This window comes from Lycorma delicatula, chromosome 9 (assembly GCF_047948215.1).
Source record: "Lycorma delicatula isolate Av1 chromosome 9, ASM4794821v1, whole genome shotgun sequence".
NCBI lineage: Eukaryota > Metazoa > Arthropoda > Insecta > Hemiptera > Fulgoridae > Lycorma > Lycorma delicatula.
The window spans coordinates 75,673,015-75,817,193 of NC_134463.1; the positions used below are offsets into that span (position 1 = coordinate 75,673,015).

Below are 144,179 nucleotides of genomic sequence, written 5' to 3' on the forward strand. Positions count from 1 at the left end.
ATGGAAATGCTATAAGAATATATGACTTCCTATAGAAGTGATTGGAGTGGCATAATGAAGGATTTCAAGAGATGCTGAAATGGTGTATTGGAATTTAAAATATTTGAATGTAGGCAGAAGACTTTCTTAAAACAAGATTCCATTTCCCAAAAAGCATTGTGATGAAGTGTCAAGAACACAACACAATTAATTTAATTTCCCATTCAGTGAAGATTCTTCTGCAGAAATCTGAATAGAAAATTGACTAAAAAACTGAGCAAATAAAAATCAGTGTTATTGAAGAACTGCATGGATTCATAGAAGGAGGGAGCACAGAAAAGCAGTTAGATCATTGAGAACTGTTAGTATACAGAAAGAAGTACAGCATAAATAAAAATGTGACAAGAAAAGTTGCTTTTGACAAAAAAAAACATTTACGTTAGTCAACTGGGATAAATTAATAGAAATATTAAGAAGCCAAAAAATAGAACTAAAAGATAAAAGATAAATTAAAGAATTGTACCAAATCAAAACATTATTATGAAAATAAACGATGTTCACAATGATGGTTTGACCTAGAAAAAGAAATAAGGTAAGGATCCTGTCTATCAACAATGTTATCTAATTTTTATATTCACGATCAAAAGTCCTTTAGAAGAAAAAAAAGAAGAAGAAGGAAGAACAAGTATAAATCATGTAAGGTTCTCAGATGACAATATTTTTGTTATTTTTCTTTTGGCAATGAAGCAAAGGATATTTAACAGATGATTTAAAAATTAGAAAGAAACCATTGACAAAATATGATATGAAAATGAATATTAGAAAAACTCAAGTAATGATGATAGAAAATAATAAGCTAATGAATTTCTGAACAAAAGAATAAAGTACTGCAAAAATAAAACACTACAGTTACTTAGGTACTACATTAACAGAAGATTTTGAAAGTAAAAACAATCTAAAAATAAGAATAGCAATGGTTAAGGAAGCATTTAACAGAAAAAACAGTTATGCAACCAACAGTAGTAAGATTGGAAAGCACTTCTGAATGGATGTGAAAAGTAAACAGTAAAAAACTGTGAAGTGTGGGCATTGATGAGATTGGAGAAAATTAAACAGATAAACAAAGTGAAAAATGAATAAGTAATTAGAAGTATGAACTACAGAAGGTTAGTTAAAACAATGCACAATACATAAAGGTAAATGACTGGAATATATCATAAGAAAAGAATTTATTTAAACAGTGCTAGAAGGATCAGTAAGAGAAAAAACGAGACATTTTAAAAGAATAAAAGTTATAGTTGACTGAAAATGGGAGCTATCAGGATATTAAAAATTTAGCTGGGAATAGAGAAGGATGGAGATAGAAATGATGCAAATGATCTACCTAAGAGTACATAACTCTGAGATGATGAAATTTTTAACTCATTGACAAAGATGTAACACACCAAATATATAAAAATATTATATACATTTAAGCATAAAAATCTAACAGATGCAAAATATTTGTTGTAGGTTAGGTTACAAAGCTTAAAATCTGAGAGTTAATTACCAACAGCAACAAATCTTATCATAACCATCTTTTAAAATAGAAATAATAATATTAGGTGGAAACAACTAGAAAGAGAGATTAAGTAAAAAAGGAGTGGGAGAGAGGCAGGAAAAATATATTTTCAAAGCAAGAAAGGAAAAATAAATAAATATATGTAAATAAAACAACCGGGGAAAAATAGTGGATGATGTATTCAAATCTAAAATGATATGGAAATTTTCTTTGTCCTGTAATAAAGTACAGTAGACAAACTAACCGCAGTAAGGTTATCCGAGTTGACAATAGTACCCAAAGGGCAACTACAAAAGATGAATTGTTCTATTCCAAATGCTTGCCGGGTTCAACAGCTCACAATGTCTTTCTCATTCATTCAGTACCCATTTGAGTTACCGCTTGATGCTATCAAACCCATTCTAAGCAATAAAGCTGTGGATTATATGTTCACATGTATTTTATTACTTACATATTGTAAATATATTACATAAAAACCAAAATTAACATTTTTAAACAGTTTTACTTATAAAGTATTTGTTTTTAATTACCACGTCTATTACCAAGTGTATTAGGCTAAAAAAAAAACACAGAAAATATTAATATCATGTATAATAAAAAAATTTCTTATTAATTTTTTCTTCTAAAATTTTTTATAATTTATATTATTTTTAACATAAATAATATTTCTTAGACCAATTTTTTTCACTGACTATATCAGGAAGAGGAACATGAGCTCCAATAAAATTCAAGAGTTAAGTCAAATTATGTTAATTTTTAAACAGTTAAAATTTTAAAGCTCAAAGAGTATACTCTCCTTCCCTTTAACCCTTTCTGTTTCTCTGAATCAAAAAATTGAATAAAAAAACGGAATTTATTATAAATGGTTTCAATATTTTCTTGAAAAATATTGTTTATTAACTGTTATAGCAGTAATAGGGAATCTGAAATGAGTTATAAATCACTTTGAAAAATTGCATAACCATCTTTAAAAATAATAAAAACCATACAAAGTTTACTAGCAAAAGGGAGGACGTAAATGATTCCTGACGCCTTCTTTACTGAACTGGGTATAATGATAATGTAAGTGTACTAACCCCTTAAAAATAGTAGTAACATTCAGTAAACCCTTCACAATATTCTGTTTGGCTATATAACATCATTACTCACTGAGAAATTAACTGTTACTGGTACCTCAGACATTTATTACTGTAAGTGTCACAGCCATAAGAAAGATTGAATAAGTAATTTTAACCACAAAATTAATGTATGCTCCAGTATATAAAATACAATACATTATATTATACACTTAACCCTCTTGGTATCAGAAAATAGTGAAAATATAAAAAAAAATTTAATAAATTATATAATATGTGTGTATATTAAGGTGATATGTAATAATTCTAAATTACCCAACATAAGAGACTGACCCATCTTGAAAATAGAACAATCATTTTTCATTATAAAAAGGTTCCCAAGCCAAACTTATTAGGGAAAGTGATTTCCCGTTATGTTTTTCACTGTACCTGAATATACAATAAGATACAAGTATGCTAAAACTTTGCTAAAGCCAGTTTCAAGAACTAAAAGAAGGAGGGTAAATGACTGGTTATTGAGATTTGATATCAAATACTTACAAATATCACAAAACGCTCTAGTTGGGAGATAACTTCAGCAGCCTGATGCAATGAAATAAGAAACCTGTACTCTCCATTGTGATTTCCTTTTTAGGGCTCACAGGAATTTTAAGGTTACTGGTGGTAAATAATTAGAACCTTAGAACATGGAGAGCTAGTAAAAGAAGAAAGAAGGTGCTTCAGAAGCAAAAATATCATCTTCTGAAAATTGAGATATCCAGTTCACCAGGAGAAGAGAAAAAGAAGATAAAGAAAAAACTAGCAAAACCCAGTTTCCATTTATTCCCCCCCCAGTTTATGTTTGATAGAGGCACCTCTTATCAGCCTTTTATGCAACTTTCTCCATACAGAGAGTCCATTCATTCCTTCCTCCACCTAACGACAGTCTCATGAGGTGAATTTCTGCTACATTGAAAGGTATTGGCTCTAAAAGGGTTTCAGAGAATGGACTGAAAGGAAATTGTGCTGGAAGAAGGGTGCAAAAAATTCTACAATTCTTGTAAAGGTAACCCCAGTAAGCAAATTCTTTTAGAAATCCATGATATAAAAGGTTAGGTACGCAATACTAAATCCCGTCCACTTTAAAAACTAATATATTCTGGATCTTTTTAATTAAGTGGCCTGCCACTTAATAAGGAAGGAACAGATATCCTGGCTCAGTGAAAATTAGAGGGAAAAATCTTCCCCCAATACACTTTCGTTCCGTTTCGTTCCATTTAGTAGATTAATCTGCTCAAGTAAAACCATGTAGAGGTGGGTAAGGAGGAATATATATTTTTCTCCATCTCGGGTTGGATATGCTTTGATATGAACACAGTCCCAAGAGAGATTCAGGAGGAATTTCTCACTCCTGCACTTCTTCCACCATGTTTGGATAATCTTAATCCAGTGATATTTTCTGGTATAAGAACTTCTAATTCTCTCCGGCATGCTTTCCTATGCTACAGGAACCGATCGCACACGAACACCGTATATTCTGATATCCCCCTCCCAGGAATAATCACAATCTGTGTTTAAAACACAGAGTGTCTTAAAACACTCGTGACCGTTAAGGAATACAACTAGCTCGTACCTCAATTCCCCGTGTTTGCTGCCAGCCATTTTTGAAGGTCCGTGATTAGTCCGTGGGTCTATCTGTTCCTTCATCGACTGATTCCATTAGAACGAATATCTAGCGTGTTAAAATTGTATATTTTAGCGAGTTAAAACCACAACTCCGAACAGAGAAATCCTGATCCCACTGATCTATGGGTTGGTAAAAAATATTGTTTCAGACCCAAATAAATGAATTCGGAAGGTCAGAATTTCTGCATAGACACTCCGTAAGTCTAATCAGTCATAATGATGTATATATATCGAAAATAAAAGAAAGAAAAACTGTTTTGAAGACTGAAATGTAGAATGTGAGATGAGAGGGTGCGATGAACGGGGGATCTGTTGTTGACTTCTTTAAAATAAAAAACTAAAAATCTATACAGTATACTATTATATAAAGACGAAGAGGATTTTTGTTTGTTCGGGATAAAAAAAAAAACTTCTGGATCGATCGCAACCAAATTTTTACCCATTTTTCTTCTGATAATTGGGAAGGTATTTGGATATATTTCATATCGAAAAATTTCGAAAATATATGTGTAGTAGTGGAGATATGCCGGTTGACACACCAACTTTAATGAATTGAATTAATGAACTATGAACTGTGAGTCTCTATCACTGTTTGAACTGGATTTAAACTGAATTATTCGAACGAATAGTATTACAATAATAATGGGATTAAATTTACGTTAAATAAAATTATATCTATACTATTGTATAAAGAAAAAGAGGATATTTGTTTGTTCAGGATAAAAAAAAACTACTAAATCAATCGCAACTAAATTTTTACCCATGTTTCTTAGAATAAGCCGAGAAGGTTTTTATATATATGTCATTTTGAAAAATCTCGAAGAACCAACCTATCGATCGCTTTCAAATTTTCAGGATACATTCGTAATTATACAATGGAAGGTTTTAAGCCACAGACCGAGGTCCTAGCTCCCTGGAAGGTTAAAATACTAAAAATATTCATTATTTCTTCACCCCCAACGAGGATGATGTTGTAGATTAAAGATATTCATTAAGGAAAAAAAGATTAATGCTTATTATTATAGTTCTGCCAACACGGCAAAGCAAAAGTTATGAGTTTTTCGTCGTCAACGGTGTGTGTACTTCAGTTACTATAACTTCTTTCTTTTTCTTGTTTAGCCTCCGGGTATTACCGTTCAGGTATTACTTCAGAGGATGATATGTGTGACTGTAAGTGAAGTGTAGTCTTGTACAGTCTCAGTTCGAGCATTTCTGAGATGTGTGGTTAATTGAAACCCAACCAAAGAACACCGTTACCCAAGATTTAGTATTCAAATCCGTGTAAAAATAACTGACTTTATCACGACATAAACGCTGGAACTCTCAATTTCCAAATCAGCTGATTTGGGAAGACGCATTCACCAGTAGACCAACCCGGCGGGTTCAGTTACCATAGCTACTATTATTTTGTCTTTTGTAATTTAGTTTCTTTTTCAGGTTTCTATAAAACCTGAAAAAGAAAATTTAATTGTTATTATCAGTATTATTCTCACAATCTTGAGAATAGTGCGAAGGTCCAGGGGGCGGAGCCTTCTGGGTAGACAGGAATAGCGACCGAAGCGAGATTTGCGGGTGTACAAGGCGCCGTCCCGTTGCGAACGCCGGAATGGCAAACGAAGCAAGCTCTGCGTCCCTGGGGTAGATCCCGAGAAACCCCGGGGTTCGTCTGGGCCGACCTGGCTCCTGAGGGTCCAGGTTCTGACTAGTCGGGGCGACTGCTATGTATACAATTTTTTAAAAGTTAAAAAAATATTTTTTTTAAAAATCTTCTATCATTAGTAATAAAGATCTTTTTTATTTATTTCATATTATTATTGCATGATTTTAAATTAAATTTTGTAACAAATAAAAAATTTATAATCAAGAAAAAAAATTGAGAAATTATACACCAGTTACGTAATAAATTACTTTTAAACATAATGAGAATAATAACCCTAATTCTCTGTTTAATCTTTATCTTATAATTAGTATTATTATTACTATTACATTAATGGTAGGTGTATTATCCGCTTATGTTATTCTATAGTACATAAAATATATATTAAGGTTTAAATATATAACAAATAATAATTTAAAATATATTAAAACTAGTAATTTTTATCCATTCATATACATACAAAATAAGCATCTATTATATAGTAATATAGGCCTTTTAATAGTAGAACAGTTTAGCCACACCAGTCCATTTTGATAACGGAACTGATAAGAAATTAAACTATACTAATGTATGCGTCTTATCTATTATCTTTTATAAACTATCAAGTTGAAACAGTTCAATGTAGGACCGTCATCTCAAATATAATAGTAGCCGATTGTTAACATAATATTCAAATAGTTTTTAGATGAAAATTAATAGTAATAATATTTATTTATTATAAGTGAACGTAATACAGTAAATCAGGATTAAGATATTATTTTATTTATTTAAAAAATAATATACATATAAATATACAAAAAAAAACAAAAAAAAAAAAAAAAAAAACAAACAACCAACCATGTCTAGATTAGAACAATATATTATTTGTTTATGAATTCTTCGTTGTTGAACAACATTCAATAAAATATAAACACTTATGTATAGTTTACGTAAATATGTTTTCAAAAAGTGTATTTAGACAATGCTTCGCTGCATTTGGAGGTAAGTTTTATTTATTTTTAAAGAATTTTTAGTATTTAAAAAAAAAGAAAGTAAAATATATATTTTTTTATATATTTTGAAGAAAAAATCAACTAATTATGAATGAAGGATATGTATCCAATAATAAATACGAATTGATAGTCGAATTAAAAAAAGAAAAATAATTCAGTAAATTGTGATGAAATAACTGTTAATTAATATATTAATTATTTCGTGTGTGTGTGTATGAATGTATGTGTGTGTGTATATATATATATATATATATATATATATATATATATATATATATATATTATATATATAATAATCTTTGTTTGATAAATTGATTTTTAAAATTCTTTAGTCTATACGTAAAGATAAAATTATTATTTTTTTACCAATATTAAACTTTTACATATTTTGATGTAAAAATTATCCTAATGAAGTTAATTATTAAATTTGAACTAATCTTTCTTGTATAAAATTTTGTTTTATTTTTTAAAATTGAGGTATAATTAAAATAAAACTAAATTGTTTAATAATTAATTAAACAAAACATTTAACTTTTTACATCTACTAAAAAATATGAGATATACAAAAACGTACATCCGTATGTATGACTGGGGGGGGGGGGGTTGTGTCCCCTGTTTAATTTCATTCTTTTATACTGTATGTTTCTGATTTTCTTCAAAGTTTCTTTCTCTAAGAGTAATGATGTTACTAAGAGTATTGAACAGCTAGTCCCTGTATTGAACGGTAAAGCTGTTTATAGGATGGACATATTAATTTAATTTTCTTGGTTTGTTATGCTGATAAGTGACATTAAAACTGGCTCATTGACGAAAAAAAAACTAACAACAATGGGAAACCACTTCATTCCTCATTTTCCTCAGTAAACCTGGAATGGGATACGTGTTATTCTTGGGAATGGATATATCAATTATTGGGAAAGATACTGTCAGGCTGCCTTTAATTATTACTCTTATAAATATGCTTATTACGGATAACGGAATTTCCGTTATTAATTGTAATAAAAAAAAACCTACCTATTTTATAACTTGTAATATTGTGTGGTTTTATATTATTTATTTTATCAAAATTATTACTTGCGTTGATTTTTTTAAATAATAATTGTTGTGCTCTAAGTACAGCAACATAAAATAATTAATAAATAAATTCTGTACATGATTGTACTTAATTTCTAAAAATAAAATAAAAACAGTATCGAATTATATTAATGAAATTTAAATTATTTTTATTTTATTCTGGGATTAAACTGCCTCTAAAAAAGTAGGTATAAACTCTTTTGCAGCTCGGTTATTAAATAAAAATACCAAGTCTCATTCCGACCATTCTTAAGAACAGTGCTCTTAATTGAATTCAACAATCAAATTAAACCGATGTATATGGTGCAATTAAAAATCAAACATAAATTTACTGTATTTTAATAAGGTTTTGATACTGTATCAAGATCAATTTCATTAGAACCAGCTATCAATATCAGCTGATAGGTTATATCATAGAATCAGAAGATTAGTAATAAGACTGCCCAAAAACGAATGCAATATATTTAGGTACATACATGAATGTATGTGTATGTTCGTATGTTTAATTATTAAATCTCTACTAATGTCTTGTGTAAAAATGTTGTATTTTTTAAAATTCAGGTATATTTAAATTAAAACTAAATATATGTATGTTTGTTCCACCGTAGCAGCTCAACGGCTGAACCGATTTAGATGTATGACCTTGCGTTGGAATCCTTACGTTACCTGGAGTGTCATAGACTATGTGAGTTAAAAGAAAAGGGAAATATATTTTGGAAACTGATTCTAGAGCTTGATATAAGGAAAAAAGTTCATACACATATATATCCGAAAACGCTTTGTTATCGAGTTTTTTTTTTGTCTTCAGTCATTTGACAGGTTTGATGCAGCTCTACAAGATTCCCTATCTAGTGCTAGTCGTTTCATTTCAGTATACCCTCTACATCCTACATCCCTAACAATTTGTTTTACATATTACAAATGTGGCCTGCCTACACAATTTTTTCCTTTTACCTGTCCTTCCAATATTAAAGCGACTATTCCAGGATGCCTTAGTACGTGGCCTATAAGTCTGTCTCTTCTTTTAACTATATTTTTCCAAGTGCTTCTTTCTTCATCTATTTGCCACAATACCTCTTCATTTGTCACTTTATCCACCCATCTGATTTTTAACATTCTCCTATAGCACCACATTTCAAAAGCTTCTAATCTTTTCTACTCAGATACTCCGATTGTCCAAGTTTCAACAGCTAGTAAAATATTTCGTCGCGAGGATTTCAGTTCTCCCCGTGAAATTTCAGTATATTAGGGGTAAACTAGATAGCCCACCGGGCTGGTCTAGTGGTTAAGTCGCAAATCAACTGATTTCGTAGTAGAGAGTCCTAAGGTTCAAATCCTAGTAAAAGTAATTTACTTTTATATGGATTTTAATATTAGATCCTGGATACCGGTTTTCTTTGGTGGTTGGGTTACAATTAATCCTACTTCTCAGGAGTGGTCGACCTGAGACTGTGCAAGACTATACTTTATTCACATTCATACATATCATCCTCATTCATCGTCTGAAGTAATACCTTACGGTGGTTCTAGAGGCTAAACATAAAGAGAGAGGGAGAGAAAGAAAGAAAGAGAGAGAGAGAATGTGATAGGGGGAGAGAGAGGTGTAAACTTGATGATTTCTAATGTTTTTCGACTTAAAAAATCGATAAAAATAAATCCTAGAACTGTATTTCTCGTAGTTTACATGATATCCTATTTAAAACAGAAAAATTCGATGGTAATAAACATTTTTTTTTAGGTTTGAGGTGCAATAACTTTGTTAAATGACTAATAAACGTGTAAATTTTATTGATAAAACGTGTACAAAGTTTTATTTTGAGAAAATTGATTTAATAAAGTTTATGAAAAACAAAATAATCCTATAAATCTCTAAAAATTAAAAACTGCTATTTTCATTAAAATAAATTTATACCTTTAAAAATTAAAATATCTTTAATTTCCTTCTAAAAAAAACTCATTGTGGTTTATACTCTAATAATTTATTACACGACTGCTCAAAAAAGAGTGTAATGTATTTAGGGTGTGTGTGTGTGTGTGTGTGTGTGTGTGTGTGTGTGTGTGTGTGTGTGTGTGTGTGTGTGTGTGTGTGTGTGTGTGTGTGTGTGTGTGTGTGTGTGTGTGTGTGTGTGGTGTGTATGTATGTATGTATGTATGTTTGTTTCATCGTAGCAGCTAAACGGCTGAACCGATTTAGATGTATGAACCCGCGTTGGAATTCTTCTGTTACCGGGCGTGTCATATATATATGTTTAACAAAATTTAAAAGATTCGAAAACAAAATTATACTACATACAAAAGTGTCAACCCCACGCTGTTTAATTATCCAACATTTAGTAATTATCCTACATTAAAGAGCAATGTGTTTCTTTTGGCAGTTTTTAATATTTATCTCTTGTTCTAATTTTATAAAATTTCTTGTTTATTAAACATTCTGTCATAATACCTCGTTGACATTAACTTATTTATTATTGAATGATTATTCCATAAATATAATGAAGTTTACATTCTATAAAAAAAAAATCATAGCAAATATTTTGAACATAATACTTTCAATAGATTTTTAATAAGGAAAACTTGGTAATCTGTTAATTATCGTTTAAAATATGATAACATTTCAGATTATTATTACAGTAATCTACAATTAAATAAATTATATTTTACAAGTAAGAACAACAATAAAATAATGAAGTTAGTAATTTTAATCATACTGAAAAATAATCAACTATTTCAGTATGTTTTTGAGTAATAATAAACATTTCAATGATGGAATGTGTACGAGTAACACCGATATATTTTTATAAATATTAAACTTTATTTAATTAATTACCAGGGTCGTTTCATTATTAAAGAGATAAACAACTGTAAAAAAAAAAAAATTATTTGTTCAATGACAATGAAACTAACGCTACTTTTCAACATAATCCCCGATTATACGCATTTGTTTTATCTTCGAACTTTCGTATTGCAATATTAAAGAATTGTTTATTTCGGTGTCACAACCATTCTTGTACCGGATTCCTGACCCACTGATTATTGCCGAATTAGGTATACTACGTACAAAATCTTTCAGAAAACCAAACAAAAAAATTTTATTTTATTTTTTTTTCTTTCTTTTTTTTCGTTTTAGCGGGCGAAAAACGCTTCGGCGTTATTATCACCCGGGGACGGGTGTTATCATGCAGAAGAAATACGCTTTTTAGATAGGACAGGGTCGTTTCCTCTTTACTGTGGGTTTTACCTTATCTTTTAAACTTTCACAATAGCACTCACTGTTGATTGTACATTGTCCGTCCAAATATTCACAAAATATTTGACCCTTATAATCCCAAAATATTGTTAGCATCACTTTACCGGCTGAAGCGTAGGTTTTGAATATTTTCCTTGCGGGTCAACTCGGATATTTTTCATTCCATACTCTGACGTTCGGATTCCGGCTCTAAAAGATGAATTGAGTTTCTTCATAAGTTATTGAGAGATTGAAGAAAGTGGATTCCAATTGTGGCAGACTAGATGGGATGGGACGAGACGTTTGATGGGCATTATACGCACGATCTCTTTCTAGACTTCACGTGTCTGCGGGACGCCTCTTGGGTGTCTCTCAATAAGTATGTCACACAATTTCTTTCTGAGTACGGTGCCTTCAGAAACAGACTGGCTCGATTCGGCCTGATTGACTCGGATTTGTGTCCGCAGGGTGGCAGTGTCGATAATTATTTTCATGTTCTTTATGTTTGTCGAAGGTATGAACGTAGACGTTCGGAGGTTGTGCGAAAGCTCCAAAAAATTGGGTAGAGTTTGGATTAGTTGTAAATTGGAAAAACCGGGCCGAGCGAATGGTTGTCGAGGGTTTTATGAGATATTTAGTTCTTCAGCGAATCGCTGAGGGTGTTTAGGAGTCACAGTTCGGATGATTCGGGTGGCTAGGGATCTGTTTGGGCGCTTTTACCGCCAGTTTAGGCGTCTGAGTAGTTTGTTCTGATTAGGTGATTTGGTGATGTTGCAGAAAATATTCTAAATGTGGTATGATTTTTAGTACGGTATTAGGATTGATTAGCTCAAAATTAAATAGATTCTTAGATCAGATTTTATAATTATATCGATTCATTTTGATAAGGTGGTATTGACAGTGTAAGTTTCTTCACCGATGGAAATGTCACGCGTGGCATTTGCATATGCCAAGACAGAGGCCAAACTGTGACTGAGAGATATGAATCAGGTTGGGGGTCCGAAAGATGACTTCCGGTAAAACCCATCAAGGCTAAGAACGGAGGGGGTGGTGAGGCAACCCGAATTGTCACAACGCGCTTCAATTTTGTCTTCCCTACGGGTCAGGATGTGCGATTTAAAAAAAAAAAAACATTAGCTTCCGCTAAAAACCTGTGTCTAACTTTCGTACACGTGTGAATTCGGGTGTCTTTATGATTTTTAATAGACGTCCTGGAACCTACCTTGAATACGTTTTATGGAAATCCAGCTTATCATGGATAATGAAATAGACTGTGCCGAGACTCGTACTAAAATTTCCTAAATTTATTTGCGTCTGTTCTAAAATAAGACCATTAATGCGCATTGCAAAGAGTCAGTTATTTAACTTCCACCGTTATTCCGCTACGATGAAAATTGATGACACTTGTTCTACCCGATTTAAACTGTACGATCTACTTATAAAAATTTGAACATTTAATACATTTTATATACTTCAGATTATCACAGGGCGCTATTCTTCAATGGTACACGATTCAAGCGGAGCCCACATTTTGAAATAAACAAAATAAGTTATAATAATGGAACTTTTCGGGTAATTGATATCTCTTATGTCAGAGGTATCAACTTGAGTGTCAGACAGTTTCAGTTTATTCTATAAAATAGTACTTCCGCTGTTGTCATTTACCTCTATTTATTATTTAATGACCTTCCCATAATTATCAATATCTAAGTAATGTATTTGCTTCTGCTAACTGTGAAATCTATAATCATATAGATTAATTAATGGATATACCGATTATTCCAAATTGCTCTCCAATCTCTCGGGAGATGATTCTATAGCCAAAAATAATAAAAAAAGTTCATTTAACATAGGTGAGAAAACGGTTCATTAGCGAGTTTAGGTTCATTTAGCCCTGTTTCTTCTCCCTCTGTGAAATTAAACCGTACTAAAATTCTTGAGGTAAAAATGTAGGGGTAAATTTGGTGCCTTTAAGTTTTTGATCTAAGAAATTGAATGAAAGTGGTACAAGACCTCTGTGTCACTTAGGTTTTAAACGGGGTAAAACACGGAAAATTTTTGTCGGAAAATACAGTTTTCTAGGTGTAAAATAAAATAACTTTGTTAATTTACCAATAAACAAATAAAAATTTCCATTTAACTTTGTAGAGAATTTCATCCTGAGAAAATTGTTATAAATAACGTCTATTAAAATTAAACACAAATTTGAGAAATTCAACTTTAATTAGAAACAAGATACACAAATTTTACTTGCTATTTTTACTAAATTGTTGTAATCAGCATATAAAACTCAATGAAATGAATTAGTCTATTTTCATCAAAATATAATCTTGATGAAAACCATATAGACACATGAAAACCATATTAGTTTATAAATGGTTTGGTTAGAATTGCGTTCTCTAAGATTACTGATGTTCATTGTTTCAATCAGTTTTTTTATGAACAAAATCAACTGGATCAACATTAAAATATTTATTACCGTCACCTATAATGGAACAGGTGTTGTGTTTCATTATTTTTCACAGTACTTTTTCATGGATAAAACACGCATTTTCTGTAATTTAAGGTCGGTATTAATTATACAGATTGTTTAAGTATGTTTTGGATGATCTGCGAGTCTCTTTTTTTAATGGAGTTCATAAAGAAAGGAAGTTTTCAATTCAAACCTTATAAATATTTCTAATATACATTCAAAGGCAACATTTGACCACCAAAGGCATCGATTCGATAATTTTTTTCTTGTAAAAAAGGATACCTCCGATTGTACCCTGCAGGAATTTCCTTCTTGCAGATAACATAGTGTAAGATTTTACATGAAAAATTATATGTATTAAATAAAAGATCTAAATATAGTATTTTGTATGGGTGCTTAATTTTTTATTTTTAAAAACGCAATGGTAACTACGTAATTTCATAAGAAATATAAAAAAAAAAAAAAAAATTGATTGAAAAATTTATTTAAGGTAAATTACCATTAATTATATATTTATACTATGTAAGCTTATAAATTTAAGAGAAAAAAAAAACAAATTAATTTTTGTAATCTAGACAACCTTTTCACGTGCTTGGTAGTAATCTCTTTATTCCCGTTTCTATTCATTTCTTTATTTTTTATCATTATTAAGACGACATTTCTCTTCTTTTATACTTTGTTAAAACTTTTTTCGTACTGTAAATATTTTTTGTAGGTGTATCCGTAATCCAAATAATAATAAAAAAATAATTTAAAAACAAAATTAAGCTTAAAAATTAAAAACCACACTGAAAACAAAAATCTTGCGTAGTTCTGCTCAAGAAGACTTATTTTTGTTAATTTAATTTACTTTTAATAATTGAATCTCTTCTTTTTTTTTGTTAAATACTGTTAACAATAGATATGTCAGATAAATAAACGTCAACATTCCAACTTGCAGCTATAACGAACCACGCTTCTAACTTGCCCCGATAAAATTTTTTCCATCTCAAATGAAGCGTAACTAAAGAACGACTCAACCAATCTTCATAAAATTTTCACACGCACACTTCAGATGCACTACTACAACATATCTGAATTTCAATAAAATTTATGTAGTAGATTTGGAGATTTTTGAGCCACAAAATCTTATACGTAGGTTTATATATAAATAAATATAAGAAAACCCCAATTTATGTGAATGGTATTTTCACATAATTTTCTCATATCTCAGAATGTAAAGAAAATTCATTTTCACTCCCTAATCCAACCAAGCAACCGAAAGTAATACCGTACTTTTCTTCGAAAAGTCGCTAAAAAATATTACTTTTTCAATTCTTTAAATTTCAACGTTTTTAAGTATATGCAAAATTTTTAATTTGCAGCAAATTACAACAAATTTTTGTTTTTATTTCTTATTAAAAATTTTAATTTATATAATTTCTATTTAAGATTAATTATTATTAATTATTCTTATGTTTCAATTTTTTTTTACCAAATAATTGTTCACTACTTAAAAAATAATTTTTTTTTAAAATTTGTACTCTTCTTTATTTTTTTCAATCATCATTTTATTGAATTTAAATATGAATAATTAAATAAAACAGCTTCCTGCCAGTGAGAAATAATAATATATTGATAAGAAAAAAAAAACACATGGATAAAAAATTAAAAGATCTTATATAAATCTAAATGATGATAATGATCTGTATTATCAGTATGACCATTAACAAAATCTGACGTCAGTTTTCTATTTATAATGAAAAATTTATAGATTAGACATAAAAAGTTGTAGAATATGAAAATATATTCTTTAAATATTAATAAGGTAATGTAAAATCGGAATACAATTTTTTAAATGTTAATAGTAAAAGAAAATATAATAATTTATACGAAAACAAAACTTGAAAGTGAAAAACTTAAAATAAGTTTTATACAAAGTGATTTAGGAGGAAAGGGAAATAACTGATTATAGAATTTGAAATAAGGAAAATAGTTCATATAAAATCCGTTCGAAAACGCTTTGTTATTGAGTTACGACTAGCGAAATATTTTGCCTGGATTTCAGTTCCCGCGATGAAATGAGTCATAATAAAATTTTTATGGCGTTATATAAAGGTTAAAGTTGATGGTTTCTTATGTTTGTTGACTTGAAAAATGTAATAAAATCGATCGAACATCTGTAACTCCTGTAGTTTTCAAGATATTATAAAAGTGTCCAAAAAAAACCCAAAATCCAAAAAATTGGATTTTTAACTTTTTTTTGTCGATTTGTCAACTAGAAAAGGTCGAAAATTTGTCGATTTTTTCTGTCGATTTTCGGTAACAACTAAAAAAAAAATGAAATATGATTAAATATTTTTTTTTAATTTGAAAACTTTATTTTTTGATACCACATGGTGAAATTTATGAAAAAATTATAACTTCGAAACAAGACTATTCAAATTAAATTTGATTTGTGTCCTTACTTGTGGCTAGGGTACTATAATTATTAAAAATGTTTTCATATTTCCTCAAATTACAGAAAAATAGGGTTTCATTGGTCATACCATCCAATTAATGGCGACATAACTTAAAAGAAACGATCGGGCAAAGAAAATTGGTATTGGATATCAACCGTCGCGTTTCCCTACGCTTGACACTCTTAAGTGATGTAGATTATATGCATGTATGGTAACTAGTAGGTGGGAACAAGAGAAAATTTTGGTGGCTGGAATTAGGGTATTTATATGTACGGTAACTTTATGCATCGATGTGTATGAAGAAATACGAGAGCGATTGGTGAATGTCAGTTCCCTTCCCCTACCATACTAGTAAAAAGCAGACGTCATTGGCAGAAAGATACTTCTCCTCTCGCGCTGGGCGTGTCCTTCAAATCCAGAACACCATTCTTTGCATGAAAAAAAGTATTAATTTTTAAATTACATTGGTCTACAAGAATTATGTTACACAAATAATCTTGGCTTACTTTTACGAATTTTCTTGAAAGCTGAAGTCAAATATCGCCTCAAAATTTGCCTTCAGAGCTTCACCGGTTTTATGTAATACTAACTCGTAAAAAATTAAAATCGTTAAAACGATCTTCTCTATTAACGCTTTTAATAGAGAAAATTTACGAAAAGATTTCTTGTGAATCAGTGCTTATATTAATAATGAAATATGAAGTCTGAAGATATTTTCAAATGTGTCAGAGTGGAATAATTTGGAGGAGTGATCAGTATGACTAATGATCAGAATGACAACTGTTTACTGCGGATCATTCCTTCCAGGGAAAATAAATTTAAAGCAGTAATATGATTTCATTAATTGTATAAATCACCCTAACAATTTCTACTATGTGTGATGAGTTAAGTTTTAAATCTCATAGCAGAAATATTACTCCTGGGGTTAAGAAATCATACAATTCTATTCTGGGTATAAAATAGGAGATTGGGACTAGTGGGCTATCCTCTTCGCTGTAATTCTTGGATAACTTTGCTAAATAGTTGGCTAAGTGTGAAGTTTCAACATATGCCTTTTACAAATCTTGTGGTATGTACAGAGTCTAAGGACCATTCGATAGACTATTATTTTTGAATCGCAAAAAATCAAAGCTATTACTACTAAGTTCAAGAAATTTTTGTAATATTCTAGTCTTCAATCAGCCGTAAGCTATTTCAGACAGTGAAGAGTTATCTGTTTCAGCTTTGCCAGAAACATGGAGTTTAAAAGAAAATTTGAAGTTGATAGAGGCTATGGTGATTTAGAAATTACTGCAAAGAAGACGATCCAGATTTCTAAGGAGCGAGCAGTGAACTTTACAAAATTACTCAAGCAGAACTTAAACATATGGTTCGTGGTCTTAATTTGTCTAAAATTAAAGTTACTGATTTGAAGATTAAATAGCTGCTGGAATATCCTTGACAGTGGTGCTAAAATATGGTTTTCCCGTAAAAAAATACCCAGCAAGAATGCTGGATCGTATTATCCAGCAAGAATTTCAGCACCTGTTCTTCTTAGAAGATAATACAGCGTACTTAATGATGTAAATTCTTTATTGAATTTACTATGATATGAATGTTTAAAGAGTTCTGTAAAACGAGTTTGAAAGTCCTCCTCCTTCAGAATGGAAATGGGAATTTCTGTTGCTTTTTGAGTAAGAGAAATTTCTTCAATTCCTTGCTTATGCAGCACAAATAAAGGAGACAAATGGCAATATGAAACTTTTACCATCTACGTTACAGTATTAAAAGTATTCTTGGCACATATCTGAAAACTTAAAAGTCTCAAAAGCCAGGTAATAGCCATTTTATTAGGACTGCAGATTGGTTATACTAAGTACTGTTGTTTCTTGTACGAGTGAAACAGTAGTCAGGAAAAATCGCTACATTAAAAAAATGGACCGAAGAGAGATACTCTCATAACTGGGCAGAAAAAATGTTATTTTTCAAGATCTTGTAAAACCGAAGGAAGTGTATTTTCCAATATTACAAGTAAAACTTGATTGATAAAACATTTTTGTCAGAGAAATTATCGTTATAGCCAATATTTCTTATACCTAATGAGCAAGTTTCCTAGAATCATTCAGGAAAAAATAAATATTTGTTGGACCAGATACGTAAGCTAATGAAGAAATTTTGACTTTGAATCTGAGAAAGCAGCATGGGTATTATTTTAAAATAATGTTAATCATCCCTGGGGAAAACAGAAGGTTGAAAATCATACAGAATTTGTAAGTGAACTTCTTTAAAACCATAAACAAACTGGAATTCAGCATGTCTCTAAAAATAAAGATGTTGGATTCAGATTTTGTTTCAAATTAGAGTTAAATTTTTCAAATTTATGTTTAATTTTAATAGACATTATTTACATCAATTTCCTCAAAATTAAATTCTCTACATAGTTAGCTACAAATTTTTATTTATTTATTTTTTTGATAAATTAACAAAGTTATTTTATTCCAAACCTAAAAAAAGTGTTTTTTCCGACAAATGTTTTTTCATGTTTTACTCCATCTTTCTTAAAATCTAAGTAATATAGAGGTCTGGGACCATTTTTATTCAATTTCTTAGATAAAAAACCATAAGGAACCACCAAATTAACCCCCTTATTTGCACCCTAAAAATTTTAGTACGGTTTAATTTCACAGAGGGAGCAGAAAGCAGGGCTAAATATTTCTCAAGCCGAAACTCACTATGTTTTCTGACCTATATTTATATGAAACTTTTTTTTTTTTGGCTATAGAATTATCTGCCGTGAGATTGGCCTGAATTTGGAATCACTCTGTATGTATATATATATATATATATATATATATATATATATATATATATACATATATATATATATATATATACATGTATATGTATGTATATATACATATATATATACATATATACATATATATATATACTGGTGTAAAAGTTTAACTGATAGAATTGTAAATGTAAAATGCAAATAATTTGGAAATTTAAACTCTATTATTAACTCTTAACTTTTATCAGAACAGACTGTAGGATGACATAAGTAAATTAAATACACGTAAGACAGTTGAGAATGATATACTCTGTCTAGATATATAGTTTCTAAATTTATTTACTGTTCAACCGACGGTGTATGTAACTTGTTAACATAGACAACCCCTGTGAGTTATACAAATGCAGCTTAAGTAAGTTTACATTAATTTTTATTTACAAAATTAAGTGAACATGTGACAGAGAAACTTCGTGTGTTTCTGTATTATATATATAAAACACAAACACACACAGAAGCGCACACGCTTTGACATAGTTATTAATATTATGTAAATTAATAATATCTGAATGTAAAGGAAAATGTATAGTTAAAATTATTGAAGATATTAAGTAACGTAATTTTGTTTATATCAACTGAAGCATGATGAAAGTAACAAGGTGTAGCATTGCGCACAGTATTCGGCGCGCATGCGTATACGCTCGTCCCAAAATCTCATTTTCTACCGGGTTATTTGAACATATAAGTAAGGGATTTTGGGACAAAAGTTTTTAGTTGTACAAAAATTTTACAAAATTTTAAATACATGATAATGATTAAACGAGCTAACAATCGAATATTTATGAATGATTATTCACTTTCAATATGAATTAGTATTATTTGGTACTGATAAAGTTCTAATATTTATTAAAAATAATAATTTTTTTTTTTAATAATCCTTAATAAAAATAAATATTTTATACAAGTCTATTGATTCTTAAGAATATTGAAATTGATTGTTAATTAAGATAAAATTCAAAATAATGAATGAAAACCTAAACAAACAAACAGGGGACACATCTTATGAAGTGTAACTGACATAAAGTCTTCGTGTAGCGTGTGTGGCTCTATGGTAACGACTCCTTTTGCTATTCGTGGGGTTCGGTATCGAATCACCGATAATTTTTTTTTATGCTCATAAAATATATTTTTTACTAACATTATTTTCCATTTATTATGTGAAACTATTTAATGCTGTTAAAATGGAAAATCAACTAAATGGGAGATAACTTATTTCAAAATTTTATAACTAAAGATCTGATATTATTTATTTTGGTCCATCTTTGGAATTGATGATTTTTTAGTTTAATTAAAAATATTATCGCAAAACAATTTTTGAAAGAAATTGCTTTTAATAATCTAATTTACACGGGAAAATGAGATATTACTTATTTTTTTACGGATACCAAAATGAATATTACTTTATAATACTGAAATAAAAATAAAATAAAAAGTTGTTGTTTAGCGAAAAATAATTTTATATTCAATAATCATATTTCTCTAACGAGTCAAATGAAATGCAAGGGATTTTCTAGGTAAACCATTTTAAACCTCGTGCAATAAAGAGAACAATTGTTCTGCATTCAGGTTTGATATCTTAATCCGTTTTGTTTTACAACTCTGACTCATTTTTTTACCTGGACAAAGCAGAAAAGAATTTTCTCTCTGAAGACACAATTCTGTTTTAGCTTTTACACGGATAGTTTGTCTCTGAATTTTCTCGATTTTATAACTACTCGCTTTTAAACTAATTTGACTAATTTTTTTAATAACGTACTTCAACTTCTATTTAATGTTGTTATAATACCTCATGAATAATTTTATGTCAAGGAAAAAAATTTTGATATTTAAATGCAAAACAAAATTGGCAATAAGACATGTAGTTGTATTATTTTCGCGGGAAAACATCATGACGGGAAAAGGATTTTGGGACGAGCCACTGCGCAACGCTGGGTGTGCGACACCTTGTTACTTTCATCATGAACTGAAGTTTAAACATTAACTAATATTAAATTAAAGATCAAAGAAATAAAACTGAAAATAAAGGCCAGACAATAAGCAAATCGATTTTTCTCATGTATCGAGACAAAATGTAATTAAAAAACTACCCGTATAAAAAATAAGTACTAAAAAGCTGATGTGGACACCACATGACTTCCTTGTACGTCTACTAAATTACATATAAACATTTTTTCTGTACTTCATTTAAACCTATTTCATTTGAAAGTGAGATAAGATGCTTCAATTCTTTAATAAAAGTGGACAGTTGCACAATTGCTAAAAATATTAGTATTTATCATATATATATATATATATATATACGATTGTTTATTTTCAATAGTGTTTATCATACAATTATTAATTCACCAATCTTACCTGAAATATTAGGTTAGAGTAAAAGTCCCTTGATTAATCTTTAAATAAATTGTTTACCAAATAATTCAATAATAAAAACTGATTATTCTACACCGTAAGGTCAAAATTAATATTTGTAACCAGTATACAGGAGTTCACTAAATGGAATAGTTTAATTATTAATTTTTATTTATGCGACACACCAAAAATCTAGCGCATATTACGCACAAGTGAAAAAAAAAGATCAGCAGTCACTTTAAATTGAATACAAAAAAAAATAATCAATTTTTATAAGAATTTGCTAAGAAAATCCAAAAATAATACGATTCCTAAATTATAATTTTCAATTAATATTAAATAAATAGATGTTTCACCAAATATATTACATATACATATATATGTAGTGTCTATTAAATTATATTTAGACATTTTTTAAAAGTACATAAAATTTTAATTCACCAATAATTATTTTTCATTTTTTGTATTATCATTGAATTATTATTATTATTATTTATTGTACATTTTTTTTACCATAACGTATTAATAATTATTAAATCAATATATTTGAATTAAAAAAGAAAAGTTAAAAAATAAATAAAAATAAGTTAAAAAAAAATAAAAGGAGATGAAGTACGATACGAAACGATGTGCTTTCCCTTTAAGATCCAAATATTTCATTAATTAACATTTTAAGTTTAATTTCGATTCCAATCAAAAAGGGAGGTGCACAACTACATGTTACAACACTGATTATTTCAACATCCTACGGCTAATCGTTTTTGAATTATACAAGACACAGACGTCATGCGGAAACTAGTAAAAAGGGATTCAGGGATGGTAAAAATGAATATTTCCATTGAAATCTGAAAACCGAAATTTTTCGCGATCACAATACTTCCTTTACTTTGTACAACAAAGTAAAAAAGGCCAACATTTCTGACAACAATGCTTTTTAGGAAAATTGCTAAAGTAATTTATATAAATTATTATAAACAATAAAAAGAAATTCAAATAAAATTTTAATTTATATGTTGAATTAAATTATTGTTTTGGCTAGAACTTGCAAATGAAGGGTAAACGAGAAAAACGGTTTAGTCCATTTTTTCGAATTTTTGTTTTATTGCATAAAGAAATTCTTAAAAATTATCAGCATCGTCCTGTTCATTTATTAAAATAAAAAACGAGTTCAGTTGCAAGTAAACAGACCTATTGTAAAATCTCTCATTGGAAAAGAAAGGAATTAATCCACTGAAAATGGAAAGAAGGAGCTAAGTATTCGACGTGTCATTTTCTGTGCTCTGAGTGTTCATTTATGTTTAGTCTGCGTCGACCTTATACAACAACCTAGTTCATAGTTATATGTGAACACAGATTATTTTTTACTGTTATTCAGTTTCGTTTTTGGTTTCATTCTTATTTTATATTATCACTACTATGAGTAGTGGTGAGGGTGAGGAAGATGATAGAAATAATCTAAGAAAGGTAAATTATATCAGATTAACTGGTTTCAATAAAAAGAGAATATACAAATATGGATTTGGGGACGATTTCTGATGCCAACGAATAGTGTTTTGAGGCTGTTCAAGTTGAAGGTAGAAATCAGATACTTAAGATTTTAATGGTATGATGAGCAGTGATGAACAGAATACTTATTTATGTGGGTTAATAAGTTCTATAAAAATGTAATCTGCAATGCCAGTTTTTGAGATAACTTTCGTTTTAAAGTTAGATTTAACAACGAAAAAGTAATGAAAAAGACAAGTCTGCAAAAAAACTGTTTACTTTTATCCATGACGTAAGATAAAAACGGAAAAACAAATTCTTTAGAAAATCGATTAATTTATCAATATATCTGCTAAATATAAGATAAACACAAAAATAAGCCAGTAACTGAGAACACTACTAAGACTGTAAAAATAATTTAAAGATTGAACTAGTTATTATAATTTGTTCTATCTATATAAACCTGCACAATTTTTCCTTTCTACCTAGCCCTCCATCAAAGCGACTATTCCAGGATGTCTTATATGTGGTCTTTTCTTTTAACTATATTTTTCCAAATGCTTCTTTCTTCATCAATTTGCTGCAACACCTCTTCATTTGTCAATTTATCCACTCATCTGATTTTTAACATTCTCCTATAGCACCACATTTCATAAGGTTCTAATCTTTTCTTCTCAGGTAATCCGATCGTCCAAGTTTCACTTCCATATAAAGCTACATTTCAAACATATACTTTCAAAGATGTTTTCCTGACGTTTAAATTAATTTTTGATGTAAACAAATTATATTTCTGACTGAAGGCCATTTCACCTGTGCTATTCGGGTATTTTTTGAAAATAGTTTTCAAAAAACAAAAACAATTTTAGTTAAGTTTATGCAATTATAAAATATTGAGTTAGGATTGTAATATCAACCCACCGGGTTGGTCTAATGGTGAACGCGTCTTCCCAAATCAGCTGATTTGGAAGTCAAGAGTTCCAGCGTTCAAGTCCAAGTAAAGTCAGTAATTTTTACACGGATTTGAATAATAGATCGTGGATACCAATGTTCTTTGGTGGTTGGTTCTTTGGAATTAACCACACATCTCAGGAATGGTCGAACTGAGATTGTACAAGACTACACTTCACTTACAGTCACACATATCATCCTCATTCATCCTCTGAAGTACTATCTGAACGGTAATTACCGGAGACTAAAAAGGAAAAAGGATTCTAATATCAATGCGTTGTAGTGGTACAGTTCTTTTAAATGTTAATTCATATAAAATTTGAACAAAAGCGAATTAGTGGCTTAGCTTTTATGGCCGGTTAAAAATTGAGGATGAATATATTTTGGATTATAAAAATATTACAATATAATTTTAAATATAAATATTTTCCACACTACAAAGTATCAAAAATCTATTAAAATCTGAAAATCGGTATTTTATATAATGTCTCTGTTATAAAAAAATTCTTTTTTAACATACAAAATAAAGCTCAGAAATAATTTTTTGAATTTATAGTCACTTTACCAACAGTTCAATAAACACAACATAGATTTTCAATTTAAAATCTGACAACGTAGTCGTAAAACTTTCCCGTTACACAGCAAAATCCGCGTTCCGGGAAGTCGTACAACTGTGGTTGTTTCTGATACATGTCTTACACACACATACACATCCAACTTAATTTAAAATATTTATCATTTTATTTAAGTATATTTTTTCGTTTATTTAATTCAATGATTCTAATTAAGTGTACGCGCATACCGTATTTAATTTGCACGGATATAGAAGTACTAGCGGCACTAACTAAACTATACATTTCACAACTTACATAGAACAAATTTCGCGTGTACAGTCGGAATACTGGTGTAGCCCCACGAGGCTTGACGCACCAGGTAAAGAGTCAACCGGACGATTGAGTTCGAGACTCAAGTCAAACCGAGTTACATATTTACACATCTAAGTATTATTCATTTATTTAACTCTACCTCTCACCTGTGACGTCACAATATAGCAGACGACTACAGCAGCTGTACGTCATTGCTACCAACCTTTGAAATATTAACTAAAGTAAATAATTAATATCTAAAGTAAAAAAAATAATTTGGTTAGCAGCCCTGTGAAATTTCAAATTTCCCGGTCGAAGAGGACAAGGGAAAAGGGAATTTCCCACAGCAAAAAAGTAGAATTCCAAGATGGCGGACTGCGAAATTAACGCTCCTTGTGGTGACAGGGGGTAGCCACTAGTTTATAGCATCTTTTCGGATGAGGGTGCGATTTTGAAATTTTTTTTTCAAATATTGTTATTTTTTAATTGTTCAAAAATGTCCCTAAGAAAAATATGACCTGAATTAGGCAAAATTTCGAAATAATGAGGATGACTTCTGTACAGTCTCATCCCCTTGACCTTGAAAGTTGAAAATTTAACGGCATCAATGTCCCATATATAGAAGTAATTTGACCAAGTTTGGTCAAAATCGGTCGATTAGTTCTGGAGATATAAGGTGATTTAGAGGCTAATATCCCGAACACACACGTACATACGAAGATCCGGAAAATTTCCATCCTTTTTTTTGGGTTCCTAGGTGTCAAAACTAAAGATTCGATGAAAACCCCATATGCCCAAACTGGTCCGATTATAATACTTTCCCTTCTGGAGCTATAGCTATGTTGTAGCGCTATCTAGACGGGAAAGTAAAATACGTAGATATAAATTTATATTAAAATATGTCAATGATAAACAACTTTCATCTCGGTTATCTTATTAGATTCATTTTTGTTCAGTGCTTTGCCATCTTCAAGGGTGTTTAACAATGTTTAATATTGGATCAGCTACACATCTGTGTTTATATATGGCATCTAAATAAATAAAAATCAATATAAAATTAGTCTTACATTTTAATGACAGAATTTAAACATTTAAACCTATGTATTAAATAGATCATAAACTAATTTTTATTAAAATGACGTATTCTGATACAATTTTAAATAGTATGTATAAATTCAGTAATGTAATATTCATAACATTTACAGTAAAAAAAAAGGTTTTGCCGGAAAAAAAAACAGGTAAATATAAGTAGAAAAAGAAAAATGAATCAGAGATGAAGAGAGATAGGAAGATTTCAAATAAATAATCTTTCACAACGCTTCAATATTTCCTTTCTGTATGTATAAATATACACGTGAATATGTGAAGATGATAAAAGTTGTGTCTCTAAATCTATTATGTTTGTAAAAGCGAATTCATGTCCCATCATCCTTTGCTGTGATTTTGATTGTTATTTGAAAGTCGATGTAGTCCTCATATCGACTATGAAAAAAAGAAAGAAAAAATGGGATAGATAAATAGAATACGAAGTAGAAGATGAACAGAAAATGGGAAGAAAAAAATGAATAAAAAAGAATAAGAACATTGTAAGAGAAATGAAATTCTGCGGAAAAATATACATATAGACAGAAAAAGAAAGAACCTTGCCTTGGTTTTTTTTTTTGTTTAAAAAAAATAGCAACGGATACCCAGTTACTTTCTTTACAAGAAGAACAAAAAGAAACTAAAAGTAAAAATATTACACCAAGACTTAACCTTTCATCTTATTTTATTTAACATAATTTAATATAAAAGTAAACTATTTTAAAGAAATTCTAATATGCGTCAAGAAGACAATAAAATCATTTTTGAATAAGTGTTTTTTATCTAAATACTTAATTAAAAAAACACACACGCACACACACACACACACACACTATGTTTTTTAAAACTTCTGAAAGTATATTATAATATTTTCTACTGTCTCCCCTTCTATCTGAAATAAAAAAAAAAACAAAAATTATAATTATCTTCTAGGGTTAGTAGATAAATAGTGAAATAATCCGTAGATAAAGTATTCAGCGAATACAATTAATAAAGGAGAATTAAAATTCTATGTTTTTAAAGGAAAATTTTTCAATAAATTTAACCAAACAGATTTAAGCTAAATTAAATGAAGAATTCTTGCTTTACGTTTTGTAGTGAATTTTGATTTTATTTTTATTCTTTTAAATATCAAATCCTTTATATTGACAAGGTTTCCTTATCTCAAAAAAGTTTTGGTTAATTATAGTATTAATAGCGGATAAACAAGCTTTAACCAGAAGCACAATTTTTGCCGCAGGACATTGAGGATACTTGTAGATTCACGAGTACTTAGAGATTTGATATACTTCCATCGCTTAATTCTTTTACGTAAAGTTTTTACTTGTAGTCCTTCCATCAGAATGAATATAATTTAAGCCTTTCAAATAAATAAAAGCTTAGAACGTTCTCAAATTTATGAAATTCTATGAGATTCTTAAGTATATAGAAATTAAGGACTAATAAATTCTTACAACTTCAAGAAATGACGCACGGTTCCTCTTTGAAGCTGGTACATTTTTTAATGATCTCACTTTGCAGAAGATTACACTATTCTTTATCAATTTAAATTCCAGTTAATTCTTCAATGCGGTCCAAAGTTTCTTCCCTTAAAAATGTTGCTTTTTACATACTTTTTTCGACTTTACTCGAATTAATTCCTTTCTCGTTTTGCATTAATTAAAAAATCCTTATTTGTAATCTTTCTTGTAACTTATTTTTTTAAAGAACACATTCATATACTAGATCTACTTCAAAAACATGTCATATGGTAAAATAAAAATCACTTTATTTTCCTCGTAGGTTTTCAATGCTTTTATTAGAAAGTGGTCTTTTCCATTTTCAATATCTATAATAGACTAGCAGACCCGGCAATGCACCGCTATTGCTAGATTTGAGTATATATATATATATATAAATTAAATTAACACAATTGAAAGTTTAAATTAACGTTAAAAAAACTGAACTTTACGGAACTTCACAAAATTTAACCTTTCACATTATAAAAGTCAGAATGTAAATAAATCATTATTGTCAATATAGCAGTACCTATCGGATTTAATTCAAACTACTCTCTAAACACAGTAGTCGGATCAAAATACCACTAACTTTCTTTTTACTGGTCATTTCGAGGATTTCATTAGCTTTAAACCTTCTCTGGACCACTCGGACCATTTTGCAAAAAAAAAAAACGCGCGTAAATCGGTCCAGTAGTTTTTTAATCTACAGCGGACATACATACGAACATTGCCTTTTATAGTATATAGAAGAAGAAAGTCTGTTTGGATATTTGTTTAATTGCTTCGTAAATATCTCGACACCGGTGCCACCTACCAGGTATAGTATTTGCAAAAATTCTTATTTTCAGATAACTAATATATATTCTGAATATGAACCTAATAGAACCAGAAATGCAATTTTTCCAAATATCTCAACCCCAGCGCCATCTATCGGGTCAATTTTTTGCAGAGGTGATTCTTTCCATGTAAGCAACACATATTCTGAATATGAGTCAATCGGACCATAAATACGCTTTTTCGAAATATCTCGGCCCCAGCGCATCTAGCGGGTCAAAACTAATTCAGAGACCTTCGTAGCTGTGCGCGTATCTCATTAAAGTTTCATCGCAATCGGATGAATGGTGTAGGAACGCGTACGGGACAAACAAACAAACAGTCATTTTTATTTATATAGATAAGTCATACAGTCTTATTTATTAAAAACATAAATAACATTTTCCATTTTCTTTAGTAATACATTTATTATATATTTGAATTACTGATTAATTATTATATGTAAGCAAAATATTGCATTAAGGTCAAACTATGGTCTTTGGTGTTGAATTAACGGTATTTCAGAGGTTTTATCGGTTGAAACAAACGATATAATTACACTAAACGGCTTTATCCATTTGGTGTAATTAAATTTATTTCCAATTAACACGCGTAGATTTTAAGAATGTAATTGTCAAATATATAAAAAAATAATAATAGAATATTATATATATATAACAAATACTCTATTTTATAATTGTTTAGGTAACATAACCATTTTATAATATTTTTTTTTGTCTTTAGTCATTTGACTGGTTTAATGCAGCTCTCCAAGATTCCCTATCTAGTGCTAGTCGTTTCATTTCAGTATACCCTCTACATCCTACATCCCTAACAATTTGTTTTACATATTCCAAACCTGGCCTGCCTACACAATTTTTTCCTTCTACCTGTCCTTCCAATATTAAAGTGACTATTCCAGGATGCCTTAGTATGTGGCCTATAAGTCTGTCTCTTCGTTTGGCTATATTTTTCCAAATGCTTCTTTCTTCATCTATTTGCTGCAACACCTCTTCATTTGTCACTTTATCCACCCATCTGATTTTTAACATTCTCCTATAGCACCACATTTCAAAAGTTTCTAATCTATTCTTCTCAGATACTCCGATTGTCCAAGTTTCACTTCCATATAAAGCGACACTCCAAACATATACTTTCAAAAATCTTTTCCTTACATTTAAATTAATTTTTGATGTAAACAAATTATATTTCTTACTGAAGGCTCGTTTAGCTTGTGCTATTCGGCATTTTATATCGCTCCTGCTTCGTCCATCTTTAGTAATTCTACTTCCCAAATAACAAAATTCTTCTACCTCCACAATCTTTTCTCCTCCTATTTTCACATTCAGTGGTCCATCTTTGTTATTTCTACTACATTTATAATATTACAATATTATTGTAGGAAAAAACGTCAAAAAAGTGAAAAAATAATAATATGATTAAGTATGTAATGTTTTTCGGTTATACTTGAGAAAGCTTAGAATTTACAGCGAAATATCGTTTTATTATGTTTTATGTTTATTTTTGTATTCACAACAGAACGGGTATTAATGGTTTAAGTGGTGTATATGCTAGTATAATTTAATATATTTTATCTGATTTAAATGGAATGATAAACGATTAATATATTGGACTGGTTTTTATTGTGTAAAAGAATTGTTATTTATTGTTATTATTTATTATTATTTAACAAATTATCAGTTTTGTTGAATATTAAGATCAGTCCAATACTGTTTTACATATGATTATGTAAATTATGTTTTACAGTTATAATACTCGAGAAAGCTTAGAATTTGGAGCGAAACGTCATTTTGTTATTTTTTTGTGTTTATTTTTCTATAATAATAATATTATAAAATGGTTGTGTTTCCTAAACAGTTATAAAATAAAATATATTTTGTCTATTACACAAAGAACAGAGAAGTTTCATTTATGATTATATATATACACATACACACATAGTTATAAAAAAACGGTCTCGAGCAATACTTTAGCAGCGTCTTCGTCACATCATTACAAAAAAGAAATTATTTTCCTGCCGTATCAGTCGGACTTTTCATCCTTCTGTTCCCATTTTTTTTCTTTTTTTTTATAATAGAAATTGAAACAAGAAATGCATACTAATTAATACCCAAAATATCGTGTGAAATATAAGGATAGATAATTGGTATTATTGATTGTTTTTTTTTTTAATTTTAATTTATTTGATTTGGTTATACGGTCTATCGATAGGATTGGACTTTCAGTGGGCGATTATTTATTACGGCATTGTGGATTTTTGTAACGATTCCGTCGGTCTTATCAGTTTTTGTGCGTCTCGAGCGTTCAACATCTTGGATGGGTGTACAATCTCGGTTAAATTCAGCAACCCATTTTTACCCGTGGGAAACGAAGCGGAAGAATCTTTTAAATTGGATTTTAAAAGATTCGCTGTGATTATTTTAGTTATTTTGAAACAGCTGATAATGGAGAATGTTAGCCGCGAATCCACTTAAGTTATAAAATAATTTTCTTCGGTGTTTTCTTCTCCTGTACGTAATTACACCACTTAAAAAGTAGGTTTTGCTATAATACAATTAAATCGGTGATGTTATCTTCTCTATTTAATAACTTAGATTATTTCATGCTAATTTTATGGTAATGATTCATTTGTTTACATGAAAGATAAAATGTCTGAAATCTTTGTCTTTATTATGCAATTTTAAATAATATTTTTTTGACATAATTAAATATCTAAAATAAATGTACTGCATAAGTATTGTATTGAATTACTGACTTTAAGAAGAGAAAGACCAAAAGCAAGAAATGAAGGTCTCTATATTCCGTTTTATTCTGGCTGGCATCCTGCAGCAGCTGTCAATATATATATATATATATATATTTTAACAATAAAATACATTTTTTTATAACGTGTAAAAAAATGCCATGCATGACCGGAAATCTAATCCGGAACCTACACATGAAAGACAAAGATTCTACCATTGCACCATGCAGACGCTACCATCCCACAATGCAAATTTCGCTATTTTTCGTAAACATCATTAATGGTGTTTGAGCGACAATTATTAAACTAATGTAGATTAAGACGTAGTGGAGATAAAAACTGTACAATAATTGTTTTGTAATTTTGAGCATTGTATCACAATAAGATTTTCTGTAATAATTTAGCTGTAACAATTATATTATATTATAATTATATTAATTCTATTATAATTCATCACTAGACCAACCATGTGGAACTTGTCATCACAAATCAGCTGATTTTGTAGTCTAGAGTTCAAAGGTTCAAAATCCTAGTAAAGGCAATTATTCTTATACGGATTTGAATACTAGATCATGCATACCGGTGTTCTTTGGTGGTTGGGTTTCAATTAACCACACATCTCAGGAATGGTCGACCTGAGGCTGTACAAGACTACACTTTGTTTATATTCATACATATCATCTTTACTCATCCACTGAAGTAATACATTACGGTGGTTCCGATGGCTAAACAGATAAAGAGAGAAGTCATTTATTCCTAAGATGTCTGATTAATTGAAATCCAAACACCAAAGAACACCGGTATTCATGATCTACTCTTCAAATCCATAAAAATGTAACTGGTGTTATTCTTGATTTTACGTTATAAAAAAATAGCAGTCCGTGCTTCGTGCAGTTAACAGCGCTACTCAGGAAATATGAGGAGTCCAGGACCTGCCCTGATCACCTACTTTAATTCAAAACACAGTTCATATGATTTTTATATCAGTGGAGTTATATTTCTCCTCTGAGACTTTTACTTCACCACAAATACAGTTCTTCAAGCAAAACAGTCTCTTCGAGCAAAGTGGCAAGGTGATTGGACGGCTACCGTTGATAACAAACTCCGGCACATTAAAGATTCTGTGTTGCCCTGGGACTCCTAGATCGTGGATACCGGTGTTCTTTGGTGGTTGGGTTTCAATTAACCACATATCTCAGGAATGGTCGACCTGAGACTATACAAGACTATATACTTCATTTAAATTCATACATATCATCTTTACTCATCCACTGAAGTAATACCTTACGGTGGTTCCGTAGGCTAAATAGAAAAAAAGAAAGAAAATTGCTGTTTGTAGTACGATTTAAAAAAAAAAACAGGGCGCCATTTTGTTCATAATGAAACATTTAACTAGTAAACAGGAAAATAAATTATTTCCTAACACAAAATGCTTGAGATATCAGTGGAGTTAAAAATTTGAGTAGTCGCCATTTTGAAATTAACGAAAATAAAATTTCGATATTTATTAATTTCGTACAGAATAGTGGTTTATTAAGATAGATTAACCGGTTCAGAAGTTATAAATTAAAAAAAAATCACAAAACTACAGACAGGATAAAAAGAGATTTCCGGACTTATATTTATAGGAACTTTCTTGTACTGACGTTGACGTTAGGATGAATCAATGAAATATTGGATGCCGATTTCTATACACTTTATATACGTATTTTAAAAGGTATAATTTAAGGATTAAAAAAGAAAAACGGTTTTGAAAAAAGGAGTAGCTTGATAATATTTACAAATACAGTTAATTCCGGATAATCGGATCACTTCAGGACTGGGACATAAGACCCTATTAAACGGCTGGACCTATTAATCGATGCAAATGAAAAATGAGGATATATATATATATATATATATATATATATATATAAATACACACATACAAAAACGATAAGTACTAATTATTAAACACGATTTAACATCCTACTATTCAGAATTCTATTTCTAATACAGTATTAAAGTCACATAAACACATATTAAACTATTTTTGTAGTCTTAACATGATTAATAAAAAAACAAAGTCTGATGAATCAAGTAGCGATACAAATCAAATTTATAAATGCCTTTAATAGCCAGTAAAAAACAAAAATATGATCTCTTACTTGATTAAACTTCTTGAAAAATTCTTCCACTTTGCTCTTTCTTCTTTCTTTCATTATCTGGCATTCTATAAATTAGGTACAGCTCGCAATACTGCTTGTGGGCTTCTCTGTCTTCTTGCATAAAATACTTCTAAAATCCGTCAATGACATTTTACATCTTGTGTAGATACGCGATTGAATTTGAGTTCGTGCATAATCTTCAACTTCGTCCAGTTTTAAGGTAATCTTTATGATTAATTATTTCGTCATCGTTGCTTTTATTTTCATCGTAGCATGAATCTCGATTTTCGAAAACTCTTCAAAATTTTGAACCAGCTGCTGCAAAATAGTGTTAGTATCATCATCTTAGTATTGACTTTTAAAACAGATTTGGCAAAGAAATTTCTGATCGTGTTACTTTTAACTTCTTCCCAACTGTCGGCTGTGAATTGAATTGGTTGGAATAAATTGAGAAGTGCAGTTACAAATTGAGAAGTGCAGTTACATCTTCAGCCATAGCAAAATAAATCAGCATATTTCCTTTATTGTTTCTTGGTTAAGGAGAAAGGAGAGCGTACAGCATTTAAAAACTTCCCATAGTATTTAAAATTGGATAAACGACCTACATCACTAATAAAACTGAAATTTTACGAGTATAATAAAGAAATATATGAATTAGCGGGGATTATAAGCGGCATTCCGGGCCGATAAACCAGCTTAATTTTACATGAATTATACCAATACGTTTTTGTTTTTACAAAATTTCCCCAATTATACGATTGCTCCAAATAACCGGTGGTTCTATTAACCAGAATTCACTGTATATTGATATATGAAAAGGATGTAACTGCATTTAAATAAAAGTTAATAAAATATTCAATAAATTTAATAAAAAAAAAAAAAAATGACGTGAATATAAAATATACGATTGATTACTCATAGGAATATAATTATATTTCTTATAATTATATTTTATATAATTATATTATATAATTATATTTCTTTTGAATATACCAGAAAAGGGAATATTTGTTTTAACCAAACCAAACCAAACAGTAAAAGAAAACTCTGAAATGAATATATGGTGGCATGACTGTATGTAATATGGTGCCAGTGCTCTTTATGTGTATGTGAATGTTGTATTTCTTCTATTCCAGTCATGTATCTAAGATAGGAGATGAAAGCCCGTTTCTTTTTCATCCTCTTTCTTCCCTGCTACACCCTAAGGGATATGAAATAAGACTGGGATGGGGGTAACTGAATACGAACATGTTATTTTATTGTACATCAGTATACACATATATATATGTGTATACACACACACATATATATATATGTGTGTGTGTGTGTGTGTGTGACGCGGTTTGAATATATATATATATATATATATATATATATATATATATATATACGCCTTATGTTATCATTCATTCACTTGGAATAACGTGTGTACTTTACTTTATTTTCACATGTTATTTTATTCAATGTTCATATCCCATACCATTTCTACGTTTACTGAAGAATTTTTTTATTATTTAAATCAAGATTTATATTTTTTTTAAAAACGACTTAATAAAAATAAAAATGTAATTTTTATTAAATTATTCCAATACTTAAATGTTATGTTAGTAAAATTATAATAAAAAAAACTTAAAAAAACTAGGAATCACAAGTCAATATGTAAAAGACTTCATTATTATTATCTATTAATAAAAATTTGTTATTTTCCAAACTCACTTCTCAATTTTCCGGTTCCCAGAGTTTCTTTTCTAAATATTACTTTAATTGGGAATTAACATTAAAAGCATATTTACAAATAATACTTAAACGACTGAATATTTTGAAGGTATTGAATCGATCGCATTCCAGAAAGAAAGATTATAAAGTGATATATTTATTCTTAATGCCTCTTTAACTCAAGAATTTCTGCATCAATTTAAATAAAATAAACGATTCGTCTCAAAAATGTAATTAATGTTTTATGTAAGAAAAAAATATATAGCGGATTATAGACGACATTTAAAGTTTAAAAATCATAATTGTTGTTTATGTCTCATTAAATGGAAATTCAAAATAAAATCATGTATGAAAAATAATAATAATTTTAAATATTTTAATTTTCTATTAGAAATAATTATTATAATTTACGGTAAAATAATTAAAAAAAAAAAAATAATAATAAACAGGGATAGGTAATGGAAAAAACATTTAATTTAATCATGTTAAATTCTTATAACAAAAAAATAAAATGAAAAGAGAGACTATCCACGGGTCCACCTTGATGGTGTTTTCATACCACATGCTCAAAGTGTACGGTACCTTGGTTTTCATCATGGTCGCCGTCTGACGTGGAAGATCCATGTAAGGGAAAAGAATAAAACAGATGAATATTAAATTTAAGGAAATATACTGGTTGCTGAAAAGAAGATTTCAACTTTCATTATCTATCATGCAGTTATACAACTATTCTGAAACCGATTTGGACCTATGGAATTCCGTTTTGGATTACTACAGCAGCAGCAACGTCGAAATAATATGGCGTTTCCAAAGGAAATTACTGAGGAACATAACAGAAGCCTCTTGGTTCGTAAGATACATGAATATCTGGGTTTACTGTATGTTCGAGAAGAAATACAGCGATACGATACAAAGTATAAATTGCGCCTAAACAAGCACGTGAATTATTTAGCTATTAATCTTCTAAGACGTTAAAAGGCTAAAACAACTCTAGTATTGGTATTGGTTGAATTTATGTGATTTGAATTTTAGCTGTATCAACTCAGTGTTACTCAACAATTCATTGTTTCAGTACATTCATTTTAGTTATTAATCTTTCTTTTTAATTTTACTTTTATTTTCATTTTCTCTCTCATTGTTTCATCGTTTCTATTGTTTATTAATCCTTTGATTGTTTTTGTTTTTTGTTGAGCTACCAATGATACTGTTCTCCGACATAATTATATATGTGCACGTATATCGAATGTTCTGTTAGTAATATTAGCAAGTAATTTTTGAGAAGCTTCGATGGAAGCCTTTCTACATGTAAATTTTTATTTGATCGATCTCTTTAATATTGTAACCGATTGTAAATTTTATTTTGGGACAAAAATTTATAAAATAAATTGCAGAACAAGCTAAATAACATCATTATAACATGATTAAGAGAAGCGAAATACTCAAGAACAATTTACATAAAAAAATGCGAATTTCGAATTCTAAACTATCATCATCATCGTTAAGTTTTATCATAGCTAATAAAAATAAACATTTACAAATAAAAACATAAACAAAAATAACATACTAATAAAGCAATAAAAGAATCTAAAAAGAAAGTTTACCTGTATTTATGAAATAAAATAATCATGCTTTTTATGTCACTGATCGTGACATAAAAAATTACCACAAGGTGATCTTTTATTTTTTCTTTATACAGAGTGTTCAAAATGTAACACAACCTTATAGGAAAACGAGTAAGTTACAATAGTAGTTCAAAGTGGCCTCCATTTTGCAATTCACGTAATTGAATTCGACGTTGCATGTTGTAACGTTTGTTGAGAAACTGCAGCGAAACATCGTTTCATTTCGTTCTGTAATTCGGGAATGGTGAGAGGATGAGTTTGGTAAGTAAGATCCTTAAGGTATCCCTACAAGATAACGTCAGGAGGGAATAAATCAGGAGACCGAGGGGGCCACAACCCCTTCTAAATCACTTAGAAAGAAAGTCATAGTGTTGTTGGTTATGAGCAGTAGCCTCATCCTGCTGAAACCGCGTGTACTCTAGCCACGGGGTGGGCAACCTGCTGCTCGCGAGCCACATGCGGCTCTTTGGACGTGAAGCTGCGGCTCTTTAGTTCCATACGCAAATATTATTTATTTTATAAAAAAAAAAAAAAAAAATTAAAATCGTTCTGAATCGATTAACGAGGATTAGGCACCGATTCTATCTCTTTGCCTCTTATACTCGCTTTTCACCGCACCCCTCCCCCGTGACACGCGTCGTCACTGTCGTCAGTCCGTCAGAAGCTCTCGAATGACGCCGTCATCTGATGTTTCTATGTAGGTTTTAATTGGCTTTCGACGCAAGACAATTTGGCGTCTTCACCAGTGCTTTGGCTGTGACGTATAGTGTGTTGTTTCAAGTAAAAGAGTTAGAAGCGAATTATCTTCTCAAAGTTATGTATGTACATATATATAATAATAATAAAAAACCGAAGTAAAGATAGGTAACATAATAAGTATTATATTTTTAAAATACATATTATACATATTTTTTTCCAAATAAGATACCCAACTACTTTTTTGAAGTCAATAAGAATTGTCAAAAAAGAAACAAAGTATTACTGTTGGATATTACCGCGAAAGTGTTTTTATTAAAATATATATTTAATAAATTACCAATTTTATTCTTTAAAAATTAGCGTTAAATTAATAATTACAAGTGTAAGTTGCTATAAATTGTTATTTAATAAACTTATTTTCGAAAAAAAATTTTGGCTCTTTAAAAACTTTGAAATATACTTTTGTGGCTTTTAAAAACTTTGAAATTTTGTAAATTGTAATTTTTTACTCTTCCGACTCAAAAGGTTGCCGACCCCTGCTCTAGCCGGTCTGCGGGTATAGTGTTTACTAATTGTTGCACCATCTGTATGCAGCGTTCACAGTTCACTGTTCGATGAAAGAATGTCATGAAGATTCGCCTACGTGACATTGTGCACCAAACACCCTTTTTTCCGTGCAGAGGAGACTCGTGCAGCTAATCTGGATTTTCCGTATACTAAATGCATGAATTCTGTGCATTCACGTATCCATCATGGTGGAACCATGCCACGTCAGACCAAAACCAGTCATCGAGTTCTTTCTCATCTGGCGTTACAGATGACATGAACCGTTGACAAAAAGCTACACGTTTACCAGTGTGTGCAGGTAACAACTTATGAACAACACGAATTCTGTACGGATGCATCTTTAAACACTTTCGCAATGCAGTGTGGGACTATCAACGGAGAGACCAGACTGACTAGAGAGGCGTCGTACAGACTTTTTGGGTCTAATAGAATATGCAGCTTGCACTTCGAACAAATTTTCTAGTGTTAGCACTTTTGGTCAACCATTTTTGGCTGTATCTGTCACATTACCTATCTCTTGGAACTTGTCGTACAGCTGCTTCATGGAATATGTTTGATGCATCCACACCGTACTTTTCTGTGAAGGCATTCTGGGACTGGGCATAACTGGCACACCTAATGTGTTGGGAGAATGAATATTCTCTGATGCATTGTGTAACCCATTTTTCCTCAATTTTTCTCAATCAAATATGCAAAAAAGAAGGCGATACAACCTTCTATAAGGTTGTATCACCTTTTGAACACTCTGTATTTTATAAGTTAACATTTTTCTTCTGGTTGGACTGCTAGTGATGAGGTGATCTTTTACTTTTTGCTTTATATTATAATAAGCCAAAAAAAAAAAAAGGTTTTATCGTTTCATTTATATTTTTACTTATTTTTTAAAGTATTTATTTATTAATTATAATAAACAGGATGGTTGATTATAAATCGAAATCCGCATTATATTTGATAATCTAACCGTAATCTTCAGTTATTTGAATAATAATATGAGTTCAATACTGATTTTTATAAAATTAAAAAAATCAATACCAGTGTCAAATTCTTTGTCTATGCCCAATAAGGAAATATTTCTAAATATTTTACAGCAATTTTTCGGATGAAAAATCATTTCATCATCATCATCATCAAATTTTAATTCTTCCTTTTGTTTCAAGATATAAATATATCATTTACTCCTTCGATTATAATTATATTATTTAATTTAGTAAAAATCGATTGTAATTATATCCTTAAGGGTATTTTAAAAACCTTACAGTTTTATCTTAATTGATAATTAAAAATGATATTTAAACACCCTATTTCTTTTTATAACGGCTAAACTTCAACCCATGAACTTCAAAATGGTATTTTTTGAAGATAATTTCGGGTACGTGGTCAGTTAGGTTAGAAGCTAACTCTAATCCTATTTCTAAACCGTCTATTCTGTTTATCCAGTTCAGTCTTTACCATACTTTCTCACTTTCTAAATCGATTTTGGTTATTTTAGTAATGGTATTTAAATTAATTCTAATTTATATTTTAATTTAAAAAAATCAATTAGAATGACGATAAATAAAATAGCGACCATAAATCAATGTAAAAATAAAATCAGTATTAAAATACATATCTAATATAAACATCAAGTAAACTTTTAAGAAAATCGAGCAGAGTTAATTTATATGATTAACAGACATGCTGCTAACCAGGGTGATGTCCGCATGGAGTCTGGAACATAAAATGGCACATAAAAATTCTTCTTCTTTTTTTTAATAGTAAATGTATGTAAAATACCATAAAAACTATAAATATGATATACCTTCTTTTCGTAATACGTTTGACATTGTTCACTTTAAGATATAAAATTTTAATCATGTTGCAGTTAGGTGTGTGTAGTTTCATACCCGGTTTAAATTGCTGAACGCAATCCTGCCTGTCTTACTATTCTCGTTCCGCTTCACTACATCGTAACACACAGTCACATTTTATGGCTCTATTGTAGGGAATTTCAGAATCTGATACACTGTTCTTTGACCATATCCGATGTACAAAAAATCTGATACTGAGAAAAACGGCTTCGTATCCTGAACCTCATAAAAGAAAACATCCGTCTTGTGACTATCCCGGTCGCCACACCACCCCCTCCGTTCATAGCCCTGATGGGCATTACTGGAGTTCGTCTTTAAGACCTTCTAAACCTGATAATACATCACAATCATCAGTTTGAACTTTGTCAGAATATCATAAATGGAAATGTCTCGGCAGATATTTCCGTCAGTGTATTTACACTGATATTTAGACTTTATTTATAGTTCCTTTCTGTTATCCGTGGAATAGCAAAGATTCCTAAATGACGTGATCTATAGGCTAACATAATTTTAATTTTTAAGTTTGTTATAATATCTATTTTTTTTAATTGATTTAACCGTTGGTAAAATTATAAAAGAAAAAATCTGATGTGGACACCATATGATTTCCTTGTACGCCTATTAAGTTACATACACAATTTTTTTAAAATGAAAAGTACATGAAATTTTATTTCATTAATAACGTCTGATATTTTTTATATTGTTATTATTGAATTATTATTTATAAAAAAAAAACTTTTACAATCAGAGGCTAATAATTATTAATAAATCAATATATTTAAGCTTAAAACGTTAAGCGTTAAAAACGAGATGAAATCTGATTCGAACCGATGTATCTTCCTCTTGTAGGATCCAAATATTTCATTAATTAAAATTTTATTTGGCTATAACCCTGGAACCAATGAAAATAAGTACCTCTTATGATATATTGTTGAAAAGCTCTCAATGAAGGCTTACTGGCAGTTAAAAAAAATGCATAATCCAAATGTTTGGATTTTGAGATTTTTTGGACACTTTTGGTCCAGTCGATTGCAATCAAAAGGGGAGGTGCACAACTAGATGTTACAACAGTCCTAAATCCAAAATTTCAACATCCTACGACTAATCGTTTTTGAGTTATGAGAGATACATACGTACGTAGAGACGTCACGCCGAAACTAGTCAAAATGTATTCAGGGATGGTCAAAATGGATATTTCCGTTGAAATCTGAAATTTTTCGCGATCTCAATACTTACTTTATTTCGTACAAAGAAGTAAAAAGTTATCGTACTTAACCCATGTGATATACAAAAATTTATAACGCTTTTCCTTCTTTCTTCGAAAAAGAACATTCTTGTCTATAATTATTAAAAAAATATTCTTTTCTAATTTAATACTATTTGTTTTATTATTTTTCAGGATCCTTAACGGCAATGATGGCCGGTACATCTTACGGTTGGATTACACCGATACTAGTGAGCCTATTAGGACCGATGAGCGAAGTACCGATGACTGCTGATGAAAGTTCGTGGGTTATAAGTTTTATAGAACTGGGTAATCTATTTTCTCCGTTGCCGGCCGGTTTATTGGTCGATAAATGGGGAAGAAAACCGTGTTTAATACTTACTGCTCCGATGTATTTAATCAGTTGGGCTTTGGTGTTAACGACCAGGTCTGTTGGTGTATTATACGCGGTCAGGATATTACAAGGTCTCGGTATGGGTATAGTGTATACGGTTTTACCGATGTACCTCGGAGAAATAGCATCGCCTAGTATACGAGGTGCGCTTAGCACGTTTCTCGACGCCATGTGCAATACCGGAATACTTTTTGAATACTGTATAGGTCCTTTCGTATCGTATCAAGTATTAGCCTGCGTTTCGGCCAGTGTACCGGTACTTTTCTTATTAATATTTCCTTGGATGCCCGAATCACCGTATTATTTATTGATGAGAAACGATGAAGATGGTGCCGCCAAATCTTTAGCTTGGCTCAGAGGACAAGACTCCGTAACGTCCGTAGAAAAAGAATTAAAATCGATGAAAGAATCGGTCGATGAAGAAATGAAAAATCGAAGATCGTGGCGCGATCTGGTCGCCACAAGAGTCACTCGTAGAGCATTAGCAGTGGCACAAGTAGTAACGGTTACGAAATCTTTGAGCGGTATAGGAGCCGTACTTTCATACGCGTCGCAGACATTTAATGCGACGACGCAAGAAGAAGATCTCAGTCCGGATTTATATACAATTATAATGGGACTATCGATATGGTTTGTTACATTTATAGCGGCGGTAGCAGTCGATAGATGCGGAAGACGTCCGTTATTACTGGTATCATCGACAGGTTGCAGTATATTTATGCTTCTATCAGGAACTTATTATTTTCTAGAAGAAAAAACTTATATCGATGTGACCGATTATCGGATAGTTCCTTTTACAACTATATCTGCTTACTGTATAATATTTTCTTTAGGTCTGGGACCGTTGGTACCTACATTGCAAGCGGAATTATTTCCATCGAATACTAGAGGGTTAGCTTCTGGATTCACGTCCGTTACCGACACTGTGGCTTCGTTGATCTCTATGAAAATGTACGAAGTTATTGCCGATAATATCGGCACGTTTTTAAATTATTGGATTTTTGGTGTTTCATGCGCTATAGGTACAGTTTTAATGTATTTTCTTGTACCGGAAACTAAAGGTAAAACTTTTCACGAAATCCAAATGGATTTGAACAGAAATGAATTGGAACAGCATGAAGATATTATTAAAGCGATCGCAGCAAAACATTGTCAATTAGCATCTAAATATGCAAATTTTTCCTCGTAACGAATATGAGACGCTTAAACAAATAAAATATTAACTTGAAAAAATAAAATCAAAGGAAAAAAGTAGTAAAAAAAGGAAGGAAAGATGATATACAATACGATCAAATAGGCTGTGAATCGCCTATCTATAAAAAAAGATGTACGCTACTTGCTATTTATCAAATAGCTTTAAGATCTCTTTATAATCAAGTATGCATTGTTGAAAAAAAAAGAAAAAAAAACTATATAAATTCGTAAACAAATTTGATAAAAATCTATTATCATAAAACAAATAATGACTTAGATTATAATTGTTATTCTTTTTTAATAGTATACATTTTAAATTATTTGTTGTAAATGAAAACAAAAATAAATTTAAAATTTTTGAGCGTTTATACACAAATATATTTTACTTATTTATTTTTTTTACTTTAATTTCTTACCATCTTGAAATTGAAAAATTAAAATAATTTTTCACTACCTATTAATAAAATAAATACTACAATTTTTAAATTTATAAAAATAATTTTAAAAATAGTTTTTTATTGATAATTTAGAATATATTTATTTATTTTTATGTTAAAAAAATAATAATCTGAAATTTATATTTTTATTTCAATTATTACAGTATATACATTTTTGAAATTTAATTTCTTTTACAATATTTGAAAATTTGTACTAATCTTGTAACATTTTTTTAAAATAAAATATAATTTTTTATGTACAATATAAACATACATCAATTTAAGAAATAAGTTATATTGAAAAATAAAAACATTCAGACTATTAAAAGAAAAATTGTTTATTTAATAAGTCACAATAATATAAAAATAAAAAACAACAATAAGGGTATTTATTTTATATTGATGTTACAAATTAAACCATATTTTTATTTGACGCCAAGAAAACTTTTTAAATTATTTTTTATCTTTAAAAAAAAAGAATTAAAAAAAATTTTATTCCATTATGAAAGAAGCATGTTGATTAAAATAAAATAATTTTTAAAAATAGTAACAGAACGGTGAACGAATTCAACATTCCTTAAAAAAAAAAAATAAATATAAAAGGAAACGATAGTTTATGATTTACTGCAAAGGAGATGATTTACTGCAATCTAAATACCTAGGGAAGCTTACTGGAAATTATACTGGGAAACGAGTCGTGAGGATATAGTTACAACTTGTACAATAACTAACTATTCATCCAAATTTGATATCACCTAGTTCTTATTTTTAATATGACAATGTTTTTAGCAGGGGTAGCAAGTAATATACCTATTCTAAATAATAATTCATTCGTTAAAGCAGCTCTGCAGAAAATGAAATGAAATTTGTAATTATTATCATTTACATGGAAATATTAACGGGATAACTGATACATAATTAAGTAACAGAACTGTATTTTGAATAGATTGAGAACCGTAGTGGTTGGACCAAAACATGTCATTATTTCTACCGTAAAATAATTTCATTCCGTTAACTTCTAAACCGGATATGTGGATAATTTTGCAGTGATTTCTCCTAATGAATTGTATATGAGTGCAAACATTTATTTGAAATCAAAGAGATGCTAGCGAGTATGAAAATGATTAAATTTGTTTTAATTACTACTTAAGCGATAAAAAATTACTTACGATAGAATAATTCCAACAATATTCGTAATGTAGAAAGTTAAATTGTTTTTAGTGATATTTTAATTATTATTATTATTATTATAATCAGTGAGATATGGTTTATTTTTCCCTAATTTATTTTTAAAAGAATGACTGAGAAAAGAAGTTTATAATATTAATTTTTATTTATTTAATTTTTGGCATAAATAGACTAAAATTTGTAAAACATTTTTTTAGGTGTATAACTTTATTTTGGATTGTGTTGTAATTTCGTTGTTATAATAATTTTTGGTTAATAGTTAATTTTACGTATAGTATTATTTTAAATTATATTTATTTTGTTTAGATTATTTGAAATGAAATTGTATACTATACTGTTAGATATATAATTTATTTTACAAAAATTCCTGTTTAAATTTAAGCTATAAAATTGTGTATGTATTGGAAAAACAAATGTTACATTATTTTTGTTTTCCTTCATAAAAAAAATATATATATATAACATTTTAAATGGTAAAATACGTTTCACTTATATTAGAAACTGCTATAAACAAACGGTCACAAAGTAAAACAGATTGGGTTAATAAAATCATATGACTGACATTTCTGTATGATTTACCATTGTAACAACAGTGACAAGATAGAACAAAGAAAATCAATTTCTTAATGAGTAATTTAATATTGTCATCATCGTAATACGGTTATCTGTCTTAAGGCAGGTTCTTTGCCCCATGTCTGTCTCTATTCTCTTATACTTCTAGCTAACTTTGAAGTTCCTGATTGCTTCAATTTCCTCTACTTACTTGTTTATTCAGCATTGACATACAGCTATTGCAGCTATTTACCGCATCACTATCTCAATTCTCCTTTATCAAAAATGTCCTTATCATTTAATTGTCATTTTTCTATCGTTTTATCCATTTTCCTTACCACCTACTTCGTAATCTTGCCATTTGTTTTGGTAAGGGTCCGTCCTGAAATATTATCTTGGAAAAAAATTTCCTTTTACCTCGTTTATACTTTTCCGATCTCTCTCTTTTTTGTATCTTCTAGTGAGAAGATGCAAAAAAGAGTGGTGACCCTTATAGTATTATTTTTATTAGTTCTTCTTCTCTTCCTGTCACAACAAACTAGATTTCCTAATATTATTTATTTTTGATTAGGCTACTATTCTCGTTAACGCTCCTCATTATTTCTTTATTTTTCATTTTGTTTATCAATTTAATCATCACTAATCTCCTTCTTGTTCAAGTTTGAAATTCTTTCATCCTTTCTTATTCTCTTTTTTTTTGGTACCAGGTTTCATTTCCATACAGAAGTACATTCTAAATGTAACATTTTACAAGATGCTTTTACAATTCGATCTTATTACATATCAACATTTTTTTCTTTTAAATGCTACACTATCCAATACTATTCTTGTTTAGTTTTCTATTAACATGGTACGTAAGTAACTGAGTTGTTCTACTTGTTCAATCTCTTCTTTTTATGCAGATATTCATCGGAATGATCAATTTAAATTTCCTAAAATTTATTTTTATTCCATATTCTATCATATGCTAGACCGGATAAGGGTGTTCTTTGGCGGTTGGGTTTCAATTAACCACATGTCTTTGAAGTGGTCGACCTGAGTCTTTACTAGACTACTTGTTCAGCGATACGCTTACATTGCAGCTACATCAGGCTGGCAGTAATTGCATTTGTCTACTCACACGTGCGCTCTCTCTCACTCGCTCTCTCTCTCTCAAACACACACACACCCGCCAGTAGCTGGAAAACTGGTAAAAGAAATATACATATTCAGTCATTTGTCTTCCAATTCTAAAATTATCTGTTGAATGTCATAATTCCTCTAGTAAAAACATATATATATCCATCTGAAAAGTTTAAACAATTAATTCTCCTTTCTCCTAACTACAGTAATTCCTTCATTTTCTTCTACAGCATTTTTGATCATAACTTCTCTCTTTTTCCTGTTTAGCCTCCGGTAACTACCGTTTAGATAATACTTCAGAGGATGAATGAGGATGATATGTATGAGTGTAAATGAAGTGTAGTCTTGTACATTCTCAGTTCGACTTTTCCTGAGAAGTGTGGTTAATTGAAACCCAACCACCAAAGAACACCGGTATCCACGATCTAGTATTCAAATCTGTGTAAAAATAACTGACTTTACTAGGACTTGAACGCTGGAACTCTCGGCTTTCCAAATCAGCTGATTTGGGAAGACGCGTTCACCACTAGACCAACCCGGTGGGTTTGATCATAACTTCAGTATAAACATTAATTAACCTTCTTCTTATTTCTCTTCCTAGATTTAAACTATTCATTCATTTTAATGTTATTTTCAGCCTTTTCTAGTATTGTAACTTTTCTCTTTCTTTTTCCTGTTTAGCCTCCGGTAATTACCTTTCAGATAATACTTCAGAGGATGAATGCGAATGATGATATGTATGAGTATAAATAAAGTGTAGTTTTGTACAGTCTCAGTTCGACCATTCCTGAGATGTGTGGTTGATTGAAACCCAACTACCAAAGAACGCCGGTATCCAAGATATAGTATTCAAATCCATACAAAAATAACTGGCTTTACTAGGGCTTGAACGCTGGAACTCTCGACTTCCACATCAGCTGATTTGGGAAGACGCGCTCACCATTTAATAAGCTATTTTATTTCCTTTACTGTTATTCTGTATTATGAATTGTTGTTTTATCATAATGATATAAAGCCTAACATTAGTTTGATATTCAGTATCTTATCGACTAAAATTTTGGAAATTTAGTCTGAAAACTTAAAATAAAATGATATTATGTATTCCAGACAACTTTAATGCGCTATCTATAACAACTCTTTATGTTGTTTTCCTTTGGTTATTTTCATATTTTTATCGAGACACAGTTTTTATCACCTTTGCGTTTTTCGGCTTTTTCATTTGAGCGAAATTTGTTCTAGTACAAAAAGTTAAAAAAAAAAAATTTCCAATTCGTCTTTAAATTTCAACTATTTGCAATCTGTGCCGGATTAAGAGTTAGTAATCAATTATTATATTTCGGTCACGAATTTTAAAAGTTAAAATGCCTTTTTTAAATTTTTGGGACGTTTTTTATTTGTTTTAAAGATTATTTTTATCAATCCTAGATAGTCTAAAAATCAGTGAACTTTTTCAAGAAAATCTTTTTTTTTCTTTGGTTAGATTGATTGTTTTCTAAATTAAGTTCATGAAATTGGTCACCTGGAAATTATCCATTAGAACGTGCTTCTCCGCCTCAGAATAAAATCTGGAAAATTAAAAGGCTAGCGTAAAACCAGTTCTAAGTGTTGAATCTAAGAAAATCAGACTTTTTTTTAACGAATTCGGTTCAAATTCAGTCTGAATAATTTTTCTAAGCGTATTTTCTTTTATTAACTCAAGCGACAATTCTATTATGTTTTTTCAGAGAAAATAAATTTTTCTACTTTGTTTCAGGTAGATTTCATAAGAAAGCTACTTACTGTAATGGTACCATGATTCGTCGACTTCCGGAAAATGTCTACATATCTTTGTGTTTCACATCCCCCAGATCCCAAAACCACCTTCAGTTTAACAATTTATATATACATTTATACATAAATATAAATAGATAACTTGATTCACCAAGTACAGAATAAAATTAAATTAGGTATGACTTAACTTATTTCATTTACACAAAAGTACTTTCACGATTTTCTCGCATCTTCAGTTGATCCTATCTTTTAATTGTTGAACAATTAAAGATTGGATCAATTGTGTACGAATAATGATATAAGGTAAGTGTCATTCTACCTAATTTAATTTTACGTACTTCGTGGATTAAATTGTTTATTTGTTATATTTATATAATAGTACAGAGAAATATGAGTCTTAAAACTGATTTTAAACACACCCACACACACACACACACACACACACACACACACACACACACACACACACACACACACACACACACACACACACACACACACACACAGACACACACACACACACACACACACACACACACACACACACACACATATATATATATGTATTTAACTTTATATATCTACATTTATATTTCACTCTGTATATATATTTTTTTTTTCCACTTTCTTCTGGGCACGATAAGTGCCATAATTTTGGGCATAACTTTCAAATTGATACATAAATATAACGACCCAAAATCTCGGTCGAGTTTGTTAATGGGCAAAATTGGACCACGGCGATGGAAATGGGGGGCTTTTTCGAGAAAAAAAATCGCTGTAACTTTCTTATTAAGTAAAATATCGAATTCCTTTAAAGTTCCTACTATTCTTTGGATAAGGCCTAAAACTGATTTAAGTAAAGATTTTTGATATCACCAATCACTGGCCGACGGGCTGGAAAAAATGGGGTATCGAAGACAAAAAATCATACCTCTCTTAATAGGCACAGTATCTAATCAATTTTAAGTGGTCGTTAGTCCTCTAAATATTACCTAAAACTATTATCTAAACAATTTTTGATATGACCAACCCTTACGGCAAGGTATGACCAAAATGTTGCTAGAATTGTAAGAAGATGGGGCTTTTCGTATGTATGTTAAACATGTGAAACTTTATTCCGCATGAAACCATTGTCGTATTGAGTAAATTTGAAGTTTTTCTTAAGTTTAAGGTGGAAATCTTTTTTATCTCCTACTTAGCACGGTGAACTCTATCTCCTCCACCTGCCGGCGTGCCGAAAGGGATTTTTGGACTTTTTTGCTTTATCCTTGATGTTTGTCGATATTACCGTCTGGCATACGGAAGAAGTATTTTTTTTTTCATATGGTACTCTATTTTCAAGATACACAAAAACAAGCCAAACTTGGCGCTTTGATGTAAATAACCCCAATTTTTACGCAAGCTGAAGCCTGTGTGAAAGTCCCCTGTCCTTGCAAAACTGTCTGACAATGCTAACTAATAAAATATTATCAGATAAACATTAATAAAATAAAAAAGATTCAACGTTTAAATTATGATGTAATTGTACTATTCATTTTGTTAACAACTGACTAATCTGCTTCGGTGAAGTACGTTCGTACGGGGAGCTGCCAGCAGGTAGATTTCAAGGTCATTTTGAGAAACGGATACTCTAATTATAAATTTTTTTTGTGAGACTGACGAAAGTAAACTGTTCTGGCTATTATTTATCTAGTCCTATACTGAGCGTACTTTCCTAATCTCTCCGAACAGGAAATTTTTTAATGAATTTTTTTGTTTTTCTGTATTAAAAAGGCAATAAAAAAGTAAAGGAACAGAATCAAATATAAAATGTAAAGAGTCGAAACAAAAAACAACTTTTGAATTCCTTCTCTCGTAAACTTAACTTAATTGTTATATTTAAATAGTAGTAATGTAATCAGAAGAGCAATTAAATAATCACTTATCTTCAATACGCTTTTCAATAACTGACGTATATGCTGAAAAAAATAACGGTTATTTTTAAACTATACCGTATGTGATAGTAAAAGTATTATAGGTTAATTCATTGTAGAGTAAGGACATACAAATCCAACAGACCACAAGGAGGTGATGGAACAGTACTAATTTTAATCTATTTTTAATATTCTATCAATAACATTAACATGCATTATAATTTGCGTCGTGGTTATTCATTTACTTATGAATTTAAAGACTTTGATTTTAACTAAAAATCTCATGATTAAAAGCCTGAAAAATATTTTATATTAATGAAACTATATAATCTAATGATCAGAACATGTAATGTCAATAGGAAATGAACATTTCCTATTATCCGAATTTTCTGTACCAATAATAGTTTGGCTATATTTAATAAAATCGAAATTTTATGAAGAATTTTATTCTTCAGTCACCACCGACGAATTCGTTATCCTCATGGTTATGTGAATATTAAATATTTTACATATATTTATTAAATAAAAAAAGAATTAGTTATTTTATTTCATTATATTTCTGTTACCATGGCAACAGAAATATAATAAAGTAAAAGAATTAATTTTTTTTTTAATGAATATTTTTAATATATTAACCCCCAAGGGAACTAGGGCCATGATCTATGGTTTAAAATTTTCCCTGGAATAATACAAATTTATTCTAAAAATTTAAAAGCAGTCGTCTTCTTCATTCTCGCGTGATGCTATTGCAAACAAACAAACAAACAGACAAACTTTCGCATTTATACGTATGTAAGAAGAATTACATATTACTTTATTAAATTTAAAGTAAATTAAACCATTTTACTAAAGAAGAAAATAATCGAGACTAAATGAAACCAGTCTACCTCTTTATTAAGAAAAGTCCGTAATATTAATTAATTTTATTTATTTATTCATAAAATAAATAACAACTATCTCACGCCCAATAATAGTAGCTATGATAAATAACAATGAATTTTAAAGCGTGTAAAAAATGCCTTCCCTGAACGGAACTAGAACCCGGAAAAAACGGATGAAAGAGAAAGACACTACCACATCCCTACGAAGAACGGCGGATTGGTACACATCCATATATATATATATATATATATATATATATATTCATGTGCGCACATACAGAAATCTATTATAAACTCAGCAACAGAAGATACATATTTCGTAAATAGTATTCATTTACTACCTGAGACACACAGGCAATTAGGAAATAGAGAGCGGGATTATTGTGAGAATAAAAAAAAAAGATTAAGTTAACTTTGGAAACAGCAGCTGTAAGATAAATAACATAATCGTACAACGTAGTGCTATTTATTAAACTTTACGCTCGCTATGTTTAGATCGTACTAATAAAAAATAATGAACTAGCTTGCGCGCGTACACAATAGTAGGTTATAAACCTATAATGGTTTATATTAACAATGGATTATTAAACTGATAGATTTACGGATAAAATATGAATAAAGTATGTCTATTATACTGGATAATTCAAAAAGGATTTCACAATTTTAAAAACATAAAAATTTGTTAAGATAACTTAAAAATTTCAGTTGAGGTCTCAATCATAGCAAACCCTATCAAGTTTTGATTCACACAGTTTATTAGTACCACTTCGGCCACCAACGCTGTCACCAGTGTAGTTAAAAATGGATACATTTAATGGTGCGGAACATGCTCGCTTGTTGTTTTGGTTTTACTATTTGTAGTCAGCAACTGCAATTCAACGTAACTTTCCTAGAGTACCGGTAGGAAGACGTAAAATTTACTACACGGTTCGGTAGGCATACAATTTACTCTTGGTACAAAACTTTCGTTGAGATAAGTTGTTCTTAACGACCCTTTTCTTGTTCCAGGAGGCAGCCGAAAATGGTATCGTTTGTCTGGACAAGCTTAAGAATTTCCTAATTGTTTAGTGAGACGATGATGACTAAAATGGATGCCATTACTATCAACAAGATGAGTCACCACCTCACTACCGCCTTGAAGTCCAAGATTTTATTGTTACTCGATTCCTAGGGCGGTGTGTCAGTCGTGAAGGTCCAATTGCAAGGCCACCTCGCTTCCCAGATTTGACCCCGCTAGATTTTTTCTTGTGGGGTTTCATTAAAGATCGGGTTATGTACCACCACCTTTGCCTGTTGATATTGTTAAGCTAAGACTTTGAATTAACCCGCAGTTGCAGAGGTAACGCCCGACTTGCTGGCTAAAGCCTAGAATGAAATCGATTTCAGGTGGAGTGTATATCGCATTACAAACAGAAGCCATATCCAACCAAAATGAATGTTGAGTGTTTTTCTATGAAATGAGTGAGACCTCAATCGAATCTGTAAATTTCAATTAGAATCTCTATAAATTTTTTTATGCTTTTAAAGTTGTGAAGTCCTTTTTGAATCACACGATATTACATATTTTTTTTCAATTCTGTTTAACTGTTCTATTGCGGATAGTAATTACAACGGCTTTGTTGTAGGAAAACGAATTACAGTATATTAAAACACATGGATTTCATATATCCATGTGAAATCACTTAATTCCAATAAATTATATATTTTTATTTTTTCTGTTTAGCCTTCGAGAATTACCGTTTAGGTATTACTTCAGAGGATGAATGAGGATGATATGTATGAATGTAAGTGAAGTGTAGTCTTATACAGTCTCGTTTCGACCATTCCTGATATGTGTGGTTAATTGAAACCCAACCACCAAAGAACATCGGTATCCACGATCTAGTACTAAAATCCGTATATAAGTAACTGCCTTTGCTAGGAATTGAACGCTGGAACTCTCGACTTCCAAATCAGCTGATTTGGGAAGACGCGTTCACCACTAGACCAACCCGGTGGGTTCAAAAAATTATATCTAATAAATGATAAAATACACGCATGATTGCGAATAACAAATTAATGACATTTATTTAAAAAAAGACTCCTGAGGTACCAATTAAAGTTGCTTTCCCTGAAATTAATAATATTATACAGCCGGTTCCAGTGAAGAACAGACTGAAGATGTTGTTTATACGACAAAATCTTACCTCAATTTTGGTAGGAGTGACATGTTCACATATAATAGTACAAGGGCGATTCAGAAATTATCTACACTTTCGCCTAAACATACCTTCTGCGGTGACGTGTGCGAAATTTGATCCCAATCGCGTCATTTGCCTTTCGGCTATTAAAGTAAACATTTCCGCCCCGCTAGCAGTCGGTACCAAGGAGAAACAACGAACAGTGAACCGATATCTCTAGTCGGAAGGTGTGAAAGGGGCTGAAATTCATTGTAGACTTTAATCACGGGACTTTAATACGGGAACAGTGCTTTGTCACATAAAAGTATTTTTGATCGGTCTAGAAGTAGTTTAAAAGTGACCTGACGAATGTGATTCACGAAGAGAGAGCAGGACGCCCGTCAACCACCACCAGGGACTGCAAGATCCAGCAAGCTCGAGAGATAGTTCTGGCGATTAGGCACTTTACCATCGATGAGGTAGCGTCTTTTATAAATATCAGTCGTGGTTGTGCCCACCAAATCATCCACTACGAGCTCGGCTTCCGTAGTGTGTGCGCGATGGGTACCTAGACTGTTTGCTGCAGAACACAACCACAAACAGCTGACATCTACCAACGCTTACTTGATCGCTTCAACAAGGAAGGCGATATCTTTTAGCACAATAGAAACATGGGTTCCTTACTATGAGCCAGAATCGAACGCAGAGTTCGGAGTGGAAACACCCAGGATCTCCACGAAAAAAAATTCAAGACTGAACCATCGGTTGGAAAAGTTATGACAACCTTTTTTCGGGACGCAAAAGGGCCTATAATGGAAGACTTCATGGAAAAGGGGATTAAAATTAACGCTCGAGTTAGAGTTAAATGTTGGAAAACAAGCTGAAGCTGAGTGAATATTAAAAAGAAACCTTTTGGTAATATGTGATTTTATAAAGAAAACTTTTGTGAGAAAACCTTTTTGCTTAAATTCCCCAATAAATATTAGACATTTTATTCCAGTCATAACACCCCAACATGCAAAAATTTGCAAAAATTTAATAAATTCTTTCCCCCCGAAGAAAGTACCTGCTTACCAAGTTTGAAGAAAATCGATTAACGAAGTCCAACGTTATAAGACCAAATACAGGCCAACATACACATGTACATACCCGCAAACCGTCTGTCAAAAATAGATTTTTTGGACTTGGGAGCATTCGAGTAGAATTTTTCCAGATTACTTTTAGTTTATTTAAATTTATTTTTTTGTAATAGAATTTTTTTTAGTTTATACTTAAAACATAAAACTTAAAAAAAGACCAATTTTTTAGATTTTTTTACCAATCCATACACTTTCCCATTAGAGCAATAGCTGCTACAGCAGCATATATCGTTAAGTAAAAAAAAGATGTTGACATATATCACGAAGTTTTTCATATGAATAATGAGTACAATTCAAACGATGCTATTATCGCAGTTTATTTGAACAAATAAAAAGTGAAAAATGTAATTGTGAACAAATCGATGCCGATCACACTAATAAATCGTGTAAATCTGACGATTGTAAATTTTTTATGAGTTGATAACAATATAAAACACTGTTATAAGACTGGAGGAAATTACCATGAATTGATGGTGAAAAAGCTAAACAAACCATTATATTGCTAAGTTCCGTCCTGAATTACTTGGAGATTTTAACTTTCAGGATCCTGGGTATCTCCTGATTACCTGGAGTCTCGGCAACAAACCTTTGTTAAAATAACAATGAATACAAATTACAGCAGAAAAATTATTATTTATTCAGTTGCCATGCTAACGAATACTACTTTTCAATATAATTCCGTCTAAATTTAACAATTGTTCCCATCTTTCTATGAGACTTCTTATTCCAGTCGGTGTCTACGTCTTTCTTATTTTAAATTCTTGACCTCCTTATTGTTGCTGAATTTGAATTTGATGGCAAATATTTTTTTTCCTCCGGGTTTTTTTTCTACACCGTTAGGTATTACTTCAGAGGATGAGATGAATAACAATTTTTTCGCGTGTGATAATGCCGTGTCTGACCGGGATTCGAACCCGGGACTCAGGATGAAAGGCCAAGACGCTACCACTCGCAAGAAAAAAAGTTGACAACACAGTTGTAGGACTGTCCCGCCACGCGAATTTTTTCTGATGCACGGCTTACACACATAACTTAATTTTAAATATTTATAATTTTATTTAAATATAATATTTTTTGTTTATTTAATTCAATGATTCTAACTAAAGCCCGCGCTCATACACGCGTATTTCATTCGCGGGTATGGCTGTGGTAGCGGCCACTTTAAATATTATTCATTTATTTAATTCTATTGCTCACTTCTGACGTTACAATACAGCTGGTACCGGAGGCTAAACAGAAAAAGGAACAAAGACGACTACAGCAGCTGTACGTCAGTGCTACATTAGCGCTCCTTGTGGTGAAAAGGGGAAGTAATGACACACTGTACCCATTTAGCCACAGGTTTACTTAGAACATTTTTAGTTGGGGGGGGGGGGGTGCAATTTTGCCAAATTTTTTTACAAATGATATTATTTTTTAATTGTTAACAAATGTGCCTAAGAAAAATAAGACCTTAATTTGTCGAAATCTCGAGATACTGAGGACGACCTTGCTTTACAGCCTCACCCTCTTGACTTTTTAAGTTGAAAATTGAATGGCATCAATGCCCCATGTATAGAAGTAAACTGCCCAAGTTTGGCCAAAATTTGTAGAGTAGTTCTGGAAATATAACGTGATTTGGAGGCCAACACCCCGAACACATACACACGTACATACGAAGATCCGGAAAATTTCCATCCGTTTTTTGGGTTCCTTAGGTGTCGTTAAGATCTTTTAAACATTAAGATCCGGTAAAAACCGCATACGCAAAAATTGGACCGATTACAATACTTTAGCTTCTTAGCTATAGCAATAGGCGGGAAAGTAAAATCTGATTGTGCAAGATCGGGACTGTAAGATGGGTGTGATGACACATGACCCAAATTTTGAATAGGTTCCCATGTCTTTTGAGCGGTATGAATGCAGGCGTTTACATGCAGAAGAATTACGCCTTTTGTGGAGAACCGGAGTGTTTCCTTCTTTTTGTGGATTTCATATTATTTTCTAGCGTGTCATAATTATACTAACTGTTGATTTTGTTCTTCCATATAATTTCAATTTAGCCGTTATACTCCCGTTATCGTTTTACCGGCTGAGGCATAGGTTTTTAATTTTTTCCTGGCGGACAAACTCGGAAAGTTATCATTCCATACTCTGACGCTCGGATTCTGCTTCAAAATGCCCGAGTTTCATCATGAAATACGATCAAAAAAAAAAAAAAAAAAAAAAAAAAAAAATTAACTTTCACTAAAACGCTATGTTAAAATTCAATACAAATGTGAATACTTTGTGATTTTGAGTTAACTGTCTCGGAACTCACCTTCAACACGTTTTACAGTAATTCAGCTAATCATGGATAATGGACACAGCCGATGCTCGCACCATAAATTTTAGCAATACCCCAAACTTTTACATTTCTGTCCTTGTAAATAAAATCATTAATGCGATATTGCAAAGTGTTAATAGAAAATTCCGCTACAATAAATGACAATGAAACTTGTTCTGCCCGATTTAAACTGTCCGATCCACTTATAAAACTTTTTACGGTCAATATCCGCGAGTGAATTTCGGTCAGATTTATACCTTCAGAAAATAAAACTTTTATCACTACGGTACACGTTTCAAACGGAGCCGACATTTTGAAATACAAAAAAAGGTTATAATAATGGAAATTCTTTTCGAACAACTGATATTTTCTTTGCATGGTGTCCCAACTTGAACGTCATATAGTTTCAGTTTATGTTTCCCTCTATTGTTTTTAATTATTGAAGAAACTTCGTATATTCTATTTTTCCCCTGCAGAGTTGAAGCAGTATATATAACACATTGTTTCATTACAGGAAGAGATAGATAAATAAACCAAATTAATAGGTAAATAAGCCAAACAGTCAGAATTACTATCACTGAAATTAATGAAGTATTATTATTATTAATGATTATAAAACCAGTCGATGTAGTGATCAGGATAAAAGTAACATTTAGGACTAAATATCATCTGAATATGTCCACAGCATAAATTCTATTTTAGGACGCCTTTATTTTGGTGGGTTAGCATGGTTAAAATACACAATCATATATTTGGCTCAATGAAGAAGACAAAAGGGAAACCACTTCACTATTTATTTACTTAGTTATCGTACCGTGGGATGCCTGCTATTCTTAAGGATGGATATGTAAAAATCTTCAGTAGGAATTTATGATTTGTGCCAATCACCTAAAAAAAAATCTGATGTACCAACCACATGACTTCCTTGTACGCCTATTAAATTACATATAATTTTTTTTTTTTTAATGAAAAGTATATACAATTTCATTTCATTAATAACTTCTGATATCTTTTCATAATTTTTTTTTTTATTGCTATTATTGAAATATTACTTATCCTAAATTTTTTTTACAATCAGTAATTTTTTTTACAATTGTTAATAAATCAATACATTTAAATTAAAATAAAAGTAAAAAAAAAGATTCGAACCTATGTGCCTTCCCGTTATAAAATCCAAATATTTCATTAATTAGAATTTCATTTAGCTATAACTCTGGATCCAATGAAAATAAGTACCACTGATGATATATTGTTGCAAAGCTCTCAAAGAGGACTTATTACTGCAGTTACGAAAAAGTCGAAACTACAAATTCTTTTGGATTTTGGGAGTTTTTGGACACTTTTGGTCCAGTTGATTGCAATCAAAAGCGGAGGTACATAACTAGATGTTACAACAGTCCTAAATCCAAAATTTTAACATCCTAATCGTTTTTGAGTTATGCAAGATACATACGTACGTAGACGCCTAGCCGAAACTAGTCAAAATGGATTCAGGGATGATCAAAATGGATATTTCCGTTGAAATCTAAAAACAGAAATTTTTTGCGATCACAATATTTCTTTTACTTCGTACAAGGAAGTAAAAAACAGGCTACGGAAGTACATATATATGCATATTCTATTTTAATCTATTCTATTTTACGTAATTTTCTTTTTAAGTTATTTTTTTCCAACCGATCTTTACAGGATTACATAGAATAGTTAATTTCTGGCTAGGTTTTAACTCTCCAATACTCCTTCACTCTTTCACTGTGCTTCTTTCTCCTTTCTTCAGACCACTTAACACATTCTTTCTTTTCCTTCTGAATCCCTTTGTATTCTAAGATATTTTTCCTAAGCAAAATTCTATCTTTTAAATCAATCACGTTTATGTGTGCTATTCTTAGGACCATTTAACTTTCGTCTTGTCATCATTACACTGGTAAAAAATTTTCTTCGTAAGCCTGTTTGAATCCATTTTTGTCAGATGTCTGTAGAATGCCAGTCTTCACTTACGTATTGCTTCTATGATTTTATCTAACTCTCGTTAAAGTTCTTCATTCTTCTTTAATTTCCAACCATTAGTTAGTTTTTCTGGGATCTAGGGTTTTCCTTTATCCGTCTATTAGCAGGTTCCAGTTTATCTATTTCTTCTTGGTTTAGAGGTATGCATTCTGCGGTGTATAAAACTCCTGGTCGGATTATCGTTGTGTAATGTCCGATTTGCCCGTACAATAAAATTATTATTAATCGAATTCAATATTATTAACTTTATTTTACATATACAGGCTTTTATTAATTTCTTAAATAAATATAAGATAATTTTATTTTAACGCACTTTATCTGTTTATTTTGTTTATCGATAGTTTTCTCCCCCCCCACCATATTAAATGCTTTAAGGTTATGTATATAAATTACCACAGGTGCAGCGAGTGATAATGGTTGGCCTAATGATAATGATGATGATGATGGATGATAATGATGATGGTGGTTATTACGATGATGATGATAATGATAATGACCGTAGTATAAAGATAACGAAAACAAATATCGGCTAAAATAGAGGGAACAATAAACAAATAAAGAAATAAAGGAGAAAGCACAAAAGTAATACCAAATCATAATTATAAGATAAGAGTATTGCACTATTCAAATTGTGTCTGATAATGTTAACCGAGCTGAGACGAACAGTGATTCATATATGACATAAAACTGTACTAAGCCTAGTTACACTCATATTTGTTTTCATTTTTTTTTTTTTTTTTTTGCTGAAACAGTAGTATAAATCCTTTATGTTATTAAACCGATATTTCGAAACATTTTAAAGATATAAGTAAAAAATATAAATTAAGACTCAATACGTATACATTTTTTGGATGTTTACAAACTATTATTGTAGGATTTGAGATGAAAAAATGAGAATTTTTAAGTGTTTTATACCACGATAAAATACACATAATTTTATACATATATATATATATCCGACGATATTTAATTAAAAATATATCAACTTGTGGAATTAATTTTAATCATCCTAACTGACACCAGTATGACTTTACAACCGAAAATTATCATTCGTCAACCTTCTACAAGGGGTGCAGCTATGCAAAGCCTGGCGGCATTTGTAGGTAAGTATTTTAATTGTTTATTTACTGTTAAATAATAATTTCATCCAGATATAAGTATAATAAAACTGGAAGGAAAATTTTACTTTAATTTTTACTTTTATTCAAAAGAAACGTGTATTGTATATTGAGGGAAAGTTGATAGTAATTTCTATTTTATTTATTTTATTTTTAATGCCTGAATAACGTATCCACGGCTTTAAATAGATTTTACCTCCTGACGCACTCGTTACAGAGATTTATCTTGAGACAGATTTCTCATTCTTAGCTGTCTAAGAAGCTAAAATAGCATGTATAACATAGTATGCATACCGATTAAAAACTAACAAAAATATTTTGCCGAATTAAACGTTACAGGCAGACGGATTACCTTATTTCTTTCAAAGAATGGAATTGCTGATTTTCAATTACTTATAGTTTTATAAAAAGTTAACCTAATTTTTTTTTTGTTTCGGACTAATAAAAAGATAAATCATAAACCGTAACAGAAATTATTTTTTTAATTCCTGCATTATTCGGGAAAGAGTCAAACATCTAGTTAATTTTACTTGATTCAGAGGATCGTACATTTAAACAAGAGTATATTTTTAGGTTATTATCATCAAGGGATCGCCACGTCAGTATGTTTTATTAATTACAGCGCGACAACATAATGGTGAACAAAGACAATACCCACAAGCCATTTAGCGTAAAAATACGATTGCTTCATCCCGCCACGAACGATCAACCTCCCGTTCGAGATGGCCACCTCCGTTAATCCGATACGTAGAATATATTACAAAATAAGAAATGTCAATAACGTAACTTAAAAAAAATCTGTAGCATCTTTCTTTTTGACTATAGCTTCTTTAATTTCTTTAATTACCTACTAATTAGTAACTTACTGCCATTGTTACAATACCTAAGTTAAAATAACTATATTAAAAGAGACAAATAAATTCTATTTTTGTCAGAGGTTTGTAGAATTTTCTAGGTGCTATCTTAAATATTTCTTGTTTTTATTATTATAATATAAATTTTGTTTATTTTTTATTGTCTTTTTGTACATTACATTTTTTAATTTTACTCTATTTATTAATTTTTTTTCCTCGTATTAATATTTATGCAAAAATATATTGTATTAATAATGTTCCAATCAGCACAGTTATTTTTTTAATGCAAGGTTATTAAAAATTAGTTATTCAAAGAATCTTAAACAAAAAACAGTTATTTAGCCTGTATATATATATATATATATATATATATATATATATACAGGTGATTAACACGAAGAATGTAACAAACTTTTGAACATGTTCTACTGCTGAAAATAAATAAGATAGTTCATACAAACATAGGTTCCGAAACGTTAGCGAGTGTCGGCTGGAAAAGATTTCCCCCTGATTTCTGCGTCTTCGGTAAAATTAAGCCAGACTGTCATTCTCAGGAATGGTCGACCTGTGACTGTATAAGACTACACTTCATTTACATTCATACATATCATCGCCATTCATAATAATAATAATTTTTATTTTTTTTATTTTTATTTTTATTTGCTTTGTTTGTGCAACAGAACAGTTACACAAAACCTTTGTATGTTGCACAATATCACATAAAGTCACAAAAGAACAGCCACAAGTCAACAACCCACATATAAATTAAAAACACAATAATAATAATAATAATAACAATTATACAGTCAAATACAAAAAAAATAATAATCAGAACTTTAAAAACGGTAGCTATGGAGTGATAATAAACACATAGATGAAAACATACAAAAACAAAAACACAATATTACTAATACATTCCAAATAAAACAAGTTATAAGCAATAATCCTTAAAAAAACAACAATAATTCTAAAATCATGAAAGTGAGCATTACACCAAGGACAATAATCCATCGCCACGTAACCCTCTCAAATTTTTAATGAAGGTTGTCTCATCTTCCCAAAAGGTTAGCTTATCCTGGAACTCCACTGCAACACTGGTACACCGCTCAATCGGAGACACGGTGGAACCAACCGGCGTCACAAATTGCCTAAAAGACCTCACTGACCTGGCCTATTATAATAATAATAATAATAATAATAATAATAATAATAATAATAATAATAATAATACTTAGTTAATATTTACTAAGTTGTATTTACATTAATTGTACATGAAATGAAAGAGCAACTCAATTTTTCCTCTAAGTGTTCAACGTGAACACCATTCGTCAAGGGCACACATCCAGCCGATAATCAGCAAACCTGGAGTACCTTTTCTTTCTTTCTTTTTCCTGTTTAGCCTCCGGTAACTACCGTTTAGATAATACTTCAGAGGATGAATGAGGATGATATATATGAGTGTAAATGAAGTGTAGTCTTGTACATTCTCAGTTCGACCATTCCTGAGATGTGTGGTTAATTGAAACCCAACCACCAAAGAACACCGGTATTCACGATGGTTGAAACCTGGAGTACCTGGAGTGGTAACAACCCTCCACACAGATGTCACTGGAATTGCTAATTCGCGGCTAGCCTTTCTAACGTATTTCCTAGAACTACGCATAAAAGTCTCTTTGTGAAACGTTCAACACTGTCTTTGGATACACTCAGTCGTTCTGTACTCTTCCCTTTACAAATACAGCCAATGGTTTCAAACTGTTTATACTATCTCCGAACTTTATTGTCACTCGGGGGATCACAACGGTAATTCAATCGGAACGCACGTTGAAAGGTAATTACAGATTCACACTTAAACACAGCGTTCTGTGTTTTACAGTTTGCAAAATTCAGAACGCTGTTTGGGGGGGAGGGGGTGGATGCCCCATCTTTGCTACAAGCGCTTTAGCTTGTGCACAGCTAAAACTGTTTGAATTGTTCTTTTATTTCGTGTAAAATTAATCAGTGTATGTGCAAATTAAGAAATATTAATAACTTTAAAAACCCCGATATTCATTTTGAAACGTATGGTATTTTTTCAATTTTTCTGGTCAAATTTCATTTAAAACTACCAAATCAATCTTATTTTGGGGTATAAAAATTACAGTCTGAATTAATTTTAACGAAGGCGCAGAAACAGGGCAAATCTTTGGCCAACCGACATTCGCAAACGAAGTATTTCCGAATTTATGTTTATATGAACTATCTTCTTTATTTTCACCAGTAGAATATGTTCTAAATGCTTGTTACATTCTTTGTAAATTACTGTTTACAATATAATCGTTTGTTTAATTGCATTATTTTCTAAAAAAAATGTTCAAATATTAAATAGGTTATATAAAATTTTATTTATACTTTCATGTAATTTTTTTTTATCTTTTCTTCTTTAATTCAAATTTTTTAACAATTTCGGCAGTTGATGCAAATAAATTTTTTTTCAGTTTTAAAGTATTTCCAGACATTTTATACAAATAAATATATACGAGTAAATATTAAATTATAAATTGATAATTTTCATTTTAAAACACATATTTCGTATAAGTTATATACAGGGCTTGAATATATATATATATATTTATTTATTTATTATTTATGTATATAGAATGTGTGAAAATAATAAATAAAATACTTCTTGATAATAAAGGCTACCAGAAATAGTCGATAAATTATGAACAGAAGGATAAAATTACTAACAATTTTAAGCGAAGTTTAGTAATTATAAATTATTTAGTTTCTGTTTCTATTTATAAATAATAAATTAATATAGACTTTGCTAACGCAAACTATTTGCTTGCCGTCAGCTAGTTTTATTCTGACTCCCAGAATATCTTCCTTTGAACTCTGTATAAAGAGTGCATATTGTAATTTTATTAATTAGCGGGCAAAAACTCAATATATTAAAAGCAGTTTTATCATTTTCCCCTTATTATTTTATAAATAAGGAAATAAACTGCCTTCTTCTTATTCATGTAAAGTATATAAGTTGCTACAATTCAGTTGGCCTTGTTAACAGCTGATATTTTATATTAATGCTGTAACAATGTATCTAATTCTAATATTGTTTAGTCCAGTTTTACATTTCGTAAAGTTAACATGTACATACAGTAAACTAGATATATTCTTTAACAATGCAATACAAATCAAATTAAAATGTGAAGCATATAATGATCATTATAACTTATGAAAACATATTCTTTAAACATAACTGAACAATGAACCAGCAAGGTTAATAGACAGAATAAATACACCTAACTAAGGTATGGCAGCAAGACGGATTGTGTGCATGCGTGCGTGTGCGTGTGTGTGTGTGTGTGTGTGTGAGTGCGCGCGCGCGCGCGTGTGTGTGTATTTATCTTTTATTTATATTTAGTTTTTGATTTATCTATTTTTTTTGGATATATAGTTTGTCCCACGAAGAGGTATACACTTTTGATTTAATATCAGTTGTCCATTCCCACACCGATTCTATTGAAACTTTACAGCCCTTTTACGAAAGGTTCTAAAAATTTTCCGTAAAAATTTCAGCCTTCCAGGATTTAAAGAAACAAAATGGCAGCTTTTAAATAAAAACATCAATTTCAGATAAACTATGTTTTGATTCATTACAAAATAGCTGGTAAAAATGATTAAAAACAGATGATATATTGTTGAGTAGCTGTTCAAATTGATTAAAACAAGTTAATAAGTAATCATAATTAATATATAACTGTGTTTAATTATTCTAGTTCTAATCATCATAATTTTTTAATCATTATTACCAGATCTCTGGAATAAAAAATAAGGTTTATCTGAAATTGATGTTTTTATTTGAAAGCCGCCATTTTGTTTTTATAAATCCTAGAAGGTTGAAATTTTTACAGAATATTTTTAGAACCGTTGTTAAAAGGTCTGTAAAGTTTCAATAGAATCAATCGGTGGGAGAATGGGCGAATGATATTTAATGAAAAGTGTATACCTCTTCATGGGCCACACGTATGTTGAAACTAATTAAACAGTTTTATGTATGCTCCTACGTGAGGACAAGCCTATTCAAGAGAATTTTTCAGGACGTAGTATAATTCATTAAAGTTATAATAGCAGTATAAATAATTTCGTTATATATTCTGTTTAAGAAAATATAACTTTGCGAAATATCTTACTTTGATGCTGGATTTCTTTACAGATATACTTTTTGTTAGAATTTAAAAAAACTGAATGTATCACTGAAAATAAATAATTACTAATGATTTTTTTTGTCCAATTAATTTATACCTGAAATAGATTAACTAGGTTAAGTGCTGGATACACATTCACTCTAACCTCTCTAACCACTCTAAGTGGTGTAGGCAGGATGACTAATTCAATTTAAAAAAAAAAACGTTTTTACTAAATCACAAATTATTATTTTTATTTATCTGTTTTTATTTTTTTATTCTCCGAATAGACAATTAAAAGATGATTCAAATATCATTTTTAGTCTTCTTCTTTCTTTCTATTTTCCTATAATTTCTTCATCTGTTCTGATTTGATCTTTTTTTCTTCTTCACTCCATTTCCTATAACTCGACTTTTTCTATCTAACGTTAACTTTCTCTGTTTGAGAAATTTTCCCGAGTCAGAATTGTTTTTATTTGTTTGGTTTAACCGTAATGGTTTTTGTATTTCCAAATTTTGTTTTGTTTGTTCAATCTACATTCATTCATCTTCTTCATATATCGAAGAAATCTTAATATTTTTAAATAATTTCTTTCTAGTATATTGATATTTTGATAAATCTTATTATTTGATCTTAATTTATAAGTATTTTCCTTTTCAGGTTCTGGTATTTTTTATGGGCTCTCCTTTCTAATTTAAGATTTTTTTGTTATAGTAACTGTTCCCGTAACGTAAATAATGACAGGTTTAATTACTGAACTGTAACGTCTAATATTGTCGTGAGGGATACATTGTTTTGTTTATAAACATTTTAAAAAATCGGGTAGGGCTGAGTCGGGACGCACGGCCGTTAGTTTAACGTGAAACGTTACAGACCTTGGATGAAGTTCCTCCGAGCTACAGACCGACCAATGGGAGAGCCACCGTCGTATCTTTTGAATAAAACTGAAAGACTTCGATGGAAAATTTTAGTTCCTTCATTTGGCCAACTCTACAAATAAATTGGTCGGTCTGTATGTCATCGAGTTACTTAAGTGTATTGAATTGAAATGAAAACGAGACATTGACTGCGTACTTAATTTAATTTTAACATAAAACTGACACTAAATGATACATTATATTTATTTGGACTAATATCCGACGACAGTTTTGTTCAACATCGGTCTGTGATACGAGAAGTATGACATATAAGGCATAATAAGCAGTGGTAGAGCTCAGCGAACGACGCCGCCGGCGTCGTTCGCTGAGCGCGTCGTGTCAGCGTTGCGACGCTCCGGAAACAGTTTCGTTCTCTCGGCACCGGACATTGGGGTATCTGTGCGTGGCCCATAACCTCCCTCTTCCAACGATATGCGTAATTTATATTACCGGTTGGCCTTCGCGCGGGCTGAGGTTGGCATATTGATTTTTATACTTTTTTACATGTTTACTTTAATTTTTTACACAATAATACTGTTAAAAATACACGTATTATTACTTAAATCGATATATTTCGACAAACTCTAAACACAGAGGCAGCACGAATCACCGCGCTATCATGTCTAAGTCGTGAGCTACACTGAATGGAAATGAGCGAGATTGCCAGGTTTGGCCGATCTGTGCTGTGCCTCCTCCCCTCCAACACGTTCACCAGTGACGCAAACTCAAAGTAGTATCGGGAAGCTGACAATGTAAGTTATAGAATGACATCGCATTTACCTCTCTCACACTAATAGTTAGGGATTTATTAAGGCAGAACGTTATAGATCTTTTCGTTACGCTACAAATTTCTGTTCTTGTACCTGTATATTTCGGTATGATTTTAAAGACGTTTCACGTAAAAATTCTCCCGTAAGAAAGTCACGGGGTTTGCTAATCCGTAGTATCAACTAAACTTGCCATTGAATACATCTTCATATTTACAACAGTTGATTGTAAATACGCGGAAAATAAATTTTTCTGTGCAATAGATTTTTCTGTGCAATCTCAAAAATCATTGCCTGGCCGCGCATCCGCGTAGTTTAGAGGGTACTATGACGATGTGATTATGACTTCTATGAGGAATATTTAGTATAAAAACGAGTACCCTACAATCTAATATGCTTTTTAGCTTCTCGAAAAATAGACTTTAGTGACAGTCTAGTTCTAAGGTGCAGAAATATTATAACTGCATACATCATTTATATTGTATAATGAATAAAAAAATACCATTTTTAAACGCATTTGGGAAATCGAAATATATTTTAGAATATATTTATTATTTATTTAGTTTTATTTATTTCATAAAATCTCTTGATTCGTTAATCTCTCACTACTTCTGATATGAGAAACAAAAAGGGAATTCTTTTAACGTTCTAGCAATATCTTTATGTACCACATTACGAAGCAGATTAGGAAATTATATATTAATACGCAAAATTTTATCACTATTAATAAAAGAGTGATTTTTTAGCCCTGTTACACAATTTTAAATGTAATTTACAAAAAGGGAAATTTAGGTAGAATAAAAAAAATTATTTGTTACTTACAAAAGAGATTTAATAAAAAGCTATTACTTATATAATTGTTAAATAATATGCTCAAAATGCCTACCCCTTGCGGTTATACATGGACTCTTTTCAGCATATTAGCAGAAACCTTTTTAAGAGCTGCATTGGAAATATTCGTGATTAAGTCTGTAATATTGACTTAAGTTCATCAATAGTGTGAGGATTGTTTTTGATGGCCTCGGACTTAATATAGCCCCACAAAAAGTAGTCAGAAGATGTGAGGTCTGGGGACCTTGGAGGCCATAAGCCCTTGCTTATTATTCGATCATCAAAGAACTCTTGCAGAAAATCCATGATTTCTCAAGACGTGTGGCATATGGCGCCGTCTTGCTGAAACCAGCAATACCGTTCTTGAGGTTCCAGGAGGGACACAAATTGGCGCACAATATTCCTGTATACTTCACCGTTTACTATCTGTTCAAAGAATATGGGTCCGAATCTACGATGACGAGATATCGCACACCACACACCAATTTTTTCAGGATGCAAAGATTTGTCTTGTAAAGCGTTAGGATTTTCAACCGCCCAAATTCGACAGTTTTGACTGTTCACATAACCATCGAGATGGATCCAAGCTTCATCACTAAAGAATACTGTGTTTAAAAAATTCGATTCCGTTATCGTTTACGAGACCTAAACCAACGGCAATATTGCAATCGCTTGTTTAAATCTGGAGGCTGAAGCTCTTGGACTAGTCGTACGCGATAAGGATACAATTTCAATTTTTTAGCGGCTTTCTAAACACTCGAGTATGACAAACCGACTTGCGTGGAAAGTTTTCGTAAACTTTTCCGTGGAGAATTGAACAATCTTGTTTTCACATAATCTAAACCATCATCTGTCAAGCGAGTTGGTCGACCGCTACGTTTTCTGTCGCAAACACACTACCAGTCTCTCGAAATCGGTTTGCTAGCATAGAAATTGACATTTTTTCTGGCGAAGGAACACCAACAAATTTAATTTTAAATGATTCTTTTACACTCGCGTACGATTTCGTAGCAAAATATTGTTCAAGAATGAAAGCTCGTTGCTCTATGGTAAAAGACATACTGTTCGTAACACGACCGGAAACGGAACAAAAGTTTACACAGCTCAAGGAGAATCAACTTACACTGCCGTATCTATACCGGTTGAGTAGCACTACCAACTTCGTGTCACAACACAAAATTTCCCTTTTTTAGAAAAAAATTACCAGACATTAACAATTGGATAACAGGACTAAAAAATCACTCTGTACAAAAATAGGAGTATACTATTTTTTTAACATTTTACTTCCTTGTACGAAGTAAAGGAAGTATTGCGATAGCGAAAAGTTTCGGTTTCCAGATTTCAACGGAAATATCAATTTTGACCATCCCTGAATCAATTTTGATTAGTTTCAGCATGGCATCTGTACGTACGTATGCATCTCGCATAACTCAAAAACGACTAGCCATAGAATGTTGAAATTCTGAATTTAGGACTGTTGTAACATCTAGTTGTGCACCTCCCCTTTTTATTGCAATCGACTGAACCAAAATTGTCCAAAAAAGCCTAAAATCCATAAACCTTTGTATTTTGGACTTTTTCTTAACTGCAGTAATAAAGCCCTCTTTGAAAGTTTTTCAACGTTATAGTTTTTCATAAGTGGTACTTATTTTCATTGGTTCCAGAGTTATAGCCAAATAAAATTTTAATTAATGAAGTATTTGGATCGTTGAAGCGGAAGGCACATCGGTTCAAATCAGACTTCTTCTCCTTTTATTTATTTTTTTAAAATTTAAATATATTGATTTATTAACAATTATTAACCTCTTATTGCAAACAAAATATGTGTATATGTAATTTAATAGGCGTACAAGGAAGTCATGTGGTGTCCATATCAGATTTTTTTGTTTCAGCACATTATTTGAACATTTTTAATTATATATTTAATTTTTACCTAAATAAAGCGTTATCAGGGAATTTTAAGATATAACTATAAAGTTATAAGTAAATTTAAAAATTTATGTTTTTTTTTGTACGTATAAACTAAAATATTATAATTTGAGATAATTTGAAGTAAATTTTATGAAAGCTTATAAAAGTGCCCTAGAGAGGTAATAAATTTTTGGCTTATTTTTATAATTTTGCAATAATTTTAGTTACAAATAAACAGAAAGCTGCTATTTCAAAAGTATAACAAAATTTTTCATCTCGTATAAATGGTGGATAGCAGCGCTGTTTTATAAAAGATGTCATATTAATGTCAAACGTTTTAAAGTTGTTTTAGATTAAATTGGCTAAAAAGCTTTTTATATATACATATATGTACCACAAATATAAACATCAATACACATGTATATGAATAAACATGCACGTATAGAGTAACGGTAGGCTATTCAAAATTACATTTCACTTTTCTGTTTACGTCCATTTTCCTGTTATTTTGATGATACATTTGTGTACATTTACAATTCGTTATTTACATTACTTGTAAATTTAGGGGTTGTTAATTTTGAATAACATATCATAATTTAAATATATCTACAATAAAACCTAATTTCGTAATATATCTTCATAAACACAATAAGAGTACAGTTATATGTAATTTAGGGCTGATATATGTACAGTATTACTACGTCGATGTATGTAGACTAATTCAAATTTCCAATAAAACGCGTAAATAAATAACCCTACCATAAAATGTATGTATATACTTCATACTAAATTATTTTATTTTCGCGGCGAATGAAGCTAGAAAGCTACATTAAAGGGGAAAGTATGGCGATCATGTCAAAAAATGGGATGTGATTTTTTTTTTAAATCTTCACATATTAATGTCCAAAAGTTTATCCAGACTAAAAACAAAAAAAAAAAAATAAATAAATAAAACGATTGCGTCGGTGCGTGGACACACTACGTATCGAAGCTTCTTTCGCAATATTATATGAATATTGGTGCAAAATAACGTACACGCAATCTACACAAATGATAACATTTTTTATTAATAAGACATATAAATTAACAATCAAATCCAATCTGTTAAATATGTCAACGGTTACATCCAATCTGTAACTGAATATTTAAATATGAGAGTGATCAAAAACCGAACACAAAGAGTATCAGTATCTTTGAACAGAATTCTTGAATGAACTGAGCGTGTGACGCTGGTTTTTTCTCAGTTGACTCACCATCCACAACCCTGCGCTACGAAGCTTTGCTTCAAAAACATTTGTATGTATTTATCTGCCTACGCATATGTCGTACTGCTTCCTTATATCTCAAGACTGACCAAATCAATTTTCTTCAAATCTAGTTCAAATATTTCTATATATGAGGCATTGATCATATTTTTTTCAAAATTTATTCCCAGGTGGAGGATATCAACAAAAAACAAATTAAATTTTTTTTTAATTTGCATTGAAGAGATGGTTATAGAAGAGCTTCGACGTTCAAGTCGCTTACTTTCCAGAAACAAGGTGAAGAAGGCAGGAGAGACTTCGGCTCGGTGCCAGAAAAGGTTGTCGGCAGGTCTGTTCCGTCCGGCAGGAACTATGAAGTAGATTTCCCTTCTCTCCCGGCAGGGTAGGGTGGGGACCAGGATGATGGAGAGAGACAGACTAAGCATGCAGGGAAGCGTCGACGACGGGGTTTTCCTCCGGCCTGTGAGGAGAAGAAGAAGTCCAGAGCCGATTGGAGTTCCTTATATTCGGCCGTGGAAACCTACGACTTGGAGAGATCCGATTAGCGGATATATCCGGTATTGGTGAAGAAGGACCTGCTGAACAGCAGTGTGTGGAAGTTATGGAGCAGACTTTTATGAAACATAAGAAGTGTTTTGCACATAACATGAGGCTTCTCTTTCGTAGTGTGAGGGAGCTGAATTTGTTGGTTCGACAGCACTGGAATACTAAACTTGAAATTAAAGGATGCTCCGAGGATACGGACAGAAATGTTCGTAAGTTGAAATCTTTTGAAGAAGTTCTGGACCGATTAGAAAATGGATCTCAGGGGGGAAAACCGGTTCGGAGAAGTACGGAAGACAAGGCTACCCAGATGTACTACGTTGTCTGTGACGTAGCATGTCAGACTTCGGACGGGGGATTGGGATGGACCACGACCTAGTCGCCGGAGGAGCTTTATCGGGCGGTCGACGATAGAGTCACTGATGTTGACCTTGAGTGGCTGTTCCTTACGGGGTAGCCCGAAGACATCTTTCAGTCCTCCACTCTTGTGGAGGGTACTGAGGGACGAGGGAGTTGGATCCGCCTGGGTTATTGACATAGCGGCTGGGATTGAGCATTCATAGCACGTGACGGTACGCCGGAAAGCTCCGCGGCTTAGGGATTTGCCTGCTATTAGTGAATTGAAACCTGGCCATACTCTCCTTTTGCAGTCGACTACTTGGACCTTTCCGAGGAGGATAGCAGCAGCATGGTTGCGCTCGGTCGGACCGATTACGCTCTGGATGTTGACTCATCAGCGAGGGACCGTGGGGTGGCCTCTGCTATCTGCAGGTCCATCCCGCGGGTGTTGGATGATGGGCAGGATGGACAAATGTGCTTTTGTGGCCCGCAAGGGCGCATCGGGCAAGACAGGAGTCCCGGTGGGGAGTTCCCTTTTGGGAATTTCTCACTTGAGGCATGGCAACCAAAAAGACCGAGTCCCGGCTACATGGGCGGGGCCTTACATCCTTGCTAGGTAGTTTGAGGTCAGGGCATACCCCGGAGCTGAGTAAAAGATGACAAAATACCCAAAATGAGAAGTAATTATTTTCATTATTTTTATAAAAGTTATATTTTATATCAATATTTAAAAAAAAATCTCTTATAAATTATTATTTTTTAAATAAAAAGCAGACCCTTATGTCTGAATTGCCGGAAAATCTTTCCGGCTTTGCTAGAAAGTTTTGTAATGATAAAGCTATACAAGTTATTCTATTACTTGACCGGTGTAGCCGGGAAAGTCATGTAATACTTTGCTTGCTTTTTTACTTTTATTTTTGTTACAAATTTATTCAAATATTTTAATTAGAATGAAATGATATTATTTTCCATGAATATTAATAGTAGAAGTAATTAGTGTTAGAATATAAATAAGACTGTTTTACTTAATACACTGGTTTTACAACCCGCTTGGCTGCGTTTCTTGTGATGTGCAACGGGTTAATATAATTTTTCTTTTTTTCTTTTTAATTATACTTCTGTGTTAACAGGAGTGTTTGTTACTTTTGTACTTAACATTAAAAGCGTGAACTATTAAAGCGCTTATCCAAAAAAAAAAACAAATTAAGTATCCGTCGGGGAAAATTATTTTAAAAAATTCTGTAAAGTAGCTAGGAAGGAAAATTTAGGATACGGTAGAATTTCTTTATGTATAGGAAAATGAACAAGAAAAGAAATCTGTTTCTTACTATCATTTGAAGATGAATTTCAAGTATTAATATTAAATTGAGAGCATTTTGAAATCTAAAATGTTTTGTTTCCCTTTTTACGATCATTTTTCCTTAGTTTTTATAATTTAATCAGTAAGAGGAATTTGGATGGATTTTTATAGTTAGGCACCCTTCTAATTAACATACTATAGCTTGCCGTAAAGAACACAGGATTTAAAATTATAAAAAAGCTGGTGAAGTATTACGTGACTTTGTTGACTAAGAAAGTCACGTAAACTAATAGTCTTTTTAATACATTTTTCTACGTGCTAAAAAAAGCTTTTCAAAAAATCTTTTCCTGCATTTTCGATCCGGGGGTATATAACTTAAAAATATTCTAGACATTTGTTGATAGCTCATATATGTAGTATAAATTTTCAGACAATTTTTTGAAAAACATTTAAACCGAAGGGAAATAGACAAAAAGAACAAAAATCATAACTTTAAATTTTAAGAGATGGGGGTTGATTTTTTGAATTTCGTTTTGTTGTTGATTATTTATATATACATGCTAGGTAACAGATTTGCTTTAATAAACTTTTCTGTAAAATGCCTCTAAAGAAAATCCAAATTAGCTTTTTCGCGATATCCCACCTAAACTTCCTTCATTTTTTTTTTTAAATTGTACTATACACCAAATTAAAATTTTATTTTGTTACAGTTATTTATTTTTATATCTACCCCATTCAAACTTTATTAAATTGTACTCCCTTAATGATAGGTGACTTATAATAAATAAAATTTATATAACAAAAATGCAATGTAAATAAAAAAGGCAATACTAAAATATAGAGTAAATAAATAAAAGATGAATTATAGCCGGGAAAATGTGCTCGGGATTTCCCCGAGCAACAGAAGAGACCGCTCATGTATACTTGGCTCTTCTCAGAAGATCTGTGAGGGTTGCAAGGTCAAATGTTCCGTGCACCATCTGCTCTTTGATTTCCCGATCTTTGGAACCATCCGACAAAACTTAGACCTGGGTTCAGATATGAAATTTCTAATAAACCGGAAAGAAGGTATAAAACGTCTGTTGCGGTTCCTCTACTGCAGCGGAATGAAGAATACAATTTAGTGGTTTTTATCTGATTTACGTATTATAGTTTTTTTTGTTGTTACTTGTCTGTGTATATTCTTTATTGTTTATGATCATGCAGTGTTACTTTAGTCGCTAATGACTGTAACTGTAAATAAAAGCATTAAACAAAGAGAAAGAATTATAGCCATTGTTCACCAACCAAAAAAAAACAAAACCAAAATACGTATAAAAATTGAATCACAAATTGCTTCAATTCGAATGGAAGTTATAATTTTACCCCGTTAAAATTATAAATATTCATTAATCGAATTTAAATTTTGTTTGTAAAAATAGTTAAAAAAAGACTTTTAACTTATTTAAACTTTAATTATCGGATAATTCATTCTAAAAATGTATTTAATATAGTAATACGTAGATTTTCATCATGACCATGTACTTTGTGTAGCATGTTGTGTCTATGTATGCTTTATGTACAATGTAGTTATACCTATTTTAATTTCTAGTATTGCATGAAAACTCAATATTGTTAAAAAATCTATCATAGTTAGCTTTTTTCTTTTTTAATAAATAAAGTTGTTTGCATTATACACGTAAGTGGAAGAGGAAGCATTTTTAATTTTATAAATTTTAGGTAACAAAATATCCCATTATTGACATTAAAAATTATTCTGATATAAAAAAAAATTTCACATTCTAAGGGAGTAAAATAAACTCCCTAACTATTTTACAGTCAGAAACGCACTGATTCAGAGTAAAACGTATTACATACGTTCGATTAATGAATATATACTACACACAAGCTCAAGTAGAAACTCAATTACCTTGTGACTCACTACGTAAGCGCATATAAAAAATACACTACTACACAGTCAACAACATAACCTCAATCTGTTATCGACCTTAAGTTGAACGGAACTAAAAAAAACGACTCAACCAATCTTCATCAAATTTTCACATGAACAAAATTTCAGATATACAAACAACTACAGCGTATCTAAATTTCAATAAAATTGATTTAGCAATATATGTATATGCATAAGAAAATCACCTTAAAATACACCTTATATCTCAGAACGAAAAGAATGCAACGAAACTCATTTTCCCCCTTCTCCATCAATAACACGGAGCAAACCGAAAGTAATATCATACTTTCCTTCGAAAAGTCGGTAAAAATTCTTTGATTCCTGCTCGAGTTACAAAAAATTACATTCTGAATGGATCTGTCAATAATTTGGAAAAAAATTAATTAACAAGAAAGCTACTGAGCAATTTTTACAAATTAATTGAAATTTAATTAAAAATTATAATATTTAAATTATTTTTTTGAAGTTGCTATGATCTAATTTACGTTTAATTATCTTTTTAATCTTATTAGTCGACGAGTTGACAAATAATTTATACTTTTCCCGAATCTCTGAATAACGAAACCATAAACCCGTTTAACTGATGACCTCGTCTTCTCGTTTAGTTGTGTAATCCATTTTCCTGATCTTGTCTTCACAAATGGACCACAGGTTTACATGGACCACAGGTTTACAAATCAAGTATTTTCATTCCATTTTTCTTAAAAAAACGTTTATTACATTTTAGGTAGATTTCATAAGAAAACTACCTATTGTAACGGGTACCATGATTCAAGTACCGGAAAATTTCGACATATTCACGTTTCACATCCCCCAGACTCCAAAACCACCGTCAGTTCAAAAGTTTATATATAAATATATATTTCACTTTCTTGTGGACACGATAACTGCCGTAATTCTGCGCCATCACTTTCAAATAGATGCATAAAATATAATGACCCAAAATCTCGGTCGAGTTCGTTGATGGGAAAAATCGGACCATAAGGGTGGAAATGGGGGGGGGGGGGGCTTTTTGGGGAAAAAATATCGCTATAAGTTTCTTATTGAGTAAAATATCGAATGCGTTTAAAGTTCCTACTATTGTTTGGATAAGGGCCTAAAACTTATATAAGTAAAGTTTTTTGATATCACCAACCATTGGCCCAGGGGATGGAAAAAAATGGGGTTCCGAAGACAAAAAACTCATACCTCCCTTAATAAGTAAAGTATTGAGTCGGTTTAAAGTGGTCGTTAGTGCTCTAAACATTACCAAAAATCGTTTGTCTGTAACAATTTTTGATATAACCAACCCTGACGGAAAGGTACGATCAAATATTGCTGGAATTGTAAGAAGATGGGGCTTGTCGTATGCTAAACATGTGAAACTTTTTTCACATGCAACCAAAGTCGTATTGAGTAATTTGAAGTTTTTCTTAAGTTTAAGGTGGAAATAATTTTTATCCCCTACTTAGATCCGGTGAAATCTATCTCTGCCTTCCGGCGTGCAGAATGGGATTTTTTTTTTACTTCCTTATAGTAGTAGCAATATAGTAGTATATATATACACAAACTTTAATGAATTGAATTAATGAACTGTGAACTGTGTCTCTATCACTGTGTGAGCTGGGTTTGAACTGAACGATTCGAATCAATCGAATGAATAATATTATATATATATATTCAAGATAAAATATATCTACAAACCTTCTCAGTTATGCCAAGAAACATTAGTAAAAATATGGTTGCGATCGATCGTGTAGTTTTTGTTTATTCCTAACAAACAAAAACTTTCTTCCTCTTTAAATAACAGTAGAGATATAGATTTAGATGTAGAATACCTATTGAATATTTAGATATAGAAATAATCAAAATGAATACTCTGTTGAATAATAGCAGAGTATTCACATCTACTCATTGTTCCAATGAACATATTATTGATATTTAACTGATTAAAAAAGTAAACTTTTAAATATCCAAATAAACTTCTCAGAAGAACAAAAAAAAAGTTTTTAAAAACCGTGTTAAAAATTTATCAATCCATTAAAGTTACAGAGGGACCGGAAAAAGATAAAGTGATACTGTAAAGTCTCATCCTCTTCGTCAGGAGAAAGGAATTTACTTTTAATAGTTTTTATTCTTTTTTTATTCAATAAGGAAAGAAAAACCTATTTTTATAACGTTTTCATTATTTCATGATAGATAGATAGATGAATAAAAAACATAATATTTACATCTTTTTAAATGAAAATGGAAAACGAATTTGCAACCATGATTTACAAAAAAAAAAAAAAAAAAATTGAAGTATTAATAAAAGTAAATTTTATAAAATTCTATTTTGTGAAGAATAGCTGGTTTTCTGTTCCTGGTAAATTTGATTCGTGATTCACATATTATATAAAAAATTCTTCAACAGAATATTTTAAACCGAGCTGTCGAAAATCTTCCTGTGATCAGTAAAAAAAAAAAAAATCATTAACTACGACATCCGTTTAAAAACCTTAAAGCGGTTAAAGAAACAAATATAAAAAAAAATACATAATATATTTTAATTCGGTTCAGGAAATCCAGTAATAAGATAACAGTATTTCTTTTCTTTGACGCTTTATAATTACGTATTATTACTGATAAAAAATATCAAGTAATTATAGATATAAAGTGAAATAATATTAATTATAATTAATATTGAAATGTGTTTAAAAGAAATAAGCATATCTTAAAAGTTCATTCGAATGGCAATTATCATAGATAATGCGTATATTAAAATTAATGGCCAAATAATCTATTAATTTACGAGCTTAAAATTAATTATTAGCAATACATTCTCTTAATATGAATCATTTTTACAAATACTCACGATTATTAATTATTATTACTAATCTTACACGGAATTTGATAAGATATATTACTTACTATACTGAATTATTTTTTCATTATTGCTGTTTGCAAAACTCTAAAATTGAAAGTCATAATTATTACTTGTGTTATATTTGACTTACCGTAACATGAAATATGATTATTTTATCTAATTCATATACTGTACTAGTACGGCACTAGGGAAAAAAATTAAATATTACCATACGGATTAAATAACTGAACGTTTAAACAAAAGATTGTCAACGTTTCGAAGAAAAGTACGGTAATACTTTGGATGAAGTGGTAGTGTGTGTGTGTGTGGGGGGGGGGGTTGAAATTGAATTTCCTTTACTTTTGAGATGTGAGGAATTACGAAGATACCATTTATTTAAATTGTGGTTTTGTGGGCTTATGCATAAACGTTTGTGGCTCAAATACCTCCAAAACTACTACATAAATTTTGTTAAAAGTCAGATATGTTGTAATAGTGTATTTAAAGTTGTGTATGTGAAAATTTGATGAAGATTGGTTGAGTCGTTCTTGAGTTACGCTCAATTTAAGTTCGAAAAAGTTTAACCGGAAAAGTTAGAAGCGTGGTTCGTTTTGATACTGCAAGTTGGAACGTTATCGTTTCTTTATCTGGATATCTGTTGTTAGCAATATTGTTCGGCGCATTAAGTAGTGTTACCTAGTTGGAGGAACATAATGACTGGGTATGTGTTTTTATCTAAGAATTATGTTGACTGTGTAATGGTGTATTTTTCAGACGCGTTTATGCAGTGAGTCACAGTGGTGAGTTGAAACTTGATTGCGTGTAGAGTCTACTAGTTAATCCAACGTATGTAGCGCGCTGTATTTCTGACTGCAAAGAAGTGAGGGCGTCGGAATTATTAGCTTACTGATTTTCTTGTTACGGTATATTGGAATGTATTTTTTTATTATTATTTATATTTGTTTGTAGTTTTTATTTTATTTTAATATACTTATTGATTTTTACTTATTTCTTAATTTGTTTTTTTTTTGTAAAATTTTAGATTAGAAGTTAATACTCTTTCAGAAGTAAATAAAATAAAATAATGAAAAGTGGGTTTTCTTGTGAGTTTTTATTTTTTTAATTTTTTTTTATGGGCGAAATTTTATCATCGCCCGGGGGAAAAATAATAAGAGGCTTCTTTTCGGATATTAAAGTATTAGCAAAACAGGGTTAAGACTTTAATGAAAACTAAGGTAATAATAGTAATAAAATTGACATAGTAAAAGAAACTCAACAATTAGGATAATACATGAAAAGCGAATAACAAAATAATATCAAACTCTTGACAATTTAAATCTTATTAAGTATATCAATTCTTTTTAGAAGTAATAATACCCGGTATAGTACAACCTAACCTAATATCGCCCGTTGCTATATCATTATTATGGAATAGATGTTGGCTGCTCATTTAGGCGAGGAGGAAACAACAGCTATGGACAGTGGCACTCAAACAGGAAACGGGGGTAAGTTATTGCCTTTATTAGAGATTCTCGTGAAGCGGCGCGTTGTAAATTAATCAAAGACAATATTATTGATATAATTAGTAACAACTCAAGCAGTGAAGTAGGGAATGAGATTATGGACTCACAAACGGATAATATACAGTACCATGGCAAATAATGCCGACCCTGCGTAAGCCTAGAATATCATATATAGATATTTCTAATTCTCACTTTTACTATCAAATAAATTTGAGATTTTACAATCGAAGAAACTGGAGAAAAAATAACTCAGAGAAGATTAAACCACCAGCAAGAATGTTATATGATATCACTGACCTATGAGTTACTGGAAACGATCGTTACCCAAATCGGACTACAGCGTATGTATTTCGCTTTGTGGCAAATGATGGTCGGGCACACGGAGGTTCTGCGCTTCTGAACAAAAATCGATTAATATGTGTTGAGCTATATCTCCATTTAAAACCGATCATATTCAAACAATTTAGGAAAATTAAATTAATGAAATATTGGAGTGGCTTCAGCCACTAAGGATTTCAGCGATCTGCTGTCTACCTCGTCAATCAATATCAGATAATATTTTTTCGGAATATTTCACTAGGTTTTCGCTTTATTGCTAGGGTTGACTGGAATGCGAAGTATTCACTCTGGGGCACTAGACTGATAATAATTCGCGAAATAGTTTACTGAAATGTACTACGAGGCTGCAATTCAATGCTATTTGTGGCCTAGAACTAACTTATTGGCTTACGGACGCAACTAAGGCGCATGAACTATTAGATTTTCTAATTACATCGGCAGTTTGCTATTTATATACTGATGAGAAGAATAACCTTGACTTCACATCCGAACATTCTCCCGTAATATAGTAAATGAGCACAACGGTGATAAATACGACATGGTCCCTGATTATTCACTCTAAAAAACTGAGTGGGAAACTAGGTCGAGGACAGGCTTCCCATAGATGTGCCATTAAAACGTAAACAGGACACTGATGATGAAACAAAGGGTTCTATGCGGAAGGCAACTTGGCGATTTAAACCCGCTGAGACAAATGTACAGAAAGAAGGTAAAAATTATTCGAGGGAAGTCTTGGAACGTATTTTTAGTAAAAGAAGAGTCCGGAGAAGATGGCAGAAGGTTGCTCGCAGGCTTAGGAAACTACTACGATCAATAAAAAAAGATACGTTTTAAATCTGTGTTGAACGTCTTTTCCCCTGGGCTATTCCTTGTGGAAAGCTACAAGAGACCACAATCATCTTCTCTTCCTTTGAGGTCTCCGTGCGACTGGGCTTGTACCGACAGCCAGAAGGCTGAATACTTGCCTCGCACCTACGCAAAGACTTCTAACATACGTGGGACTGGATAAAGAAACATCTTAAATTCTTTGTAGCCCGATTTCACTATGTCTACCAGTGAGACCGAGTGTTGAAATACCGAATGAATTCAAAAAGATAAAGGACACAAAGAAGGTTCCAGGATTTGATTCTATCACTGGTAAGATGTTATTCATGCTGCCAACTTCAATAGCCTACTAGTCTACATAACCCAACCTTCTAATGCTATCATTCGGACAACTTGGTACCCGACGGAGTTAAAGGTATCATAACTGTTATCTTAAAACCAAGTAAGCCTGCTAACGAAGCGGCTTCATACTGACCGATATCCTTGCCACCAATTCTTTCTAAAGTTTTTGAATGAATCATCCTTCAGAGGGTATGTCCAGTCTTGGTGGAGAACAACATTATTCCGAATCACCAATTCGGCTTAGACGCGGGGACCCAAGCAATGAGCAAACCAACCATTGCGTTGTTAATTTCATTTATGATGGGAAAGGAAGAAATACTGTTCAGCAATTTTCTTAGACGCAGAAAGCCTTTGACAAAATCTGGCTGCCTAGCCTTAACAAATTAAAGTTGAGGCTACCCCAAACATTTTATTTAGCGTTACAAAACTACCTAGATGTTCGATTTAGCATTGTTTGTAACCAGGAACTGTCCTCCTTTTTCGTCGGGTGTTCCTCAGAGTTCCTTATTCCTGATATGAGCACAATTCGAGCAAATGCTTAGGTTGCACCTTGAAAATTGATCATCGACTGACTTGGAGGGATCACGTAAAAAAAAGAAAACAATTAAACATGAGGTTTATGCGGTTAAACTGGCTACTGGATAGGAATTCTAATTTTGTCTATCTCTCTAATAAATTACTGATATATATAGTATTCCTAAAACAAATTTGGATTACGGTATAAAGCTTTATGATCAACAATCGGTATCTAGAAAGAAACAATAACAAATTTTCGTTTTAAATTGTTTTATATTTTCGTAATTGCATTTTTTCTGATCTCATTTATAAAAACAGCATCCGTATGCGTTTGATCGGGTATTAGAACAAATTATGTCGCAATTTTTCTCATTATAAGATAGATGTATTGTTAAATTTCATAACAGTAATGACATATTTCAGTACAGAAATATATTTTCATTTATACCTAATTCAATAAAAGTTCAAACAAGCTTCCAAAGAATTTTATTTCATTTTCCTTAGTGGGTTCAGCGAATTTTAATTATGGAGCAACTATAAATAGACATTTTTATGTCAGTAAAGAAATAGGAATTTAAAAAAAAAAGAAAAGAAAAGAAAACTTATCTTTGTGTAATGTCCGAAGATATTTTCACTACATTAAATTAAGTGCTGCAAAAAAATAAGATAAAAACAGATATTTGTAGACGAGCTTTTCAATACTGCCATTGTGTATTGCGTCACCTATTTATACAAAAGATTTTCAACTACTAAATACAGTTATGTTCACATCTATCATTATAATGAATTTTTATTTATATCTTCAGTCTGGCTCGATATAAATTATTCGAAATTCCTTAAAGATTTTCTGTATATAGTAATTTCTATTTTTATGGCATTAAATTTTGGACAAAATTAAAAACAATTCACCATTTTGAATATTTTACTTTTTAATGAAAAAATAAAAATTGACTCATCAATTTGGAAAATTGTGGTCATAGAAAATTGAGCTTTAGTATACGATGAAAATTCTTATTTACTTATTTAAAATTTCAAAATTTTAAGTCAATTGGATTTAGAGTGGAGGATACTCAACATTATTTTTAAAAACCTTTTCCCTAAATCTAGAAAACAAGTTAATCAAAACAGTAGAAAATTGGCACAAATAATTGGTTACATATATATAACCAAGCATTAACCATTCGATCCTATCGGACAAGGGAGATAATGATACCTATTTTAATTATTTTAGCCTTGTTGCATAACATTGCATAAACTTATTGAAGTAAATAATTACTCCATTTAAACTACAAAAAACAAGAGTTTGAAAGGAAGTCTTACTTAGAACATCAATTTTTTAAAATTTAATTTTCAAGATTGAAAATTCAATTTATGTACTATTAATTTAGACGTCAAGGGAGCGTTTTTTTGTTTTTTGTTTTATTTTTTTAAGAGAGATCCATAAACTCGATTTAAGAATTTAAAAAAAAATTGAACTTATATAATTTCTGATAAGGTAGCTGTCGAGCAAATCACTGAAATGGGACCCAAATTTTTCATAAATATTTTCATTTTTTTTTTCAATTGTGCTCTAAATGAGTATAATTTTGACGATAAAAAATTCATTTGATCAAGAGCATTGATCGGGATCCAAAAGATTTTACTAAGAATTTTGATTTTTTTCTCAATTATACTATTACTACCTAATTTTTAAGGTAAAAGCTTTTTTTTAATGAAATCCAATATTTTTTTTACTGAATATTTGGGATGATTACAAATATTCATTCAGTAATCAGTAATGTTCAAATATTCGTTCTTGGGGTCACACCCCAAAACCCCCTGGGCCAGGCCTGCAGAAGGAGTTGAAATTCTATTTCTCGTCATAAGGCAAAGTAGTTGATAGATACCTTATCCTGAAAGTTACAGTTTCTATTTGGAACGGTTTTAAAGTTGTTGAGGGGTTTCATACTTTTAACTGTTAAAAAAAAAATTTTACACATTAGGAAAATAAATTTAATCTTTAAAGGCTGCAAATATGCTATTAGCTTAACTCAACTTACTATAAGCTTACTAAGTTAAGCTTTTTTTTTCTATTTAGCCTCCAGGAATCACCGTCAGGTTACTTCAGAGGATGATATGTTTGAGTTAAGTGAAGTCTTGTACAGTCTCAGGTCGTCCATTTCTGAGATGTGTAGATTGAACCCCAACCACCAAAGAACACCGGTATCCACGATCTAATATTCAAATCCGTATAAAATTAACTGCCTTTACTAGGATTTGAACGCTGGAACTCTCGACTTCGAAATCAGCTGATTTGCAAAGACGCGTTCACCACTAGATCAACCCGGTGGGTTATTAAGTTAAACTTACTATAAGCTTAACTCACTTTAAGTCTATTTTCATACTTATTTATAGCAATTAAAAATTAAAACTATTATGTTTCAGGTTCACTGTCCGTTTTGATGTGCGGCAACGCAATGGGATGGATAACACCTATATTAGTAAGACTACTGGGACCTTCCAGCGAAGTACCGATGACACCGGATCAAAGTTCATGGGTTATAAGTTTTATTGAATTGGGTAATCTATTTTCACCGTTACCGGCCGGTATATTGGTCGATAAATGGGGCAGAAAACCGTTATTACTATCAAGCGCACCTTTGTACGCGATCGGTTGGCTATTAATATTAACTACGAGGTCGGTATACGTACTATATATGGTCAGAATAATACAAGGTTTCGGTATGGGTATAGTGATCACCGTATTACCGATGTATTTAGGTGAAATCGCAGAACCTAAAATAAGAGGACTTATAAGTACATTTTATCAAGGTATGTGGTATATCGGCGTATTAATTCCTTATTGCGTCGGACCTTACGTATCTTACCAGTGCCTTAATTACGTCGTTTCTATAACACCTATTGTATTTATGAGTACTTTCATATGGATGCCGGAATCGCCGTATTTTTTACTCATAAGAAAACGTAAACGTAACGCGTTAGACGTGTTAAGTTGGTTACGCGGTTTGCCGATGCCAGAAGTACTCGAAGAATTAGAAGCAATTGAGGCTAGCGTCGATGAAGAAATGGGTAATAATTATTCGTGGTCAAATTTATTCTCAACCAGAGTGGACAGAAGAGCCCTATTTATCGTCATGATAGTATCTACATCTGAAATAGGTATGCTATAATTCAAAAGTAATCTAATTCAGATCTCTCTAAAATATCATTATTTTCTACGTCATTAATTCCATCTAATACTATCTTTTCAATTCGGAACTGATTTAATACTGGGTGTTTATTTTAAAACGCAATCCAAGCAAAATATTTTTTAGAAAAGTTAATACAATAATTCGGACGAAGAGATCGGCAGCATTACATATTGTTGTTGTTTTACAATAACCGGATGTATTTTTCTATTTATTTTTTGTGAAGAGTTTGTGAATGGGGCTACATGTCACTCGACAGAGCAACCTTTTGAGAAATTTTTGGTGAAAGTAATATCCACTGTGATACACGGTTGATTATGCTGGTAGGCTCTACTATTGGTAATGTTTTAATCAGTTCGAGAGAGCACTAAAGTGTTGGATAAAGTATTTTTTACAGATGAGGTTTGGTCTCATTTCAGTGGTTACGTTAATAGCCAAAATGATCACCATTGGAGCACCAAAAATCATCCATTTACGACCTTAAACCAACAGACAATTGAGGTGTCAGGTGTGCAAATTGCAAGCAAAGAATAATTGGTCCCACATTCTTTGAAAACGTTCTTAATGCATACCTCTACCAAGAAATTTTTACACAATTTATTGCAAATTTAGAATTAAATGAGAAAGATTCGTGATTTCAAGATGGGGCCACATGTCACATGACAGAGCAACAACGTACCTTTTGAGAAATCTTTTGTTGAAAGAGTAATATCCACTGAATTATAGCTAGCTGGTCACCTGATCTTTCTCCTGCAAAATTTTTCCCCTGGGATATCTAAAAGGTTATGTATTCAAAATTAATCCACACACCATTAAAGAACTGAAAACCAACATAACGCAAAATTACTAGAAATTGTAAGAGGTATACTTCGAAAGGTTGCAATGGAATATAAAAGAGAGAGTAAAGGCTTGCATTGATAAAGATGGTAGACACTTTCAACATTTGTAATAAAAAAAAAATTGATCTCAATATCGTTTTGCACAAATAATTGTAACATTTATAACCAATCGCATTAAATATATTACATTTTTCTTTAAACTGGGTTGCGTTTTAAAACAAACATACTGTTTAATATATTAGTTTATATTAATATGTTATACACAAAATCTATTTCTGAATATTTCCTTGTTACAAATTATCTGAACTTTATTAATAAGGTAACGTTTTTTTTAGTTTTGTAAGTAAAAAACTACAAAAAATGGACGGACATACGTACAAATGCATGCGTGAAATCCATATCGACTACACAATAATGCCGAGTGACGGCTTTACGAAAACCATGTCACTTGCTGGGCCGGAACGAACTTGTAACTTGAATTAAGCAATCACGCGATGTTTAAAAATATGAATCACTTCAACTCAACTATCATTAGGTACTGAAACAAGTAACGTCACAGTTTATGATATAATAACGCTTTGTATTTTTTATTATTTTGAACGTTTTACACATACGACGGACTTGTGCCTTAAACGTTTGACGTTATTTTCATATAGAACCCATATATCGAATAAAAACTATGGAATAGGACACATATTAATATTTTACAACAAAATCACATATACATTTCCTAATAGTCACGATTTTTTTTTTTTTTTTGTTATAACAATGTCTTTGCTATTACCTTAATATCTCTGTTATTTTGTTCGAATGTTACATTAATTTAATCTATGTTCATTTCTTTAATGTTCATAATGAATGTGATTATGTATAAGAATTCTAAATATTTATTTTATATTTTCTGGGATTTATCGACAATTTTTTTATACCTATTTTTTTTAATTTTTTTTTTTGCCCTACATCCCCGAGCCGGACATCCAATTAAGTATACTCGACTCGGGGAAATATCCTTGCCGGATCTTTTATTTGCCTGCCTCTAATCTCCAACGTAAGAACCAGGCCCGGCTATGCCGTTCCCAGCCCCCCCCCCCCGGCGGAGACCGGGTCTCGGTCTTTCCTTTTGCCAGCCTCAAACCGACGGCGCAGGAGCCGCCAAAGCGTATCCGGGAACCCACACCGCCGGCCGGGTCTCGGTCTTTTCATTCATTCGCACCTAACGGACCCCAGGAGTCCCCGCTCCATCACGGGAACCCACACACCAGGGCATGTGAGCCCTCAGGAACGGGGCTGTCCGCCCAGCCCTACTATAAACTACACCCCTCAGTATCCCAGTCGTCTTGCCTCATCTTATTTTATTCTGATAACTGTTCTTGCAAATATTGCGAAATTATTCCAGTTTCCGGACATAGCCAAGAGCCACTCCGAGAGCTGCTCCGGTCGGGTATGCATCAGTCCTGCATTTATACGTTTTTCCTTCCATCGTCTGCACTCAAAAATAGTGTGTTCGGCATCGTCAACCGCATCGCAGTAACAACAGATTGGTGACTCTCTCCTGCCAAACCTGTGCAGGTATTGTTCAAACGCACCATGTCCCGACATGAGTTGCGTTGTGTGGTAATCTAATTCACCATGAGAGCGATCTAGCCAAGCATCCAGGTCCGGGATAATTCTTCTTGTCCATGCGGCCACTGCTGAACCCGCCCATGCCACCTTCCATTGTTCTCGTATAATAGAACTGGCCTCATCTTTGGCTACACCGGTCACCCTTAGTTTTCGTCCTTTTATACCTATTACTATTTTTATACCTATTACTGATACTTAATAACACAAGCCTGCGATGATTGAAAATTTTTTACTTACAGAAATTTTATCGATTAAAATATAAGTAAATTTTACAGAAAAATTTGTATTTTGACGTTACAGATGGTAATTTTCAACGTTGATTTTGTAATTTTTATGTAAATGTAGAAAATATTAAAATTTTGTAATTGTAATTTTGATGTATTATTTGTAAATTTTGTTGAAGTTTGAAATTATTTTAGTTTACGATTTTTGAAACAATGATGAAGTTTTAACGGTAAATATAGCGATGACAATCGTGATCAATGTTTGGTGGGCAATGATGCCAAAGCCAGTTGTAAGAAAAAATCCAAGCACTTTAAAAAGTACGAATAAAAATAATTGAATTACATAATTCAACATATTTAATCTATTATATCTCCTTTTACTTTTATATCTCTCCTTATTACATTAATATTTTTCCTTCTTATGAATTAGAATGATTTTTAATAACGTTTTAATATACGTTGCTGTGCGATTAAATTAAAAATTATGTAATATATAATTATAATTATTATTACGGTTAATACTATTTCATAAATAATATTATTTCGGTTATGATGAAAACAAAAAATATATATTCGTTTCAGTTCATTTGTTGTTTGAGGTTGTCCCATTAAGAAATATTTAACGATTTAAAAAATTAAATATATCACGATGAATAAATAAAATAAATGATAATAAAAAATTGAACATGAGATTTATGCTTAGCTTAAAGTACGAAAAACTAAATCTTTTTAATATCTCTAATTACAAGAAATAGTTATTAGCTGTTGTTTAGTATTTAAGTTTATTTTTTTATTATTAGTCTTTTAATTTGTAAAAAATATAATTAGGTATACATGAATGCGTAACATAATTTTCTGGCATAAATTTATGTTCGTCGTTATTTGTTGAAATTATTTTTAAAATGATAAAGGGTTCAATACATCTTTTTATCTACGGCTGTATTACAATGTTTGAATTACGCGGTTGGAACCTGTATCAAAATGGGGGTCATTATGAAACAAATTTTCATTATGATACAGGTGTTCAACCGACCAAAAGCCTACTCTTTTCAATCATTGCCCAATCGGGTATTGTTTAATATATCGGTTGTTTTTTTTTTACTTAGATTTGAACCCGATTTAGTAGTTAGCAAGCAGAGATTAAATATGAAAGTACACCAATAGGTAACTAAATTCCTATGTTACATTGTTTATTATTTTGTTAATTATGTCGGATTCTGAGGAAGAAATGTCTTTAACATCGATCGATAATGAAGAAAAATATATGAAGTATATGATTAAAGAAAACTTATGACTAATAACAATGGAGAACAAAAATTTTTTTTTCTCAGGAAGAAAAATATGTGATTCTGATAGTATTTTTTCTCCTGAATTCAAATATGATATCGATTTTTCCCCATCGGGAAAGGTTTCCGAAAGACAGGTATTTATAATTTCTAACATTTTAATACTTTCTACATTCTTAACTACACAATAATCAAACATTTGAGTCACGTAGAAAGAAACAAATGACGATTTTCTACTATATTTCGCCTGTGAAGCATCCCTCTTGATGGTCCAACAATAATCGGCCAGTATATTAGGATTCCATTTGCCTTGATACCTCTTTTCCGTAGCTGAAATCTCCTGATGAAAGTGTTCTTCGTCCTTATCGCTCACTGCGCCTAGATTTTCCAGGAAGAAATCTAGGTGCGAGTGTAGGAAGTGTACTTTTAAGGACATATTACAACTCAAATTTTTATAAGATGTTAAAAGATTGTTGACAATATCACGGTAATTTCTCGCCTTTCGATTTCCCCCAAAAATTCATTTTTGAGTGCATGCCAAGCTGGTTTCTACAGTGGATTCAACAGTTCCTCAAACTTTCATCGAGCATTAGTGATCATATCATAGTGATCACGTTGTGGGTCCAAAAATATTCCTTCTTTAATTTTTGAATCAATAGTTTAAGGAAACTTCTGTTTTAAGTACATGAAACCAAAAGTATTGTTCATAGCTTTGACGAAATTCTTCATTAATCCTAGTTTGATACGTAACGGAGGTAGGAACACATTTTTTAGAATTACACATAGGTCATGTTTCAAGTTTTTCTGTATAGGAATAAGTGATTTGCATTTAGGCCATTCTTTTCTAATGAAATGGATTTTTCTGTTCCTATTATCCCAGTCACACAAAAAACAACAGATCTTTGTATAACCAAACTGCAGACCAAGAATAAGTGCAATTACCTTCAAATCATCACAAATACTTCATTCATAGACTGCATATTGCAGCTTTTCCAATATAAATTTAAAGTTTTCATATGTTTCTTTTAAACTGGCTGAGTGAGCCACAGGTACTGATGGGAATTTATTGCCATTATGCAGAAGCACAGCTTTTAAACTGCTTACACACAGCTTTAAACTTTAGAGGATACAGTGAACAAGCGCCATTCTGTTGGGGTATCTCCATTATGAAGTGTTTCCATAAGAGAAAAACTATCATTACAAAACACCAAGCCATTTTCTTTAGAAAAATAGTCTTTAAATTCACAATGACAATTACGATAATTACATATATTTGTATTCTTTTTAAGAAGATCTCGTCATTTTAGCGGGGAAGCAAGCATTTCAGACTGTTTTTTGTATAACTTTAAATCTCGTAAGAGATCGTTAAGTTTTCTTAAGTCAGTAAATGAAGCTCAGAAGAACTGCTTTGTTCAAATGTTTTATCACCAGAATCTGTTTCTTTTTCTTCCTTACTTCCATCAGACTCTGAGCTCTCTTCATTTAATGTCACATGTTCTGGAGGTTTTGGTATGGGCAATTCTTCGCAGTATGGAACAGATCTCATTGCAGATTACAAGTTAGGGTACACCAGTGTATGTTTTGATTTTGACGTAATCCCTTTAATGTTTGTTAAGCAGAAATAACAATCAGAAGACTAATTTTTGGGTTCCCTCCAAATCATAGGAATAGCAAATGGCATGTTGCGTGCGCCATTTATCCATGCAATGAGAAGCCTAGAACACGATAAAAAACAAATATGCGGGGCCCAGGCCCTTGTTTGGTCCCCGTCTTTACACCCAAAATAAAGTTCAATCATGTTTTTACTAATGGAGTAAGGTTTCGCTTTTGAGACTTGAGCGTCACTTCACCACAAACATAACAAAAAATTGTTAGGATGATTTAAACAAACTCTAGGCATTTTGTAACTAACAACTAATTAAAAGAAATACAGTTGCAAGTAAGTAATGCACAATAATTCAGACACACACAGCAGTCGCAATGTGACGTGTTTTCTAGTTCACTACTATCTCACAACTGGCATCGTTCTGATGAATGTGTGTTACACTAGATCACGTTTGTAGATGTCTGAACCTGCACAACAGTAGCAGCGAGTGAGCTCATTTGGTTCCATCATATTTACAATACTCTAGGACATTTTACTTGACAGTGGAAAAATGGACAAAAAACGTTTTAAAACATTAAAAAAAAAAACAATAAAAAAAAGCTTTGGGTGATGGAGAAATTCCGAATACATATTTGAAAACAGGATAAAAATTTGCATTAAGTGCACTTACTGGTACTCGTGAGAAAAAAATCATGTTGACCAGTGTAATTAACTGATAATCAAAACATAGAGGAGGCAGATTGGCAAAGTTATTTCAACTTTTACACGACTGCCATAAAGGGGTGTAATGAATTTAGGGTGTATATATGTTTGTTCCATCGCAGCAACGGCTTAGTCGATTTAGATGTATGACCCCGCATTAGAATCCTTACATACTTTAATAAATTGAATTAATGAACTGTGAGCCTCTAACATTATATGTGCTGGGTTTGAACTGAATGATTCGAATGAATTATGTAATACAAAAATAATAACATTAAATTTATGTTAAATAAAATAATTTTAAATACATTTAGAAACTTTCTGATTAATAATAATGTACTTCCCGTGGGGACTGTGTGTGAGTCTAGATTGGTGAGGTGGTGAGAGCATCTCGTGCGAGGCTGGACCAATCATCGCCATCTATCGGTAACAAACGGCATGTCTCTGGGGCGCTATTTTGGAAGATGAAATGGGGTGGTCTTATAATATATGCAAATAATCGTTCGATTTTCAAAACGAACCTTTCAGTAGGTTGAAGGTTAACTTTTGTATGCATCAGGTACATTCTCAATCTAACAGATCACGGTTATTCGGAAGGTTATTACATTTTCGCAACCAAATTTTCCCATTTTTAAAAATTCAAACGGACTATTTGCTAGTACGAGGTCTGTTCAAAAAATAACCAAACACTTTTAATTATGCGCCAACAGAGATATTAAGTGACGTGCGGTTGGCAACATTTTTTTCCGCATAACCTCCTCTGTAACCACATGTCTTGGATTGTTGATGTCTCGTTTATTTTTCATTTTATTTTTGTTTTAGTGCAACGTGTTTAAGTGTTAGTAGCGATTTTTGTTATGAGCAATTTTTTGTTAATTGTACTTTTGCCTCAATGTCGTATCCGTTAACTCAGCTTTCGTGTCCCGTTACGATCCTTCCCATGAATGTTTCATCGACATCGGCTTTTTCAAGGAGTTGTTGGCAATTTTCCACTTGGTGTTCTTTCTGATGTTCAGTCAAAAAACGAGGAACAAACTTTGCTGAACTCGATGCACGTTCAATTATTCAGTCAAAATGTCAAGGCATGATTCAATCGAGATGGTAACCATGATTCAATCGAGATGGTAACCCTTTCTGCAAGTTTTCTGACAGTCAATCAATCGGCCATGTGCACACACCAGATCGTTGATTTTCTGAACGTGTGCTTTCAGTCGAAGGCCTTCTTGATCAAGGGTCATCTTCAATTGACTACGACCACTTTTAAATCGTGAAAACCATTCGCAGCACTACGTACGACCCAAGCATTATCATCTCTGTAAGCTTGTTTCAAAACTTGAAAAGTTTCTGTAAAAATTTTCCCCAGTTTCACGTAAAATTTTACGTTGTATCGTTGCTCCCAAAAATCGACTGCCAAAAAGTTCCACCGTAGTAACGGCTGAACCGATTTAGATGTATGACCCCGCATTTGGAATCCTTACGTTGCCGGGAGTGGCATAGGTTTTATATAAATATATAAAACCTGTGCCATATATATCCGTATATATGTTATATAGTGTGCCACTATATATACATTTATATATATATATATATATATATATATATATATATATATATATATATATATATATATATATAGAGTGTTCCGTATATATATCTCCGTTGACGCGTAATTAAAAAAGTTCGTTTATTTCTGAACAGACCTCGTATATTACAAAATCACGATGGAACTTTAATTATTAATTTATATATTTAGGGTGTATGTATGTTTGTTCATCGTAGCACCTCAACGGCTGAACCGATTTAGATGTTTGACCCCACGTTGAAATCCTTACATTACCGGTAGTGCTATAGGCAATATAAATACATATATTTAAAAAAAAATTAACCCTCATCTATTAAAACTGATATATATTTTATGTTTTTCCGCTCTACCGCCCTTCGGTATAAATATTTTTCAAAAAGATTTTGAATTTATACTTCATACAAAGTGTTCTAAAAAATTCGTACAATTTTTTTCAATTAAAAATCCCGGACCTAAACTGCAGAAAAGTTTTTTTGTAAATCTTCTTTTTCTTTATTATGATTTGTTGAAGGGAGTATGTTAGATTTAGATAAAACTTTACTGAAGCAGATTTGTTAAGCTTAACCTAATATATATGAATATTTTAAAAAAAATGGTTTTTAAATTTATTCCCCTCTTCTAAAAAATATATATTCTGTATTTTTTTTTGGCTCTAACTCTTAATTTTTATTATTAAAATTCTTTTTTTTTGGATTTACCTACATCACTTAAAGGGCTATTAGGATTATAAAAGCTTTGGCACCTATATTATTCCGGAACCAAAATGAGAGGCCATTTTTTTTCATTACTTTTATAAAAGTTACATTTTATGAAATTATACTTGATCGACTTAGCCGAGAAAGTCATGCGATAATTCGCTAGCAATTTGCAGTTTTAATACTCATTTTATTATTTAATTTAAGATGTTTTTAGTAAAAATATATCAATAAATGTTAGAATATTACTCCATATTGATAAATGTATTTTCTGTTTTGGTTTTGCAGCAAGCGGTATAACAGCAGTTTTATCGTACGCTTCGGAGACGTTCTCAGCGACCGAAAAATCATTTTTTACACCAGATCAGTACACAATATTTATGGGAGTATTGGTGGTAATAGCTACATTTGTTGCGGCAGCAGTAGTAGATAGCATGGGACGAAGACCGTTACTATTAGTATCGTCGATAGGGTGCGCTATATTCGACCTTTTAGCTGGAATATTCTTTTATATCGATAAAAAAACATCGATAGATGTATCTAATTACAGTTGGATTGCGTTTGCAACAATCGCATCCTATTGTGTATCGTTATCTGCAGGTTTAGGCCCGCTAACGACGACGGTGCAAGCAGAATTTTTTCCAGCGAATACCAGAGGACTTGCATCAGGTTTTACAGCCATGACGATTACGGTATTCTCATTCGCTTTTTTAAAGTTATACGAAGTAATATCGGATAATATTGGTATATATTTAAATTATTTATTGTATTCCTTTTTTTGTGTATTAGCATCGATATTAATATATTTTTTTGTTCCGGAAACAAAAGGCAAATCTTTGGCTGAAATCCAGAGAGAATTACAAAAGAAAGACTTTTCTACAAATGATATATCGCTTACTAAAAGATAATTAGAGTGTGGTTTTATTGAAACTGAAAAAATTGTTTTTTTTTTCTTTAAAATAAAATCCACAATATGTATATAAGATATTAAGCCCGTTATTTACAATGTTGGAATCCTCGGTTCGATCATTTTTAATAAATAATAATCAGTTAATTGTTTTTTATCAAGCACGGTGATATGTTTCAGAATAGATTATGTTATTATTTTTTCCAAAACTTTACTCAAATGGAAGCAATGAACTAAACTTAAAGAAATAAATTTAAAATGTGATATTCTATAAAATACAGAATAGCTTTCCCTACAATTAAGTATTTAAGATTAAACATCCATTAAGATAAGAAACAAAATATATGTAATAAAATGAAGTGCACGGTTTATTAAAATTTTATTAGGGAATCTCAAATTTTCTCAGGATAAATGAATTAATTATATTTTATTGTATACTATTTATATTTTAATGGTAAGTTATTTAAAATGTATTAATCTAATAACGGAAAAATTTATTCTGAATGAACATTTGAACGATTCAGGTTTATTTAACCGAGAATATGTAAACAAAACATTAATAAGAAACTCTCAAATAGAAACCGTTTCAAATACAAAAAAAAATAGATTTGAAATTTTGTATAATTAATAATTATGAAAAGAAGATATATTTAAATCTAAATTGCTACTTTATACAATAAAATGTGTAATAGAAAAAAAAGATAATTATGTAAATCGATACACTTAAAATAGCAATGAGTAAATTACAATGAAAAACCACATTATGCAGATAAATATTTCTGTTCAAATTAACGGTTGTTAGTAATTTTAAACACGCAAAAATTAATATATTCAGGTATTATATTACACATTTAAATAACAAAAGGTTTAATTTACCTTCAAAATGAGTTAAAACAGTCTGAATCACCTACGCTGTAAATAAAAATTATGTATAGACATTAAAAAAAATCTTTTAATTTCATTTTTTCCAGTAAGAAAAGCTAAAAATATATCCAACGTTATCCGATTTGAATGTATTTATTATGAACATTTCAATTACTATAATACTTAAATACCGGATTAAGAATTTTTGATTTATTTTCAGGTGAGTGACAATCTATAATCTATAAACTAAGTTCCTGAAAGATATACATACAAATTGTTCTCAAATTTAAAAAAAAAAACTTACCATGTTTTAACGTTAATTGAAAATAAATAAAAAAATTAATTTTTTACGTCCTTTCTTTAACAACTACGTTAATTTTTTTTAAATAAATTTATCGGTTCGTATAGAATACCCGTATTGAACCAAACTATTCATATCTAAAATTATATGCAATTTAAATTTTGTTTTTAAAAATCAACTTAAACTGCGTCTTTTAGTTCCTACATTGCGATTGATTTTTCGAGAAATATTTTACCTTTTATAAAATCATTAGAAGTATAAAACCCATAGATATGAGGTTCGATGACCTGGTTAGTATGACTTGGGAGCTTCGTTATCCGATTTCCTTTGCTAACAAAACTCTTCATTAAGTTTATTTATCTATTATGGTAGCGTGTCGGAGCATTATCATAGCTTAAGTAAACTTTTCAAAAATTATCGTAATTTAACTATAGATGTGAAACAAAATACCTTTAAAAACTATTGTTATCACTATTCTTAGGTATTAATATATCAAAACTATTTACATCAGGCTGATTCAAACACAAGTTTTAAAATAAATTTTATTTCTTGCAACCAGTAAGTGCTCTTGTATTTTATTACTTGATTACCAGGTAATGACTGCTACATCCAAAAAAGATATACTTGACTACACTGCTACGAAATTTTTTTTCTCCAATATTTTCTTTTTAATATATATATTTTTTTTTTCGTACAGAATTTCATTCTACCTTGAATTTTGTGCAGCTATATTAAAAAAAGTGAGATACAAATTTGGGTCTCAACATTTCATTGAGTGAGACACACAGTGGTGTCTCAAAGAAAGATAAATTCAGCATCTTATAATTATAATACACTGTTCTGTATAAAAGGATGAAAAAAAAAACAATTTTAGTATTTGAAATACTGAAATCCAAGAATACAGGTTTGTGTTATGGACAACGCAAATGTAAAAAAGTTTTATCCAATTTCTCATATACCATACAAATTTTTATTTGATCTATCACACTGAAATAAAATAATTCAAAAGAAACTTTGATATTGAAAAATAAAGTGTTTCTAATAAAAGTAGCAGTTTTTAAAAACATTTTAAATAAAATTATGTACATTATTTACCAGTTTCCTTTTTTATCTATATTTATTTCGATCTAAGAGTGATTTAGAGAAAAAATATTCCAGACGAATAGTTATTTTTACACGGATTTAAATACTAGATCGTGGATACCGGTGTTCTTTGGTGGTTGGGTTTCAATTAACCACACATCTCAGGGATGGTCGAACTGAGAATGTACAAGACTACACTTCATTTACACTCATACACATCATCCTCATTCATCCTCTGGAGAATTATCTAAACGGTAGTTACCGGAGGCTAAACAGGAAAAAGAAAGAAAAAGAAAGTCCAGACGAATATGCATAGCAAATCCCCTTCACTGAGTCTTAACTTCTTTAACAACCTAAATAACAAAATTATTATATTCTAAAAATTATATTTATTTTGTAAAAATCAGCTGTTACTTACTTTATAACAAAAATTTATTTATTTATTTTTTTGCTGAATTCGTTTATTTACTTATAATCAGCTTCTACAATAAAGCTATAAATAAATTGAATGACTGACCATCACGTGAAAGAGGACCACCCCGTGATAATCCTCAAGTAATACAAAAACAATAGCAAAACATAACGAACAAACAATAGGATAACATAAATAATATAACATTTGATAATGCCTTTGAAAGTCCATTCGTATGTCCAGTCAAATTTATCATTAAAAAAAACAAAATAAATATTAATTTTAAATAAATCAGTAAAGGAAACAGTAACTTTGAAACATCCAAGAAACAATAAAAATAAGCGCTATGCCGCCAAACCGGATCATCATAACGGGCCATCAAAAAGATCAAACACCCGGAGTCTTTCTAGTCTCCTAACGTCCACGCTGTTGTCTAGCAGATTCAAAGCGAGATGGTTAATATGCTTATCCAATCCGGACACATACCTTGAAACTAGACGTCCAACTTCCTCTCGAACGTATGGAATGCCTACGTAATCGTGGATCTTAGTATTCCTCGCGAACCACTGCGGGTGGGTTATGTTCCGTAGAAGTTTTTTCTGAAACCGTTGAATGACCTCAACGTTGTTAGTGGCGGTTCCTCAAAGTTCAATCCCGTACTTCCGTATCAGTTTAAAGAAAGTCTTGTAGAGCAGAACCTTGTTGGACAAAAAAAGTTGAGATCTCTTACCCAACACTGTACATCTTCGTTTAATTTCAAGCAACTTTCTTTTCTCCCTAATATGATCCCTTCACGTCAAACGGCGATCAAGGTAAAAGCCCAGGTACCGTACCACACTGACTTGAGGTATCCTGACACCTTAGAACCGAACCGCAGGGCAATCTTCCCTCCTCATAGTCAACGTCACGTGGCTGGACTTCATCTGATTAACCTTCTTTATCTTTCATGTACTCAACCAAACGCTGATGGCAACAACAATAATTTAAAATTTATAATTTTTTTATAAATAGCTTAATAACTTTTGAATGAGACAGTGCGCAAAGAAGCTAAATACTATATACTGATACTAGATACTACTAAAATCTGTATAAATTCCTCTATTACAATATGACAGTTTTGTTTTGAAAAATGAAATGCATTAAAGATCTTTCGTAATTGAAATCACTATTACACTAAGACATAAAAACGGGTCTCATAGCATTCAACTTGTTAAATGTTTTATCGATTTAAACAATCTTTTAAAATAAGGTAAGATTTCCTTGTATGATTTTATTTAACATCATTTCCTAAAAATTATAGCGTACGGTCAGAGCAATCTTCTACGAGACCGTATACCAAACACGGATTACTTTTGTATTAAATGATTTGAATGGAAGTTTTAGGAGTTTATTATTCAACAGTTTTCTTGGAGTACCAAAAACTTATCTCTAATATTTTTATATTCTATTATATCAATTATTTTTTTTAATTCTTGGCCTTTGATTGTATAAAATAGAAAAAAACTCATCAAAATGCGATCTGACATTGTGAACTACCTTTCGCGTTGGAAATTAATTTAAATAGTTGTTTTATTGTTGCAATTTAAACAAAACTTGAGTAATACGTTCCTTTTAAATAAAAAATCAATTCATATTTTTTTTTTTTTAATTTGATCAAAACTTACATGTGACTTAACTGTTGTTAACTGTATGTAAGTCAGAGGAAAAAAATTATAAATTGCAAATGTATTGATATCAACTATTTTATTGATGAAACACATTTAGTGGTAAATTAAAGAAATGGGAAATATACGATTGCAAAACTACAGTAATAAAAACAAATAACAATTTTAATGCAATCTTCCAGGTTTCACATTTGAATAAGTTGTAACTTTCAGAGTACACTATATTTTACCTTTCATGGTCATACTGTCAACCATTTCGATTAAATTAGATTTACTGTTGTATTTAAATCCTGTTCAATGTAAAATATATATATATATATATATATATATATATATATATATATATATATATATATATATATATATATATAAACCAATTAAATCTTTTTAGGAATAGAATTTCTTTGTATTACATTTAGAAAACGATTTTTTTAAAACGTACATAATTAACTGTTTATTCAATTCTGTTTAAATTAAATTTAAAAAAAAAAAATAGTTTAATCCAAAAATTATATGTGTACTGTATGTCATAAAATTATAGGCTTTTAAAAAATTTTTCCCTTTTTATTCTCTTTTCCTCTCTTGTTTCGTGAAAGTAAATTTCACGAAACAATTTACAAAATGCCGACCTCCAAGACCGAGTAGGTAGCATGCATCTTGGCACTTCGTGTCGGGAGGTCCCGGTTTCAAACCCTATTCAAGCGTGGCATCTTTTCATACGCTATCAATTTTCACTAGGTTAATGACCGTAGCCCTTGATGCTCGCTCTTTCGTAAAAAAAAATATTGCAAAAATAAATCTTAATCCGGTATCCGACACATTAATAATAATACAAAAAATAATAATGATCAAAGAAGTTTCTAAATGTCTTCAAAATTCTAAAGTAAGTCAACTTCATTGTTTTACGATATAAAATTTAAATCAATATATTTTTGCACCGACATAAACGAGGACTGTAATAATCAACACCGTATTTTCTACGTCAAAAAAATAAGTGACATATATGTCAATTTTATTTTTGACGGGATATTTTATTCGTAAATTGTTTCGAATAAAGAATCGTTTTATTTAAATATATTTTAGTTTTTAAGTTTAGAAAATTTGAAATATTTGTAATTTAATAAACTCAGATTTAAGGATTTTTAGTAATTAAAATAAATAACGTATAAAATATTAATTTAGAAATTAATAAAACAGTAAGTTATTATTAATAATAAAAAAAAATTAATTAAAAAAAAAACCTCAGTAGTCTTAGATGTTACAGATTAGTTTTTTTTAAAGATCCATTAGCTTTTATAAGTTAGATTTTATGTCTGTATAAACAATTAATACCTTATTACATTTTATAAATAATTTAAAATAAAAATAGACAAATTTATTCATAGAATAAAACAAAATTAATTTTTTTTAAACTATTATAGCACATACCTTTCTGAATATAAAAAAATTCCTTTGAATTTATACCACTTCAAATCGATAAATTGTCAGAGTGTTTTTACTTTACAGGGGTTTATTTTCAGTACTTTCAAGAGCTGTAAAAATGTCAGAAACTCATAACTGCAGTAATTATTACCAGATGGGAATTGTCAAATGAGAAATATTGTTAAGTTTTATTATCTTCAATCTTTTCAAACGATGATGAACTATTTTCACTTCTCGATAAAAAAATAATAACTTTAAAATATACAAAGACAATCGATTTTTGATGGTAAAGAAGCGGGTTTAAAGCAAATATGCATAATTTCATAGTCTGTGTTTTATGGAGTTCAAAGTACCCTAAGCTATTTGAATACATTATTTAATACGTCCCGATAAATTAGAGAGAAGGTTCAAATTTTAGTTCGCATTAATAAATACTGGTATAACCTGCGGGTGAGCTGAATTCTGTAAATGTATAAATCTAGTGTATTTCAGTATTTATTAATCTTTCATGCGGTTTAATATTTATCAACAGACGATAAAAATGAATTTTTCTTGCTTATAAACCTTCTAAACTTACGGGCATCAAATAATAAGTACTTCCAACTAGTGTAAAAAGTCAAAATAATAATAATCCCTCGGAAAAAAAAAAATTACTTTCTACGTAATGAAGACGAAATATTTTTATCATTTAACGTACAGCGTTAATTTTATGAATTAAATGAAAGATCATAAAATTGATTTAACTTTTACGAGATATAGCGTCAAAGCTATAAAATAGTTCTGTTTCGAATATTTTTTTCAATATTTTCGATAAATTTTATAGGCTTAAAACTTTCGGAGAAACATATTAATTATAGCCGACTGAAAAAATAAACTTATAGGAAATTGCTTAACTCCCTAATAATTTAAAAATTACCCACCGATATGTTAAAAAAAAGGTTAAAATCCGGCAAATCACAAGGGTTTTGTAAAAAAAAAGAAACAATATGCAAAGAAGTAAAAATTAAAAATAGAAAAAAAATTACTCTTTCCAATACAGCGTAAAATTATCCAGAACTTTATAAATACCAGCTCTATTTTCTGAATATCATTGCTATTTTTCTAAGAAAGAAAGAGGAAAAAGCAAACTGAAATAGAAAAATTTAATTTTTTAATTTAATTTTATAAAAATAAAAACAAAATATTCATTTTGTTTAAAACTTATTACTTCAAAAAAAAAAAGTTAAAACCTGAAATACGAGTATTTTAATGATTCGAAGAAAATCTTTACTCATAGAACTGGACTAATAGGACAAATAGGCAAATAATAATATTTTATTTAAGCTAATATCTTAATAATAATATATTAAGAATTCCCTAGCATAATTTTTGATTATATTGTACGTTTATTTGAATCACTTAACTAATAAAATTTAATGAAATTTAGTCATTAAATAAAGTTCTAGAAATTATATTTTAATGAAGTATTAGATTAAAGGAATCCAAATGATATATCACATTCTCTTTTAATAATAAATAAACTGAAATTTATAAATAGTTAATAAATTTAAATATTTTAATTTGTATTTATTATTCATTAATGTTATTAATTTTTATTTATTTATTTTTGTATTAATCATGTATAAAATATTTTATAATTTAATTTGTCTAGGTAAAAATAACAATATTGTTAATTAGATTATAATATTGTAAAATAAAATTTTATCAATAAAATAATTTACTTATTTATATGTAATCTACCGTATTAAAAATGTTAATTTAATAGATAAATAGTAAGCGATCCACACAGGATATAACAAACTTTCAGAATATGTTCTACTAATGAAAATAAAGAAGAAAGTTCATATAAACATTCATCCGAAAACGTTTCGACAGCGAGTTTTGTCTGACGAAAGATTTCGACTCGATTTCTGCGCCTTCAGTAAAATAAAGCCAAGAGTTGGTGGAACTCACATATAGAGGCAAATTTAAAGATTTTATATGATATCTGATCTGAAAAAATAAGTCCCAAAACTGTATTTTAAGTAGTTTGCCAAAGATTTGAGGTAAAATACAAAATTTGGGGGGGGGGGGGTTAAAAAATACACTATTTTAGGTTTGACGTAAAATAACTTTGTTAAATGGGTAATAAACACATAAAGGTTTTAAACAAAACTTGTAGAGAGTTTGATTTTGAGTAAACGGTATGAATAAAGGCCACATAAATTAAATATAAAAGTAAGAATATTGAAGTTTTTTCTAAAAAACAAAAATATTAAACGAAACAAAATTTTCAATATTAAAAAAAAATAAATATTAAAATTAATTCTTATGTTTGTTTTCATTTTCTAGGACTATTCATACAATTCTCTCTCTTTTTGTGTTTAGCCTCGGGAACCACCGTAACGTATTATTTCAGGATGATATGTGTGAATGTAAATAAAGTGTAGTCTTATACAGACTCAGGTCGACCATTCCTGAGATGGTGGTTATTTGGTTTTGGTTTGCTTGGCATTTCTCCCGCCACCATCCCATTCAGTCGCCCTAAAGCATAAGACCGAATGTCTGTACCACAAACGGCAACTGACCCTCGAAACAGTTTAGCGACCAGTGTCATAAATAAATAGCTCCTCGAGCTTGCCTAACACCGTGAGCGGACTAAGCGCGGTGCCATACACCACCGGCTTACGTGTCCCAACCGCTCACTTGTCATATATTTACTAAAATGGGTAGGCACACCCCGTCAACTACTAAAAATATATTATGACGTGCATAAAGTAAAATTTACTTCGTCTAGGCAGCAATTTTCTGCCACGCCTAGGTCGCTGAATGCCAGCAAGTACCTGTCCGCCATTTTATAGGCTTGGAGCCATAATAATTGGCTGGTGGTCAGCCATACTCAGGGTTAGCTTCCCACGACAGTGCATTAGCAGTCTTTCCCTTAAGTAAACTACTGTTGTCGGTTGAACATAGCAACCGCATCAACGAACTCCTACACGGTCCGGCAATGCGGCTCTCGCCACATTGACCCGCCGCTTGTGAGTGGCCAATTTTGCTCTTGGCCTCTAAGTTCCAGGGTGGTCCGGTCTCTCGACACCCCCCCCCCCCCCACCAAGAGCAGGGCAGTCAAGCATTATGTGTTCATTTTACTGGACCTCTCCGCAGACGCACAGCTCATCAGCTGTCAGGCGGAACCGAAGCAGATATTGGTTCAAATTATCATGGTGGGTGAGCACTTGTGCACCCGTTGACCTTAAAAACGAACTCGAGACATACCATCTCCCCAGATTCCGTATCAACTTGTTCAGGGATCTTCCCTTAGTCGGGGTGTCCCATTCCAGCTGCCATGCTTCCATCGCGAGGCTCTGCAACCTCTTCCGCTGGCAGGAGATGGGCAACTTAACGAAATTTAGATCTCAAAAAGTGACGTTATAGAGCACTTTTGATTACATCTTCTGTTTCAGCATAAAAAATAACTTATAAAACACTCATTAATATATCTGTTCCGTAAATTGTAGAGACTAGTGTTACAAACACGATCCATATCAATAAACTAAATTCTATAATTTTTTCTAATACGACTCTTAAGCACATTTTACCCAAACACTGTAAGCCCGGTTATAGTAAGAATACTGTCCAAGTTCCTTTTAATTTCTCAGGTTTATAAATATTTTTTATATTAAATTTTACTGTTTTATATTGAGACTTTAAGTTACTTGAGCACTGATGAATTTTACTTAATAAAAATTAGTTTTTAATTAAAATTTAATACTTTTTGAGAATTCAAAGACTATTCATTAATGAAGCTATTTGATTTGAAAGAAATTAAGATTAAGAAAAAAATTGAAGATTATACGAACTTTTGTTATTTATTATCTTAATTACTATTAAAATCGACTACACATTTCGTGCCATTTGACAATATTGGTAATAAATACGCACTGTATTTCAATAGAGTTTTATTACTTTTGGTAGTATTTAAGATTTATATAAGCTATCTATTCAATTACGAGATATTTAACTGAAAATGGGATAATAGGAAGTAGAATTAATTTTATTATATTATAGAATTCGAGAAAAAGAGATTTTATTGCTCTTATACCAAGTGATCTTTTATTCCTTGCGAGTGATCCAATTATTGGAAAACCGTTATCTCCGTCCGGCCAAAGTATTTGAGATATGTGCGGTCGTACATCGTAGAACACCACCAGTATACAGTTACCCTTTCTGAACAACAGTAGAAACTCACCAATAACTTAAAAATATAGAAAAAGCTATAAGAAAAGAAAAGAAAAACTGTATTATTTAATTCACCATGACATTTTCCGTTATTAGATAACATAAAATCTAAACACATTTTTTATTTTCATTTTCATTAAGATTTTAAATAACTACCTTCCCATATTAGGTGATAAATTTAATTATTTAGCTTTATATCACTAAGCGATAACATATTTGTCAAAATCGTTTATTAAGAAGTTTGGTGTAGAAAAAAAAATAGCATAATGATCGACTTATTTGATGTACGTTTTTTTTAACCTCCGGGACCACCGTTAGATATTGCTTCAGAGAATGAGATGAATGATTTGTAGTGTGTATGAAAATGCCATACCTGACCGGGATTCGAATCCGGGACCTCTGGATGTAAGGCCAAGACGTTACCACTCGCGCCATGGAGGCCGGCATTTGATGTACGTTAGTTGTCATAATTGTAACGGTTATAAGTGATCTGACACTAGACAAATTCATACCAAAAAAGTATAACCATTTTCAAGAATAATAATCATTCCATGCCAGGCATACAAAGGAGAATGAGGAATGAAGGTGTATTCCGTTAATTTTTCACTGATGTGAATAATGAACGTCATTAAAATCAGAGAAAAAGAATGTGATCAATGCTAATTTTATATCCATACTTTATATGCATGCATCACAATAATAAGAAATACTGTGAGAAATGATGTAAATCAATAAATTCCTTTCTGTGAGAAAGTTACATTACGCATTAACTTTACTCCATTCAGCAGAGGTAAAGTATAATTTTACGCATTAAAAAACACAAGATCTAATTAATATTTTTGTTTAAAAATTATATTATTCGTTTATTATTAATAACTGAAGTTAAAGCTATACAAAATGCTCTATTTTTTCTCTCGGCTATAGTGATACATGCTGCTATAACCGAAACTATATAGAATGTATCACGAAGCTCTTCCGAAACTTTCATAACCACCTGTGAAAATAATGGAAAAAGTTCATAAAAAAACATGTTCTAAAATGCTTAGTTTGCGAGTTACGGTTAGTGAAAGATTTAGCTCGGATTTCAGCTGCGGTGAAATGAGGTCGTACTGAAATTTTTAGAATGTTAATTAAACGACAAAATTAGTGAATTCTTATAGTTCTTAACCTGAAAAATCTAATGAAATAGTTCTCAAAACATTATTTATAGTAGTATTTGCGAAATATGTGGTGAAAACCAAAAAATTGAGATAAAAAATTCTGTTTTTTTTTTAATGTTTGACGTAAAATAACTTTGTTAAATGAGTAATAAAAACATAAAACTTTTAAACTAACCTTGTAGAGAATTTAATTCTGAACAAAATGGTGTAAAATAAGTTGAATAAAACCAAGAAAAGATTAAAAGATTTAATAGCCGTACAAGGAAATCATGTGTTGTACACATCGATTTTTGTAAAGATAAATCACTTAAACCTCGTTACCGTATTAGGTCGCAATCATATAAAAAAAATCTTGTAGGAGTTTCCTGTCACGCGGGTTTTTTCTGTTGCACGTCTCTCTCTCTCTCTTTCTTTCTCTCTCTCTCTCACACACACACACACACACACACACACACACACACACACACACACACACACACACACACACACACACACACATATATATATATATATATATAGAGAGAGAGAGAGAGAGAGAGAGAGAGAGAGAGAGAGAGAGAGAGAGAGAGAGAGAGAGAGAGAGAGAGAGTGAGAGAGAGTGAGTGGGAGAGAGAGATGTACACACATACAAAACTTAGTTTAAAACATTTATCACTTTATTTAAATATAATATTTTTGGTTTATTTAATTCAATGATTCTAATTAAAGCGGCGCGCGCATACCGTATTTCATTCGCGCGGGTGTGACGGTACTAGCGGCCATTTTAAATTCTTTTTTATACTTTAAACATCCATTTATTAAATTTTACCGTTCACCTGCCAGGTCACAACATAGCAGACTAAAACAGCTGTACCCTAGCGAACCTTGTGGTGAGAGGGGGTACTATTGAGGCAGTATACCCACTTAGCCGCTAGTTTATTTAGATAATTTTTGTGGTGGGGGTGCGATTTTGGAAAATCTTTTTTTTAAATATTATTTTTTAATTGTTAACAAATCTGTCTAAGAAAAATATGACCTTAATTAGACAAAATCTCGAGATACTAAGGGTGAACTTGCTGTACAGCCTTATCCCAGAGCCTAACTCCCTTGACTTTTTAAGTTGAAAATCTAATAGCATCAATGCCCCGTATACAAAAGTAATCTAACCAAGTTTGGTCAAAATCGGTCTAGTAGTTTTGGTTGTATAAGGAGTGGTATATCGAACACACACACGTAAATGCGAACATTTCCATCCTTTTTTTTTGGGTTCCTTAGGTGTCAAATCGTCAAGATCCGGTGAAAATTGCATAAGCCCAAATTGGACCAATTACAATACTTTTCCTTCTAAAGTTATAGCTCGGCTATAGACGAAAAGTAAAATAAACCTAGCGATATTATAGAAAATTGAAATAAAAACGTGGAAATACTTTCGAGAAATAATTTTAATCATTCTTTTTGAAGCCAAAAATAATAGATTAGAAATATTAATACAAAGAAGATAAAGATAATTTACACAAATAATGAAAGAATTCGGGTCATTGTTTTGCAAAAACTTTCTATTTCAGTCTATCTCCAGACAGAACCACATCTACTTTTGTTTATAAAATTTATTTTTCCTTTTTTTATTATGGAGGCGTAAAAAGCCAAGATCAGATTATAACTGGAAATCGAATTTTTGATGATCTCATTACTTTGTCTTTTATATAATTCATGCGTGAAAATTAAATTTAAGTTTCAAATAAATTACATCGAATAAACTTATGAAATAAACATAAAATAAAAGGATGCATAAAATAAGAACTCGTTACATCAAGTATACTAACAATCTGTAAACTTGGAAACAATTTAACTGAAGTAAAAAAAAACATTCAGAAATATTTACGTAAAGAAAACTTAATTTACGTAGAACTTGATGTTTTTTCTTTCTTTTTAAGAGAATTCTCTGGTTTAGCTTATATACATACGCATGTATACAAATATAATCAATTTAAACAGCTGACTACATAATCTAGAGAAAAAATATAATGAAAAAAAGAATTTTATTTTTTTGAAAATTAAATTATTCCGCAATTTAAACGTAATTGAATGCTCTTTTAATTAATATTTTTTTTAAAATATTGGTATTACCATACTTAATAATTTTAAACAAATTAATCAGACGTTTTAAACGAAACTAAAAAAAAAAAGTAATAAACAAATAAATTTCAATTTATAAAAATAATTCAAATGAGATATTCTTTTAATAAAACGTATAAAAAATTAATTATATATACAATACATATTTTAATGAAAAAAAAGAGAAAAAAGATATGACCTATTTATTAACGACTGAAGGAATAATTTTATTATTTTCATGAAGGTATTGTTGTGTACCGTCATTTTTATCAAAAGAAAATCTTTTCAAATTGTTTCCCATTTTATAAATAGGCTTCTTCTAATTGAACCATAGATCTCATTTATGAACAAAAATAAATTGTTTTTTTAAATCAGATTTTTAATCGACTACAAAAAAAAGAGGAGATCATTTTCAATTTAAACCTGTTAGTATTCTCTTAAATGTTTCTTCATGCTGAAATTTATTTAATGCACCGAATTTAATTATTTCTTTTCATTTTAAAAATAAATCTTCTATGGTAGTCCTGCAATAGATTTTTTCCAGATAACTTAAATGGAATGAAAGATTACGCGGTAAAATAAACACTTTGAAGGCAATTTTTACCTTTTTATCATTAGTTACTATTGGGGTGTTAAAAATATAAACGATATATAATCCGAATTTATTCTAATATTTAATCGTATTTTTATCTAAAATTTAAAAAAGCTAATTATTCGAAAACTTAGGTAAAAGAAAAATCAACCCCGAATTACAATCATCAACATGGTGAGTTGCCTGTCTTTTATACATTTTGCAAATTACTTTTTTCCCAAAGGAGCAGCAATATTTTGAAGCTTTTAGGTCTAACAGGATATTAAAAAAATGATAATCTCTTTTGTTGATACAATTAAATTTTTAAAATCAATGAACAAAAAACTTCCGAACTTCGATAAAACCTCCAAACAATGAATATAGAATACTGAATTTTATAACTGAAAGCCCAACAGCTATTAACACCGCAATATTTCGTTTATTCTTGTTAGCCCCCTGCAACAGCTATCGATTAGTGATGGTAACAAATTAACTTTTTGTAGTGATTGAAAAAATGATGTGCCTGATCGGGACTGGAATCCAGATCCTCCATTTGAAAGGCACAGATATACTTCCACACTGACACGGAAATCGGATAAAAAATATTTTAAAATTGAACTTCAAAAAATAATATTGTATGTTAAGTGATAAAACCGTAACGGTTTAGGTGACCTGGAACGAGTTACACGTCAACTCTATAATTTACACAGTCATTATTATGAATAACAAGCATCTTATGCTAGGCTAACAGAATTAAGTGAGAAGCGAAGTAGTTTCCAGCTTCTTCATTGAGATAAATATACGGCTGCATATCAGCAAGCCAGATCAATGAAATACAGATGATATTTAGGTCTACAAATCTATTCTGTTCACCATAATAAATGGTAATGAAGTGAACATTAGTACTCTCAGAAAACCTAACTAGTACTATTGCCTTGTTGTCTCTCAGTGTTTTTCAACTATAAATACCGCAAAAAATGTATCAGCTCAGTAGGGAAGAGAAAAATAATACAAACTAAAAAAAAGTAATCATTTAAGTAAAAAATAATATTTTCCAATTACTCTTTAAATTCAAAATTAAAATATTAACAAAAACATTATTTTTATAACTTTCTTTTGAAGTCACGATTATTTATTAATTATTATTTTACGTTTATTTTATGCTATTAAATAAACAGGAAAACTATAATTTCATTTTACTTTTAACATGAAAATAAAAAAAAAAAAGGTTTTTAATCATATAAATACAGTGTATTTATATGATTAAAATATCTGATCCATTCGACATCAAAACAGGACTGAGCAAGGATATGGATTGTCACCGCTTTTATTCAACTGTGCCCTTGAATTTATAATACGGGATTGGAAAAAATTAAATAAAGACAACGTTAAAATAGGAAAAGGTATCTCAGTAAATTGCCTAGGCTTTGCGGACGATTTAGCCCTACTATCCCAAAATATAGAAGAGGCCTCAACACTGGAAGCGATTGCAAGAAAAATTGGTCTAAAAATTTCATTCAAAAAACCAAAATTATGGTGAGAGACCCACTATGCATAAGCAAAGTAAAAATAAACAATAATGACATAGAACTAGTAGAAAACTTTAAATAATTGGGGGAAAACATCACACACAACCTCTAAGAAAATCCAAACTGGAATGAAAAAATAAATAAACTCATCAAAGCCACAAAAAAAAACACAAAACATCTATAACAAAAAATGCATGTCCATAAACACAAAAATAAGACATTATTATAACTCAGTTATCCAACCAGAAATACTTTACGGATGCGAAACCATATTTTGACCAGTACCAGACAAGGTTTACCGACAAACTGGAAAAGATTGAAAGAAAGATTCTACGACGATGCATCGGGGAAAAACATTAAAAAAGACGGGATTTGGAGAATTATTCTAAACGAAGAGAATTAAAAATCGATCATCCCGATAACTAATAAATTTAGAAAGAAGAGAATTTCCTTTCTAGGACATATTTTCAGAATGGAAGAGACCAGACTTATCAGACGGATAATCGAACTTTTCTGGAACAACAAAAGCAGACCGAACTGGTTATACGAAGTACAGAAAGACATGGAGGAATTAGACATAACCCGTGAAAACCTAAAAACGAAAACCGGAAAAACTATTAGAAATTAAAAAATAAAGAAACAAGATTCCTATCAAAACGAAAGGGCAAGAAGATCTGAAACCCTTAGAAATTACTTACTGGCAAAAAAGAAAAGCTGAAAAACAACAAATCAGCAAAAAAAGAAAGAACTTGCCAAAAAAAAATGAGCTAAAGTGATCCATTATGGTCTTAAAAGTAAAAAAAAAAAAAAAAACATACACTGTATATCTTTGTTTTCAAAATGGAATAAAATTCTAAAAAGAGTAATTTTAAAATGGTGGTATTCTTAAAAAATAATAAAAAAAATCTGAATTTATACCCAGAATTTTTAATTTAACGTACATTCTATTGAATTAAAAATTTGAATTTCAATTCTACTGAAAAAATGATACGAATTAATTTATTATTTTTTAGCGAGTAAAGCCTAATTTTATCTGTTTTTTCAGATCTATCGAAGACATTACAAGATAAAATGTTAGGACTAAATAATAATAAAATGATGAAATGAGATGATGATGAAATACTTTTATAAATAAAGCGATCTTCATTATTTAATAATAAATCATTTTTTATAATGAAATGATGATAAAATGATGAATGATGAAATCGAAAAAAATAACAGCATATACTTAAGTTATTTATTCGATGATTAAACGAAAAAAAACAGTAGTATGTGAGTTCTTACTTAAAATGTGGATATCATCTAATAATAAATGTCATAAATAAATTATAAAAAGAATCTAGGCTTCTTCAAAATAAACTTCAAAAAACATCTATAATTTGCTTGTATAAAGTACAACAATACTAGTATCTAAAGTTAAAAATACTACCACCCATTCATTAATTCAATACACGTTTCAAGGAAAAAAACGGATTCATTGATCAAACTTAAAAAAAAGAGAGGATAAAAATGATTGATTGTTTGATTGGTGAACAGTGATTGCAGGCTAGAAGGGTTTGAAAGCTGTACACTGCTGGCGCCAATTATACGATGGGGCAAATTCTGACAGCCAATTATAATTAGTATTGATTAACAAACTTAGCCAATAGTAATCAATCATTGCAAACTCTGACCAATAACTTTTGTAAACACAACCACAAATTTATGAAAATACTAACACATACATACTTAGAAAAATATTTTCTTTTAAAAATAAATTGAGTTTCATTAAACAGTATGTAATTTTTTAAATGTATGCAGTTCTTTTTTTTCAAATAAAACTCAATTCTCTCTATATGTTTTTAATATATTTATGAAACCAAACTATAAAATATCTTTATCATAAGTAAAAAAGATAAAATTTCTTTTAAATCAGGAAATCCTTTTTTTTGACATGGGAAAAACTAGAAAAAATCGACTAGTAAAAAAATATGTATAAATATTGGTTCCTATATTCCTTTAACAACACAATAGTGTTAAAATCTATAAAATTATAATTTTGCAAATAATTTTCTATTAATCTATATAATTGTAAAAATAGATAAAAAACAAGTTTCCCACAAAAGGATCTGAAAGGGCTTTTTAAGAAGTCGTGAATTTCCAAAAATCAACATAATTTTCAATTCATCATAGTTTAGTAAATTTTAATAAACTAAAATGACATTTAAAAATTTTCAAGTCAGTAACTACAGTAAATAAATTACGTTAGATTTAAAAATAAAGAAGCTTTTAAAAGAGTCCTGTTTTAAATATCCCAATTATAAAATATATCATATATCTTTATTCATCATAAACAACAAATAAGAGATCTGCGTGTAATATAAAATCAATGTATCTACAAGGGACGTTCAATTAATTAAAGAAACAAACTGCAAAGTGGAAAACTATTTAATAGATAAATAAAACTAAAAGTCTACGTCGTTGAAGTTTGTAACTCTGAAATAGAAAATATCAAGTGTTACAATAAAATTCCAATTATTATAATCTATTTTGATTAATTCAAAATATCAGATTTGCTTGAAATGTGTACCGTGGAAAAGCAACGTGCTGTGATAAAATTTTAATCGTTGAAGAATAAAATCGTCCGAAATCCACTTCCGTATGGTAAAATGGTATAGTAAGAGTGTATTACCGTCTATAGTTTTATAAGTGGATCAAACAGTTTAGATCGGCCAGATAGTATCAAAAACTTTCATGGTAACGAAAGTTTCGATTAACGTTTTGAAAAATTGCATTAATGATGTTATTCGTCAGGACAAACCCATAAAAATTTGAAAAATTTCTGAAATTCATAGTGCGAGTATTACAATGTCCATTTTATTATACATGATGAGCTGAATTATCGAAAAACGTCTTCAAAGTAATTTACAAAACAACTGACTCAAATCGCAAAGATACCTTAATTCACATTTGTGAACTTAAAAATTCAAAATTTGGATTTTAAACAACGAATAATAATACCTTTTTAAATCGGATTAATAACTTGTGATGAAACTTGAATTCATAACTTTGAGCCGGAATCTAAACGTCATTGTACGGAATGGTAACATCCGAGTTCGCCTGCCTATTAATTGTGACATGCTAAAAAATAAAGTGACACCTGGAATAAGGATCTCCGTGGCGTAGTGGTGGCGTCTTAGGCATTTCATCCGGAGGTCCCGGTTAGGCAAGACATTTTCCATACGCTACGAATTTCCATTTGTGGTAATGATCATAGTAGTTGAGCCCGTAATCTTATAAAAAAGATTCAAAGAATGTAATTCTTCTGAATGATAAACGGGCGCCCCCATACCGTTCAAAAGACAGGGGAAGGTATTCAAAAATCTGGTCGGGAGGTACTGCCCCATCCACCTTTTAATTCCTTACTCCCACTATCAGATCTATTGTTTGTTTGATCCTCTCATAGAGCTTTACCGCGGTACGGCGTTCGATACCAATAAGAAAATCAAGAATGCGGCACCTGAATGGTTCAGACATCAAGGTAAACTATTCTTTAATTACTGTAATAAGAAAGATGGGACACATAGTTAAATGTAACCAGGGTATGTTAAAAAGTAGTGTTAGTTTCATTGTCATTGAATAAATAGTAATTTTGCTGCAGTCATCTGTTTCTTTAATTATTCCACAACCTTAGTAATCAATCCAGGTGATTTTTTCATCACCTTCATTCCGACTAATATTTGAAACCATCAGGATTTACGATCAAGAGTTACACTCCAGTTTCTTTCATATCACATTGCCAGTTCCTTTCCTTATGAAAAATGTTTAATGGGTTAGCGTTGCTGGATAATGGTATAATTTATTTGTATAATTACTGACCACGGATGAATTGAAGGTGTGAGAAGCACATACAGAAGTACGTACAGGTGTGAGTATGTTACATACGTATATATATGCATGAATAGTATTAATTTTTAAATATACAAATCAGCACAATACAGCAGAAGGTAATAAATGATATTAAAAGAATGAAAAGCATAATTAGAACAACTACAATTTCCAGAAGGCTATCAAAAAAAAAAATCTGATGTGAAAAACACATGACTTCCCTGTACGACTTCTAAATTAAATATACACTTTTTTTTTTTTAAATGAAAAGTATATAAAATTTTATTTCCTTAAAAACTTCTGATATTTTTTCATATTTCTTTTTGTTATTATTATTGAAATATTATTTATCCTAAAAACGTTTTTACAATCAAGAGGTTAATAATTAATTATTAATAAATTAATATATTTAAATTAAAAAAAAAGGAGATTAAGTCTCAGGATTGAAACGATGTGCCTTCACTTTGTAAGATCCAAATATTTTATTAATTTTAATTAATAAAATTTAGCTGTAACTCTGGCACCAATGAAAATAAATACCACTTATTTTATCGTTGAAAAGCTCTCAATGAGGGCTTATTACTGCAGTTAAAACGAGTCTAAAATCCAGATGTTTTGGATTTTGGGCTTTTTTTAACACTTTTGTTTCAGTCGACTGCAATCAAAAGGTGAAGTGCACAACTAGATGTTACAACAGTCCTAAATTCAAAATTTTAACATCCTACGCATAATCGTTTTTGAGTTATACGAGACACGTACATATGTACTTACAGACCGTCACACCGAAACTAGTCAAAATGGATTCAGGTATGGTCAAAATGGATATTTCCGTTGAAATCTGAAAACCGAAATTTTTCGCGATCACATTACTTCCTTTACTTCGTACAAGGAAGTAAAAATGAAAAGCATAATTAGAATAACTAAAGTTTCTAGAAGGCTATAAAAAAACGAGATTCAAACCCTGTTCCTCGTGAATATAAAACCATAAAGGCCCGATTTATTGCGATTATCTGGATGAACAACGTACAATTAATTGTGATATGCTAAAAGGAAAAAACATCGTTATTGCGGGACAAGTATCAATCACTAGTTCACTACATTCTGATATAAATTCATTTTAATAATACCATTTATAATAATGAGAAAATCAGGTTATATAACAAATGAGTAATACTGATAAGTTGTTTAAATATTTCGTCAATAAGATTAATTTCTGATTGTAATGATAAAATTTAAATCTTGTACAATTTATTAATGATAACGACAAGGTATTAATTATTTATATAATATATGTATCTTATTAAGTTGAAAAGCACTCTACAATAAATTTAACAGTAATTAACTAAAAGGCAAACGTTAATTTTCATGTTTACGTAGAATCTCCTCTTATTATATAAATGGTTAATACTCTTATAAAAACATGTTTATTTCTAGATTTCTACCGGGCCAAATTTAAATATTTTTCTGTTCGAAATTTTTCCGAGTATAATTTTCAGAAACTTTAAGTGTCATTTCTCCAGGAAAACCTACCGGATAGACAACTCTTAATTTTTTAAACGTTAAAAATTTTGGATTAGGATTATACTAAATAGATTCTACAATCCGGAAAACAAAAAAAAAAAAGTGTCAAAACATAAAATCCGGTAAATTTGTCGCATATATTTTAAAACAGTTATTTTAAAATACGTTATTAAAAAGTTAAAACAACTTTATTAACTGCCGATGATTTATTGTTCCTAAATTTTTTTTTTGTTTAACCTCTAGGTCCACAGTTAAGAAATTTTTTCCACAGTATGAGATGGATGCTTTGTAGCGTGTGTGAAAAATGTCATGCGTGACCGGGATTCGAACCCAGAACCTCCGGGTGAAAGGCCGAGACACTACCACTCACGCCACGGAGGCCGGCTTATTCCGAAAATTAAATGCCTTTAGTAAATTGTATGCCCCCCTTTAAAAAATGTTCTAAACTACTGCTGTGTTGTGGCGTCACAGGTAAGTGGTAGAATTAAATTAATGAATAATATTTAATGTGTAAAAAAGTAATTCTCGGTTTGTCTGGGTCTCGAACTCAACCGCCCTATTGATTCGTTAAATGGTGCGCTAAGCCTCGCGGCTACACCAGCTGCCGACCATGCGAGTGAAATTTGTTTTATAAGTTGTGAAATTGCCAGCGTCCTTGGCGCGAGTGGTAGCGTCTCGGCCTTTAATCCGGAGGTCCTGGGTTTGAATCCCGGTAAGGCACGGCATTTTCACACGCTACAATCAAACCACCTTTTCATGTAAAGCAATACCTAACGGTCGTCCCGGATGTTAAAAAAAAAGTTGTGAAATTACGTTAGTTTCGTTAGTGCCGACTGTCGCCGCTAGTATTGCCACACTCGCGCTAATTAAGTACGGTATGTGCGGGCGTTTTAGTTAGAATCATTGAATTAAATAAACGAAAAAAATATTTGATTTAACTAAAATGATAAATATTTTTAATTAAGTCGTACGCGCGCGTGTGTAAGCCGTGCATCAGAAAAAAGCTGCATGACGGGAAATTCCTACAACTACGTTGTCAGAGTTTTCCTTTAGTCAATCACATTACCTTATAAAGATAAAAAAAAAAAAATTATATTTACATAATTACTTTAACCTAAATTTTGTTTTTGTCAATTTTTATTCACAAATCTTATTTTATGCTGCTTATGTAGCATTTTCACGAATACAATATTTTAATGGTGTAAAAAATTTAAACTGACCACGGACCACAGCCATGGAAATGACTTCCAGATTCAGATAAAATAATTTTGTGAAATGAAATCTTTCGACGTGTTTGCATTTTGTAAACAACTGTGTAAGTTAAATTATGCATGCTAAGAAACAATAATAAAAATAATAATACCCGTAATAAATAAAAATAAAAAAATCTGTAATAAAAAAGAACTATAAAACAAAACAAATAAATGTAGGAAAACGCGGAAGGTAAGGCAGTCTTTGGAATTTAACCCCAAAATATTTCTATTTTTATTATTGATATATACTTGTAATGTTGTGAAATATCATAATTCATTAAAAATGCTTGAATTTTAATGATTAGATAGAATTATTTTGGAGTAACGGAAGTATAATTACAATTTCATGTAGTATATTTTTAAATATAACATTTATCATAAATCATAATTACAATTACTTTTATAAAAACAATAAAATACTTATTTTACAGAACGATAATTATACTATAGGATGTTGAAGTACCAGACTGAATAAATCTTCCTCATCTTACGTCGGAGATGCCACAGAAATTCACATAAATAAGAATCCAACAAATTCTATCATTCATCATTAAAGGTTGCATCATTGTAGATAATATATATATTTAACATTAATTAGATTAGGTTAGCGAGCAAAGCGAGTGTAAGTTATGTTTAGTTATTATGCTGACATAACCCACCGGGTTGGTCTAGTGGTAAACGCGTCTTCCCAAATCAGCTCATTTGGAAGTCGAGAGTTCCAGCGTTCAAGTCCTAGTAAAGCCAGTTATTTTTACACGGATTTGAATACTAGATCGTGAATACCGGTGTTCTTTGGTGGTTGGGTTTCAATTAACCACAAATCTCAGGAATGGTCGAACTGAAAATGTACAAGACTACTACTACACTTCATTTACACTCACACATATCATCCTCATTCATCCTCTGAAGAATTATGTAAACGGTAGTTACCGGAGGCTTAACAGTAAAGATTGAAGAAGGTTATGCTGACATACCCACTGGGTTAGTCTGTGGTGAACGCATCTTCGCAAATCATTTGATTTAGAAGAGTTCCAACGTTCAAATCCTCGTAAAGACAGTTACTTTTATACGGATTTGAATACTAGATCGTGAATACCGGTGTTCTTTGCTGGTTGGGTTTTAATTAAGCATACATCTCAGAAATGGTCGACCGGAGACTGTACAAGAATACTCTTACAATCATACATATCATCCTTATTCATCTTCTGAAATAATACCTGACGGTGATTCTCGGAGGCTAAAGAGAAAAAAAGCTTATGCTAATATACGAACGATTCGACAAATATCGTTAAAAAAAAATTTTTGGAGGGAAATTCCGAAAGAGTACCAAACAGTCACGTACCTTTCCATGGGAGAATTATCATTCGGCAAACGCTTCCCCATTTTACATATTAAGGAAAAAAATTGCTGTCTTAAACCTGTTATAATTTTTATTGCAAGATTTATTATTGTTAATATTTCTCTTTTCTCATCAGTTTACGTGTACGCTTTCTTTTCTCATAAGAACATACATTTGTTACCTTATTATACTCTTTGTGCTATTCTTTCGTTTGGTTATGAAGCAGGTAAAGCACGAGAAGGACGAAAGACATCAGTTAGAGCTGATGTCTACTTGAGAGTTATGATGTTCACTATACAGCCCCAGTCTGTGGTGAACTGAGTGAACGTATCACTTTTGTTGCTTAATATTACCGATATTTCAGCAGAAAATAGTGTATGTTAAAAGTAATAAGAGTGCAAGTCAAAAAACTGTGGTAATAAATGCGGGGAATGAAGTTACGATTACTTCTCAAATGCTGCCTAGGAATTATATAGATATATATGGTAAAAATGGATGTCTGACTCAGTACAATCCACTATCGTCCTTCTATCTTCAAAATGATGGCTTGATGCACGTAGCTGGATATGACAAACTATCACAATCCATCATGATATTAACACTTTCACAGTGACTGTCCTTTCGTATATCCTTCTTCTTACGTGCCGACACGGGAACTTGGTGTGGTATGGTCTTAATATTGAGGACGTATGGAATATCTTCTTAACTCACTTTAAAAATAAAAAAATCCAACAAGGAAGGCGCTTTTGTTCTCATGTAGATTATCAATTGTGCTGTACAGCTATATGACAGGTCGTAAAAGATGAGCTACAATTTTGTAATATACCTGGGTAGTTGTTTCTTTTCATTCAACTATGACTACTGTCCTTACATACGATGAACGACTGCCCAGCTCTTGGGAGGGCCAGAACTCAGGTCACCCTGGAACTTAGAGGTCAAGAAAAACTTTTCCACTCACAAGCGGCGAGTCAATGTGGCGAGAGCCGTATTGTCGGACGGTGTGGGAATTCCATGCTTTGTTCAACAGACATCAGTAGTTTGCCTAAGGGAAAAGACTCCTACTGCGCTGCTGTAGGAAGCTAACCGAGAGATATCCGAGAGATAACCGAGAGAATCTGGCTACCAGCCAGATTAAGACTCGAAGCGCTTTAATGGTGGACAGGTACCTGCCGGCATTCAGCGGTCTAGGCGTAGCAGCGAATTGCTGTCTTTGACGAGATAAATTTAATTATTGATAGTCATATATGTTTTAGTAGTTGATGGGGTACGCCTACCATTTTAGTGATATATAAGTGGGCGGTGGGACAAGCAAGCGAGTGGTGTATGGTACCACGCTTATTCCGCTTACGCTTTTAGGTTAGCTCTAGGAGCTAGTTAGGATACTGGTCGCTAAACTGTTTCGAGGCTCAGTAGCCGTTTGTGGCACAGACATTCGGTTTTATGCTTTAGGGCGACCGAATGAGGTGGTGACAAGAGAAATGTCAAGCAAACTGTTCTTACAGACGAACGTAAAACATTTAATTGATTATTCTTTAAAAGTCTTTCACGGTGGTTTAAAGGAGGGTTCTTTTAATAATAGTGATAAAGCTATCAACTAACTTCTAAATTTTGACCGAATATTATCATATATCATTTCAACTCGTATTACTGGTCCTAATACATAAGAATATATAGATACTGGAAAATACTGTGGAACTGAGGACTTATAACGAAAGGTATATTTGATGATGGGAGGAGTTCTGTCAACTATTCTATAAATATTTTTCTAGGATACCCTTCTTTTTTGTATAGGCTTTGCAAATCAGTATTGATGGACGTAACACGTAATGCACGTATTGATTCGTGATATAATGAATACCAATTTATCCTTACATTTACGTAAACAGTTGTTAAAATATTTCTTAATAATCGGAAGGGATATTTTACTTTGAACTGATATTTTAAATCAGTAAAATATTGAAAAAAATTAAAGCTAATTTGAGAGAATACAAGAATAAAATAGAATAGGTACATCATCGATAAAATATAATGAAAAACTTTAAGAAAATGGAAGTATGGTTAAAAAATGAAAGGCAAGATCGATTTCAGCAGGAATAGGAAAATAATAAAAATTAAAAAACATGACTTCCAAAAAAAAAACCATTGCTCTTTAACGTAGGATAATTACTAATATTGAATAATTAAAGAGCAGTCGGGTGACATCTTGTAATAATATTTGTATATATTTTAATTTATATTTCAATTTTTTTAAATTTAATATATATATATATATATATATATATGAGACATTTCCGGTAACGTAAGGATTCCAACGCGCGTCATTCATCTAAATCATTCTGCCTTTGATCTGCTACGGTGGAACAAACAAAACATACATACACCCTAAAAATATTACACTTCTTTTTTGGCAATTCGTGTAAAAGTTTAAATGAAAGAGATAAATAATAAAATAGTAAATTTTATTCATAAAAAAATTAAAATATCAGAATCTTTAAATTTATATATTAACTGATATAGCAGAAATAAAAATTGATGTAAGGGTTCCGCAATCAGGAATATAATTTATGATTTACTAAAAATAAAGCATTCGTCAAAATTAATAACAGAGAAAATCAAACGAGAAAATTTTGACTTTATTTTAAAAAAATGAATTGAAAAATAAAAGTGAGAAAGGGGAAAAAAGAAAAAATTAGACGAATAAGAAATAGAATAATGAATGAATAAAAGAAAACAAACGTTTTTTTCTTTTGATTTTACTCCTGCCTGTTTTGCATCAAACCAATTTACATTTAGAACAGTGTAGTACGCCGCGTACATTTGAACAGAGTGATACATTCGTTTAATATTTAGAGAAGCGGGGAAGGGAGAAATAGAAAGTGATATCAAGTTCCCTATATTTACCCTTCCATTTAAATTATAACAAAGCTCAAAGCGAGAGGCACTTTGATAACAAAACTTATAAGCTAAAGGAGTGACTTGTTAGAGATATTATATTGTTGTTGTTATGAGAATATACGCGGTGTTGGTAACTAATAAATTTGCTTTAAACAGTTGCATGATAGCTTACCACAAATTTCTGTTTGAAGTAAAACACTTAAAACACCTTATCCTTTATTTAAGGATAATAAAATCCGGAAACATTGAATTTACAAGGTGTTCTGTAAGTTTCCATAATAGAAAAAATAAACTTTTTTTTATGAAGGCCATGGTTTATCGGGGAAAGATACAATATATAAATCATCTCAAGGAACATATAACCAACTCCAGCTGTACTAAGCACCGCTGGAGATACTTGTAATGGTGTTGGTGATACGTTTCTCGAGATTATTTTTATTTTGTATCTTTTTCAGATACACCTTCATATTAATTTTTCTATGTATGGACATTTGTTATGAGATTACATGTTCTTCAGTAGTGGAGGATACGATTCGAAATGTATTTTCAAAACAATTATGGTTATGTAGAACATACCGGGCGATTCAAAAAGGGCTTCACAACTTTAAAAGCATATAAAAATTTATTGAAATAACTTACAGATTCGGTGGTATCATTTCATAAAAAAATACATCACGTTTTTCACCCAACATTCAATTTGATTCGATATGGCTTCCATTCCTAACGCGACATACATCCCATCTGAAATCGATTTCATTCCAGACTGTAGCTATCAAGTCGGGCGTTACCTCTGCAACTGCAGCGTTAATTCGAAATCTTACCTAAACAAGATCAGCAAGTAAATGCGGTACATGAATCCGAACTTTAATGAAAACACGCAAAAAAAATCTAGCGGGGTCAAATCTGGGGAACGAAGTGGCCTTGCAGCTGGACCTTCACGACCGATCCATCGACCTGGGAATCGAGTATCAAGAAATTCTTGGACTTCTAAGCGGTAGTGATATGGTGCCCCGTCTTGCTGAAAGTAATGGTGTTTATCTTGGTCATCATCGTCTAAATGAGGAATTAGACAATTTTGAAGCATGACAAGATAAACGATACCGTTTACGGTTACCTCCTGAAAGAAAAACGAGCCATTGTTTCTTGAAACAATCTGTCTCAACGAAGGTTTGGTGTCAAGAGTAAATTGTATGCCTATTTGGAGGCTCCCTACCGTATTCTCTACGAAAATTACGTTGAACTACAGTTTTAGTATGCTTGACATTTCTCTCGCCATCACCCCATTCGGTCGCTCTAAAGTATAAGACCGAATGTCTCTGCCATAAACGGCTACTGAGCCTCGAATCAGTTTAGCGACCAGTGTCCTAACTAGCTCCTAGAGCTAACCTAAAAGCGTGTTACCATACACCACTCGCTTGCGTTGATGGGAAACTGTTCGAAATTTAGAACCGGTGCATTGAGATCACCGTTCCGCTCCGGTACAGGCCGGCACACACATTTACATATATTCGTATTTATATAGTCTATGACACTGCTGGTAACGTAAAGATTCCAACGCGGGGTCAAACATTTAAATCGGTTCAGCCATTCAGCTGCTATCTATACTATTATATAAAGAAGAACAGAGTTTTTGTTTGTTCGGGATAAACAAAAAAACTGGTAGAAAAAATCTGGTAGAACCAACCGATCGATTGCTTTCAAATTTTCAGGATTAATTTGTATAGCGTGTAGGATTTTAAGCTAAAAGTGAGGCCCTAGCTTCCTTTAATTTTAAAATATTAAAATTATTCATTATTTCTTCATCCCCAAGGAGAGTTAAGTTGTAAATTAAAGATAATCATTAAGAAAAAAAAAGATTTATCCTTTTATTTCATTATTATATTTCTGCCTCCATGATAAAGAAATAATTTTTGAATATTTCGTCGTCGAAAGTGTGTGTACTTTATTACCATAGCTACTATTATTCTTTCTTTTGTAATTTAGTTTCTTTTTCAGGTTTTTATAAAGGTTGAATACTTTAATTGTTATTTATCAGTATTATTCTCAAAATTACGAGGATAAAACACAGTGCGGGGGGTCCAGAGGGCGGAGGCCTCTGGGTGATAAATGGGAATGGCGACCGAAGCGAGCTGTGCGGCCCTGAGATAAACCTGTGGCGCCGAAAGGCCTCGAGGAACCCCTGAGTTGACATCGGGATTCGCTTGGGCCGACCGCTTCTGGCTAGACGGGCCGGCTAGTAATATAGATTATACTTTATTTCAAATACAATACATTTTTTTTTTGGGCAGTGGTTTAAAAAAAATATCAAATATTCTGTATAAGTAAAAGAACTGTTTAAGTTTTCGTTTTATACAGAAGCATAAATTCCAGTACTGTTAAAAAAAATGTATAAAAATGTATTCTTGTATTTAATAGGCATAGGAAAGTGTACAAAAATAACACACAATCTCGAAATATACCTTTTTTTTATTCGAGGAATGACAATCTCTTTTTTTATTTTACTATAATAATGATAACATTAATAATAAATTCATAGAATGTAATAATAAATAAATAATAAAAATAAGTGTAGGTTTAGAAAATATAACTTACATTCTAGATGATAAACTAACTGCATAGTATAGTACATCGTTATTTTCTTGTTATTATGAAACGCACAAACATCTCTATTTACAATTTACATTCACTGATATTTTTTAATAAAAATGAATTGAAAAAGTAGGCAGCCATTTGCATTTTGAATTAGCCTGAATGTTTACAGTTCATCAAAGGATGAACGAGCATCAGGAGTGGTACTGTAGCAGGAGAGATATTTTAGAGAATGATGTGAGAGAAGAGCATTCGATACGAATGTAGGAGGAGATGGTGAATCAGAGAAAGAGAAAAAATAGAGAATTTGGTCGAGTGAATAAGAGAAATGTTTCATTTATTTTGTATATGACCAAACAGTAAAGAGTCGGTACCAAATTCCATTTTTTTTTAGCTTTGTTTAGTTTGCTAACATTTTATCGAATTCTCTAATTAAAAAAAAAAATCCATTAATTTCTTTTTTTATATAGACGAATAAACTGGAGAAACACTTTGATATTTAATTAATCTAGAAGTATCGGATTATTTTGATAATTTGGTAAAAATCTGTAACTTATTAAAAAAAAAAATAATCATAGTACTTCAGAATTAATCCGATCAAATCGTTTTTTGACTTTGTTTAAGAGACATTTATCAACTATTTTTTTTTGAATATATTGAAATGTTTAGAATAAATCCAATTTTTAAATAAGCCTTCCATATAATAGAACTGTACGTTAGAAAGTAGGATGATAAAGCAAATCATTCCTATTGGTTGATTAATTTTCGATACAATTTCCATTCAAAAAACCTTAAATATTTAAAAATAAAAGTTTAAAACATTTTTAATATAAAAACAAATTCTATAATTTCGTTGAGATTTTTCACTTCGTAAAATAATATTTCACTACTCTATTATTTTACAGTTTGGATTCAAAATAACAAATTACTAAAAGTCCAGTTAGACAAGAGATGTAAGATGATTTTATAACGAATAGTACACCTTCAGGCATGCGCACGGTAAGAAAGATGACTTGTATATTTTGTATCATAATAAAAATATTTTTTTGTATGCTAAATTATGATTTCATTATTTTGTTTACGTTATTCGATAACGTAGACTGGAATAAAATGTTCAGCATTTTAAAAAAATTAGGGTTCAAATACAAAGGTAGAAGAACAATTGCTATCATTTACAGGAACCAAACAGCAACAGTAATAATTGAAGAACATAAGAAAGAAGCCGTAATAAGAAAGGGAGTCCGAGAAGGATGTTCCCTATCCCCATTGCTTTTTAATCTTTACATGGAACTAGCAGTTAATGATGTTAAAGAACAATTTAGATTCGGAGTAACAGTATAAGGTGAAAAGATAAAGATGCTACGATTTGCTGATGATATAGTAATTCTAGCCGAGAGTAAAAAGGATTTAGAAGAAACAATGAACGGCATAGATGAAGTCCTACGCAAGAACTATCGCATGAAAATAAACAAGAACAAAACAAAAGTAATGAAATGTAGTAGAAATAACAAAGACGGATCACTGAATGTGAAAATAGGAGGAGAAAAGATTATGGAGGTAGAAGAATTTTGTTATTTGGGAAATAGAATTACTAAAGATGGACGAAGCAGGAGCGATATAAAATGCCGAATAGCGCAAGCGAAACGAGTCTCCAGTCAGAAATATAATTTGTTTGCTTCAAAAATTAATTTAAAGGTCAGGAAAAGATTTTTGAAAGTATATGTTTGGAGCGTCGCTTTATATGGAAGTGAAACTTTGACGATCGGAGTATCTGAGAAGAAAAGATTTGAAACTTTTGAAATGTGGTGCTATAGGAGAATGTTAAAAATCAGATGGGTGGATAAAGTGACAAATGAAGAGGTGTTGCAGCAAATAGATGAAGAAAGAAGCATTTGGAAAAATATAGTCAAATAAGAAACAAACTTATATGCCACATACTAAGGCACCCTGGAATACTCGCTTTAATATTGGAAGGATAGGTAGAAGGAAAAAATTGTGTAGGCAGTCCACGTTTGGAATATGTAAAACAAATTGTTAGGGAGGTAGGATGTAGGGGGGATACCGAAATGAAACGACTAGCACTAGATAGGGAATCTTGGAGAGCTGCATTAAACCAGTCAAATGACTGAAGACAAAAAAAAAACTTGTTTACAACTGTAGCATAATTTTCAACACAAACCTTCATATAAAATTTAAATAAAAATGTTCTATTCTGCAATGGACCTCAAATAAGATTTATTTATCCACTTTATTCATTAAATATTTCAAAATTGTAATCTCAAAATTAAAATAATAATAATAATAATAATAAAAATAAATAGAAACTGTAAAAAGTAATAAAATTATAATCCCTATACAAAGCTTAAATCTTAGTGCTACAATGAAGAAGTCCAGATAACTTATAGAAAATATAGAAATAAAAATAAAAATATCTGGCCCAGAATTTCAAAATAATGAGAAAAAAATTAATCCCCAATAAAAATATGTATATGTATTGATAAATCGAAAAATTAGCAGGCATCATCAAAAAATGACAATAAGTTACTACATTTATATTTTTAGAATGAAAAATAAAAAACTTAAAAAAATACTTGAATTTTTCGAAAAACAGAAAAACTAAGAGGAAATGATTCTAATACAACCAAAAAAACTTAAATATTTTACATGAAATAATTGAAAATAGAATACTAAAAGATGAAAACAACCCGAGATTCCAAGAAACACAAAAATCTAAGAAAAAACGAAAGTTTTAGTATAAAGGAAGACAGCCACCTCAGAAAGAATGAAAAAATATTGGATAAACGGAAAGCAAAGAAAACACATAAAAAATAATCGATCCAACGTACCCGAAAGTGGGTAATTCGAAAACAAATATAAATAGAGTCCAATGATGTATATTCACTCAATTCCTTTTCCTTTGATAAATATCTTCACGTATTTTTCAAACTTTTAAGTTTAATAATTTTATTTAAAAAGAATGATAAAAATAAGTTGTTTGTTCTTACGACCAAAACACTGCTAAATTTCCACTCGATTTTTATCGAGGATGAACAAGTCTTTTCCTCTTATATTCACCATAGAAATATCCTCGTTGTTAATTAAATTGAGCGCAAACGACCTTTATTAAAAAAAACTCAAACTTTCAAGCTCTTAAATCGATTAAATTATTATACAATAAAAATTTATCAAATTTCAAATTTATAACAAATCTCAAAAAAATTAAGGGTTTACTGTTTTTAAATGCACTCATTGATTAAAAATTCTGAGGACAATAAAATGAAAAGTATTTTTCAGCAGAAAAATACGAAAAAGTAAAACGTTAAGAAATCAGAGATGTAGAATTAACGCTGCTAAAATGCCATGAAATAGGCTTTATGTAAATCATACAAATTCCTTAATTTGTATGATTTACATAAAGCCTATTTGATACAGTTAATAATAATAATTTGATACAGTTTCCTTAAACTGTATCAAATTTAAAAAAAAAAGTGAAGAATTCATTAAAAAATTCCATAATGAATTAAAAGAATATAAAAAAAAATAAATTTTTTATTATTTGATATTAACCGACATTATCGTAGACGGAACGAATCCAAATAATGAGTATGAATGTAAATAAAGTGTAATTTTATAAACAAAAATTATATCAATAGATTATTACAATATTATTATGACAAATTATCAAAAATTTCAAAATAATTATTACTGTAAACAACCAAATGGATTTATAATATATGATATAAAAGGGAGCAGTAAAGGAGTACATTTTAGGAAGGGTATTTAAATGTTTGAATAACAGGTGAAGGGTGTGATTATGATAGATGATATCGGTTGAATCAACCCCTAAACAAATGTTTTCAGTACATATGTCATAGCTTTCAAATGCTATTGTCTACATTTAAATGAAAAATGATAATGTACTTTTAAATAATACATAAGCCTTCATTGTTTCTAAGATTTTTTTTTTAAAAAACAAAACCTATACATTTTATTTTACAATAAAGGAGTAGAATAAATAAAATATTGATAAATCTATTTTTATTTGTGTTTTAGTTATTTCTATATGAAATCATAAAAAAAGGTAGATAGAACCAAAGGTTGAAACATTATATATTTGGTAGGAAAACCTTTAACAGAATTCTATATGATCTGTTATAATAAATGTTGTAACTACTACATTATTGAAATGTTGAAGTCCCGAATTCAAAGGTAGGTAAACATTTTAATTTTATACTAATATTACCGAGCACTTTGGTCATAAAAATTCAATTAATAATACATTATAAAACGAGGTTATAATAATGCACGACTATGACTTAAGTTACGACATCAGCCTTGGCGAGTGTCATAAAATTCACAAGTGCATTAACGGCCGTTATAGAGAGCTGCATACCGTACTTTTCTATGGCTGAGAAAATATTGGGACTACTGATTTAAATCGAAGAATTTATTATTTACGGAATATATTTTTAAATTTTTCAAAAAAAAAATAAAAAAAATTATTTCTATGGAAATAGGTTATTAGTCATAAGTTCTGCCGTTTCTTTAATATCAATCGGTATTAAAGACATTTTTTCCTCAGAATCCGATTTAACAAAAGGATAAACTGTGCAATATAAACAGCGTCTGTGTAGCTAGTTACCTACTGGTGTACTTTCAAATTAACCTCCGCTTGCTAAATATTAAATCGGATTAAATCAAAGTAATAAAACAAACAGCTGATACATAAAACAATACCTGCTTCTGATTGGCCGGTGGTAGGCTTTCGATCGGTTGAACATCTGTATCATAAAGAAATCTGTTTCATAATGACCCTCATTATGGTACATGTTCCAGCCGTGTAATTCTTTTTTCTGTTTATTGTACGGAACCACCGTAAGGTATTACTTCCATAGGATGATGTTTATGAATGTAAATAAAGTGTAATTTTGTACGGTCTAAGGTCAACCAATCCTAACCACTGAGCTGGTCTACTGGTTAACTCGGTCACCGCAATTCAGCTGATTTCTAAGTCTCAAATCCTAGTAAAGGTAGGTACTTTTATCCGGATTTGAATACAAGATCGTGGATACCGGTGTTCTTTAGTGGTTGGGTTTCAATTAACTCCACATCTCAGGAGTGGTCGATCTGAAACTGTACAAGAGTACACTTCATTCACATTCATATATATCCTCATGGGAAATAAACGCTTTGATGTTATCATCGCCCGAACACGATATATTTTAAAAACTATGTCAAAAAAAAAAAACAAAACAAAATTAACAATTAAAAATTTAAAAGAAACGCCCAGAAAACAAAACATGTAATACAAACACTAAACAATAGTATAAAAAAAATTAAAACAAAATGAAAACTTAAAGGAGAAATTTAAAAACAAAATAAAAAAAACACTAATATATTAAAATAAAGACAAAACAAAAAAACTTAAACTAAATATTAAAACACAAAAACATGCAACTACGATAAAAAACTATATTAAAAAATGTATAAAATATTAGCACCCCGAAGAAATAAAATCACCCGGTCTGAAACTTCTTTATTATTGTCCAGGATTTGACGAAAATTCCCGGGAAATTTAAACTTAAGACGCAAGGAAGCATATCGAACGCATTCTATAAGAATGTGGCGCACAGTTAAGCGGTAGTTGCATCGCATGCGTACTGATGCGTTTACTGCTGACGTATGTCAGCTCTCGTATGTCATATCCGCAATCGGCAAAGTACGACTTCCTCACGACGAATTTTCCTGTATGAGAAGTTCCATGGCAACACAGAACTTTTATTTGCCGGAGTTTGGTATTTACTGTAGTCGTCCAGTTATCATTCATCCTACCTTACGGTGGTTCCGGAGGCTAAATAGAAAACGAGAGAGAGGTCGACCATTCCTGAGATGTGTAAATAATTGAAACCTAACCACCAAAGAACATCCCAACCCTGCACGGGAAGACATCCGCCTTCTGACGCTTCCGGTCGCCATCCCCCTTCCGTTACTAGCCCTGATGGGCTTTAACGGGAGACCACCAAAAAACACCGGTATCTATCCACAATCTAGTTTTCAAATCCATATAAAAGTTCCTGACTTTATTAGTAATTGCCGGGTAATTCATAGTTATAATACACCCGTAGAAAAAATTATTATTAAAAGCTGAAAAGACCAAAATATGTTTTATATAGCAGACTTTTGTTATTTTTCTGTTCTGATTTTTCAGCCAATTGCTTTTTTTCACTTTTCATTAAAAAGTGAAAATTTTTCATTATCGTTTATAACCATCAATTAATTCTTAAACAAGTACTAGTATATTATGTTTTTGTGAGCTCAAAATTAATTTACTGGCTAAGTGTACGGGATGATAATTTTATGTCACTGCTGAAGCCACTAATACCCTTGAAAACCATTATATCAGAAATTTTATTAAACAGGAGAAGTGGGGAGAGGTTATTTCTATTTCAGTAGGAAAGATATCTATTGTTACGAAATTTGTGTATAAAGTTCAGAAGATATCCGATTATACGAAAAGAGTATTGAATAAGCAATGAGAGATAGATAAAAGATTAGAAAAACGCTAAGTGATCTGATCATTAGCAGAAAGAGAAAAAAATAAATTAAAAAACTCAGACATGTTTTGTATGCTAAATTTAAAAATCATCTATTATCTACTATAACGTACGTAGTATTCTAAAAAAAGTATATTAAAGTGTAAAAATTTTATTTAAAAAAAAAAGCAACTTAATTTTGAACGACTTTGAAGTTTGTCTTTTCAGACTTTTTTTCAATGAGAAGACTAGCAAAAAACAAAGTTAGCTATAACTGATTAAAAATTTTGTTAATATTTAACTATTTTTCGTATTATGTAAGAAAATATTGTTTACCAGATATAAAAATAAAAATAAATCAACCTTTTTAACAATTTCATCTACAAAACTGAATAAAACATTAAAAAAAAAAATATATATTTTTATAATTCCTGTTTAATCCTTTTAATTTTATAAAAATATAAATCATAATAAAAAAATAATTTTTCAAATTTAAAATACAGAAATCAGACAGAAAAGGTTCTACCGTACAATACTTTTTCATTACATGATGGTTGAATTTAGATAAAAGCTTAGAAACTGGAGGATTTGTGAACAAATTAGACAAAAAATTAGATAACAGGGAGAAATAAAATTATTGAACTTACAGAAAACTTCTTTTTAGGATGATATAATCATGCTGACGGTGAACCAAATATAAAATTTGATTCATTTAAAAAGTCAGACTATTGATTAAGTTATTAATTTATTTTTTAAATTAATATAAACATTGATATGGAATAAAAAATATTGAAATGATTATTTTTAACTAATTAAAACATTTATCTTTTCGTACAAAAAAAATCTGACAACACAGTTGTAGGATTTTCCCGCCAGGCTGATTTTTTGTGATGTACGGCTATACAAACAACTTAATTTAAAATATTATAATTTTATATAAATATAATATTTTTTTTGTTTATTTAATAAATGATTCTAATTAAAGCGAGCGCGCATACTGTATTTCAATCGCGCGGATGTGGCGTAACTAGCGGTCACTTCAAACACTTTTTTATATTTTAAATCAGTGGTTCCCAAACTTTTCCGAGTCGTGGCGCCCTTTTTCAATTAACATCTTTCCATGGCGCCCTACCCTAAGTAAAATTTTGACTACTCGTAAGTAAGAGATAAAAATAAATAAAACTCGTGTATCTTCATTATTTTTTTACTTTATTAACATTAAATTAATAATAATAAATGTCTTGGTTCAATTAATTATGAAGCTTGTACAATATTTCGTGGCGCCCCTCTGAAGAGACCGCGGCTTCACGGGTCGCCGCGGCGCCGTTTGGGAATCACTGCTTTAAATATTATTCATTTATTTAATTCAACCCCTCAACTGTAACGGTACAACATAGTAGACGACTACTGCAAATGTACTTCAATGATACACTGGCGCTCCTTGTGGTGAGAGGAGATAATAATGACTCACTACCTACTTACTAAGCTATAGCTAGTAGCTAGTAGCTAGTAGTAGTAGTATAGTAGTAGTAAGTAGTACCTACTTACCTACTATTTTATTTAGAGTATTTTTTGTTGTGGGGGTGGGATTTTGAAAAAAGTTTTTTTGGAAATATTATTATTTTTTAATCGTTAACAAATGTGCTTAAGAAAATATGACCTTAATTAGGCAAAATCTCGAGATACTGAAGGTGGCTTGCTCTAATCCTTACCCCCTTCACCTTTTAAATTGAAATTTTAATGGCACCAATGCCCCAAATATAAAAGTAATCTGAACAAGTTTGGTCAAAACCGAGCTAGTAGTTTTTGATATAAGGTGATTTAGAGACTAAAACCGAACACACGTAGATAGGAACATTAAAATATGGAAAATTTTCATCCGGTTTTTTGGGTTTCTTAGGTCTCAAAACGTCAAGATCCGGTGAAAACCGCATATGCCCAAATTGGGCCGATTACCATACTTTCCCTTCTATAGCTACAGCTTTGTTATACCGGTAGGTAGGAAAATAAAAATGTTAATTTTATTCGGCATGCAAAAAAATTAAAACTCAAATTAATCTTCATAAAATTCTGAAAATAATGAAATTTTAATTATAAAAATCCATCCAACATTTATTGAGATATTTAAATTTGAAAACTTTAATAATATTAAATAAAGTCAATCTGATACTACACAAAATGAGGATTGAGTAAGCAATAAAAGATATTAATACATTTTGAAGAGGTGATATATAAAATTATCCGTAGAAACGTATTATTCACGTTAGAAGGCATCTTAGGGAATGAATGACAACATTTTCCTGTAGTTAAAAGAAAAAAAAATTGAAAACATCAAAAAATGATAAATTCGGAAATTTAATCGTTTATCGGGAAAATATACAAACCTTATAATAAAAAAAGAAAAATTTGAATTTTGAAAATAGGTCTACAGGTTAGACTCGTTTTTAATAAAGTTTAAGACTTTAAACTTTTTATAACGTTTAAAATTTTCATTAAAAACAAAGGACTATTTATTCTTTTTTTTTATTAAAGAACATAATATTGTCTTTTATCTTTTTTTGTTAAATATTAAAATATTAAGTAAATAGAAATGAGCAAAATTATAAAAGATGGAAAGTCAGGCAAGGAAGAAACGCTCGTAATGCATGAGACTATGCTGTGTGATGGGACAAGAAAAAACGTTCCAGGAAAATTTACAATAATTTCAAATCTTATTTTTCCAGTAACAATATAATACCTGGTGATATTTAAATATGGAAACAGCTTTATAGTGCATATCTCAGAGGTGTTTGGAGAAGAAAGAGTAGGGTTCGATATAGTTAAAAACAATCTGCATTATGGTGGGTTTTTAATTTTTGTCCGCCATTTTTAATCAAACTTAATTTTTTAAAATATGCAGGTGGTGGACATATGACGCATGATTTCGATTTAAAATTTTACAAGAAAAACAGTGGTGAATCTCATTTTCCTGTTAATGCCTTCGTTATTGAGTAATAAGCATTTTTAATTTCAAAGGTCGAAAAATCGTGTTAACAATAAAATGAGATAAAGCGCGACGCATGAACAATTTTATTACATTATAATGCATTCAGTAACGAACTTTAAACAGTGCTACAATATTGATAATAATAAACAATAACTTATAATTAACGACACAACAAATTAAACGGCTAATCAACTGACATTATTTACTTTAAATATTAGAATATTTATTTTAAAATTTTAAATAAATGTTTCTATCCTAAATTACTAATGAAATAGATTTTGAAAGCATACTATTTTACAATTAATGTTCAAAATGCTTCCCTTCTACAGCTTGACAGTGTGCTAACATCCGTTTATAACTTGTTTTATCATGTCTGGTGGTACACGAACAGATTCGTAAATTATTCTACTTTTCAATGCATCAACGTCTGTAGGTTCTGTTTTGCAAACATTATGTTTAACATCTTCCGAAAGTTCTTCCACCAGTTGTCGCTTATAAGGTTGAAATATATTTTTTCAGGAAATTTCTGAACTAAAAAATAACCGATGTCATAAACAACAGCTTTCCGAATCGATGAACGAGGATCTTCAACACAGATCTGCAGTACATCTAATGAGACTGCATTAGTTGTGATAGTTCTCGATCTACCAATGCGTGGACAATCCTTTACCATAGCACCTGTTTCTACAAATCGTTGGACTATCTTGATTACAGTCGATTTACTTATCGGTTCTCTGTTTGGAAATCTATTACTAAATAAATCACATACCTCTTGTACAGGCCAAACTCTGTAACCATATCCATACATCATCAAAAGAGTTAGTTATTCTTTCGGTTTCACTTAAATAAGGCATTGTTGTTTGATTATTTAATATTTAATAAAACTGAATAAATGAACGAGAAAAATAATAATAAAACTTTCACCAAAAAAAAATGTGAACCAGTAGGCCTACAACTTAATTTTAACTACCACTATCAAATTTTACTATTACAAGTATGTTGAAGTAAAACGGTGAAATGAGGAGTTGATAAGTTAGTTGCATTGTTTCAACATAATACAATTGAAGTTCTTTCTTTTTCCTGTTTCGCCTCCGGTAATTACCTTTCAGATAATTCTTCAGAGGATAATATGTATGAGTGTAAATGAAGCGTAATCTTGTACAGTCTCAGTTCGACCATTCCTGACATATGTGATTAATTTAAATCCAACCAGCAAAGAACACCGGTATCCACGATCTAGTATTCAAATCCGTGTAAAAATAACTGACTTTACTAAGACTTGAACGCTGAACTGTCGACTTCCAAATCAGCTGATTTGGGAAGACGCGTACATCACTAGATCAACCCGGTGGGATAACGTAATACAAACTGCATTGTTGTAAATTAACAGCTGATAAGTAACAAATACCATCTGATATTAACACTGGAATTTAATTTTTACTTAGAAATTTGTATAGTCGTTTAATTTGTTGTATTATTAATTATAATTTATTGTTTATTATATCAATATTATAGCATTGTTTAAAGTTCATTATTGTATGCATTATGAATATGATATGCAATAAAAATGTTCATGCAGTGCGTTTTATTAACACGATTTTTGTCACTGCAAATTTGAATGTTTATAAATTGATAACGAAGGCATTTCTTAACCACTGAAACGAAAAATGTTTAATGGAAATTATGTGTCATACGTCCACTTTCCTTATTAACGAAAATTAAATTTGATTCAATATGGCTGACAAAAATTAAAAATCCACAAAACAATAAAAAAATGGAAATTTTCTAATGAAAAAATGTTATTAACTATAAAGAACTTCTATTTTTTTCCGCCTCCAAATACCTCTCAGGTATGCAAGATAAAGTTGTTTTCATACTTAAATACCCTATCCGGTATATTATTGCTGTAATATCAAATTTATTAGCGTTTGTTCACAGTTTCTTTCCAGTACGTAAACTGATAAACGAATATAAAAGTACTAAAACAAAAATTCGAAAAGCTTAAAAAATTTTTCTTCACTTAAAATTTATTTTATACTTTACTATAAAAAAATACTTGAGAAGTATGAAAACAATTTTGCATTCCATCACATATACGAAAACAGACAATAACAAGATTAAGAGATGAGTATGTAGCGGTTAAGTTGCGGGCCGTGTGGTCTGAGTTGCAAATTGTTCGGTTAGTTCGATAGCGGTGAGCCTTAGTTACAGCAGCCGAAACTAGAAACCACTAAACTCCCAAAGGATTTGAAAAGGAAAGACGGTGTAAGCGGTTGATGCCTGGCCAGATTTTGACCGCTACTTTATCCCGAGGGATTAAACATAGGATTGCCGACCGATCAGCAGGACATAACTTAGTAGCCGAACAGAGTTTCTACAAAGAATACAAGTATTTGAATTCAGTGTTTTACATAATATTAATTAATTACACATACATAAAAAAATTTAATCTCGGTATTAATTTACGTTTTTACAGATTAAAATTAACCCCAAAATGTATATAAATTAAATAAATTTTTTATAATTATGACTTACAAACATTTTTATTAAATGAAAATAGGGAAAACGATTTTACAAAAATTTTCAGGATGATTAATTGTATATTAATCCTATTCGCAATCTAACGTACATCTAAATTAAACTTTTTTACGGAATTTACTCATTCTCATAGGCGAGTAAACGCAATTATTCGCTTATGAAGGATGATCCCAATCCCTTATAGTCGTACGAATCAAAGTCGGCTGTATTACCGTGACTTTATAGTTGCTCGTAGTCTCTTCCAGTAGACGAGCGTAATAATTTTTCAGTTTCACCTAATATCACACTGGATTTACTCCTTGGACATTGCTCTCAGAAAGAGACTTCTACAGACTGCAATTATCTGAGATCTCAGTTACAAAATAACAGTGAATAAATAAATAAATATATATATAATATAATATAAAATAAATATACAGAGGGTCCAAGAAAACTGATCCGCCCAACCCCCCTATTACCAGAACATAGTGACCTCAAAATTTTATCAACAAATTGCCACACACACCCCAATCTCTGCATAACATTTCATCATAGTCGGTTTATCCAGCAAAACTTTATTAAGCATCAAACACAACATACGTATACATATACACGTTCGAATATTACCCCTACATTTTTTTTGTTTTTTGGGTTTTTTGGACATGAAATGTCAAGAATGCAAAAAAAAAACCTTACTCCATTTTTCTGACTGATTACCATACTTTCCTTCTTGCAGGATATCTCTAGAACTATGATGTCATGAAAATAAAAAATAAAACAATATTACATAAATCTTGGTCCACTGATTTACGTAAAGGTTTTAAAACAAGGTTAAATAAATAATCTTATTAAATAATGCGCAATCTTACATTTATAAGAAATAATATTTTTTTATGTCCTTTTTAAAAACTTATTTATTTTTTCAAATATAATCTATTTCGTCATTTATATTCCTTTTTTATTTTATAATAGGAATTTTCTTTTTAATTTTATGAGTGGATTGAACCAATGAATCAACTATAATGAGTACTGGTAAATGGGTGAATCCAAAGCCTAAACTGGCAATAGAATTTGAATTTTTAATTGGGGAATAATCATTTTATTGCTGGATAAAGCGACCCTTGCTTCACATCCTCATCCTACTGGGCTTTGTTACATTCAATTCTACAATCTGACCGCTCCTCTCTCCAACAGTGCGCGTTCGTACATTATGGGTTTTGTTCCTCTTTCTCATCCCTTCCTCACTTTTTTTCATTTTTCCTATCGAATACCGAACCGGCTCTATTCAGACTGCAAGCGATCAAGATCGTAAAATATAAACAAATGTGAACGCGTTTTCCAGTTTACAGTAATTCTTTAGCGTGCTTTCAAGTATGTATACTTCAAAACACTAATAAAAATGCAGTTGATTTAAATAAAAATAATATTCGATTCTTTCATTTGTGAGAGGATACGAAAGCACGCACATGCCCACACACAGAAAATTATAATCATCAAAAGTAATTAAGTTTATAGGATTTATCAGATTTTATCCTTCAGTTTTGTTTAAAGCAAATTTTTTACCTACAATGCGTATATAAAATAACCCAAAAAATTATTTTTCAAAAACCAAACTCCAATCTTACAACTGAACTATATGTTTTTTGTTCTTTTGCTCTACTTCCCTTCGATTTAAATATTTTTCAACATTTTTTTTAAAGTTTATACATCTTATATAAAGTTATTAAGAAATGTCAACAATTTAAAATAATTATCGATCCTGGATTTAAACTGCAGAATTAGAGAAAACTTAATTTAAGCAGATTTGTTAAGCTTAACCTATCTGTGAATATTTTAGAACTATTTTTCTTAAAATTTATTTCCCTGTCTAAAAAATATATATTTTTTTAATATAACCTTAAATTTTTATTATTAGGTATTTTTTACCTTTTTCTTCATCTCTTAAAGGGTTATTAAAATGAAAGTAGTTTTTGGCACGTTACTTTTCCGTTACTTTCATAAAAGTAAGTTTTATTTTTCAATAGTTTAACTGAGTTGAAAAACAGTGAAAATTATTCGAATCTAGTGCCATCAAAATTATGAAATTATTCATTTCATAGTTAATATTAAATATTGTTAACTTTTTCAAATATTCATATATTACAGTTTTTGTGGTTGTTAAAATTATTCGTTTGATTCCTAACTTTCACTTCACTTTTATTTTTATTCACATATTAACAAATTACGGATGAGGTCATTCGTTAAGAAAGTAGGGAAAATTTATTGGCTGCGAGAAATTAAACTTAGAAATAAAAAAAATTGCTATGTAATCAAGATAAAAGTAAAACCTAATTTATACAAATCAAACCGCAAGAAAATGTCCTTGCTTTTGAATATCCATAAGCAAACGGGAATAAAACAAGTCGCAAAAAATCTAATTTACCGAAACAAGGTAAAACATTTGACATTAAAAAGATGTTTTGCTTTTAATCAACGTGAACGTCGAAATGAGAGAGTATTTTTCATAACATTGTCATGTATCCCGGCCGCTTGAGTCTGTGAACCATATTCTTTCGATCTGCTGTAATACAAAATCTAACTTTCGGTTCTGGAAAATTTAGAGGGCACCTCTGCCTAAATTAATGAAACAAAAACGATAAAGGCGATTTTCTCGCTAGAAAAACATGAATTTAAAATTGGGATATTTTATTATTTTAATTGAACTAACATTTTAATCTCATCGCCTAAAAAGTCAGTCTGCTAAATAAAATTGTATCCAATATTTGAAGAAAAGTTTAGCAAATGCAATTCCTAGATAACTAGTCCTTATAAAGAACCATTTTTTAGCCGCCGAGACCGTGACCACCGTTAGGTATTGCTTCAGAGGATGAGATGAAATGAGAATTTTTGTAGCGTGTGAAAATGTCATGGCTGATCGGGATTTGAACTCGGGGCCCTGCGGATAAAAGGGTGAGAAACGCTACCACTCGCGCCACGGAGGCCTGCCTTTATAAAGAACCTGGAACTTTTCATTTCTTCATCCTTTAAACTTCGAAAACTGTACCTTTAATTATATTATAATCATCCTTATTACAACGCATGTAAACGATAATAAATAAATAAGCAACCAAAATTTATGCCTAAGCCATAATGAATGAAATGCAATTTAATTCCGAAAATATAGCAACACATATTTACAGGTGATTTTATATGGAAGCGTATTTTAAAATCAAGGATATTTTTAAATAACTAGGATTAGTTGGGAAACAATGAAATTTATTCGAACCTAGTGCCACCTAGAGTATGAAATTATTTATCTCATAATTTATCACCGAAAATATGTCATAATACTTTAATCTGTATTTAATTTGGATTGCAGGCTTATGGGAAAAATGTTAAACATATTCGTCAGCAAATAATAATAATGGTGAACATATTCGTCGTTAAATTTTTGTCGCATTAATGTATATAGCTTTATAATTATCGCTAAATGTATAAATTTTTAGTCCTTTCATAAATGAAAGCGACTATACTGATGTATACTGGTACAATACATAATATTTGTACTCTATATATATTATATATTAAATATAATACTGATGAACGACAGTCCTCGTAAAAACATTTTTTGTTTCAAACTGTAGAAATGATGAGAGAATAATTTCATAATAAAGAAACTTTCAACATAAGCAAACGAAGATGTTACCAATGAAATCAATCAGGTGTTAAAGAATTCATATCCATTTAAAACCTTTATGTTATTCTCAGAGATCCCGCTATTCCAAAATAATAAAAGAAAATAAATTTTTTTTTCGTGTGTTTTCTTTCTTTTGTTACAGATACTCACAGCAGCCACCACAACAAACAAAAATGGTTTCTTCACTGCGGCTACGCGGTCCTCCCAAACCTTTATCAGACACACGTGTGTCTGGAGACTAATATTATGTAGCGTAAAGAACCTGCTATTTACTTCTTCTCAAAAGGCGATCGCCGCCCCAAAACCTCGATCGCGAATAGGTATCAATAAATTTGTAAGTTCCCTATTCCCTTTCCTTTCATGAAAGAAGAATGAGGGAACGAGCCCAGCAGTCACCAGCCCAGCAGTCACCTGCCCAGCAGCCACTGACAGCATGGAAGAAAGAAGAAACCTGCACTTTTCCCCGTTCAGCCCTTCGGGGCCACGGGAATACCAAGGTTAATGGTATGTAACTTCGGTTACTGCCAATTCTCGGAAAGTGCAGGCCAAAGAAGAAAGAAGAGATCATCGGAAGAAGATGAAGAAGAAGGAAGACCCTCTACTCAACCCAACATCACGGACAGGAGTCCGGAAAAGAGCCCAGCAGAGATGCGTCCTGAAAGGCAGCCATCACAGAAGTGGATGAAGAGCTTCTACTTAACCTTTCCTTTAAAACTTACAATTAAATTAAATTAAATCAGCAACTGCGACCCTTCCGGAGAAGGAGGCGCATTGCTCCCTCCATACCGTTGTGGCGTATTCCTGCTAGCCTATGAAGCGTTAGCACCGAAAGGACTTCAGTAGACGGTCTGAAGGGGAATTACGTAGGGAGGACAGGTTTCAAAAGCCTAGCCTTCCGCGGTCGGCCCATAAAATGGGTTTGATAACGCTGGTTTAACAACGGATTGGAATGCAATTAAATTCGTCCTTAAAAATACAAAATATAAAATAAGACAAAAATTGAAAAATTAGACCCGTCATATAAAATAAACCTTTAAAAACACGCCCGATAGAATCATCCAGCAGCAAGGGACACTGTCCAGGTTCTGCGATCCGTAGGGAGAATCTATAAACTCCCGCCAACTTTGCATTCCATTCCATTCCTATTCTCAGAGCTACAAAGACTTTGTTGAAGTAAGAAAAGATAGAGATAGTTATGGTTTTGCGATAATCTAAAATACTGAAATATAAAAAAAACTTCGTTCAAAAATGATTAAACAGCTACTTAACTGAATTCAATGAATACTGTCAAGAAATATCATAAAAACCGGACTGCATCGAGATGTCAGTCTGTTTTATTAACTGAAGAATCGGGTGGATATTAACGAAGTCGTGAAATGGTTAATATTTTAGGGAAATTATTATGAAAACTGATCTCGTTTCTTTAAGTCTAAGTCAACACATTTGACCTAGAAAAAATGTGTTTTATCAACAAATCTCATTGTTTCAAGGCTAATATTACTTTATTCTCGAATCTTTCAAAAACAGTAATGAAAATGTGGAATGTTTCCACACTGAAACGAGACAAAAAATTTTGAACTAATTCTAAAAATGTTGTTGAAACGGATGCAGTTGAAAGAAGGAATTGCTGTAATTCAAAAATACCCTAAATAACTGTAGATTCTAAAAGATATAAAATCAACACTGAATTCTGTTCAAGACAGCTAATATTACTCGGCGTTAGGATAATAGCAGTGCACCATGCAAATTGAGTTATGTTATTGATATATTTAAACTTAGAAATACTTTTATGTAAAACCAATTTTAGCAATTTTCCAGCGGTTTTTTTTTAATAGATTCTGAACCACAACTATCTATCTTCTTTCTTCAATGCAGTCTTGGTAGGTATGGGTATAACATTATAAGGTTTTAAATGATGAAAATGAATCCTATAACACAAATACAAATAAAGCAAATAGTTAACGATGTAGAATAATAAAGTATGTAAACGTTATTAAACTAGAGCAGAAATGAAGAGCATCGAATAAATCATAAATCAGATGATGACAAAAAGGATATTAAAAAATATTAATGTTTACAGATTATAAATCGTAAGAAAACAAAGTAAGGTACAAAGGTTGATTAAATTAGACGGTATTGTTGTAGAGAAGGTTGACAGTTTTATTTATTTGGAAAGCATCGTCACTAGCGATAATAAATGTGCCACAGAAGTAAAAAGAAGAATAGCGCTGGCAAAAACAAAGCTTCCCAGGATAAAAAGAATATACTGACTGACAATCACATGAGTATGCAAATAAGGAAACAGTTCGCTAAAACTTATCTTTGGAGTGTTCTAACTTATGAGTGAGAAAGATGGACGCTTGGGAAAGCAAAAAGAAGAAAACTAGAAGCAATGGAAATGTGGATTTAAAGAAGAATAACAAGAACAAGTTGGGTGGATAGGAAAGGAAATGTTCAAGTGTTAGCAGAAGTTAGTGAGAGGAGGTCCTTGCTAAATGTTATACAAAGAAGAAGAACGAAATTGATAGGACATGTATACGACATGACCAGTTGTTAACGAATATATTTGGGTAAAAAACCTAGAGATAGAAATAGAGCAACCATCATTAATAATCTTGAAGAAGAAATGGGCCTTGGTTCATATAATGACTTGAAAGATAAGCGGAGATGAGAGTGACGTGGCTAAATCGACAAGGCGTAGCCTTTAGTCGATGACGATAATTATAAATGTATTAGTAAGTGAATAATAACGTTTAATTAACCAAAATAATAATTAGGACAAGATTTGTAAAAAAAGGTTTTTACATTTGATTTTTTTATTTTTGAAATTGGATAACTTCACTACATATTATTTCAGAATGGCATATTTTACTTAAAGTTCTTAAAAAATTTCACGCCGGCCAAAACTAGATTGTACTGTTGATTTATACCGCTAAGATTATTATTTACATCCAGTTAAAAGTAAAAACTAAATAAATAGGATTGTTTTACTAAAACATTTTGTAACATTAAAGGAAAGCAGTAATGAAAACTTACCAACTAACCGTTCATTTAATCACTGATATCCTTTTAATCAATAAATATAAACTTTCTAGAATTCTGTACAGAAGAATTGAGGGGAGTGTGGAAGAAGTGTTAGAAGAAGATAAATTTGATTTCAGGAAAAGTATAGGGACAAGGGAAGCAAATTTAGCGCTCAGATTAATAGTAAAAGGAAGACTAAAGAGTAAACCAACATACATGGCATTTATAGACTTAGAAAAGGCATTTGATAACGTAGTCTGGAATAAAATGTTCAGAATTTAAAAAAAATTAGAGTTCAAGTATAAAGATAGAAGAAAAATTGCTAATATTTACAGGAACCAAACTGCAACAATAATTATCTAAGGACATAAGATAGAAACATAAATAAAAAAGGGAGTGAGGACAAGGATGTTCCCTATCCCCGTTACTTTTTAATCTTTACATAGAACTAGCAATTAATGATGTTAAAGAACAATTTAGATCCGGAGTGACAGTGCAAGGTGAAAAGATAAAGATGCGACGATTTGCTGATGATATAGTAATTCTAGCTGAGAGTAAAAAGGATTTAGAAGAAACAATGATTGGCACGGATGAAGTGCTAAGCAAGAACTAACGCATGAAAATAAACAAGCCAAAACGAAAGTAATGAAATGTAGTAGAAATAATGTAGATGGACCACAGAATATAAAGATAGGAAGAGAAAAGATTATGGAGGTAGAAGAATTCTGTTATTTGAGAAGTAGAATTACTGAAGATGGACGAAGCAGGAGCGATATAAAATGCCGAATAGCATAGACAAAACTAGCGTTCAGTCAGAAATATAATTTTCTTACATCAAAAATTTATTTAAACGCCAGGAAAACATTTTTGAAAGTATATGTTTGGAGCATACCTTTAAATCGAAGTTAAACTTAGACGATCGGAGTACCTGAAAAGAAAAGATTGGAAGCTTATGAAATGTGGGTGCTATAGAAGAATATTAAAAATCAGATGTGTGGATAAACTGACAAATGAAGAGGTGTTGCGGCAAATTGGTAATGAAAGAAGCATTTGGAAATTATAGTTAAAAGAAGAGGCAGACTTATAGGACAAATATTACAGCAACCTGGAATAGTCGCTTTGATATTGGAGGGAGAGGTAGATTGGAGAAGTTGTGCAGGCAAGCAACGTTTGTAATACGTAAAACAAATTGTTAGGGATGTAGGATGTAGAGGGTATACCGAAATGGAACGACTAGCACTAGATAGGTGATCTTGGAGAACTGTATCAAATCAGTCAAATGACCGAAGACAAAAAAATAAACTTTCTTTGGAAATTCTTTATAAAATCGATAAATTTTTGGTTAATAATTTAAAAAAATCATAAAACATAAAATCTTTTATGAATGTTAGATTTTATCATTGAAGTAATGGTAAAGAAAAAATGTAATATACCCCATTCCACAAAAAATGGAGAAACTTTCAGAATATATTCTACTGGTGAAAATAATTTTCTGTTTATTTTGCTTCAATAAAAAGCCGTTTTTTAAATATTTTATTTACTTTTTATTGGCAATATCTACATTAATTTTTTTCAGAAATATACTCTCTAAATAAAAGTTTTGTTACTAAATCTTCCACATTTATTCGTCATTTAACAAAGCTATTGTCCTACAACCTAAAAAAACTTGTTTTTCGACACCAAATTTTGTGTTTTATATCGAATATATTAAAAAGAACTGCAGTTAAAATTCTGAGATCTGTTTTATCCTACGTCCCAGTTCATATTACATAAGAAACCATCAACTTCACTCCTTAATTTGGGTCCCAAAAATTAAAGTAGGGCTTCTTTTTATTAAAACAGCTGAAATCTTTCGCTAGCTCAAAAACACAACGTTTCCAAACCAATGTTTATATGAACTTTTTCCATTATTTTCACTAGTAGAACATGTCCTGCAAGTTTCTTCCTGGGATACTCTGTATAATTTGTTTAATTTGCGTCCATTTAATTTCAAATCGAGAAAAAATATATATCAAAGTGACCATGAATCAAATAGAATCGTATTTTTTTATTAATTTTTTTTTCGTATAATATTTAGGCCAATTAATATTTTGTAGTGGTTTTATGAATATATATATAAATAAAATTTATAACTAGAGTTCCTCATCACGGCTTCACCCTCGCTACAGGCGTAAAGAACTTCAAAAATTGGAAATAGTTTTTTAAATAATTATGTACGGGCTCTTACTTTCAGAATTATCGATAATCACAACTTACCGAAAAAAATAAAATGTTTAGATAAAACATGAAGGATCAATGGAAAGAACGATTACAGTTTTTGAAAGGAATTTTTCACTAACTGAAAGTAAAAATTTCATGCAACAAATCGAAATCTTATACATCATATATTTTTGAAACCTTGTGCATGTTGTTTGATTATCCAACAGCTTTATTTTTTTGTCACTAGATGTGATGAATAATCTGAAACATGCTTTTTTTAAGCAATTTTATGTACTGAGTTCATGACTAATTGTTCTTCGTCATATTTTTGACTGAACATTTTTACCAGCATTAAGGAACAAACAGCTTATCTGTAATGTCATATTTTCATTATTGAAATCATATATTCTTTATTTATTAAAAAAAACACGTGAGAAGGAATTTAGAGGATAAAAGTTAGCGGGAAAGAAGAATTTGACGTTTGGGATGTGAGATACGGCCTTTAGAGCTATAAATACTCGTCCAGAAGAAGAAAAATAGGAAACCTTAAACAAAATTTTCCTTAATTTGAAATGTCATTACTCATTACACTACTGAAATTTAGCAAATCACTTTATATCTTTAGTATACATCATACTTCTGTTACTTTTGTTATATTACTATAAACTTCTTGATCATCATCTGTTCTATTTCTTCCATTTTTATCTCTTGAGCTGTTTTCACCTTCAACAGATCATTTAAAAATGCGTGGCTTAATCAATAGTGAGAGATTGTTCCAGTGACTGTAAATATATTTAACTTCTTTAATAAGAACTGCTGTTGGATATAATTTTTGGTGGACCTTTGTCATCAACGTCCTGGTGCAGTTGTTTTTTGTTTCTTCGTAAGGTGAAGTATAATTGCACCAATATTATAACGAATAAAAAAAAAAATTATGGTAGTATAAAAGCTATGGTAATTCTTTAATAATTCTTAATATCCTGATGGATCTCGTCGGAACTGCATTTTGTTTTTTGTAAAATGTTTTTAAAAAATTTGTCACGATGACAGTCAATTATTGTAAATGGTGATGGCTTAACCTTATGAAAACTTCACTCCACTTTTCAAGCATTTTTACGTATGATTTTTGATTAATTTAACTCATTTATCTATCAAATAAGAATGATCTCTTATTTGAAATATTACTTTGATGTAATCTAACCATTTTTCTTTATGTATCAAATAATGAAGAAGCCTAATAAAAGTGTAATTCTTACTCTGACCTGCGCACGATTTGAAAAAAAATTAATAGTTCTTTGAAATCCTTGGACAGAATGTTTGTCACAAAATGATACAACATTTACAAAGTAATCGCAACTTTTACGAGTATCCAGGCTTTATAGATACCTGGAAAAGAAACTAAATTACGAACGACAGAATAATAATAGTAGCTATAGTAAATACAGTACACACATCTTTGACGAAGAAAAATTCATAACTTATTTCTTTGCCATGTAGGCGGAAATGTAATAATGAAATAAAAGGATTAATTTTTTTTCCTTAATAAATGCCTTTAATTTACAAATTCACCTTCCTTGGGGAATGAAGAAATAATGAATATTATAATCTTCAAGAAGCTAGGGCATCGTCTGTAGCTTAAAACTTACAGAGTATAATACGAATGTATCCCGAAAATTTGAAAGCAATCGATCGGTTGGTTCTTCGAAATGAAATATATCTACAAATTTTATACCAAAAAATATTGGTAAAAATTTGGTTGCGAGTGATCGGGTAGATTTTTTTGTTTATCCCGAAGAAACAAAAACCTTCT

General features: G+C 30.8%; 1 protein-coding gene across 1 annotated transcript; it reads left to right on the top strand.

The window, feature by feature from the left end:
• The first annotated feature begins 6,850 nt into the window (after positions 1-6,850).
• On the top strand, positions 6,851-92,653 carry LOC142330687 (uncharacterized). Its single transcript, XM_075376133.1, has 5 exons — positions 6,851-6,919; positions 40,782-42,172; positions 58,064-58,163; positions 82,425-83,159; positions 92,034-92,653. The coding sequence occupies exons 1-5, from the start codon at positions 6,874-6,876 to the stop codon at positions 92,651-92,653; spliced, it is 2,892 nt and encodes a 963-aa protein (XP_075232248.1). The 5' UTR covers positions 6,851-6,873.
• Positions 92,654-144,179: the final 51,526 nt, after the last annotated feature.

Coding starts and splice junctions, on each gene's coding strand:
- LOC142330687 (XM_075376133.1), top strand. CDS start 6,874: ATGTTTTCAAAAAGTGTATTTAGACAATGCTTCGCTGCATTTGGAG. Junction 42,173..58,063: donor GTCAATTAGCATCTAAATAT/GCAAATTTTTCC, acceptor AAATTACCACAG/GTGCAGCGAGTGATAATGGT. Junction 58,164..82,424: donor TGATGATAATGATAATGACC/GTAGTATAAAGA, acceptor ATTATGTTTCAG/GTTCACTGTCCGTTTTGATG.